General features: G+C 34.1%; 1 long non-coding RNA gene across 4 annotated transcripts; it reads left to right on the top strand.

Annotated features, from left to right (window-relative positions):
* The first annotated feature begins 75972 nt into the window (after positions 1–75972).
* LOC123636457 lies at positions 75973–141602 on the top strand. 4 transcript variants are annotated; one of them, XR_006734544.1, is made up of 4 exons: positions 75973–76031; positions 77560–77615; positions 86283–86462; positions 141440–141602. It is a non-coding gene; the product is annotated as an uncharacterized LOC123636457 (long non-coding RNA). The 4 variants fall into 4 exon arrangements; XR_006734543.1 differs by lacking the exons at positions 75973–76031; positions 77560–77615 and adding exons at positions 78726–78736; positions 79175–79204; XR_006734541.1 differs by lacking the exon at positions 75973–76031 and having other exon boundaries at positions 77411–77615.
* The last annotated feature ends 2577 nt before the right edge of the window (positions 141603–144179 follow it).

The raw sequence follows: 144179 nt of genomic DNA, 5'->3' as shown, positions 1-144179 counted from the left end.
TAATACACAATATGCCATATATCATGAAAGCATTCCTCATCCATCATGACTCTCTGTATCCCAAGAGTTGACTCTGTATCCCAAGAGTTGACCAGTAGTTGTTACATATATCAGGATCTCAACATCCTAATCTGTAAACTGGGATAATCCTGCAAATTTCAAGAGTTTTTAATAAATATTAAATAAAATAATGAGTGTAAAGTGTCTCATGTATGTCTGAGAAATAACAAAATGAAACTTTGGATAATGGGGCAGTGGTCTTAGGTGGAGGAATAGTAAAGGTATTAATGGAGGAGGAGTAGAAGAACTATCAGATAAATTGTTGGGTTTTTTTGTTTTTAATTCAGATGTATCATACATAACTTAAAGTACACACATCTTAGGTGTAAAGCTCAAAGACTTCATACATAGGTATTTGCCAACTGTATTATTACCCAGATTAAGATATATTTCCTTTGTTGTTATTGTATTACTTTTTATTGCAACATTTTGTAACAGTATGAAATTCTAGCATCACTGTTATAAAATGAATTACAGTGTTTCATTTGACAAATTAAGGTAAATAAAATGGGTAGCAATGCAAAATATGTAGCAATATTGAACAAGTATGTAATTAGACATCATTTGTGAAACTAATTTCTTCAATTCCATCAGATCTTGATTCAAAGGTTAGTTTCCTGTTAAAAATTTCCTTATTTTCTGGCCAGCCTATGTAAGGTTTTAATTCTTCTTCTGATAGTTTATAAAACTATTCCTTCAATTTAATTTTTTCTCTTCTGCACTTAAAACTAATCTATCTTGCTCATTGTAGGTGCAAGTTACATAAGGACATAGTGGTTTATTCATGCTTTTATGTCCAGTACCTAGAAGATGATGTGGCATAGTAATTCCTCATTAAATATTTGTTAAATGTTGAAAGAATGATATATTTTAAAATGTGTATTATTATAATGCAAAATTATGAGCACATTATAAATATTAAAATATGATGAAAAACAAAAAAAATAAAAACAAGAGTTGTTTAGTTTTCTTTCTTTTGATATTTTTGTTTGTTCTAGATTTTCTAGTGTTATTTAGTCAGCAAATTAAAATCAAGGGAAAACAATAATGACAACATAACAGGGAAATTATGCAGCATGACATACCTCAGTTGCCATATGACTTCAGAATTACCAGTGACAAAAAGCCAGTCTGCTAATTAATCTATAATGACTTGTCAGGTTCCAGCAGTATGGTAATATCCTAATCTCTCTTGCTTCAACTGCCAATATTTTTCAAATGAACTTTTGGATTTTTTTTTCACCCACAAATGTAGCTCTAATGATAAGAATTTCCCAACTCATGGCCAATACAGATGGAATGGCTGCTGAACAGTGCTGCACAAAATGTGTTATGTCAGGAATTTGAAATAAATTAATACAGAGGCCATACAGACAAATTGGTAAAAATAGAACCATTCTAAGGTGATAAACAATGGCTTATAAGAGGCTTTGATACACAATAGTGATCTATTTAGCAGTAGGGAATGGAGAAGTTCATGATCAACAAGATTACATGTGACCTATCTTAAGGGATAGATGCTATTCTCCAACTCCAGCCACCTATTTCCAAGTGAGGATATAGATCCACAATCATCTTATTCTTTAGTTTTCTTTTTTTTTTCCAGAGAAGATAAAAACCTATGTTTTAATGTAAAATCTTACAATTTCTAAATTTTGACATCTAATTTAAATGTAAACCCATGCATAGATCCATGGTTTGTGAAGGGAAAAAAATTATATCCAAAGGCTAGAATGTGGTCATAGTCACAAGTTTTGACCTCTGGTCCCATTTGCAAGTATTTTTTCACAACAAGTCTATGTCAAATTAAACATCCATGCAGGTGAGCATAGGCTCAGAAGACAGAACACACAATCTTACTCAGTTGTATTAAGTTATTGAGTAATATATTCATAGACTTAAATTATAATTTCAGGAGAGGTGTTTTATTTTCTGCTTTTACTTGCTCTTTACTTGGAAGGAGTTTCTAAAATGTTCATACTAATTTTCACTGCCTCCAGTGTCTTTGTCATGCAGTGAATGATATATTTGCTCTTTAAAAAAATCATTTTAAAGTCAATATGAAGAAATCTACTATTTAAATGTTTTTTTCTGACATCCAATTTGAATTTGAATTTAAAAAATTAGTGTACATTCACAATTATGAATCAATTTAGTCTAATTTTTCTTTGCTTGTACTTGGAAAGTATCAAGAAAAAAGTGGCAATAGTCTTATGCATAATTTTACATTCTACTGGAAAACACATATTGCCATTTATTAATCTATTTGACTTTTTCTTTCTTTAATAATAGAGCCAGTTTCCCAGCATCTTAATAATTTTCACTGCTTCTTCCTGGATAGTCTATTTTTAAAACTTCAATATTTTTGTTTTGGCTGGTATCCATTGGTAAGGACTTATTGTTTTCTTTTGGGGGTGTCCTGTCCTTCTGATTTTTCATATTTCTGGAGTTCTTTCACTGATTCATTCTCATCTGGCCTCTCAATCAAGACGACCTGGGCTACTAAGGCTGGCTTGTGAGCCTGTCTCCGAGTCCCCAAAGATTGATCCCTGACCATGTCAGGGAGAGGAGTGCTGGTCTCCAGTTGCCTATAGGGTGTTCAAGTAGGTTTGATGAACTTCTTGGGTTGCCTCTGACCTGCTGTCTTCCCCTCTTCCCAGCAGTGTGAATTGAATTGTGTCCCCTTGCTTAGTCTCCAAGATGGCATGTGGTACTTGTGAGTACGAATCAGCCACACCTTGTTTGCTTGAGGTGGAAGGCACTATACTGGGCTATAGAGTTTTTTCCCTGTCATTGGTTGATGTTTGTGTGGAAGAGCCATCTGCAGAGATATTCTTTTGTGTCTGTGATAAGCTCTGGTCCCCCAGGTGGGGAACAGGATTGCCGCAAGCTTTAGGAGGGACCCTAGCTCCCAGGGGGTTGCTTGATCTCTACTCCTACTGAGGTGGGGGGAGGAGCAAAGCAGATTAAGAGCCTAAAAGGCTTTGCAAAGCCTCAGCAGGGTTTAGCAATTGCTTTTCCAGCCGCTAGGGGGAGCCACCGGAATGAGGTTCAGGACAACCTCACCAAACCAGGAAAGCTGTTTCCCAGGAGGGGCCCAAACACTTGAGTGCTAAAGCCCTGGGCCAGACTCTTTCCACCCTTGTCCACTAGCAAAGTTTCTTTGCAGAGAGGGGTCAGTGCCCTCCCAAATTACTGCTCCCTGGCACCCTACTCCACACTCCCATCAGATCTGTCCATGTGAGTTCCCTCACCACCCCAGTCCAGCTCCCTAACTCCCCCCAGTCCGTGTGTCTGACCCACTAGTATAGTATCTCCGTGAAACGCTGGTAGGCAGGGGGCTCCCCAACTGTGCACCCCTGTTCCACCACAAGTCCCCAAAGGGAGACTAGTGGGACCCTCTATCCAAAGGGAACTCAGCCCAGGGACACTCCCACTGGGGAGAAGTGGCTGCTTGTGAGTTTCTTGGCTCAAACTATACTTCCTATTGTAGTGAGTGGGCCAGAGCTCCCATTCAGCCAGTGTGCCTCAGGCATTTGTCATGGAACCAGGAACTAGGCTATTTCTTTCTGAATGTCATACCCCTATCCAATATGGTGGGTCTCCTGTGAGGCGGGGGTGTGGGTGTGCTCACAGATCCCCATTCCTCAGCACCCCTCCATACTCTCCCTCCAGATATGTCCACAAGGGCTTCCTGACCATCCAAGTCCAGGTCTGAAACCTCTCCCCTGCATCTCCATGCACCGCACTCATGTCTGCGGGGGCTCCGGGACAAGCCCACCTATCTGATCCTCCAGCAGGCAATTATGTGAAATGCTGGCAGGCAGGTAACTCCCGCATTGCAGTGAGCCCTGCTCTCCATGATGAGCTCAGCCTGGAGCATGTACTTGCTCTAGAGAAGAAGCTGTTGGTGAGCTTCTCCATTTAAGCTACTCTCAGGGTTGCAATGGGTGGGGGAGGGGCTGTGGCTCGTATTCAGCCCTAGTTCAAGTTACTTTCTGGGATGCCAGGTGCAGAGGAGGAAGTGTCTTAGGCACAAGAAATCTGGCACTCTGGTGTCTCATGGCACTCTCTCGTAGGGTGCGCCTTATGGACGCCCAAACTCCTGAGGCTTGCTGGCTCACCCCACTATTCCTAATTAGCCACTGTGCCTTGGCTTGTAGAGGGTGGAAAAGCCTTCAATATATTTTGTGTCCCGCTGTTCACCAAAGGCACATAAGTGGGGGAGGAGAAACTCCCTTTCCTCTTTTGCTGGGCTCTGAGACTTTTGGGGTTTGATCCATGCTGCTATCTTCTCCTCTCCACCTTCTTCTTTCTCATTTTTGCCGTTCTCCTCCATGGGCTCCCCAGTCATCTTCGTGGACTCTGTGATCCACACCTGTGCTGCAGTTCGTCTCCATTCTCAGTCCAATATCCTACTTCCAGCTAGGACGGTCTGACAAGCAACGTTGCTAGTCGGCAATCTTGGCTCAATCCCATTTCCTTTTTAATTAATTGGAATTATCAGAAAGTTGTTCCTTACTTTGTACCCAAATCTCTCTTCTTGCAAGTAGCACCCAGTGGGGATGGAACAGAGTTGGGATTTGAACCCAGGGCTTTACTCAAGAACCAAGTATTCCTTACTACTGAGAACTGCTGTAATTTATGAAACTATCTCATTTCTTAGGTATCTTTTCTGTATTCCACACTGACATACCAGAAATTAAATAGTTCACACAAAATCCTAGGCAGAGTTCTTACCTACTTGAGCTTTATTTTCTTCCCAGATTCTGGAAGCCTTTATTTTTTTTCTTCCTTATAAAATTTCTGTGATTACTAAGCTCAATAATCAAGTTTCCTCCACTGGTAAAAGAGTGCATGATTTTGGTCTGGATGCTTTATATGAATACTGGGAAATCCCAGGAGTTATTTCCTAATCTTGCTGCCATTTAGTGTAAGTGTGCCTATAGGAGTCAGAGAACTGCATAGGAGGTCATAAGATGGTAATCAGGAGACAATTACTGACATATTGAATACAACTAATTTAAAAATGTAGTTTTTAAAAATAATCCTAGGCTTAGATTAATTAACTGGATGGTTAATGAAAATAAAATAAATAAAAACTGTTGATTTTTTAAGGATATAAATTATTTATTAATTTTATAACTTCCTGCCAAAATCATATGGTAATCCAGGGGGTACAGAATAATTGTATAGTTGAAAGCATAATATTTAATTTGTTTAAATTTATTTCTACACTGTGTGCTATAGGAACACAGGCACAGAATACAAAGTTTGAATCAATATAAATATTTTGTAAACTACAAGTATTTTTCTTCTTCAGTGAAAACCTATCAAATTTTGTGCACATTGAAACTTTACTACTTTACAGTACAGTTGTTTAATTGAAATGCAGCTTAATGTACATAATAATTAACAAAATAATTCCTCTGTATGTAAAATTTTATATAACAAACTGAAGTATATCACTTCATAAAATATATTAGCTTTTATATTTAAATTATTGATTAAAAATTCAACCAGATATTTTTCAAATAAATATTTTGATTAGTTTGCTTGTTTGATTATTTATTTATTTGTTTATATTTGAATGAATCAGTGTAAATAGTTTGGCCCAAATGTAACTTGTTTATTTTTAATTTGTGAATGTTTGAGCTGGGTATGGAGTAAGGCATTTCTGGAGAAGAGAAAAAGGAAGCCATCTCTATTTTTTCAGAAAAAAAAGTTTTAAAAGAAGCCACACAAATAATGCAAAAATTGCCAGTGGACTTTAGGACTTCTGTTATACTAGTAGTATCATGCTTAGGGACATTGGTTCATCCACTATGAAAATATAGTAGGACTACTTCCACTGTATTTATCGTATACAATATTTCACATATCATGAGGATTATCTTTTAAAAAAATTGACTGCTTTTCTCCCTGCAACTGTTATAGAGCTGTATCTGGTTTTGGAGCTATCTCTACTGATGATTTTCCATTTTTGCCAATATGTATTTTTCTATTATTTTAAGTAAATAGATACATTTTCATAAATAATTTGTATAATGAAAAATAATAATTTTAAGGAAATCACTAGAATAACAAAACATGATCCCTAACATTCTATTATTGGAAAAAAATAAAAATGTGCCAGTATTGAGTGTTTGACTTGCCTCTCCCAGTTTATGTGTGACATAAAAGTTATCCTTCTAATGCTTGAATCTGTTGAGTTTACAGTTACAGAAAGAAATGACTGCATTCCCGAAAGCCAGGGAGCAACTCTGGAAGCTAAGTTGGTTGTTCCTTTCATAGCCCAGAGCTAGCTCTACAGGCAGTCAATGATGCAATCGCAGACATTAGACCAACAAGCAAGGTAGCTCCTGTTTTGAGGCAGAGAAAAATAAGCTGCCACAAATGCCTCACAACTTTATTATTGCAATTGATCACATTTATGAAGACCTCGTAAAGTTGCAAACAGTTATAATACAAAAAGGCAGTTATAACAATGCAAAGTGGTCTATCATCACCTCTTGATGACAACTTTATTACTGCTGTGGACCAATATTGTACAGGGGAATCTAGTAGCCATAAGTTATTTTGAAGCGAAGCAGCACAGCAGGCTGGAGTATTACTGTACAAAATTTATTTTTTATGAGACACAATAATTATATCAAACAGTTACGAAAATGTGTGTGAACTACAGGATCTATTAAGATACCACAACAGAGACATCTCCTTTATGTTCGTTGGTAATGACAATAAGCATTACTGCTTGGATTGAGAGACAGGCTCTCACAACTTATCCCTGGATTGCCTACAAGTGACTGGCAAAGATGAAGTTGAATAACCTGTGGTCTCATGGAGCTCAACAGAGTATGCTTTAGGGCCTCTTGCCAGGAGAAGGGATTTGGCATTCTATATTTAATTAGGCTATTAAATTTCTTACTATGAGAGTCAGAAAAAAAGAGGTTTACTATCACCTGTAGACCATTACCTCTTTATTCTTGAACATTTGTAGTTTTTATTAAAGAGGATAAAAAACAAAAGACACAAACAACAATATAATCAATTTCCTTAGGAGCTTTCTTATAAACAGATCTAATATGTTAGTCTTTAGAAGAATGGGATAATCAGAATGGGAGTTTCACATATGTTAACTCTCCTTCAGATCTGTCTGGGACTCATCCTAGGAATTACCAATTCCTGAGATTGTGCTGAATTTAATTTGAGTCCCTTCAGTACTCTAGCATCTCCTAACCCTGGAACCATTTGCATTTTTTATTACTCATTCAAAAAATATTTATTAACTGTCTACTATATGTCAAGCACTGTTTTGGAAAAAAGTGAAAACCAAATTATAAATTATTCCAGAAAAATATGGCCACAGGTTGATTTGGATTATAAATTTCTTGTGAACTATTTTCTTACATGTATCTCTTTGAATCTTCTGAATGGGTATCCCAAGATGTAAAGAAAGCAATGTAGTATCTTTTGTATAACTAACATGGAAGCTGTCCATATAAACCCGAACATTTTCATACTGGAACCTCTTCTCCATAAATGTGAGTAGCTTATGCTAACTTGCTTTTGAGGCAATTTTTGAGGGAACCCTCCCCTCCATTTTATTTGGAATTTTTCTCATTCTTCCTTATCATTTACTAACAATTTTCCATGTGTATATCTAACTGGTACCCCTACATATTTGGCTTCTACTATATTTGGCAGTATGTCATCCTGATTTTCACTCTTGCTTAACTCTTTGGCTTCCTGCAGTGCATCTGGTGTGTTCATCCTCCTTCCTCTTCGTCCACCAGTGTCAAAAGTAAGGGCTTAGTTGAAGCCCAACTTGAAGTTGTGGTGGCTGTTAGTTTCAGTTTTAAACACAATGGCAAAATATAAATACATCCTCATATAATTCAAACAAAATAGAAATGCATAGATTAATAAGTCAAAATCCCTATTGCCATACACTCAATTTGTATGTCTTCTCTCATAGTATCCTCATGCAGTTTCTGTTTCCCATACAATTTTATAAAGGCACTTGCTCTTGATCTTTATTTTGATTTACTGAATCTTTTTCATCCATCTTGCAATTTTTATCTTGTTGTACATTATATAACCAGATAAAAATAGTTTCTATTTTTCTCTCCATGTTCACTCTATACCCTTCTCCACTTTTTTTCTATGCTCTGAAAAGCTGATCTTTATGGTCTGCCTCAAAATGTTCTCTTACTCTCTGTTATCTGCTCAGGTGTGGGCAACAGGAACCATCAGCAAAACTTAAAGTGTGAAAGGACACGAAGGATGGAGTAATTATTCCTTTGGCCCTTCTCTCTCTCAGTCACCCAGGAGGTGACTGTAAACCTGTACCAATGACCTCCACTACTATGAGGTATTTTTTCTAACAGCTATTTTCTCAGGGTTCTGCAAACTGCTTCCTTGTCTCACTCCCTTAGGCCAATGAGTGGTAAAGGCAATTCATGGTGCTAGCCCACAAGGTACTTTGTTATCCCAGCTTGTTTGCCTTTTATCTGGACCTAACTTCATAATTTAAAAAAAAAAAATCATTAATTTCTTCTAAATTGCCATATTCCCAGAACCTTGATTAATAATGTCTTTATGTTTTCACAGTATTAGGACTTGATATTCTATCTATTAGATTGAGTGGATATCTCTTCACATACTATGAATACTAATCATCAATATCTTCATCTGTAAATTGAAGAAAATAACAGTATTAACCTCAGGTTCTGAGAACTAAATGAGATGAAACAGTTAAAGTACCTAGCGTAATGCCTAGAACGTGGTAAAGGATCAATAATGTGACTGTTCTTAGATGGAAACTTGCTCTTGCTGCCTACTCTTTGACATGGTCTCCAATGTCAAGAATATTTTTGTGTTGTTGTTTTGTTTTTTATGACCACTTTGGTGATCTATTCCCTTTAAAATCAGGATATTTAAAGTTAACTTGTCTTTCTATAAGTAAGGCATCCATCTTGCATCTAATTAAAGTTCTCAATGTTACTGGCATAAGAATTGCATTTTTACCTTGAATCCTAATATTGATATATATTCTCCATTATGTTAGGGTCTTTTTAGTGTAAAAATTAAAAGGAAGGAATTGCAACATTAATTTTTAGATATTTAAAATTTTATTAATATTATGGCTATAATACTTTTTTCTCTGGTTTTTAAACATTTCTCAGTAGGGAAGCAATTGAATTAGCATATTTAATTTGCAATTTTCCACATCATCACAATAATTTAACATCACATATAAGTTCTGAGTAAATCTCTTACAGTTTTTGTATCTCTTTCATAGAAAGCAAATATTTCTGCATGCTTTAAAATATGACCAGCTCTTTTCTAACATTTTCTTTTGGATTCTGCAGCATACCATTTTGTAACAAATATACTGTGTCCTCAAAATAATGATATTTCTTCTCATTTTTTAGTCCTTATTTTTCCATAGGCTTATTTCTGTTTATAAAAACACAATGTATGGACAATTTCTTTGGTCTAGTTTCAGACCAGATTAATGGTTTGAAGTCAAAATGGTATGTTCTTCTCCTATATCTAGTCTAATTCTGATTGATCCTAGCAAGGGTTCATCTGGTACAGCTTTGCTGTAATACCGTTGTGTTTGCCTGTCTCCATCTGAGTCTTTCAGGGCCCATAGAAATGGATATTTCTCAGGCTTTATTATGAACAAAAATGTTTTCCTTCTTTTAAAATGCTATTAATATTTTAAATGCAAAATCCAAAATCATACAAACATATCAATCTCATTCCTCATGAAGTTTAATCATTCATTAATCAGTTTCAGAGAATTTAAGCAAGGTGCCCCAAATTACACAGTTACTTAATAATAAAGATGGTACTAAAACCCAGGGTAATACACAGGAAAGAGTGTTGGTTTTGGAAATATGACACTTGTGTTTACATTCTTGCTTTGACATATTTTGACCCATAGCCTGAATAATCTGTTAGTCCTCTCTGTTACCTTAATTTTTGGATTTGAAAATAATAAAAATAAAAGTATACTTATCGTACAGATCTGTGATATGGATAGATTGAAACACTGCACATGGAAACTTACAAAAATGTCAACCTACTTGTTCCAATGTTTTCTGCATCATCATACTGCTTTCTCTTTTTTCTTTTCTTTAAGATAATCTTTAAGTGCTACCAATCTTTAAAAAATTACCATTTAATATTGATACTAACAGAATCATTACTATTTAATATGTTACTCATATTAATCTATTTTATATAACAGTGATAAATTGTTTGATTCATTTATATATATTCATTTTGCAAAAACAATCTATTTCAGTAAAATAATTCCTAGAGTATCAAAACCAACTTAGTTCCCTTACTTTCTCATATTGAATAAAGGTTTTCTATAAAGCTTTATCATAATTATTTAATATTGTTGTACTTTGAAATATCTAATGTCAAAAACTGTATTTGAAAGAATATGCATGTTTATTGTTGATTTTACCAAAGAAGAAGTAATTATTTATGAAAAATATAGATTGCTAATGCTTAGAAAAATTATAGCATAGACATAAAAATTTTGCTCTATTTTAATTTGAACTTGATGATACAGAGTGAGCATTTTTAACTGCACTCTTCATTAAATTGCCTCAGAGAAATGTGTTAATTAATATTAATTAAAGTGACAGATAAAAGTTATTAAGTAGAATTATATTCTTTAGAATATTTCAGGTCTTGTTTGGGGAATAATTAGATGGGAATTTAACTTTACAATGTTTTTGAGGGACTGCCATTTTTAATCAATATCATGTATCTGGTGATGACACTTTTCCCAGAGCCTAAGTGTTTGAACTTTCATTTATTCATCTGACACACTGATTGCCTCAGAAAAACAGGCACACTGATGGGCTCCTTTTTTTCATTTTTCATCTTTTTTATAGACATAAGGTGAAAACTGATTAGGAAAAAAGAAAGTCTGAATAGTAGGACAAATTTATGGCTCTATTCAAGGTCGAAAGAGGGAATATACAGTGAAGCTTCTTGTTCAAATAATTTTTTTAACCTACATTTTCAAGTAAGGGAGACCTTTTTTGTTGTATTGCTTTAGTTCTGGAGGTCAGAGATCACTCTCAGGTTTTGCATAAACCACATATAATTTAAATGTACAAGCATTTCCCCTGATACAAAAGCAGGGAGGTGTGTTCACTCAGGTTGCAAGATACTGGTTAAATCTATTACTCCGGAGTTCAGCTCCACTGTAATTCTCTGGAGTCCAAGCATAAGTTCAAGGCCTTCTAGTTGTTCAAACTGAGAAGAAAAAGGTATGGTCCCTGAATTGTTTCAAAACCTTTCATTGCTAAGGTTTCTGGGTATTTTAAAGCAGGAAGTGATTTATACATGGAAATAAATATTTACAAAATCCTTGGCATGAGTAGAAGGAAGGGCAAGATCTAGGCTGGGCTTCCAGGAATCATTCCCACAGCAATATCCACAAACTGGCTGACTAGGGAAACTAGAAGGGGGCATCAGAGAACTTCTAAAATTATTGACTTCTAGAACATACTATTATAGCCATTGCCTCTGCTACTGCTGCTATTCTCACTGTTACCACCAATGCTGCTAAATCACCCTTCAATTCTCACAAAGTTAGTCACCAGAATGCTGCTGCAGAAACACTCAGGACCTACACAACTCTGCTTTTAGTAGCAGTTGCCAAAGCAGCTGCAAGATGACCTCTCTCACCCTTCTGATTTCGTGTGAGTGCATCAAATTTATAGAAACACATTCCCAATCAGAACTGCAGCTCAAAGGAAGTCTGGGAAACATTCATGTTAGCTTTAAAGATGCTGTAATACAAGAAGGTAATCTAAGAGGAGGTTGAAATTGATTCTGAGTACCAATTTTTCTTACACGGCATGTCCTTTAGGTTCAACATGGTGTCCTCATTTCAACAGCACCGCAGCAGCTTTAAAGTACTCCCTGTGAATTCGAATACAGCAGCAGCACCACCACCCAAAAGTTGGTATTATTTACAAATTTTCTCTTCCCCTTTTTTTGTGACTGCCACCACACAGTCTCTGTAAGATCCCTCCATATCAGACTCTGAGATTCAGGCTTTCCAGCATAATGTTGGCAGTCAGCCAGGGAAGCACATCTTTGTATCACCTCCTTGGAATATATTTTTTTCGTGTTCTGTTTCACAAATAGTTTTCTATTCTTCCAGGTAAACATGACCTTTTAGAGGTGTTTTGATTAGACTTGACTAATTTTTTTTCAAGTATTTATCACATGAAAGAATGTACAACTACCACTGAAGGTACAGCTGTATGTTTTATACCTGGTAAACTCATAGATTCTAGTCTTAAGGAAAACAGTTGTAAGCTTTATCTGTAACTTCTTTGATTTTTCTGCTCATTTTAAGGGATAAGATCACATTTATCCACATTGCTTTATTGGGTAAAACTAAAGCAATATAACAAAAACAAAAAAAGGCCTCCCTTACTGGTAAAAGTGGATAAAAAAAATGTATTTGAACATGGATGTGAGATAGTTCCAGAAAACACAGATATTTTTAAGGATTTTATTTTTGGAGGGGCATAAGGGAGCAATCAATTAATTATGGGCAATTCTTCCAGGTTGTTGAAGGAAAAGGATTTCCTTGGTTAGTGTTAACAGTTGCAACATCAGGGGGTGAGTCTACCACAACAAATCATGGAAAGTACAGGCTCTTTTGTGGGATTCTCACCATATGTCATGGACTTTCAGCTATTTAATATAAAGTTTTCCATTATTCTTTTGTAAACGGCATTCACAATCATTTTCTAGAGTAGAGAGCTACTGAAAAAAAAAATTATCCAACATAGAATAATTATAACCAAAAAATGTGAAGAACATTCAGAAGCATGCGTTTCCCCAGAATGCTGACAAATGCATAAGAACAACAATTTTTACTTACTACCATCAAAAAGAATCAAAACCTAAAGTTTTAAAAAGTCAAAAATACTTTTACTTTGACAGAAGACATAATTGGCTTCTGTATTAGGAGAGTAAGAGAGATGAAGGGAAATGAACTTCTGGGATCACAAAGAAAGTACAAGAAGAGGATACATTTGTGTGTGTGTGTGTGTGTGTGTGTGTGTGTGTGTATCTTTATATAGCTACATCTCTATATAAACACACACACACACACACATATATATACTATTAAAGGCTATGAGAATGATGTAATGTTGGCACATCTTCCCAATATTAGTTCCAAGGGCAAGAAATTTATTCTGGGAGTCAGGAAAAACTGAGAAACTGATTTCAATCCTAGATTTCTCATGACATTTTAATTCATGAGGCCTCCAATTTTGCAACTGCACATGCCAGAAACCTCAGAATTATTCTTGACTTCTCTGTCTTTTCACAACTGACATTCAAATCCAACATGAAATCCTTTTTTTGTACTGTCAAAATAGATCCAGAATCTGATCACTTTTCAGTATCGCTACTATTTCAACCCTGATCTGAACACCCCCAAATTTCTTGTTGGTATCAATGCAAGAAGTTGCTAATTGGTATTCTTGCTTCCATCCTTGCCTCCCTTACCCAATATAATAGCCAGAGTGATGACTTTAAAACTTAAATAGGGTCCTTTCACTCCTTTGCTCAATACCTACAGTTTGCAAAGACTGCCATCACAAAGTACCATAAACTGGGTGGCCTACAAAACATAAATTGATTTTCACACAGTTCTAGAGGGTAGAATTTCAGAATCAAGGTGCCAGCAGGGGTGATTCATTCTGAAAGGTTAGAGGAAGAATCTGTTCCATGCCTCTCTCTTAGCTTCTATTGGTTTGCTGGCAGCATTTGACATTCCTTTGCTTGAGAAGTATCACCCCAATCTCTGCCTTCATCTTCATAGGGCACTCTCCCTGTGTGTGTCTATCTCCAAACCACCCCTTTTTATAAGGTCACCAGTCATATTGGATTAGTGCCCACCCTAAGGAACTCATCTTGACTAAATTCATCCACAATTGCTTTGTTTCCAACGAAGGTCATATTCTGAGGTACTGGAGGTTAGAATGTCAACATATAAGTTTTGAGGAATCAAAATTCAACCCATAATTCTTATTAAAAAGGCTTGTCTTCTCACACAGATTCAAGAGCCAACATCCTTACAGTGGCTTTGATGTGGAGCTTCATGACCTGACTCTTCATTTCCTCTCTCACTTTTACTCTCTTAGTCATTGCTCTAACTACCCTCTTACCTTAGAGTCATTGCACTGACTGTTTCTGTGCTTGTAGCACTTTTCATTTAGATGTCAGACACATTTCTAATGTCCTTGCTTTCTTCATATTTTTGTTCAATGGCACCTTTGCAATGAACCTAAACTGACCACCTGAAATAAAATTGGAGCTGCTCCTTCCTTTCCAACATTCCTAGTACTCTTTATGCTATTCTATTTTGTACAAGCAATACTAAATTCTAATATATTCTCATTAGCATTTTTTCAAAAAATATTGCTTTTCTTTTCCACAAAAACATAACATTTTCTTTAGTAATGTATTGTAAATATTGATAACTGCCTGATGCATAAAAATAAGGCTCACTATAAATGAATTGAAATTTGAATCAATGGTCCTTTGCTAAATAAACAGTAAGAGTTATGTGAGATCTGATCAAGATGGAGTATTGTGGGACTACTCATTGTCCACAGAACCTGGATGTGGACAAGAGTGGTACCCTGGTATCAAATTTGGATTTGGCATTCAGATGTAATTTGGAATTGTCTCCCTTTATAAAGGTAGCAAGAGTGTTTGTAGCATACTAAGTAAGGGGATCTTTAGATATAGAAGAAATATGCATGCCAGGCAGTCAAAGGTAGAATTTAATAAAAAAAAAAGTCATGGAGTGAAGAATTGGTTTACAGTGATTTTCTCTTTTATAGAAATGGGACACAATTCATACAAGCTCTCAATCATTAACAGTTGATGCAGAGTCATCTGAAAACTGTTGACAAATGAGAAAAGAAAACAATAATTGTGAAGCTAAATCACACTGATAGTAGAGTTACAGAAGAAAAATCACGACTCCTGCTGCTGCAGTATCTGGCAATGTCCTATTCTTTCTTTCTTTCTTTCTTTCTTTCTTTCTTTCTTTCTTTCTTTCTTTCTTTCTTTCTTTCTTTCTTTCATGTTTTGCTTTACATAGATTTATTGTATTTATGAGATACACAAATATTCATCCAATAAATTGGCCTCTCCTTTTTAGGTTTAAGGTAATTAGAGAAATTTTTTTCTTTTTTAAATTTTAAATCTAACTTTATCAAAGTGAAGGCATCTTACTTTTATATTATTAAAGAATTTATTAAAGAATCAAAAATAATGTAAAAGCCCACATTTCTTGTTTTCTTTTCTTTTCTTTTTCAACCTTTCACAGCCCTCATGAAGGATGATTTTTTTTTTTTTGAAATGGGGTCTCGGAATGTTGCCCAGGCTGGTCTCGAACTCCTGGGCTCAAGGAATCCTCCCACCTCCATCTCCCAAGTAGCTGGGACTACTGGCATGAACCAACTTGTCTCCATGTTGCTTCTTACACTATCCTTGTTCCGCATCTTCATCTTGGATTTACCTTTCTTTACATATTTATTTAAATATATAATTTATACGTTATGCATATTATTCAGAATTTGAAGTTGATGTGCTTCCATCAGCACTCTGATAAACTTTGCCCACTTTATTCTGGTCTCTCTTGTTATTAGAAGTCTGTAAGCAGTCAAACATTCATTTTTAGATAAAATTTCTTAAATTTCTTGTCATTGTTAAAATTTTTCAATCTTTAGGATTCTACAGATTCATTATATAATATTTCAGGTATAAGTTAGCTGCATTTATCTTGCTCAGAAAATTGTGTATACAGAATTTGAGAATTTATGTTTGTAATAAATTCTGAAAAATTCTCAGTAATTATGTCTTTTAAGTTACTTCTCTCATTCTTTCTCATTCTAATACTGATTGTATACTCCATGTCTCATAACTTGTCTTCAGTTTTTATATTACATTTCTAGTTATTTTTCTTCCACAATGACTGTATTTTTCTTCTCTAGAAACATTGTCTATTTTTTTTCAAAATTTCCCATTTTTTTCACCATGTGGTTCTCTTTTTTTAACATTAGCAATTATATAATACCTAAGTTATTTAATAAGTTCTCATATTGTACTTTATGCCTTGTTTATAATTAATGCTCTGTTATCTGAAGATCTTAGTTAGAGTTCTGAACCTGCTGTCATGCCTGACTCTCAACTGTGGCAAATTATTTCCTCATTTCTTTTGTAATTGTGTGCTATGAACTCATGTTTTTGTGAATGGGTAGGAGACAGGTATCACCTCTGGATTGAGTTCTTGAAGGATTTCCTCTGATGGGTTATATATTTGCTTTCTACAAAGCACCTTGGCAGTATTGCCTACCTAGAACTTATCATTGTGTCAATTATTCATCTTGAGGATAATGGATCTACATGGATATTTTAAAATCAATCCTAAACCCAATGGCTGCACAACCTGTGGGATTCTATATTTTAGAGGACACTAACTTTCTTTTTCCAGGTGAGGATCCAGACAGAGGCAGATAAGCTTCATTGCCATCGCCATGTGCTGGAGGACGAATTTCTTTCTATGTCCCCATCTCTCTCTGGGAGCAACCCAACTTTCTTCAGGCATCTCAGTTATAACTGCCTACCTCACACCTGCCAGTAAGACCAAAGCCCTTAGATACTGAGATATTAACTTTTGAGGATCACTACATGAGAAGTTTTCGTATTTACACATATGACTTTCATTTACCTCTTCATATTTTTTTTTGCCTCTATTTCCCTCTCTTCTTTAAGGCCTTAGCTCTGCTTTTAAACATTGTAATGATATATTTCCCTAGCATTTCTTATATGACCTTAGTTTTCTATCATGCTAGTTTTTATCTTGAAAATATGCAGCACATAACTGCATGTCAGTGTTTGGTTCTAGTGGGGAGAGTATCTTTAACCTGGCCCTTTCAAATTTCACCCAAGCAAATATTTTGGAGACACAGAACTATCTAATAAATTGACTATTCTTTTTAATATGGGAAAATAAGCTACTTGAATATTTTGGTTGGTTCCATAGACCTAAGTATGCTCAGTGTTACCAAAATCTAAAACAACCTTCCCTCCTTTAGAAAGTTGGAACACAATCCAGGGTGGGCATAATTCATGGTAAGCCTCAACATTCTTCTTTGCAGGTGAGACTCTAGTTACACTTTGGCTAACAACGGGTGGCATTATTTTAACACAGACAAATGCTGAGTGAGACACTGATTCTTTCTCAAGAACAGTGACAGCCTGAGATTCTTGGCTTAAATGAGACCCTAGTGGCTGGCTGGAGTTCATAAACCTGGACAGGAGAGAGACACTCATCTACTGCCAAGTGCATAAAACACCTTTAATGACAGTCACATTGTTAAAGGTTAAATAAGCCCCATGAAAATAAAAATAAAAAGAGAAAGACAAATATTTTATTTTAAAAAATCTATCTACCGTCACCATCTTTTGTCTCAATAGTGTAAAAATCCTAGGGTAAAAAATAAATAAAAAAGAATTCATCAAAGTTGAGAAAAACGAACACATTTTTCACATACTTAATTCTTTCAGTTAGTACTGTTGGCTCTATCTTTAAAATATGCGCAGAATCTGGCTCTTTCTTAATTATCACCACTTTTGTACTGATCTGGTCTAAGACACAACAATTTTAGACTAGTACCATTGCAATAGCCTCCCACTGGTCTCCTTTGCAAACACCATTCTCTAGAGTCTATTTCATCACACAGTCATTTTTTTTTTCTTTTTTTTGGTTCACTTTTTGTTTTATTTTTAATTTTGAAATATCCACAAGATAGAAGAATACAATGAACCACCATGTACACATCCAAGCTTTCAACAATTATCAGCATTTTTCCAATCTTTTTTCATCTGTCCCATTCTTCCCCACTTCCTAGCCCTCTAATAATTCTTTTAAATTTAAATCCAGATCAAGCTCCTCTTCTACTCAGAACTTTCCAAAGGTTTCTGAATTTAGAAGGAGAGGTCTTAATGCTTTCGATGGACCACATACCTACCTTACATAATCTTCCATCTCTAGTCCCTCTGTCCTCTCAACCCTCTTCCTCACTCACTCTACTCCAGCCACTGGAACTTCTTGTTGTTACTGGAATATCTTGACCTGCTTCCACCTTAGAAATTTACACTTGTAGCTCACTCTGCCTAAAACTTTCTGTCCTCTCCCATTCTTCTCCCCCTATATAAACAGATTCCTTCTTTAGCTTTTTCAAGCCTTTGCTCAAATGTTACTTTTGAAATCAGGCATTTTCAAGATATTCTACTTAAAATTGTAATCTACCCTAAACCACCCACCAGCATTTCTTATCCTCCATGTTTTCTTTATTTTCATCATGGCACTGTTTTATTTACTAATGCAGCTTCTATGCAGACATATACCTAGTGTCTGGCATGTAAGTGCTGCCCTATAAATATTTGTTGAATATTAATATTGACTATATTTGGCAAAGTCTTGAGTGAAGTTGAGCTGCTAAGCATATTATAATTACTGACATTCTATGTTATTTTTATATATTTTTAAAACTCTTTAAACATACAGGTGTGTTATAACCAAAGAGGTAAGTGAAGGCTTCCCTGTTCTTGTCAGACGCTGCTATTTGCCAGCACAACAGGAGTCCCGAGAGAAGCAGCCTTATTAGGAGTGCAGTATTTTCTTTTTACAAGTTCTATCAACAAATCTATGGTGGTAGAGGTGATTGGGATGGCAAAAGATTCTCTTTTGTAACCAAAACTTTAGTCTGGCTCCTTTGAATCCTCTGATTGACTAAGTCTGACCTTGGGCTTCCTGTTCTGTCTTTGTTCAGCTAGAGCAAGAATCCTGCTATGTCAGTTTAGGAAAATCCCCCATGCTTGGTATTAGACCACGCTTGATATTTTATCACCCTCACCTGCCTTCAACAATAATCCAATAAAGTAATGTCTCCTTTTAGTAATTTTCCAGTCCCTGACTCCTACTCTGCTCCTTGTGGCAAATCCCCAGTTGTTCTTGTTGAAGTCGAAATTGAGTCCAATGTCTCTGCACCAATGCAAGCCCCTGTTTCATTGCTCCTCTACACCTATTGACATGGCCCCTGGAATACAGTATGCCTTACCATCTTTAACAAGGGTTGGATAGGTTTTTTATTTTATTTTATTTTATTTAATTTTTAACAGCGGTAAGTGTGGTGTGCTGGTAAATGTTTAACCATCAGCTTTCTAGAGGAGAACTAAAAGACCTGATTAGGACTGCCAATTTCAATGGTATAAGTACATGTACCATAGCAAATTGCAAGCTACCCATATGAAGTCTCTGAATGTAGATTTGGGAAGAGATGTACATTAGCACATCATTGCAGAACTTCTCCTCCATATGTATATGAGAGATGCAAAGGAATCTCAAGAATCTAGAGAGTGCTTCAGCAAATGATGGGTTATGAGTCAAATCTGGCTTGTCACTTATTTTCATCCATAAAAGTTTTATTGATCACTGCCATGCTCATTCATGCATGTAGAATCTGTGGCCGCTTTTGTCTGGATGGCAGCTTGACCTACACATTGTTCAAGGGTCAACTCTAGTATTATTACAGTATTCATCACAAGCAGCAACCCATTCCATCCTCAAGTCATGGTGCCCTCTTCCCTGACAAAGCTTGCATGGGCATACTGATCCTTTGCCCTTGTAACCTTCCCTTTTCAAAGTTCCCATAGTTTGGAAAATCCCATTTCTGACTACTACTGTCTTTTTTCTTATTGATAAATAAGAGTATGTGTAACCATAAAACAGTCTATGCCTTTTGCCTTTTTTCTAGATAGTATATTTTTTCTAATTGTGGCTATGATTAGAGGCATCACTGAGCCATATGGGTGATTGTGTCTGGCTTTGTGGCCTTTAGCATGTCCTTAAGATTTATTTTTCTCTGTTTTCCATTGGTAGTTCCCAAAGTGTTCTGAAGAATGCTTCCACATTTAGGTCATAGCATTTTCCTTCTCCTTTCCCACTCAATATATACTCCTTTATTTTTTACTTTACTTTTTATGTGAGGGAAATGGTATAGGGAAGAGAGGTATTAATTTTTGATTTGGACAGTATTCCATAATCATTATGAAATAGTAAAATACAGCTAAGAAAAATAAAATTCAAAAGCTTCAATAATCTTAAATTATGGCTATAATTACTTCTAATATTTTACATTCTCTCTAATAAAAATTTATCTATAGATGCATATTTGTGTGCATTATATTGAATTTTAAAATGAGATTATGCCATCTATATAACTTGGTAGGCAGTTTTGTTTAGTAACTAAAACTAGCAAACAACTCTAAAAACTAGTAAATATATGCCTACAGTATTACTTATTATTAGTTGTAGAACACAAACACAATTAAGTAAATTCAAAATTTAGATGGTTTTTTTCTTCTTTATAATTAGCATGCAATAAACATCAACTTTAATATATTTTAGGACTTTTAAAATTCTTTTCTTAAGATGAATTATTAAACATACATTGGTGAGTAAGAGATTTGGGAATTCTTCAGTCTTTTGACATTTGCTGTCAAACCGTCCTCTAGAAAAGTTGTACCAATTTCTAATGTAACCTGGTGGGTGTTGAATTACTAAGATACATTATATAATTCGTTTACGTCTTTGTAAATCTTACAAGTAAATGACAATGTAAACTTGATATCATTGATTATTAGTGATAATGAACATTTATATCAAGTATTTGTTGGTTATATTAAAGTCTGTTTGGGAATTGATTGTTTTATAATTGTACATTTCAATTAAGGGGTTTGGCCTCTTAACAGATTTTATTTATTAAATATTTGATAGCAAATAATTTTATTGGATGTAGTTTGAATCCATGTGTCATTTATTAATTTAATATTTTGTTGTTAAAGTTTCACAATTTTACTTAGCAAAATCCTTCTCTTTTTTCTTTTATAAATCCTAATTTTATGAAAAACTAGTGACATGATTGTTAAAGAATCGGAATTCAGAGAGTAAAGTTTAATTTTCCAGATTAAAAAAAAGCTAAAGACTCATAAGTGGATGTCTTAGTTCATTTGTGCTGCTGTAATAGAATACTATAGCCTGGATAATTTATAAAGAACGGAAATGTATCCTTCTTATTATATGGTGGCTAGGAAGTTCACAATCAAGATGCTGGCATTAATTAGTGTCTGGTGAGGCTGTTCTCTGCTTCAAAGATGGCACTATGTTGCTGCATCCTTCTGAGGGGAGAAAAATTGTGTCCTCACGTAGTAAAGAAATGCAAGAACAAGAGAGCTCTCCCTTCAATCCCAACTCCTTTTTTTATTTTTGCAATTTTATTTATTCATTTATTTTTATATTTATTTTTTTAAATTGGCATAAATTATATGTTTTACTGTATGTAACATGATGTTTTGAAATATATATACATTGTGGAATGACTAAATCTAGCTAATTAATATGCACATTACCACACACAGTTATCATTTTTATCAGGAGAACATTTTACATCCATTCTCATAGCATTTTTCAAGACTATAATATTGCTTTTGAGCCTTTTTATAATGTTGCTAATGCCATTCACAAGGGCAGAGCCCTCATGACTTAATTACTCCCTAAAGGTTACAGCTATTATTGCCTTTGAGATTAAGTTTCAACATGAATTTTTGAGAAGACACCATCATTTAAACTATAGCAGTGTCCATATCATATCACACAAGTAACTATCCTTTGCTTGATAATGTCACTTTAATTAGAATGAAGAAGGATGTTAAATGCACATTATAAAAATCTTTAGTAAAATTTTTATCTCTTACATGTATTTATTAAAATCACAGTTGCATATCTAAGATAAGTTTTCATCATTTCTGCTCTCATAAAATTCATAAGACAATTTGGGCATCCTATTATGTTAATATAAGGCCAATCTTCCTTATTTGGATGAGATCTGCATTAGATATTCATGATTAACTTCTACTGGCATTGATATTTAGAGATTGTAAGAGGTAATCAATATATTTCTGTTCATTTCTGCTAACAAGAATCAAATGCCTTTGATTGTACATAAATTATTCTTTTGAAAGTCATATGAAATAGATAAAATGCCAAGAAAATATAGATCTTATTCATTCTTCTCTGTATGCTATCTTTGTTTGCAATGTAAAGAAAAAAACAATGTCACTAAAAAAATATGTTTGAACACTCAGCTAACATGTTCTATTTAATATTTTATCATGTGAAAGTCAATTGTGAAAGCTGAAATATTTTAAAAAGATAAAAATTCTTGCAATTACTCTTAGGCATAAGAAAACTAACTCTGCAAGTCGCTTATGTGATTTTCATAAAGATAACCAATAACCTCTTTTTTACTTGTATTTTCTGTTGTTGAATATTCCTGTTATTACTGACTTCATTAAGGTCTTTATTTCTTGTCATTAAAATTAGAGCAATTGCTGAGTGGAAATGAGAAATAACACAGAGAGAAGAAGTAGGATGAGACCTAAGCCAGAGTGGTTTATGGAATTTACAGTAGAAGAGTAGTATTGAGGAAAATATTGAGGAAGAGTATATAATAATATTGAATTTTATAGAAAGGTAACCAAAAATTAAGCACAGGAAGACCCCACTGGATGTAAGACTTTAGACACTAGTCTACCTTACTCTAGAACTGGCCACAAACTTCGCATTGATGTGAGAATAAACGTTTAAAAAAATACAAATGACATTGCATTACAAATATACTCAAACCCTCCAATGGTTTTTCATCTCCTCTAGAACAGAACTTTTTAGTTTTACATAAAAGGATTTCTTTTACCTCCTGCTCATCTGTCCATATTCATCCATCAACACTTCCCAATTACATCTTTTCCCCCCATTCTATCAGAATTATGTACAACTTTCTAACTATGTTGTGCATCTGTTAATACCCCAATTTCTCCTCCCCCTTCTTGCTTGTCTTAGAAATGCATCTTTCAGGCCCTGCTTGGGAGTGTCCTTTTCTGTAAAGCCTACCCAGACATTCCCGGGCCCTAGCAAACTTGATAACAGTTATTTTTTTTTCCTTTCCCCTATGACCTTCCCATCTTCATCCTTTAACTACATTGTATTTGGCATTCTTGGGTCATATTATCTCTCATAATAGACTGTAGACTCTTTGAGGGCAGGAACTATGCCTTATTAATCTTTGTATCTCCAACACTTAGCAAAAGGCATGGCATAGAGTAAGCATCTATTAATAGTAAATAATTGTTGAATGAGCAAACAATATATATACATGAATAAATAAATAAGAAAATAACTGCTCTTAAAGACCTTGGGAAAATCAAATGACTTTTGAAGTAATACAAGTTACATGAATAGCACACACAATTTGGTCTTCAATGTTCCTTTGACACAATATTTGATTTAATGTCAAGGGAGCAAAATAGCTATGGTGGCTTATTTCATGGACTAAGCATTTTGTGGGCCAAAAGAAAGCAGATGTAACCATTTAGGAGGGTATTTATCTTATAGAGGGCGTAAGGCTGTAGAGAAAAGGCTATGAAATCACTCTTTTCGAAGAATGCAAAAGTGAATTGACGAGGAGTTTAGTAAGTGGCAATTTTGTAGCTGGCTGTGTTCCTCCAGTTTGTCATTGTCATTGGAGAAGTTGCCAAACTACAGCTCTATCCCACGATAAAATTAAATATAATTTGGTTAACTGAAAACATGCAATATCCACAAATGCATAGAGATACTTACATTAATATCTATATCCCAAGATAAAATACCAGATCAATTGCATTAAAACGATAAATTAACAAATATTATTAGTTGTTCCAGTAAAACAGAATTTACATGATCTTGTATATTCAGCAACATTCTCTAAAGATAAGAAAGCACTCCAATTTTTTTACTGTAACCACTATAATTAACAAAATATTTAGAATAGAAAGATGAGTAATATAAATAAAATTTAAAAATAATATTTATGTTATAAAGCCCACATGTTAATTATGTGAAGAATCACTATTAATACAGTTGAGACTTACTACAGAGGGACTTGGATGAAAAGTAAAGGACTCTTAAGTTTGTTCTTTCCCCTCTTTTTGTCATTCCTAACTAGTATTCCTAAATAGGGTTTGTGAAAAACTAAAATGTACTAAATATTGAATCCCTTGGTTTATCTACTTGTCCTCTTCTTCTCTTGATTGAAAGCTTTTGTAGCACGGATAGTGTCCCAGCAAGCTTCACTTTCTCCTTTCCTATGAATAAGTTCAGGCAAAAGGATGTTGTATTTTCTTGGGACTCCTCACTGCCTCTTTGCCAGGAAAGGTGAGGAATGACTTTCTACTTATCCATATGATAAATTGCAATGTGGGAAGATAATTTACTGAAATATTAATGTGTATGTATTTTATTCTTACAGTTCTTGTCCCTTCCTCTTGAGAAGATATATGGGCTCTCTTGGTATCCTTGCCTGGGGGAGGGGGCAGGTCTGTCAGGGCTCAAGGATCATACTATGGAGGGAAGGAAATAGACATTCAATGGTTGAATTTCCAGAGACAAGGTGGGAACTGAGGTCTTCAAATTCTGTTAGCAAAGAGACCTATATGACAGATCCAGAGCCCTGGTGAGGGAAATCATCCAGAATTAGTTTGCATGGTCCACTCCAGAATAACTTTGTGTTCAAGCTCATCATGGAAGGGACACAGTCTCTTAGACAAAAAAAGCATTTTTAACAAGATATCCTCCTTGCCATCTTAGACAAGGAAGGTATCAGTAGCCACTGAGATGGGTTACGGCCATATGTGCAACTTCGGAAAAGGTGAAGTGCCCCCCAAAATGGTTGATTGTAGACATTCCATTGTTCTGATAGGATGAAATCTCAGTATCAGATTTATTTGGTTTGATTTAAATAAAAAATACAATGTTTCTTTGTCATCACCAAGTTTGTGAAGTGAGACTCATCCCTGCTAAATAACTTAAATAAGATTATGTATGCATTAAATGTAAGGGTCCTGGATATTAGGAAGACGTAAGCTTGAAATATCATGGAGTGCTGGGAAGTTTGGAATGTGTAGGGGGTATGAGAAAATTTAAGTTCTTACATTGATGCTGTTGAAGATGACTGGATACCAAGGAAGCTTTTGGCTCAGAGCATTTTCCTTCTATACCTTAACTTCTATTTCCTGTTCAAAAACTTAGTCTGCATCTGGTCCCTGCAATGTTCGTCCCTCCTGAATTCCTGGATTCAGATCATGTTCTTTCAACATAGTGCCTATATTGGGTCAAATAACTGTTTAATTTTTGAAACAATTTAGAATAGAGCCCTAGGAACTGCATCCAGGCACCCTGTTGTAGAAATACCCTTAGGACAGATATTTTCTTTTTATCTAACTCACGCCCCAGGAATATCATGGGGCAGAATTTTCACTCCATCCAAAGATTAATGATGGACACAAATATGTATAAATGTCTTTAAGTAGACAAAAGCAAATCACAAATAGACACATATGATTTGTGCCTATGAGTGTTGCCACACATTGAGAAACCACAATATATACAAATTAATAAATACTATTTATGTTAATATTTCTATTACTAGTCTTCTGTTTGTTCATTTAAACACTTTTAATGATTCTGGGCATGCTGAAGTGGTATAAAAATCAAATTTTTAGGGCAAAAATGTAACATCCCAAGAGGTATAGATTTTTATAACATCAAATTATTTATCTAGTGATGTTTACCTGGCTGTGCCTGTTTGGAGCACCTGAACCTCAAAACTAAAGTGTTCAGTTACAATTCATTTGTTGGGGTATCAATATTTTCTATATGTCTCCAGGAAATTTTTCATTCTAAAGAACAACAAAATTATACAGTGAGGATAATTAAGTTCATTTGGTAAAGATAGCTCCTATCTTACTCAATATGTATTTGTGAATGATTTACTGTGTTTCACTGAAGCCCCAGCTGAGCTCAGTGCTGGAGCTTCAGTGGTTAAAGTCACAGATCCTTCTGGCATGAAGTTGGAAATTTAATAAGAAGTATAAATGTAACTATAATCATAAATGTAATTATAATTATGAATATATGGCATTACTATGACTGTAATTATGACTATAAATATACCTATAATTAGAACATTTACTATTTGAAATTATTTACAACTACCAATAAAGGATATTCAGAAGATTTTTTGATGTCTGTTATCCCTCACCAGGAAATAGTGATAACCCTTAATAAGTTAATAAGAGAGCATTCTGGTTAAGGAATGTTCTGTTTGGAAAAAGGGTTCTTCTCCCAATGAGACCTTTAGAAAATCAAGAAGTACTCTACTGTATATTGTTCACCTTCTCAGTTTCCATTTCCCTCTTCTCCGATAAATTAGTACTGAGAATTAATTTCACTGATGTGGGAAACTGCAGCCTTTCGTAGTAGTTATTAATGGCTTTTTCTTACAGATCGTTGACAAACTAGCAATCCCCTTAATAAGATACAACATTCCTAAAATTCATTCGGCAGCAGAGGCACACGTAAAATAGAAAATGGGCCTTCTTATTATATAGAAGGCAAGAGAATATTATTACTCCAGGAAAGAGGCAAGAGCCCAGAGAATTGGGAGTCTGAACGAGGATTGCTGTGACAGATGTGGGAGACAAAGATAAATAGAATCCTATACTCAAGGATGAGGGAACAAACTTAGTGACTCATAAGACATGGGGGATGAGAGTGAGAGAGGCAAACAAATGGCTTGGAGACTTCTAGCTTTGATGCTTAGAAGAGAGTAATATCATCTTTACAAATGAGACATTTGGGAGGACCAAGAAGTATGTGTGAAAGGGGAGTTTTGTTTTAAACATATTGATGAGTTTGAGGCATTGGCGAGAAGTCCAAGCAAAAATGTCTTTCTAAAAAATGAGAACTATGGGATTAGATTTTGTAAAATAAGGCAGGGCTGGAAACTTAGTTCCCTGAGGAATTCATTTCAGAAAAGACATTGAATGACCTCTATCTAAATCCTCAAATAGGACTCTAGGATTTAGTTTCAATCCATTTATATTGCCTAATGCATAATTTTTGTATCTACTTTCCTTACTAAAACATTCCAATCATATCTTTGAACATAGAAAGAATGAGTTTTAATTTAGTGCTTGGGAAGAACAAGGTACATTCACCATTGAAGTCTACCTAAAAAGACCTATAAGAATTGAGAAATTGCATGCTTTGGAGATACTAGAGAAAATTGATTTCTTATTTGCTATGGCAAAGTGCACATTTTTGCTGAAAACACCCATCACCTTAGCAGCAGACTAGTAGCAAATGTTTTACTCAGACTCCCAGCACTTTAGCATCTATCTACCCCAGACAGCAAAGTTTTCAGGAATTTTGTAGGTCCTTGCCAATTTACTTCTCCACTTTAACTAGATATTTCTACTCTTCTACATTTGTGGATTCAGAACTGTTAATTTTTTATACTAAATCTTGGAAATGGTAGGGAATAAATAGCCTCTGATTTGGAAAGCTTTTGTATTAGCATCCAGCTCCATTCATATTTTGGTGTCTTGTGATTTTTAGGTGATTCCTTATCCACACTTTGATGAAACTCTGAACACAATTACTGATCATTTCTTTCTTTTTCTTTTTCTTTTTTCTTTTTTTTCCTTCCCTCTGGCTTGCCTACAGCATTACTGATTTTTGTAATCAATCTTTGACATATTGGGTTCTATACTAGTGGCTTCTTGATGCTATTTTCTTCACAATTCTGGGAAGATTGGGTTAAATAAAATGACGCATTCTATTTTGTTTCTGCAGCAGCTATGTGTACATTGTGCATCTCTTACAGAGGCTCAGCCAGCTTTCCTGTTCACTCTGAGAAAGACCTTGGCAATACCCTAGGACGGTATTTTTTGAATTTCTGTGATGAGGAATGAGTTTTTCTTTATTTTTCAATCACAGATCAATTCTTTTACAACATATCCTGTACAACAGAACAATTCCACTAATGACATATTAGATGTTGTGACAGTGTTAGGTTGCTATATACATTTCTAAAACTTATTCTTAATTTTATTCTTATCTCATAGACTAATAACAAACATTTTTAGGACTACTCTAATCCATGGGCCAAAATTTGAATCACACTGCATCTAAAATATATACAAACATATTGAAGATTCAAAGCAATCTTAGGAGTGATTTATTTAAAAGGTAAAAATAATAAATTACATCTAAGATCTCTCAAGCTATAAAGATTGACTGCATGATTAAAAGCCATTCTTCAGCCAATTCATGTCTCTCTAAAACCAAAATCCCTAGTATCTTCAAATTAAATAAAATAATAAATTATAATTACATCTCACACTATTTACAGAGAGCTCACTATGCATCAGGGGCCAAGATAAGCGATTTAGAGACATTATTGCATTTAATTCTCACATTGACCTTATGAGGTAAGTAATTTTATAGATAAGGACCTGAGGTGCAGAGAGGTTAATTATCTTCACAAAGTCACACAATTGTACTACGACTGGTAAAACCAACAAAATACCTGCAATCCATGATATAAAAATTAATTAGATTACAGCCTTATCTGTTTTATAGCCCTTGAGAATTTACTCTGGGTATTGTACTGGATTTCATAGTCCCCAGGTTTCCAGTAACAAGGTATTATAGACCAAATTCCAAGTTCTAGGTCATTATACCATGGCCTTCTACATACTGATTATAGAAAGTGGGCTGTGATTGACTCCACACCCTAACCTAATGCACAGAACTGCAGAAGATGTAAGGGCCACTTCTGCACATATCAATCATAAACAAGTAATAAAACCACATAAGATTGATCTCACTTATACCTATCCAATTTCCCTTAGGTTGACAGAAGCAGATTATGAAATATTTTATGGTAGTCTTCAATTTTCACCATGTATTCTCATCTTGATTATCAAAATGTGCTGAAAACAATTTCTTCTTTTAGTAGTTGATGAATGGTGAGACCCTTAATTTGGTGAACTTCTCATCACAGGAAATTTTCAATACAGTGTGAGTGAGACTGTGCTTTTCGTTCTGCTTCATACATACCTAATTATGGCATAAAACTCAGCAGTAGTCTGGAACCCTATGGTAAATAACAAAATTTTAGCAGTAAAATGGAAATGATGAAGACATTTCAATCCTCAAATTCTGTCAGGGAACACTGGGAAGATATTCACAACTAATAAAAATGTGCATATTTGCCAAGGTAGATAATATATTGTCTGCATTATCACAGACATAGAATCACAGAATTTTATAATTTGGAAACACTAGATGCCCAGTCTCCTGTAGACATTTCATAAAGACAAAATGTTTAATAGAAGCAATGTGTTCAGATAATTCTAAGAATTACTTTTGTGTTTGTTTAGGGTATCACAAAACAATTTCAAACTTAAGATTCAGCCAGCCAGCTACATGCATTGTATATATTTTACAGGTAGATGGTCTTCTATATTTATAAAAATTGTTGACAGACTTGCAGCTCACATATAAATATGAGTGGTAGTGGCCATGCCAACAGGTACCATCAATCTGGAAACACTGATGCAAAGGGCAAAGCATATAAGGAGGACATGCAGTCAGTAGTTGGCATCTTGGAAAAAAGTATTTTGCTACCTCCTTCTGGTGCAGGGGATGAATTAGATGTTGATGATGTGTATATGTGGTGGCCATTTCCTTTTTCTTTTTTTCCCCTTAGACAGAGTCTCACTCCATTGCCCTGAGTAGAGTGCCGTGGCGTCAGCCTGGCTCACAGCAACCTCAAACTCCTGGGCTCACGTGATCCTCCTGCCTCAGCCTCCCGAGTAGCTGGGACTACAGGCATGCAGCACCATGCCTGGCTAATTTTTTTTTTCTATTTTTAGTGGAGACAGGGTTTCACTCTTGCTCAGGCTGGTTTCGAACTCCTGCGCTCCAGCAATCCTCCTGCCTCAGACTCCCGGAGTGCTAGGATTACAGGCGTGAGCCATCGCACCCGGTCTGGGGTGGCCATTAGCTCATCAAAATCCAGTTGCCAGGACATGGAATAGAGGCAGTGATAGATAGGACAATGTGTGCAATTGCATATGAATTTATTATTATGCCTATAAATAGACTCCTCCTTTTCTTCAGTCTTTGGGGAAAGTCTATTCTCCTCCTTCTCCTCTTTGTCAGTATTTTTCTTTGGTAGTAGGCCTGGCATCCTTTCTGGTGTGGAGCATCATATTTATAGTTTTATTGCCAATTACCTCACACAAAAATGCAAACAATCTTTAAAAAGTCTTCAACATAACGTGTGCATGTACACATACGTGTATAAAATACAGTCTGGTACACAGATTGGAAAGATCTGTGATCCCATTGTGGTTATTTTGAAATAATCTACAGATTCATTGATATTCTTCAAAAGGTGAAGCATAATTCCCCTTCTCTTAAATGTAGGCTATATCTAGGGGCTCACTCTTAAGGAATCGAATGTGGTAGAAGAGAGTGTGTGGTATCCAAGATCAGGACATAAAAGATATCATGTCTTCTCCCTCACTTTCTTGGGTTACTTGCCAGCTGCCTTGTCATGAGGACACTCACGCAGCCCCACGTAGGTTAGCTATCTTGGAAGCAAATCCTCCAGCACCAGTGAAACCTTTAGATGACAGCAGCCTGGCCAACCTTGTGGCTGAAAACTCATGAGAGACTCTGAGCCAGAATGACCTAGATAGGTACTTCTTGAATTCTGGACCCTCAGAAACTGTGGGAAAATAAAAATTCATTGTTTTAAGCACTATGTACTAGGTTAATTTGTCATGCAGCAATAGGTAACTAATATGTCCATGCCTCCTTACATAACTTAATTGAACAGTTCTTGCACTTACTACATCCAGGGTGGCTAAACTATTACAATGAAAAGGAGAGAGGCATTGTGATCGCCAGTGCCCCGTGACACTAAAGCTTGCCCAGATACATACTGTAGATTCTGCCTGCAGGCAATTTATTTTTGTAAATCATTCTGCTTTCAGTGGAATTCAATACATAAATTTAAATGCTAGGCACCTCTTTAATTTAGTTATTGTGTCTTGAACATCTATATATCAATATATATTCTAGATACTGGTCATACAAAGATATAAAAATAAACATAATTGAGCCCCTGCCTAGGATTGTTTAGTTAAGAGCTGGTAAACCTAGTCACAGTATTTCTATTTGGGGTTTGTTGATGCAAAATAAATTTGCTACGGATGTATGATAGCTCCTTAAATTGGAAAATTTAAAGCCAGTTCTTTCTCTCTCTCTGCACAGACGTGTGTGTGTGTGTGTGTGTGTGTGAGAGAGAGAGAGAGAGAGAGAGAGAGAGAGAGAGAGAGAGAGCATGGAGTCATTTGTGTTCAGGAATCATCTACTCAATTTGTCATTTCCTGTCTGCCACAGATGTGATGTTGGAACAGCTCTAATGAAGAAACAAATATGATAAAGCAGAATGATCAAGAAGAGACTAAGAGTCAAATATCCCAGATGCTTTCCAGTTTTGCCCATGACTAGTCATGTGTCTTTGGGTGAGTCTCAAGTGTTTCTGGAAGATCTTTATGCAGAAATGCTGTCCTCCCTCTCCCTCCTCTTTGTCCTAAAATTGTTATTGCTGAGTTGGGAAGGGTACTACTATTCATAATTCCCGCTAGTGCTCTGATTTCAGAGTTGTTTGCTTGTTTGTTTTTTTGTGTAAAAGTAAAGGTGCAGTTTTTCATAAATCTTTGTGTTCTAAAATACTTCTTTCACTTGCCTCCTATGTCCATACTTTCTCCATTGTTTCTGTTTATACTGACACGTGAAGTCATTCCCCGTCTCTCCTCTCCCAGTAAGAATCATATGGGGCTGAAAAGTTAACTAATTTGTGCAGATATTTAATCCTCAATGACTTTACCCAACACCATAAAAAAAGTGTTGACATTAATCAAAATTTTATTTCTAACCTTTAGTTTTCTGTCTTTGAAATGGGGTCATGTCCTTATGAGTCAATCAATCACTACAAAAAATTAAATATTCATTGTGTATTGTCTTTATTCATTGCATCGTGCTGTGATATTATGGAAAATCCTATATGTAGTTTGAGCAATTAAGTCCTTATTTGGAAAATGTGATAGTGCTACCAATATTTGTCATTTTAATAGCTGTGTTCCCAAAAACTATTGTCAAATTTAAATATAGTTTTGTATTAGTTACTCACACATACATTTTTGCGTAATTGCCATCATAATACCGAGAAAAATATTTTGCATGCTTTTTAACATGGCCTGATATCATATTTTCCTCCTATTCTATGTAGCCTTTTTTTTTTTTTACTTTTTTTTTAAATTTCAGCATATTATAGGGGTACAAAAGTTTAGGTTATGTATATTGCCCTTGCCCCCCCTCCCCGCCCCAAATCAGAGCTTCAAGCATGTCCATCCCCTAGACGGTGCACATCGCACTCATTATCTATGTAGTCTTAACTATGTTTTTATTAGCTGAATAAAATGTTTGTGTCTCGCATGTAGCAGAGACAATTCTGAATCTAGTGATCCAATTCTCAAAAATAAACAATCAAGGGTTAAAATATAATGAGGCATAACAGGTTGCAAATGAGGACCCAGAAAGCTTATAAACAGAAAAACAAAAAAATTGACTGTCATATGCTTTCTCTGTAAGAAAAACTAACAGAGTCTCAAGAGAAATCTGCAATGCAGATAATTATATGCATGGTAGTTTAGAAAGGAAATAACAGAGGCCAGGATAAGGTTATTGCTCTTTTATCGGGCAGATAAAGACCAAAGGAGTAGTCAGTGCACAATGGGTAGGAACAAGCATGTTTGTAAATTATGCCTGAATGCCTCACATGCCAGCCTCTGACAGGAAATGACAAATACTCATTGCTGAGCTACTTTTTACTGTAGAAAAATCATTCATTTGCTTGACATTGCTCTCCCACAAAGGGGGCCTTCTGTTGTTTCCCCTTTGCAATTTAAAAATTTATAGCAAAATTAAATTCTATTACTTACTATGGCTGTGTACCATCTTAAACTACCATTAATCACAAAGGCAGAAAATACAAAGGGATGATTTCAATGCAGCATCTTTTAGGGACTGAGAAGAAGTAGGAAATCAAATGCACAACTGGAAAGAATCAAGACTAGACAGTGGCAAGAAACAGAAGAACAACATGTTTTGAGACCTTTCATGTTAAAAGTTGTAATAAATTACCCTGTAATTCAGAGCATATGTATTGTGTTTGTAATATATTATTTTGGGAAACAAAGCCAAAACTTGATTATGTCATGCTTTGTTATTTCTAGAGCTGGAACTGTTATTGGCAATTTTTTTTAAACTTAATAAGACAAGTTTTATCCCCTTTCGTATAGACCTGAGGTCCATCAATTGCCCTCAGTGTGTTACATACATTCTTTGTGATGCCATCAAAAGACATCCAAAGATTTTTTTACACTATTCTTATCACTAGGAGTTATCTATATCTTCTCCTCCTTGAAAATGGGCAAGCACGTTTCTATATTGTTTGCTTGAATACTCACTCTTGAAAGTTCCAGCTGCTATGTAGGCAGCTCAACCGCATTGTCATGCTGACAGTAGGTGAGGAAGCCTAAATAAACTCACACCAAGAGACTACATGGAAAGAAACAGGTAAGGACTCTAGGATTCCCTGAGCAGAGAGTTTTGCCCAGACATCCACAGCTGCCCTAGCATCCCACTTTTTTTTTAATTCCAGAAGTTAGTAATGTAAAGAGACTATTGTTTTTTAAGTCATGAAGTTTGGGGTGATTTGCTATGCAGCAATAGATAACTAGAACACTCTCTGAACACAGGTAAAATGAAGATAATTCCTACATTTCAGGATGGGTGAGGGTTGCAAATATGTGTACATTGTCTTACTCAAAGCAGGTACCCAGTAAATTGGAGCAGTTTTACTAACAATCTTTTAAACCATACTAAAACTTCATAAAGGAAATAGAAGAAAATCTTCAGTCAAATTTCCATCCTCTTAGTATAACAGGCATGAAATTCTCCACAACACTTGAGTTGTCTAAATCAAACTTGACTTGTTTAAGTCAAATGAAATCTGTCTCACACTGTAAACACCTGGATTGGGAGAGTAGTTCATCAGAGTCAGTCTGTGCCTTCTTCCTGCTTTGTAATATCCCAGAACCACAAAGAGAGTGCATTGTTCTGAAAGGATTTTTTCTGCTCAATCAGGAAAGGCCCCAGATGTCCCTGCCTTGCTTCTGCATACTGTACCTCTTGCTGCCTGGATACTGTATCTGCTTGTCCACCACTGTCTACCGGGACGACCCATGGCAGGGGTGTGCAACTCATAGCATCTTTTCCATTTTCCAAGGGTCCTCCTTCCCCAGAGTGGCTACATTGAAGTAGGACCCCTTGTGGAACACACAAACTTGGTTTCCTTCTTCACAGTGTCGACTAATTTATTTTTTTACATTCAAAGCAATAAATATTCACACCATTCTTTGCTTCCATGATATCCTCTGAGGACTCATCTGGGAAGCCTTTGGCTAACTCTGGTCAGGCCTTGGAACCCAGAACAATGAAAGAGCCCCTTTTTAGTTGAAACAATCCAAATATAATACAATTTCACTTAATATTCAGTAACCATTTTACATTTTAACATTGATTTCATAATTATAATTTATGCTACTATTGCAATAAATTAATTTTCATAATTTTAAAAATATATTGTTTTTTACATCTTTATATATAATTATGAAATCTGGACCATTTTATAGAATTTTTTGGTATATTTTGTTGAACAAAGCAAATATAAATTATTATTGTGATTCTTTGGCTTAGATCAAATTACCTAGTGTTTAATAATAGCTATTATTCTTAATTCTTATTTCTATGAGTATATATATGTATATAACATGGATTGATGTATATATGCAAATTAAGCACCTTAGATGTTACTGACATTATGCTAAAAACAATGTGTTATCTCAAAATAATCATAACCTTTTCAGTGAATTTAAGACAACAGTAAAAATTGCTGTTTTCTTAATGGGTTCCAAATTAATTTGAATTGCGATGCTGTTCCATGCAACAGTTTTACCACTAAACAGCTATTAACAGTGGCTTAAACAATATTCTGAAGATTTGATTAATGAATTCATCATTAAGAAATAATACCATGTCATTGAAAACTCAAAGATAAAGTTCATCACTTCCCAAAAGCAATCTAAAATTTTAAGACCTAGTTATGATTCATTGATTTTTAGATAATTTACTCTGTTGTCTGTGTGAGCCTCAGAGGAAAGATATGGAAGCAATTGCTATTTACTGTTCTTATTCTAACTGATATATGTTTATTTAGTGTGGTTTCATGCAAAAAGGAGAGATCATAAAATGGACTCTTCTGCTCTAAGAGTCCCTTTGGAAATCAAGCATTCACAGAAAATCTCATCAGAAAATCTCATTTTTAGACTTAAGGAAAAAATGTCTTATTTTCCTCAAGTTCCACATTATGCACAAAACACTTGCTTTCAGTTATAGAATTTATGAGAATTCTGCCTTCAGATTCCATCCTGACAAGAACTACTTCAAAAGAATTTTCTCTGCTGTTTCCCATAATACTTCACATTGCCAGCTTTAGCCATATGCAATGTTAACGTTCACCATGACTCTGAAGTATTGATTTCTAGTTAAAATAAAAGCAGAAAGGGGCAACAATACCTGATAACACAAATTCATTTTGCTAACACATTACGTTCAAGTGTGATATTGTGCTGAGCCTCTCTTCTCTCTCTAAGTTCTCTGCCCCATAGAGTTGTAAGAATTCTGGCATGCTATGACTTTTGCAATAACACCTGTGATTGTTTCTTGTCTGTTCCACTGTAATTTTATTTCAGAGTATTTCAGAATATTTCATATATTTCAGAATATTTCAGAATATGTAATTTTATTTCTGTAATTTTATTTCAGAATATTACATGGATACAAATGGTTTGGTTACATAAATTGCCTTTGCACCACCCTAGTCAGAGCTACAAGCATGCCCATCCCCCAGACAGTGCTCACCACACCTGTTAGGTGTGAATTTACCCATCCTCTCCCCCCCTTCCCACCTCCCCAACACCCAATGAAAGTTACTTCCCACATGTGCATAGGACCCAATACCCACATCTTTCACTCATATAAATAATGGACATGGGAGGGACTGTGGGTACTCTACTGAATTATGAAGTCATAGAGATGGTTTCACCTTTATTTTACCAGGAGACAGAAAAATAATAACTTGCTTAAAGGCAAATGGCTAACTGGTGGCCAAACCAGAGATGCTGCTATTTTAGTTAGGAAAAGTGTCACCATTTTGATATGTCAAAAATGGACCTATTGCTTCTATCCAAAGGAGAAATCATCATTGTCGGGAGCTGCTGCTCCTGAGGGTATTATTTTGAATTTTCAACCAGTTTTATTTCCTTACCTCACCCTTCCAGATTGCCAAATCTGAGCTATTACTGATTTTTCATCTCACAGGGTGGGCTCTCCCTGTTTCCAGACCAAGTACAACTTAGTAGTATTTCAGCAGTGTCTGCTACTCACCTACTGGGATTTAGGACAAACCACTGTCTCTTTCACTGCTCAGAGGTCAGTTCCTATTTTGTACTGCATGGACCTCCTGAATTGCCGTTATTCATCCTTCACCACTGATCTCCTCTGTTGCCCCAGAATTATCTCACCCCAGTTTTGTGTATTATCTCAAATACAGCCACCTTCTGATCTTTCTGAACCTGCTCCTTATGATAATAGATTCTTCATACCCTAGTGCCCTTAACCTCAATATGTGGGTTTTAGTTCACCAAGGTGATGGTATTGTTTATGCTCCTCTTGAATAGAGTAACTGGACTTGCTTTCCTCATGGTAGCCCATCTCCCTAAGTTCTGTAACTTTCATCACGCTAAGCCACCTTTCCCCCCTCTTAGTACATTCATTGATTTACTTTATAAAATACAGCTAAACCTTGGCCAAACTCTTTGAACACTGTACTGATACAGTAAACCATTTTAGATTTTCTCTGTGGACAGTTAATATCCTTCACTCCATTTTTCATGTTAGTTGAAAAGTCTAGTGCTGTGTCCTGATCACTCTTATTTATCATCAGCTTTATCTTGATATATGTGATGGAAGACTAGATATACAAGTAAGCAATGGTAAGACTACATGTAAAAATAGAAGTCTGACCCACAACCTGCACCATTCAGGCAAGGAAGCCAATCTACTGTTTGTTGCAACTACTCCAGAAAGCAAAACAATAACCCACTGTAGCAACTGGCTCAAAATAACCAGAACTTGATTAATAACTGACAGCTTCCCTAATTTTTGTCCCTGCTTCCAAATTAAGACCAACTAGAGAAAGCTAAATATGTATTCTTAACCAATCACATATGATGCCCCACTTCTAATTAGATCGCCTGCAGCATCTCCATACTGACAGCCTCCAATAAGGGCATACCTGAAGCCTTCTCTTTTTTCTACTACAAAGCTTTCCCAACCCGCTGTCTGCCTTTGAGGCTCTGTCAAATGCAAGTGATGGAGGCTGTTTCTGTTGCTGTAACAATCTCTGAAAAAACAGCATTTGCTTGTTCTGATTTGGGTGATCTTCATTTGTTTCCACAGTTAAAATCATATTGTGACATATTCTGAATGAAGAAAAGCATTCAGGATAGCCTTTTTATAATGGAACTTAGATGAGGCTCCTTGAAAACCCAGAAAGCTCCCTTTGCCTGGGATCATCACTGTGGGCAGCAGGCATGTGTTGGTTATATAAGGACTAGTTGACATATAAGCTTCATCACCCACCACTGATGTGTCATAATCTCTCTGAGCCTTAAATGCCTCCTCTGCAGAAAGGGAGATAAAAAGACATAATTCATGAGTCAGTTGATTGGATTAAAGTGATGAATATAAATTAACTACTATTGTGTTCCTAAAACTTCCTTTCTTTTCTCCATTTAAAGGTATCTAACTTTCATCACAAAAAGATTGTGGTGGATTGGCATTTCCCCAGAGGCTGTTTTGCTGGTTGAGGATAAGGTTTGAATATTTATTTTTGCACTCCTTTGTTCTTCAATATATTAATTTCTTCATTTAATTCAATTCTTGCTCAGACACTGTGGCTAGGGAAGAGGACAGGCATGAGTCTTGCCATCTCACAGTGCAAATTTAGGAAAACAAGTGATACACATAAAGTGGGATAAGCACATAAAAGGGGAAATTCAAGAAATTATAAGAATCTCTAGAAGGAACATTCAGTTTAAAATGGTGTACTGAGAGCATATGTCCAAGTATGATTGAAAGAAACATATCATTGCTGGAATATAAGAAAACATGGTCATTATCTTACAAGAAGTTTAGAAATTGGATAATTTACTGAACAATAGAAAGTTAGATGGGATGAAATTAGTCAAATTATCAAGGAAAGGAAAACAGAAGCCCAAGAGAGCAAGCAGAGACTAATAGATGTTGAGTACCACGTACAAGACACTTAACATGCATTAAGTCACTTAATCCTAAATGAAGTAGACAATTATTTTTATCTCAGTCTTTTAAACAATAAAACTGAATTCTGGAGAGATGATAACTTATCTAAAGTTACACAGCTAGCAGTGGAGAAGCTGGGCTATGAATTGAGGTTAATTTGGCTCCACAGCTCATGCTCGTAACCACTGTTTTACCAGCTTCTGAGGTAAATGTAAGCAAAAGTTTAACCAATGACCCCCCATGGAGAAGTACAAATTTCAAAGTCAAGAAACATAGAGAGGAAGAGTTTTGTTTGAGGTTTCTATTTGAATAGGCGCTTGTGCCAGTTAATAAGAAAAAACTCTGGAAGAGAATTTTTATGGTTTTTTTTGTTGTTGATTAGAAAGAGATTCTAGGGAGTTTTAGCCAATATCCTCAAAATTGAAATAGTAATAATAATTTAATATTAATAAACATTTTATTATAGTAAATGTATAATTTTTATTATAGTAAATACCTATATAATCTAGGAGCTAATTATAAAAAAACTATAGTTAGTTGCTACATTATTTATAATGTTACAGATATGGAAAAAACTTAGTGGAGGCTATTTAATAAAGGGCTTATCACTTTATCTAGAGTAGTTGATGATAAAAAGGTATACATGGATATGAGGGCAAGCTGGCTGCAACATCTGCCACCCCATTGATCGCCAGGGTTGATTTGGCTGATCTGGCTGGCTAGGCGGGTGTCCCCTTCCTCCCTCACTGCTCCACGTGCATCCCGCCCATAGCTGTGCACTGGGTCGAAGATGACCACCTTCCCAGGTAAAAAGGGATACAGGTCTAAAAGGATTATTTATTCTGTTGATACCTTTAGTGAATAACCATAATGGTTCTATTTCTCCTGTAAGTTATGTAGGATTCCATTGCATTATATTTGTGATGTACATAGTGTCTGAAATATAGTAATTGCTCAATAAAACACTTGAATAATAATTGCATTATTATTCATTCTTAGACATTAAGTACAAGTGAAGAAATAGCTAATTCCCCTATGTGAGGTAATGAAGGTTCTTGTTAGTGGAATGCATCAGGATTGTTATGTCAGGAGAACACTTTCACTACACATGTAAGCCAATTAGAGAAGTCAACATTATCTGAATAAGCATTATATTGTGAAAAGCCACCAAAAGATTTAGTGTTGTATTAGAATGCTTATAGGAAAATAAAAACAAACTAGAAATTAGATATATCTCTATGGGCAAATAAATCAAATAGTTATTGTTAAAGATAAAGTAACTAAAGTTCCCATCCTGCAGAGAACCAATTGATTTGATTTGAAACTAGAAAACATACAAAAATGTAATGCTGATCATACTTTTGGGCAATCAGAAGCCATTAAAGCTATTAATGGCAAAACTGTGTAACTATGTAACCATCGAAGTCTTTCGTAGCCGTGCCTGATAAACTCTGACTTTAATTTGGTAGCTGTGAGGTCACACAAAGATGTCAGTTACCAGTCATCATCTGTTTGATTTTCTTTTTGGAAAATGCGAATCTCAGTATAATATATTATGTAAACCGTATCATTGAGAAGTTTCCTAATAAAACCATAATGAACAAAAAAAATGACTGAATCAATATATACATGAATAAAAATAGTGAAGACTTCAAGTCAGTGAAGCAGAATACTGAAACCTGTAGATAGCAGAGGCTCAGTGTGCTTCTTCTTTTCCTACTTGCCTTTCAAATGCAGGCCAGTTGAAGAAAAAAGAGTGTATTCAGTTCTACTAAAAAATGAAACAAGACAAAAACAGAACAAAACGAACAACAATGAAAAGAGGCCTTGTAACATGAACCAATTTAGAAGTAGGCAATTAAGAAAAACTTACTGTTCTTTTAGTGCCACAGCATACTCAGTTAAGCCAGTCAAATGGCAAATATAATTAAACATAATTGGTTTATACTCTGTTAAAATATTCCTCTAATTTAAGAATAATACATATTAGTTGTAGAGAATACATTTGAGTTTGGTATGTGTCTTTTGAGTCATCTTTTCTCCTATTTGGAGTACATAATTAGATTCTGTATTATCATTTCCCTAGTGGTTAAAAGGTTATGTTTAATATATTATATATTTTTACAAATATGATTTCTAGTCATCACAGCATAAAAGTTTGTATAAGAAATAAAAATGTTTTCTGGGTGCTTATGATATTTAAAATTGTTTGATACTTTTCTAATATTTGTACAAATATCCTTCATATAAAGATTTCTGAATTTTTCCGAAGTAGGCACACTCACATTCCAACCATCTAGATAAAGAAGTGTAGTTAGCGGTATCACACACAAAAAAATGTTCCCCATCCTCCTGTTTATCACATCCTTCTTCCTCAAAAGTAACCACTATTTAGATTTCTGCCACCATAGAATGGTTTTGTTTATTTTTATATTTATTCAAATGGAATTACTTTGTAATTCTAGATCCTTCTGCTCGATATTATGTTTATGAGATTTGTCATATTGTTGTTGCCTGTGGCAATAGTTTTGTTCTTGCCCTTGTTTTACAGCATAACTTATACAACATACCTATATAATATACTTTTCATTATACCATTAATAATAGATATTTGAGTTGCTTAGATGTAGATTTGTTTGTCCATAAGGCAGGAGCATATTAAGCTTTAATGAAATTCACCAAATAATTTTCCAAAGTGGTTAAATCAATTTACATTGCCAAGAACAGTGCATATTTTAGTAGCTTTATTTCCTTGTCATCACTTGATGTTATCAGTTGTGGTTTTCTGTTGTTGTTGTTGTTGTTGTTTAAATCATAGCCATTATATTGGGTGTATAGTGCCATATCATGATAATTTTAATGTGCATTGTCTTGTTATTCAGTGTTGTTGAACAATTGGTAATACAGTTGGCCCTTGGTATCTGCAGGGGTTGGTTTCAGGCCCCCCACCCCACCCCTGCTGGTCCCCACCGTCTCTTCTCCACCTCTGCAATCCTCTCTACTTCTTTATACCACCTCCCACCCCAGAGAATGCCAAAATCCTGGGATACTGAAGTGTTTAATTTGCTGAACCCTCAGATATAGGGGACCAACTGTAAATGCATTGGCCATTTGAACACTCTATTTGGTAAAATGACTGTTGAATCCTTTTGCATATTTTTCTCCAGTATTGTTTTTTTATTTTCTTATTAATTTTTCTTTTTTAAAATTAATTTCTTTCTTTCTTTCTTTCTTTCTTTCTTTCTTTCTTTCTTTCTTTCTTTCTTTCTTTCTTTCTTTCTTTCTTTCTTTCAGGATATTATGGGGGTACAAACATTTTGGATACATGTTATGACTTGGCCACACCCAAACCATGATTTGGAATGTGCCTTTTTCCCCCTACAATGCTCACCCTCAACCCCCAATTCCCTGGGGAATATTACTATCCTGTGAACACCATAGTGTTGATCAGTTAGTGCCAATTTGATGGCGAGTGCATGTGGAGCCTATTCTTCTGTTCTTGTGCTACTTCACTTTGGAGGATGGGCTCAAGCTCTATCCAGGAAAATACAAGAGGTGCTAGATCACTGTCATTTCTTATAATTCAATAATATTCCATTGTATACATATACCAAATTTTAATAATCCTCTCATGAATCTATGGGCACTGGGTTTTTTCTACATCCTTGCAATAGTGAATTGTGCTGCCATAAACATTCGGGTGCAGATGTCTTTATTATAGAATGTCTTTTGCTCTTTTGGGAAGATGCCTAATAGTGCTATTGCTGGATCAGGTGGTATTTCTATTTTTAGCTCCTTAAGGTATCTCCAAATTCTTTTCCACAGAGGTTGCATTAATTTGCAGTCCCACCAGTGGTGTAAGACTGTTCCTATCTCTCCGCATCCTGGCCAGCACTTGTTGTTTTGGGGATTTTTTGATAGAAGCCAATCTCACTGGGGTTAGGTGATATCTCATTGTGGTTTTGATTTGTGTTTCTCTAATGATTAGACATGTTGAGAATTTTTTTACATGTTTGCTGGCCATTATTCTGTCTTCTTTTGAAAGGTTTCTGTTCATTTCCTTTGCCCATTTATTGATGGGGTTGTTAAATTTTTTTCTTGTTTATTTTTTTAAGTTCTAGATAGAGTCTTGTTATCAGCCCTTTATCGGATTTGTAGAGAGCAAATATTTTCTCCCATTCTGCAGGCTGTCTATTCGCACTAATGATAGTTTCCTTGGCTGGGCAAAAGCTTTTTAATTTGCTCAGGTCCCATTTATTTAATTTGTTGCTGCTATGATTGCTTTGGGGGTCTTCTTCAAAAAATCTTTACCTAGGTGGATGTCTGAAAGGGTCTTCTCTACATCTTCTTCTAGGATTTTAAGGTTTCATGCCTTAGGTTTAAGTCTGTTACCCATCTTGAATTGACTTTTGTAAGAGGTGAGAGGTGGGGATCCAGTTTCAATCTTCTTCCTGTAGCTATTGAGCTTTCCCATATATTGACAAGAGATTCTTTTCCCCAGTGTATATTTTTGTCTGCTTTGTCAAAAATTAGATTACCATATGTGGATGATATCATCTCTGGAGTCTCAGTCCTGTTCCAAAGGTCTATATCTCTGTTCTTGTGCCAGTACCATACTGTTTTAGTTACTATAGCCTTGTAGTACAGCTTGAAGTCTGGTAGACTGATACCTCCCAGTTTTGCTTTTTACTTAAGATTGCTTTGGCTATACGAGATCTTCTCTGGTTCCATAAAAAGCGTAGAATTAGTTTTTCTAGATCTGTAAAGAATGATGATAGTACTTTGATAGGGATTGCATTAATTCTGTAGATCATTTTAGGTAGTATGGACATTTTAATGACATTGATTCTACAAATACATGAGCAAGGTAGATTTTTCCATCTGTTTACATCTTCTACAATTTCTTTTCTTAGTGTTTCATAGTTCTCCCTGTATATGTCTCTCACATCTTTCATTAAATATATTCCTAGATATATAATTTTCTTTGAGGCTATTGTAAAAGGTGTTGTGTTTTTTTTATTTGAATTTCAGCTTGACTGTTATCAGCGTATAAGAATGCCTCTGATTTTTGTGTATTGATTTTGTATCCTGAGACTTTACTGAATTCATTTATCAATTCCAGGAGTCCTTTGGTTGAATCCTTGGGGTTTTCTATATACAATATCATATCATCAGCAAAGAGTGAGAGTTTGATTTCATCTGCCCCCATTTGGATCCCCTTAATTCCCCTCTCTTGTCCAATTGCTCTAGCAAAGACTTCCAGCACTATGTTGAATAGAAGTGGCAATAGTGGGCAACCTTGCCTGGTTCTGGTTCTAAGTGGGAATTGTTTCAATTTTTCCCCATTCAGTATGATATTGGCAGTGGGTTTATCATACATGGCTTTGATAATTTTAAGGTATGTTCCATCTACTCCTATTTTGCTAAGATTTTTTATCATAAAGTTGTGATGGACTTTGTCAAATGCTTTTTCTGCATCTATTGAGAAAATCATATGGTCTTTGTTCTTGCTTTCATTTATGAGGTGAATTGCATTTATAGATTTGTGTATGTTGAACCAGGCTTGCATCCCTGGTATAAAGCCCACCTGGTCATGGTGAATTATTTTTTTGATATGTTGCTGAATTCAATTTGCTAAAATTTTGTTGAAGATTTATTTTCTTACTAATTTTTCAATCTCATTTCTTGCTACTGTTTCTCACCCACATTCCAAGGTGTACATATCCCTAGTAATTTTTATTTTTAGAAAATGTCATTTTTCTTGCGCCTGTCCTTATTCTGTTCCTTCCTCACTCCCTTTCTTTTTCTGTCCTTCAATCCCTCTCTTCCTTCTTCGTTTTTTGTAAATACACACTAAGCACAAGCTGTTCTTTTTTACTTTAATGTGTTTCTTCATCCTCTTCACTTCTGGTTGCTCTATTTCTCCCTTGTATCTTATATGTACTTGGTCTATTCTTCAAGGACACTTTTACTTCTAAATCTAGCACTGAGCCACAGTACAACTACTTGCCTCATTGCACCATGTTTCATACTGTACTGTAGTTCCTTCTTTTCCCAGAAGCTCAGGAGATTGTTAACTTCTGAAAGAGAGGCTTGGCCTATTGTGTACAATATTTATTTTCAAGCACCAAACACAAATATCTGACATGGTATGTATTTTTAATAAAATTTTTCTAATAAATGTATTTTGCATATTTACCTTTTTAGTAAGATATCTGGAGATGTTACTTGGGGGAATACTAACCAGATATAATTTAAAACTAGGAGACATTGTAAAAATTTAGGTACCATTAGCTATATCTTTTCTTTTGAGTTTGATATATTGGCTTTTATATAACTCTTTGCTATTCAAAATGTTTTGGTTGTATTTCTGAATACAATTGTAATATTAAACTCTCAGATGTTTATTTTCAAAATTAATTAATTCTTATTTTACTAATTTTATTATTGATTAAATATGTTTGATGTTTACCTTATAAAGTAAGATATAAGTATTAATAAGTCTACTGATACATATGCTTTCTTTCAGAAGACACTGGAAATAATATTTTTAAAAATTGCAATAACAGTTTACTTCTACATACTGCACTCTATAGCACTATATACATTATGAAAGGAAAAAGTACATACATTTTTCCAAGATAAACAGTGGGAAAATTGGCAGTCAGCTTTGATAACAATATAACAAAGACTTTCAGCTAAAATCTTTATATTTTATAAAATATTAATAGAATTTCTGTAAGAGTTCCAGGATTGATTTCTGTAAGTCTGCCATTTCTTTAAAAATCAAAAATTTCAATTTAGTGAGTTTTATAGAGCATAATCTGGAGATAAGAAAATATACATTTGGAAAGTTAAAAAGTTTTCAAAAATATTTATGATTTTTAACTAAGTTTATATCTTTAAAACTTACACTATAGTAAGAAAAAGAACTTATTTAAAAGTATGTCTTGCATTAATATTATACTTCATCCTCTTTTCTTGGAATTTGAAATAACACAGAATTTTATTTATTATTCAATTTAACTTTATATCAAATAAGCTTCCAGACTCTTTATTCCAAGTTTGAAAGCTCATAGGGCATTCTGCCTAAATCCTATTAACAACTTATGTTTTGGCATTTAAAAATGACATAATTTCAGTAACTTGGAAATGTTAGTGTTTCCATCTAAATGTTACCTAAAATTTTCATAGAGTTCAAAATATAAATGATTTAGTCACAATTAATTAACATTAAAATAATTGCTTTGAGTGGCAGAACATTCATTTTCTTTGATTTTATTTTATTGAAACAGATGGGTGGCAAATGGCCATTCAACATGTAATTTTGTAAACATTTAATCTTTAAGGGCATATTAGATAAAAACTAGGCATACTAGGCAAAAAGCTGCAGTCCTTTCTCATCTTTCTGATCTTATTATTTCCCTTTCAGGCTTTCTCCACAAGTTCTTCCTGCCTTTGCCCTTTTAAGGGAAGAAAGACTTTGATTTCCCATAGCGTCTTGTGTCTACAGGTAGCGTTCATAACCTCTTTGTACCTCACTAAGACTTCTAGTCATTTTCTTTTCACATAAATGGAAAGGGCTAAACCCTTCTCTTTTTGGAGCTGAAGCCATCCAAACACAATTTCCTGCATCCTCCATTCATCCATTATCTACCAATTTCTGGTCCTTTATTCATAAAGTCTTTGAGCTCCCATTCATCATTTTCTGCCTCCTGTCCTCATTCCACACCCACTCCTGCTACCATTATGGGTAATAACAACTTAATTGCACATTTCCTTTAATATCTCAGTTCTAAAAACATATTAATCATCCTTTTCTTTATCTTTTCTGTGGACTATTTCTTTACCAAGAATTGAAATATCTTTGAAATATTAAACTGCAGCATATCATACTTTATTCACATTCTTTTTATCTTTATAGCTCTTAACAAGCCCTCCAAATCACTAACTCCAACTTTACTTATCAGACAATTACATACTATTTCAATTAAAATATAGTGTTATCTCTAAGATCTCTTTAATTTCCTGTTTTGAATATGTAAACCACAATCTGAAAGCACATACATCCTTACCTGCTTCCCCCAAGCACATTTATAGAGCAAGGCAATTATCCACTTATTTATCTTTTTCTTTGGATGCTATCCTGTCCCATGTCTAGGTTCTTGGACATTAATTATCATTGTTTTCTTAGGGTTCCCTCTTGTCTCTGTTAAATCTTTTCCCTCAACATATATACCCTGATCAAATAAAAATTATTCCTTAAACTATTTATTCATTAAATATAAATTAAGTAGCTGTCTACTGGATGCCTGGTATTGTTACTGGTGCTTGAGATACACCAGTGAAAACATCAGACATAATTCCTTTCCCATAAGAAGTTATATTCTAATGGGATCCGGGGACTTCCTCAGCTGTCACTCTATGGATTATCTATTGCTGAGTGACAAATTACCACATTTAAAGGCTTAAAATAACACATAGTTTCTGCAAGTCTGAAAACTAGATGGGCACCAATCCATAAAGACAGGCATTGGCTGGACTGGGCTCTTATCTGGAGACTTTGTAGAAAAATCTGCCTTCATCCTCATTTGATTGTGTGCTTAATTCAGTTCCTTGCCCCTGTAGAACTGAGCTCCCCATTTCTTTGCTGGCTCTCACCTATGGACTGCTTCTACAGTCCACCTACATTGCTTAGCACATGTCCCTCACCAACTTCAAAACCACCAACAGTGGGTAGAATTCCACTCATGCTTTGAATATCTGATTTATTTTTCTGCTCCTAGCATTCTGTTTTTAAGGGCTCATGTGATCATCTCAATCCACCCAGGCAATCTGTTTTAAGGGCAACTGTTCCATATTCAATAATCATGGGGGTAATATCTCATTCATTAAGGAATGGCACATTGATGGGGGCAGGGAGAACACTTTTAGAATTCTACCTACCATGCATTATATTTTTGCTATTTTTCCTTTCTTTCACATCAAGATTTTTTTTTTTAGTTTGGTAAAAATGATCTAATGTGAGATCTCCTATCATAACAAAATTTTAAATGGGTAGTATAGTATTTTTAAATATAAACAAGTAAAACACATCTCTAGGACTTTGTTATCCTGGCAACCACCATTCCACTTTCTGCTCTATGAGTCTGAGTACTTTATAAAGGTCAAGTGGGATCATGTAATACAGTATTTGTCCTTTGTTAACTGGCTTATTTGACTTAACTTAATAGCTTCAAGGATCTTTCTTAAGGTACTTTGATATTTGGTTTTTGACGAGTCATTGGAGGAAAATGGTTAAGTGACCTCATGTGTGGCTTTCTCTTTCTGCCTCCTTGTCAGCAAAACCCAGAACTTAATTAACCAAAACAAAAAATAAAACCAAAAACAAACAAACTAAACAACAGCAACAACAATAACAACAAAACAACAACCTTGAATTATTTCTAGAAATATCTTGTGGATATATTGATGAGAGGATGAGATGAGTAAGGTTCTCTAAACATCCTCATGTCCTTTTCAGGGAACTCCTTTAGAAAACTGGCCTGAAATTTAGAAAAGGCTAAGATACTACTTTTTAACATGTAATTTTCCTATTAAATAAATAAATTTTATAAGTATTATTTGTGACTAAAACTAATTAATAAAGTTTTTGTTATTAAAATAGAAAAAAAAATTTTGAATTTTGGCTTTCCAAATTTTGAATATTTAGTTTTTTTCTCTACTATCTATTTCTAGAAGTAATTATAGTACCATCAAGTGTCGCTGACCAATGGGGATACATTCTGGGAAATACCTCCTTAGGCAATTTTGTCATTGTGCAACATTGTACAGTGTACTTATGTCAGATTGCCATCTGAAATGCTAGCTCTTGGTGTGCTCATGGCCAAAGAACAACCAGATGCACCAAAGTAAGGCAAGCATGAAAATCAGGTTTACTGAGGAGAAAAAGATAAAATTATAGAGCAAGAGCAAGATATAAGTTTACAGAGTGAGATACATATGCCACAGATGATGACTGGACCCATTGTTGTAGCAGTAAGAGAGCAAAAAAAGGGGCTTGGTTATGGTCTCGGTCTTGTCTTATAGTGTCCGGATTGAGACCTCCCCATGGCTCAGACACCACCATGGAACCACTTTGATTAGACAATTGGGAGTTATCTGAGCCTTACTATGCTTGCAGATCTCCCATGAGCCTCTCTGAAAGCCCAATAGGGGGAGGAGTGAACCTAAACAGCACACACTTTTGTCTCTTAGAGACCTGAAATCCCCTGCTGTCTAACACTTACGCAAACCTAGCCTAAACTACTACACACCTAGGCTATACGGCATATAGTTTGCTGATCCTAGGGTACAAACCTGTAGATCATGTTACTGTAGTGAATTCTGTAGGTAATTGTAACACAGTGATAAGTATTTGTGTGTCTAAACATAGAAAAAAATACAGTAAAAATATGGGTATAAAATACAAAAGGTAGTGCACCTGTATTTATACCAGCATCACTACAAACACATGAGTAATGCATTGCTCCACAACATTATGATGTCTGTGACGTCACTAAGTGATAGGAATTTTTCAGCTCTCTTATAATCGTGGAGCCACTGTTGTATTATGTGACATGTGGCTGTATATAATTTAAAGAAGGTACCTATCAACTAATTCTGAGAAAGAATTATTAAAACATAGAGTGATAGTGATTGGAAAGAAAACAGAGGTTATCTAGTTCTAGGGTCAGCAAACTATAGCCTGTTTTTGTAAAATCATTTTACAAATAAAGTTTTATTGGAACACAGACACAGATGCACTTATTCATTTGCATATTGCCTATGATTGTTTTTATGCTCCAGAACTAGAGTTAAATGGTTAAGATAAAGACCACATGGCTCACAAAACCAAAAAATGTTTGCTTCTGGCCCCTTACATAAAATGTTGGCTGGCCCTGGGTCTAGTTGAAACTTGTATATTTGTAGATGAATATTAATGTTAAAGACTGATTTTGAAATCATACAACCAGTGTTAAGCTTAAAATATGGTTCAAGGTATCTATATTTGTACCTTTGTGTATGATAAAGACTCATTTACAGTACCTGGTTTTTGCATGTCAAATGGATAGATAAATAAATTTGACAGACTGCTTATTTGAACTTTGGTTTGTGGTGGGTGCTCCACTCTAACTCCCCTTCAGAAAAGAAAAATTTATTTTCCCAACTATTGGAAGCTTTACCAGCAGAAAACCCTTATCTGTCAGACCTCTACAGGAATTGAGTTGAAGACAGCTGCCTTGGCCAAGATCACTCTTGCTTCCCAGGTAGTCAGCATCCAGTGAGGAGGAAGTGTAAAGATCTGGCCCCATGAACTCAACTCAGGGCAACATTGAAGGGATTTTTCTGCATCACAGCCCCTCATTCACAGTTGGCTAAGGTGCTTTCATCACAGCTCAGTTTCTCCCAGGACCTAATTTTTCTTCCATTCTTTCCTATTCTTTCCGTCCACAAGTGCTGATCCCAAGAACACTCCCTTAATAATCCTCTTGCTGGCTGCTTCCCAGGGAGCACATCCTGGATAAGTTACCATTAACAAAATAGACTAAGAGCATTTCCAAATCAGTGTCTGAGGAACAACTCTCAGATCATTAATTCCACAACAACTATTCAGTAAGGATTCATGGCCTTTTATAAATGTAAGCTTTTCCTGTTTCTTTGTATGATGGTTTCATTAGTTGATTTGGTGGAGCTCACTTTATGATATGAGCTAATGGTGCAATTATTGGAGCTCATTCCTTCAGAAGGTGAATTTTATGTTACTGCAAATTGTTGAAAATCTCTCTATCCCTTATGCTGGTAAACAAGAAAGGTATCTTGACCCCTTTTAACCACCATGTTGCTAACAATGCAGTGATTAATGAAAACTGAGAACAGATCATGGTAATGACGGGGCAAAGAGCTAAATAACATCCCACTGTCCATCGACATGCAATTTATCTTTTGTACCTTTTCTGTGTCTTTTCTATTTTCTCTTAACCAGAGAAAAAATAGATTATTAGCTTAAATTTGATTTAAATTATGTTTTTACTTAGATATTAATGATTACTGCATTCAACTTAACTGAGAATTAAAGGGTTTGAACTACTGAAGTATCCAAAAAAAAAAAAATGGGAAGGCTGTTTGGGAGAAAAAACAGGTTATAATTTTTATTTCTGCTATCTTCTGACATTTTTAATGGCTTATGCCAACTGAATGGTTTTATGAAGTGAAACTAAACAAATAAAAGTGAATAGGGATATAGAGAGAAATGCTTAAGTGTCCCTGTCAGAAATAGAATGACAAAATATTGTTAAGTATTTGACATATTTTGTGAATATGTGGCACTCAATCAGAAGCCGTTTAAACCTTGAAAGGACCAGAAACATGATAAAATTGAATGAGACTCTTTCAGTTTTACCTGTTTTCCTAGAATGTTTTATCGTATTTTTTCCAGATATGAATTTTTAACTTCTAAATTCACATTTAAGCATTAACTTTTAAATGGGTCATCAAAATTCATGTTGCTGATACACACACAAAAAGGATTAATAATATTTAGATTTCTGTCTTGGCATATACAACTTACACTGAAAGCTTCCTGGTAAATCACTGCCCTTTTATACTTATCACAAATAAGTGGAAATTTACTACAATTTACAATTGAGTTTAAATTATGTCTCTAAAATACATAAGCAACAATCTTAGAAAACTAACACTGCTATGAATGCTATGAAATGCACAGATTGACACAGTCAAAATTCCAGGTTTGTGGTACCATTTGTTAATATTTTTTAAAAAGTTTTAAAATAAGTTTTCATAAGTTATGTTTATTAAAAAACAGAAAAAAGCAAACTCAGTCAAGGAATATTGGGCGAGGCTCCTGACTGCTCAAGCACTCATCTCTGGTGCTACTTTGGGGTATCAGTGATCATGCCCTTCCCGGTCCTAACTGATAGAAGCTATAACACTTGGAAGGTAATAATCAGATGCTGTTTAACTCTATCTGTACCCATCAATAATTTCTAATTTATCTAGCTTGTAGTGGATGCTCAGCATGTTTTGCATTGAACAGAATACATTCATTCTAGTCCTTGCTTAGCCACTGACACAATTAACAAGAGACTTCACTTCTTTGAACTTCATAGTCCTAAATTTTGGAATGAGATTGATAATATGTTTCCTCAGGGGTTGTTCTAAGGTGAAATGAGATAATAGATATAAACTCTCTCTGGAAATAAAAAACTTCCAAATAATATCAACAGTAAGGCTGGGTGCGGTGGCTCATGCCTGTAATCCTAGCACTCTGGGAGGCCGAGGTGGGTGGATCGCTCGAGGTCAGGAGTTCGAGACCAGCCTGAGCAAGAGCGAGACCCCGTCTCTACTAAAAAAATAGAAATTATCTGGCCAACTAAAATATATATATAGAAAAAAAAAAATTAGCCGGGCATGGTGGCGCATGTCTGTAGTCCCAGCTACTCAGGAGGCTGAGGCAGTAGGATTGCTTAAGCCCAGGAGTTTGAGGTTGCTGTGAGCTAGGCTGATGCCACGGCACTCACTCTAGCCCGGGCAACAGAGCGAGACTCTGTCTCAAAAAAAAAATATATATATATATATATATATCAACAGTAAAATTTTGAAATGTGTATGTGTTTTGCTTCTTTTCTTGTATGTCCATATGTTAATAGTTTAGTAATAAAAAACTGCCAATTTTCTTATTGGCATAGTTTTGATCAATAAATTAGATAATCTCAAGTGGAGAAATGTTTTACTTTTATAAGACTCATTCCCTTTTTTTAAAATTATAGTCTATGAATGAGAAGTATTTTTTATATGTTTTATCTCAAATGGTTTCTCATAAAACAAAAAAGTGTATGCAGACAGTGGTGTGGTCAGATGTCCCTGTACATTTGAGATACAGTTTTCTCTTCATATTTAAGTGCATTTATTCACCTGGATATTCACTCAACTACCGTCAAATTCTAACCTCTTCACTGTGGTGAGAATATCATAGACTTAATTCACTACATGAATTCTCACTAGAATGTCTTATATAAATATCACATGACAAAAAGTAAAATATATTCAGTTCTAACTCTCCTCCTCCCCATACTCCCGGTTTATGGAGTAACATACCATTGTATGGATGCACTAGAGTTTGTCTTCCCATTTACCAGATGAAGAATATTTAACTTGCTTCTAGTTTTCAGCAAAGCACACTACAAACATTTGAATAAATATTTTTGTATGAACATTAATTATCTCTTCTTGAACAAAAGAAAAGAAACAATGGCACGGAAACTCTCCCTGTAGGGATTTGGGAGAAAACATCAGTAGCATCCACTGCTGTGTCTGAATTTTGACCATGTGCATGTGTTAATTTTCTAATCAAAAATAGTTTTAAATGGCCAATAACTTAAGTCAGTTTATGGCCTAGGAAGTTTCTGTCTTTCTCTCCAATCTCATCAAATTTCTTAACTCTTTCTATACATCTCATTTTTATATCAGTGCCCTAAATGTAGAAAAAACTCTTTACACAAGTTTTTCACTCTATTTGGAAACTTATTCTCTACTTCTGCCCCCTCCCTTTCACCTGGCTTATTCTTACATGTCTTTCACATTTCAGCTTGGATATCACTGCTTTTAGATAACTTTGCTTCCTTGGCTCTTTAGGCCAGGTTAAGGTCCTTGCTCAAATACTCTCATGACAAGTTGCAGCATTTCCTTTGCCACAATGATGTTTTATTTAGAAAACTTCCAGTTATAAGTGGAAAAACCCAACTCAATAAGAAAAGAAGAGAAGTTAGTGTCCCCATGACAGAAAAGTCCAAGTTTGGTACCTAATTCAGATAAGGTTGCAATGAGAAACAAACTTTTAGGTCCTGACTCTGCTTGTGTCTTGTTGCCTACATTTTCAGATTTCACATGGTAGTCTCCAGCTGTCATAGGTTCCCATCTCCCCAAGTTGAAATCCAGTGGTAAGGGAGCATGCTTCTCTTCACATATGCAGTAAAAATCTCATTAGGACCATGGATTCTAATTGTGTCACTTCCTTACCTCAAGATTATTCAGTGGAATCAAAGGATGAAATTCTGTGGGAAGGTCACCTAAAAGATAGTATTTAGGACCCAATTCCCACAAGAGGCAGAGAACTTGTCTTCAAAGTAGGACCATGGACAGAAATTCTATCACTTGAGTTAGACAAATGGGTGCTCCTATAGCTGATCCAGGAAATGTAAGACTAGGCTTATAACCAAAATGTCATTTATAAAGGACTCATTTCCTTAGCAAGGTAGATAGTCTTCAGTAATTGTAGCAGGAAAATAGCAGAAGAAATTAGGAACTATAAAGGTATAAGGACTTTATATTGTAGCAATCTTTTTAAAGAGTCAGCAATCATAAATTAGGAGAAGCAAGCTGACCCTGGAACAAGGCTTCTATATCCCCACAAAGTCTGGAACACACAGAGAAATACTTTTATTGCAAAATAAAATCAAAAGGTACCTTACACAACATATTAGTTCTGGTAGAATTTAATAAACTCTTAATGTAGTTTAGTTATTTGTTCCATTGTAAACAAGTAGTAAACTTAATATTTCCAGGAAAAAAAAAATGAAGTTCAATAGTTGAATTCTTGAGAAAGGAATTTATATACATCTATAGCTGAATACAGGCTTGAGAAGGATAATCAGATTTTTAGAAAAGCTTGCCCTGACAAGGCTTTATGTACCTTCTTAACTTCAAAATGGGTGACTGAAGTTAATGTTTTACAGAAATACTAAGATAAGTTTAAAAGAAAACATCAAGCAAAAGATAAAAAATGCATACAAATTTCATAAAGCAGTAAGTATGTGTCACCTGTCAGTATCACATATTGATTAATAAAGTGTGGTTTTCCAGTGACTACTAATTTTATTTGCACATCATTACCTGCAGTAGCTGCACAAAAACAACTGGACTTGTGTTGTTTCATGCAAGTGTTTCACACAGAAAAATGTGTAAGAATTCAGATATTGATCCGCTGAGGCCTCAAAGAAATTTCAGTCTGGTTCCGTTATTCCTATCTAAGTTAAATTGGCCAACTGATTCCTAGTATAGGCTCAGATGATTTTGGCAAGAAAATCAGGATGTCTAAAGTGTTTGGTATCTGGAGCCATTGCCAGGCATCATACTGTCAGTGTGTTGAGCTTCTCAGTGAGCTAGAAGTGAACATGTCTGAAGTATACCGTGTGTCTCTAGTAGAGATTTCTGTGGGCTTGGAATGATCCAACTGTTTGGAGTACTTACTTTTTCCAAGCTGCTAAGTTTGTTTGCCACAATGGTGTATTCGCAGAGGCAAATCTGTCTTGGTTATTAGTTTATATAAGGTGATACCTCTGGACTGCTTTTGGAGTTGGCAATACTAGTGAAATAATCACCACTCCACACATCTTCAAAAGCTTGAATTCAGGCCTGTTTTTCTAGCTGGTAATGTGACCCAAGGCAAATGTGGTGGTGGATCTTCCTGGGAGTCAGGTTCCCAGTGTTACAGCATGATCCCTGGCTCAGATACTCAGTCTGTTGGAAGCAATGAGGAGCCCACCTCAACTCTCACCCCACTTCTCACAATTCTGATACACACACCCATAGGAAGGGCAGCCATTAACTTTGCCTTTGAGCAGACTCTCACCTTCCTTAGACTTTCATCTCCTCACAGCAACTCTGCCTAAGACTGAGGGCTTCTAAACAGTGGTGAGTATTGGGGGGTTGAGATGCCCCTGATATAACCAGGTTTCCAGGCAGTGTGCATTGCAAGAGATGAGAAAGAAAAAAACACGGACACAAAAGACAAGGTATAGAGGTATGGGGAAGTCAGGGGACCACCAGCATTCCTGTGGCTAGGTGGTACTGATGGAAGTCTAGAACCCGTTTTTATTCTCTTTTTCATGCTATAGATTACAATGATTTCATGTGAAAATGTTGTTGGTTAGAATGTGTAGAAGTTTCAAGGCTCCCCCAAAAGTTACAAGATGCCTTAGCTAATTATTCTTTTATTCATAGAAGTAGGAACATATAACTCATTACTAAGCACAACTACACCTTAACGTAGGTATAGATAGTATCTCTGAACTCAGCAGCTGTGGCCCATTTGATTGAGGAACAAAGAGATTAGTACTTCTTATTGGGAGGTTAGCTTCCCATTAACTGAGGAGTTCTACTGAAAGAGAGGAGGGAAGGAACCTAGCCTGGTGTTTTAAGAATTGAAGCCTGACGTCCCTTCTCCTGGGCTGGCATTTTGCGATCATCCTCTACAGCCATGGGAAGCTTTCATGTCAGGCCACTCTGTGGCTTTTTAGGCATGAGGCCCCTCAGGCTCTGAGGTGGGACTCTGCTTTGCTGTACTCCCCAGTCGCTACACTGTCCCCCAACTAGGCAATTAACTTCTGCCCTTATCTCCAGCTCCTGCTCAGGCAGCGCTCCTTCACCTCCTTTCCTCCCATGGCCTCAGAAGTGGGGTCCCTAAGGCCCAGTGGTCTTATCCCCATCATTTGAGCCCAATAACTCCCCTCTTACCTCTGCATCTACAAGTAATGAGGGTTTTTATGAGGCTGAAAAACTGGCTTATACAGAGGAAGGACAGACACCAGTGTTAGAGAGTATGGGCTTCAGCCTAAGCTTTTCCACTCAAAGGCTGTCTGACCTCAAGCCAGGCATTAAACATCTCTGAATTTTAGAGGTAATAATAACAATAATGCCTAACCAATAAGGTTGCCGGAAAGATTCAATTAGCCCCTGGTCACAATGCACATTTCCTGGAATAGAGTAAGTATATAAAAAAAAAATGATAACTGTGGTCCTAGTCATATTTCCCTAAGTTTCAGCTGTATATAATGTCATGTAATCAATGGAAACTTATGTTTCCATTGGTTGGCTGGACAGTTATAGTAGGCAAAATTCTAAGAGTACCCCAAGATTCCTGTCCATGTTATATTGTCTTGTGTAATTTTCTTTCCTTGTGTGGGGGTGAGATTTGGGAATACGATGGGATTTATTTTTATTATTATTATGTTATGATATAATATGGGATTTTATATATGTATAAAATAAGAAGTAGGTACATGAGTATGTGTGTGTGTGTGTGTGTGTGTGTGTGTGTGTGTGTGTGTGTGTGTGTTAGTTGTCCCTAGTTCCTGGCACAGAGCTCATAAATCTCTTTGCCTGAGTGGTGGAGGTGAGAGGCATATCTTTTCTTATTTATAATATGCCCCTTTCAACCACACTTGAGTTTGTGCTAATTAGGTGACTCTTGGTGGGTCCCTAGATAGCTTTAGGATGGGGGCTGGTTGCCAGAGGAATCCACCATGTAATTAGAACTTCAGGGAAGGGAGAAGGGTGAAGATTGAGTCAATCACGCCTAGCCAGTGATTTAATCAATCATGCCTATGTAATGGAATCTCCATAAAAACCCTGACCAAAGGGACTCAGAGAGCTTCTGAGTTGGTGAACATATCCACATGCCAGAAGGGTGGTGCAGCTCAACTCTACAGGGATAGAAAATCTGTGCTCAAAGCCTTTCCGGACTTCACCGTATGTACCTCTTTATCTGACTATTTATTTCTATTCTTTATAATAAATCGGTAATAGTGAGTAAAGCACTTTCCCAGTTCTGTGAGACATTCTAGCAAATTATCAAACCCAAAGATGGGGTTGTGGGGACTCCTCAACTTTATAGCTGATCAGTGAAGAATATAGCTCAGGACTTGTGATTGGTGTCTGAAGTGGGAGCGGTTTTATGGTACTGAGCCCTTAACCTGTGGAGTCTGTGCTAACTCTGGGTAGTTAGTGTCAAAATTGAACTGAATGCTAGGACACCCAGTTAGCATCCAGAGAGTCGAAGAATTGGTTGGTGTGAAGAAAAAACCCACACAGTTAGTTCCAGAAGCGTGATCATTAACAATGATGTAGAATTATGTTATTTTGCAGTGTAGAAAAGATTATGCAAAGGTACTTAAGATCCCCAATCAGTTAACTTTGATTAAAGCAACAGAGAGATGATCCTGGATGGACATGACTGAACCAGGTAAGTTCTTTAAAATGACTTCTCAAAGGTCAGAGAGATTAAGGGTCAGATATATTTTACTGCTGTCTGGAAAGAACGCAAACTGCAATGGTTTGGAAAGGGTCACATGGAAGGGAATGGCAGGCAACCTCCAGGGCAGCCGTCGCCAACCTTTTTGCCATCAGGGACCAGTCTCATGGAACATAATTTTTCCATGGAATGGTTGGGGTAAAAGGGCTGCAGAGTTTAGGCTGCCATGCAAGGGATGGGGAGGAGCTGTATATACAGGTGAAGCTTTCCTTACACCCACCACTCACTTCCTGCCCTCCTGCTGTGCAGCCTGGGTTCCTAAGTTTCATGGAAGACAATTTTTCCACAGACAGGGAGAAGCGGGGAAGGAGGCGGATCTCAGGCAATGATGTGCAGCGGGGTTCCTAACAGGCCAGAGAAGGCACTGGGCTGCAGCAAAGGGAGTTGGGGACCGCAGCCTAAGGCATAAATGGCCTAGTCCTCCTACAGATATAAGGAAATAAATTGTGCCAAAACCCACTGAGTTTACAATAAACTAGGAACTTGAGATGACATTACAGCACTAGCCAACACCTAGATTTCAGCCTGGTGAGACCCTGAGCAGAGGACCTAGCTAACCCAGATTCTTGATGGGCGAAAGCTATGAGTTAATGAATGACTATTGTTTTGAGCTATTAGTTTTGTAGCAATTTGTTATACTTCAATACAAAAGATTACATGAAAGCTATGCTGAGTTTTATGTATTTATATATATATACATATATATAAAATTATCTCAATACAATACAAATAGTACCCACACCTATTGATTTTAATTGGAGCAGAAAATAAAAAAAGAAAAATTATCCTGTGTGCAATAAGAAAGGGCCTACTTGGATTGTGTTTCTTGAAATAATTTTAAAGATTCAATTAACCATGAAAATATTTGTATGTAGCTATTTCAAAAAGAGAAATTGCTTTGTTATACAATATCAACATTACAAGATAGTTTCTACTGATTTTCTAAGGTCAAATATATGTTAAGAACTGATTTGCAGCTGTTATAAAGAAGGACATTTACAAGCATTTAGCTATTTTGCTATTACTTTATTATTTAGGGCATCATGGGCAAAAGAATATAAAATGGAGGTATTTTGGTTCCGTTTATGATCTTCTTCTTATATGAAAGAGAGAAGTCATTGGTATGTCTGTTCTTATAGTTAAATCTCAGAGGCTTTATTGAAAATCGAAGAGCAATAAAACCAGATGGTAGTTTTGCATGAGAAATGTTTATCTTTGCTCCACTTCTCAGGTTGTATAGACATATTGGACATAAAGTAGCCTAGGGCAGTACTGGATTGTCTCACATCATTTAAATAGTGGCACCCTCAGGAAAAAAGATAGCTGTGTATACAATCAACCCCATGATTTGCACCCATTTATTTAATTTCCCATTCTAGTCAAATTTTTATTTAACTGTCAAAGAAATACAAATCATTAGGAAACATTTGTATCATCACTTCAGGATGTAAAAATTAATATCTAGAGAAGAGAAAATTTCAAGAAATTTCTTCAGGGTATAATAGCACAGAAAGCATAGGGGGATGGAGGAAAGCATTGGTTTGATTCTTGGTTTCTAAAAAATAAACATTACAATAAACATATATGCAGACAGGATTTCCAAAATATCCTTATTGTAAGAGAATTTAGGACTGTAGATATGATGTTTCATGGGCTAGTCAAGCTGGTACAAATCCTAATGTTGTGAATAATTTTAAGAAATACAATAAAAATCTTTTTGTGGCTATCTACCATGCATTTGGTTAAGATGGATTTCTATAACACAATTTCAATGAGGGTAGTGATGCCTGCTGCAGAAAGGAGTGAAGTTCTAGATAAATTTGGGCTATCCCAACAAACATGGAAAAGTGAAATTTTAGTAGTAGAGTAGTGAAGTTTCTGGCCACAAAACCACCTATTAAACAATAAATAAAATGGTAGGAAATATATTCTAGCAATCTAGTAAAAGAGTAATAAAAATGGCCAATTAAGGTTTATTCTAGGAATGCATAAATAACCCTAAATTATAATTCCCCCAAATCACTTATTTCACCAGAGGCAAGATTATATTAATATCTGATAAAACTGGGATACCTACCTACAGCAGCTATGGTACTGAGTTTTTAAGTCTTCACCTCTAAAATAAAACAGAAACTGCAGAGAGAGAAAATTATTTGGCCATATCACCAATGCCCTGAATACTTGGTTCAGTTCAGCACAGCATCTAAATGGATAATGAAAATGTATATTAAAACTGTGTTTTGGATACTTATGTGAAAAATGTTAAGCTTTGGTGAAATTGTTGCATTTTCCTTAGAAAAGTAAGTGCATAGTGTCTGATTGTGGAGTCTTTAAACAGACATTCTATGAAAAATCTTATCTACACCCTCCTGATCTCTCTGACAAATCTCATAACTGTACTCCCAGGGAGGAGTTGGCACCCCCTTCCCCAAAAGCCCATAGGTCCTTGGTCAGCATGGTCTATATCCTCTTCAATTTAAAACTACATGGTTGCAAAATTCTGGACAGTGTGAAGAAGAATGGAGGCAGGGAGGTGATTAATGCCAGAAGCAATCAACAAATGCCCACAAAAAGAATTAAGTTTAGGAAGCCTATTGAATAACACAATATTTATATTGAAAAAAAGGGAAAATAAATATGCAACTCAAGAATTTAAAATAAATAACATATCAATTAAGCCAACAAAGGCAAATTATTGAGAAGCAAAATGTATAGTGTGATCAAACTTAGATGATAGTTTTGATGAGAACAGTACAATACCAAAATTGACTCAGACCTGATAATAGAAATAACCAGAGGTGTTTGTTTGTTTGTTGTTGTTGTTGTTATCAAACAATCATAAATAAAAAAGAGATGGCCAATATAGTTCTGCAAGTAGCGTCATTAAAATCTTCAAGTAATGGATCACTTAAAAATTATATTTCCCTTTAATGGAGAAAACACAATTATAGATGCAAAATGCTACAACAAAACTCCAACATCTAGTGTCACAATACCAAAAATTTATTCACACTTGGTGCCTAAACACACCTACCTGTTGGGTTCAGGCCACCTGCTCTCCGTTCTTAAGGCACTCTTGTCAAAGAATGACAAGACACACAAATAGCTAGGCAAGCAAGAGAAGTCTATTGAGCAAAAGCAAGATATGTTCACCACAGACACGGAACAGGCCACTGTTATTACAGAAGGCCCTGACTATTAAAAGTTTTATTGTATAATGACTGGGTTGGATCCTCCCCAGCAGGTGTGGCTCATGTGTCACCTTGATGGACAGCTGTTAGTTATATAACCCAAGTCTTACGTGTATGTATGACCTGAGTCTTACTGCACATGCGGATCTCCCACGAGCCTCTCTGAAAGCCCAGTCGGGGGCAAAACCGCAAGGCAGATTTATTCTGCTGGGGCAGTTATCTGAAGCAGGGCACTTGCTCCTCTTGCCCGGGGAGAGCTGGAGGTCCCTCACTATCTACCTAACACTAACCTCCTCGGGCACTGGTTTAGGGTGGTGGGGACTGGGAGATCCAACTTTTATTGACTCATACATTGTGGTGAGTTTAGATCCATCAGGGAATAGAATCAGCCTCTTCCTGTAAACACTCACTTTTGGATAAAATGCTGTCTTGTCATGTTATGCTCTCCTCTTCTTCCTCTCCAACTCTTCTCTCCAAGCCTTTGCCAAGGTATCCAGAGAGGGCTTGTGATCTCGAATCAGCAGAGAAAACTTGAGGTATTTATATTTACATGGTGCTCTCTGTGGTAGACCCTCTCTGGAGTGCCAGGTCTGGGCTCCTCGCTGACGGGTAGCTCCTGAATCAAGACATAACAATACCTGGCTTCTGGGGCATATGATGCTCTGGCAGCCACTTGATCCTCCTGACCATTTACTTCTTGACCCAAAGTCCCTATAGCTCCCACACATCCTTCTTTGTAACTCCACCCCCTGTCTTTGCTGCTGCAAAGGATTTCTTAACATGTCTGTGTCTCCTTACTGGCTACGTGGACACTTCTGGGGCCTTTTCTCATACTTCCAGCACATAGATATCTAGACTATCTTCTGGCTCACCCACCTAGTTGCCTTTTGCCTAAGCTGCTGCACTATTACTCTAGGCCAATAGCCCCCATATCTCTCAGGTTCCTCATATAGTTAATTCTTTCTACTCCTGCCTCTGAGTTTATCTCTCTGTGCAAGTTTAGAAGCATAACTTATGTATACTTAACCTCCTAGAGTTCCTACATCATCTCCTGTTTGCTCCCGCAATCCATGGGACCAAAAGGTTTTGACTTTCCCTAAATTCTTTGATTCTGGTTAGGACTATCCCCCTACCCCCAGTAATATTTTGTATTTATGTTAGCCAGGGCTACCTCTTTTTATGATAAAGGTCAGAATAATGAAATTCAGAAAATCCTTCTTCTGTGGACGACTCTCTACTAAAGAGGTCATGAAAGTCAGCTTTAAGACTCAAACCTGATGGACGGCCTCTTTCTTCTAGGAAATAAGTAAAGATTGCAGAACATATAGATTTTCTGCAAAGATTAAGTGACAGAAAGCAGGCCAAGTCCTTAGCACAGTGCTCACTGTATAGTGATCATTCACTACAAGTTGGCTGCTATGATTGTTGTGGTAATTCCCTCATCATCAAAGGAGAAATTCCCGATAATTTCCTCAATTCATTGTTCAAAGAATGCTTTTGAATATTATTTTGGATATGGACTTTCTCAGCAAGGCCTTGCTCAATCTTCTCTCTCAGATCTTTGCTTTTTCTCCTCTCCATACCCCTTTCTGGATGCCAGTGAACCCTATGCAGATTCCCTTTGCACACTCCCACTGCTTACTCCCTCTTTTTACTTTCCCTGAACACTCTTCTGGCGTATTCCCCTAAATATTCTCCCTCCTTTCTAGGACCACCCCCTCCCCCAACCTAAACATATAGAAGCAATTAATTCCTTTCTACTCCTTTGAATGAATTTTCTTTTCTCTTTCATACAGTTCTAACTTCACCGGTAAGAGTTAAACCTTTCTCCTTACAAATGCTTTTCATTTTTCAATTTCTATTGTGTTCCTAATATGCTGCCACCTTTAAAGCTAAAATATTTTTCTTTTGGCTTAAAATATCTCATAGGCCCACCATCTGCTTTCTGTTAGCAATATGCTTCCCAGACCCAAATGATTCTGGGTGAAAGATGTCTTCTAACATATATGTGTGTGTGTGTGTGTGTGTGTGTGTGTGTGTGTGTGTGTGTGTGTATGTGTGTGTGTTTATATATATATATTAGATATATAGATATATTCTATATATCTAAGCCCACTCAGGGATTTTGCCCCCCTGAGTGGGCTTTCAGAGAGGTTCATGGGAGAGCCGCATGAGCAGTAAGACTCAGGTTTTACATACACATAAGACTCGGGTAATATAACTAACTGCTGTCCATCAAGGTGATGCATAAGTCACACCTTCTGGGGAGGGTCCAACCTAGTCATTATAAAATAAAACTTTGCTTAATAGTCAGGGCCTTCTGTAATAACAGGGGCTTGTTCCCTGTCTGTGGTGAACATATCTATATATTCTTTGTGTTTGAAATTGTCCTTCTGAGATATGTTAGAAACCTGGAGGTGTTTGAGTACCCCAAAGTCAAACTCCACAGATCACCATATAGTCCTTTCTTTTACATTTTAGACATTCCCAATCTGTTTCGTTTTGAAAGTCAGTGTTTACTAAAGGCATAAACTATGAAAAAGAAGGGCAAGAATTTCTTCAAAGAATTCCAGCGAATTCAAATGAATTATTTCTGTCAGATTAATCTATTCTCCACTGGTTAGACATTTTTAAAACAAAACAATCATTAATATCATCATTAGGAGAGAGTTGCCCATTATGAAATGAGACTTTCCTCATTCAAGGGATAAACAGCCATAATGAATGCTTTTCTATAGGACATGGGCTTTAATTTGCATTTAGCATAGAAGTAGCAATCTTCTATGTTTGTGACAGTAAATACACAAGATGGGTGAAACCACAATAAATACAAGACATATTGTCCTGAAGCATCAATTTAGTCTATGGTAAGTTCATTTAAAACATCTTTTTAAAAATAGTAAAACAAACCACATTATCATGGATTCATATAAAATAGACCTGAAGATTTTAAGGCAGAATATACAAATCTATAGGGATTTTCTCTTCCCCTTGGATGCCTTTGAGACTCTAAGATGGCTCAGAGGTTTATACTGTCTTGCCTACCTTATTAGAGTGTTAAATGTACCCAGTTGAGAAGTTTTAGGAATTAATTGGTTTAAAATGTTAATAAGCTAAGAATTCAGAAGTCTGATAGATTTGCCTATCATAAATTTTAAAAGGGCTTAATATTTAGTAGATTTAGAATAAATTCTATAAGTGAAACTTTAAATCTCTTATTTTCTCTACTAGTTATTTGATTTTTTTTAAGTAGAATATTTTTTCAAAGGCCATATATTTATAAAGTGGATTTTATATAATTTTCTTCTCAGCCCTAAATACTAACTTGAGGATATCACCATTTAATTCTGGGAAAATATTTTAACTATGGGTAACGATGGTCACTAGGTCCCCAAGGTTCAGATTACAGCACAAAAATAACATTATTTTCCCTATTTATTAGATACAATCTAATGTTTTAGGATGTTTGAAATTATACATGGCTTATTTGTAATTTCAAAGAATAAGGAAATGTTCCTAGACAATAATATCGAAGATCTTTCCTGCTGTCCTTTTATCAGTTGCTATGGTGACCCTGCAGCAGGCCTCCAAACAGAGAAGAATGGACCAAATTTTCCATTTATTGTCTCTAAAGAAAGTAAGTCAGGCAACACCTAGCTTCCATTTCATGGTTGTTGTATGATCAATAGAATCACTCTAAATTCTGAGCCTCAGTTACTCTCAGTGTTCTTTTATCATATCCATCACTCTAAGGCTCATGAGTGCCAGGGCTGAGTGTGGGAAATGTATTAAGTTCCTATTTATAATTTGGGGTAATATGACAATATTGGACAAAAAAAAATCATCAGAATAATTTGAGAAAAAAATAAACTTGCTGATATTAGTGATATTGCAGGTGTTTTGGCTGTGACTTGAAAATATGTATGTGGTATCTGGTCCCAGGGAGGAAGTCATTTTTTTGGAAAGTAAATGATAAAATTGATGATGGTAGACAGTTTCAAGAAAAGACGGATGGATTAATAAGAAATGAATGGACTTCTACATCATTATTCTTTGACACTGTCTTGTATGTTCTTGATGCAAATATGACGTATTGACTCTCTTGGCTCTCATGGAGTGAAGAAATGGAGCATCAGTGTAGGAAGGTATGGTATGATAAATAATATATCTGGGTTTTATTCCTTGTTCCTTCCTGGTGCATAGCTTCAAAAACCCTTGGAACTTCTTAAGTGAAAAAAGTGTCTTTGTTATACTAATGAATGACTTATGGTGGGCTTCTAGATAGTTTCAGGATGGGGGATGGTCAGTTGAAAGACCAAGCATATGATTGGAAGGTTGAGATGTTCAACTGCTAGGCAGCCTAGGAAAGGAAGAGGTTGGAGATTGGGTTCAATCATGTGGCCAGTGATTTAATCAATCACGTCTATCTAATGAAACCTCAGTAGAAAACTCTGGACGCTGAAGCTCAGTAGAGCTTCCTAGTTGGCGAACACATTCAACTGGTTGGGGAATACATGTCCTGACTCCACAGGGAAAAGGCACAGAAGCTCCAAGTTTGAGACCTTCCTAGACTTCACTCTATTGATAATATCTTATTTCTAATAAAACTGTTATCTTAAGTGTAGCACTTTCAGTGAGCTGTTCTAGCAAATTATTGAACATGCAGCACTGTTAGAATATTTAAATTTGTAGCCAGCCAGACAAACACTTACTCAGGGTGATTAAAGTCAGAATTGTATTTAACTATCAGTGGGAGTGGGCACAGAATAAAAGGAAAGGAATCCCAGTATGCTGGTAATTGTTTCTGGATTAGGAAAACATAAAGACAATGTCTTTGAATATAAATAGATATTTTACTGCTTTTCTTTGCTTTTCAAAGCCACTTCCCACTAGATTTAAGGGGGACTGTTTGGAATTATTCCTCAACATAAGGTGAGAACAACTTGGTAAATTGATGTTTTTCTGAAAGATGATGAATAACAACTGCATTGAGGAGGGCTGTGTTGTTGGGATGGGATTTCAAAAGGATCACTTGTGAGTGAAAATAAAGCCTGAGGGATTAAACAAGACTTTGACTCTAATAGCAGGATATCATGGAATGACTGGGCAGGAGAGCTGCATTTTGCAAGGATCACTTTGGTTGCTGGGTTGAGAGTAGGAAAAGCAGAAGAATGGTAAGAACGAACACAGGTGACCAGTGAAGATGTTGCTGCGATAATTTGGGTGAGGGATGATTTGATCAAGGAGGTGGCAGTTGCTAAGTTGCTGAAGAAAAAAAAGGAAAGCATGAAAAGTAGTGTACAAAGTTATGCATGAAATTTTTCATGTAACTAAAAACAACTATAAACTTACAAAATTACAACAGTAAAACACACACACACACACACACACACACACACACACATGTCCACCTCTGTATAAGAAAATGCGATCCTATCCCGTATAATTGAAAGATAAAGAACCTTGATCCTTGATGGACATTTAGGTTATTTCCATATCTTGGCTATTGTGAATAATACTACAATAAACATGGAAACATAGGTGTTGCTGTAAGGTCTTAATTTCAATTCTTTTGTATATGTACCCAGAAATGGGACTGCTGGATCATATGGTAGCTATATTTTTCATTTTTTAAGGAAACTTCCTGCTGTTCTGTATAGGCTCTGCACCATTTTGCATTCCCACCAACAGTATACAAAGACTTCTAATATCTCCACATCCTGACCAAAAGTTATCTTTGTTTTTTTAATGATAGCCATCCTAACAGATATGAGGTGATATCTCATTGTAGTTTTGATTTGCATTTCCCTGAAGATTGCTGATATTGAGCGTCTTTTTATATCCCAGTTGGTCATTTGCATGTCTTCTTTGGAGAAATATCTATTCAAGTCCTTTGCCCATTTTTCATGGGGTTATTTTATTTGCTGTTAAGTTTCATAATATATCCAAACATATTTATGGATATATTAACCATTTATCAGATATATGGTTTGAAAATATTTTCTCCTTTCTATAGGTTTTCTCTGTTATTATAAATAACATTCCTCTATAAATAACATTCTGTTATTTCTTTTGCTGTGCAATAGTCCAACTTGTTTATTTTTGCTTCTGTTGCTTGTGTTTTGGCATTATATCCAAGAAACCATTGAGATAATCAATATCATTAAACTTTTCCCTATGTTTTCTTCCAGGAGTTTTACAGTTTCAGGTCTATATTTAAGTGTTTAATCCATTTCAGTTGATCTTTATATATGGTATAAATAAGTATCCAATGCCATTCTTCTGCATGTGAGTATCCATTTTCCTCAGAACCATTTATTGAAGAAACTGTTCTTTCCCCAATGTGTAGCCTTGGCACCTTTGTATAAGATCATTTGATCATGTTTGTGTGGATTTATTCGTCGGCTTTGTATCCTGTTCCATTGCTCTACATTTCTGTCTTTATATCAGCACCATACTTTTTTGCTTACTTTTGCTTTGTAATATGTCTTGAGATCAGGAAATTTGAGGCCTTCAGATTTGTCCTTAGTGTTAAAGATTGTTTTTACTATTCAGGTTACATATGAATTTTGTGGTTCTATATGAATTTTAGGAGTGTTCTATACAAACTTTAGGATTTTTCTATTTATATAAAAAATTCTAATGAGCTGACATATGTGACAACATGGATGAACCTGAAGGACATCATGCTAAGTGAAATAAACCAGTCACCAAGAACCAATACCATATGAATCATGAGGCGCATGAGGCATCTGAAACAATCAGACTCTGACATAGAAGTAGATAGTAGAATGGTGGTGGCCAGAGGCCTGTGAGAGTGATAAATGGCAAATTTTTGTTCAATAGGTATAAAGTTTCAGTTATGCCAAATGAATGAAATTTTACAGATTTGATAAACAACATATAACTACTTCTTGTTTTTCATAGCTTAGTGAATCGTACCATCATTACTTCTATGCTAGAGCTAGAAATCTGGAACTAGTCAAAATAATCTTTGACTCCTTCTTCACCATGTACCCCTAGTTATTTGTCAATTCCTCTCCATTCTCCCTCACAAATATTTCCAAACCTGAAATCTTGCTCTATCCACTCTGCTAGCTTCCTTATTAGAGGCTACCACTGATTCTTACTTGAGTAACAGAAAAAAACCTCTTAACACAGATTCCCCCATTCAGTGTTTCTTCCTTCCATTGTATTTTTTATATTGAACCAGTTATCTTTGTATAAATATTATCATGCCATTCTTTTGCTAAAAGTCTCGATTGCCTATCCATTTTTTTTTTTAACATTCAGACTTTTTATGTGGCTCCCAAGGTTATTCTGCTTTATGCTGATTTTTCCAATCTCCTCTCTAGGTACTCATTCTCACATTTTAAGCTATAGCTATCCCTATTTACTTTTATTTCTAGAAAGTGCCATTTTTTCTCCTTGCCATCAATTTTCTGTCTTAGTCTGTTTTCTGTTTTGTATAACAGAATACCTGCAACTGGGAATTTTTAAATAAAATAAATTTATTTCTTACAGTTATGGAGCCTTGAGAAGTGCAAGGTCAAGGGGTTGTATCTGGCAAAGGCCTTCTTTTTGGTGGGGCCTCTTTGCAGAGTTTCAAGGTGGTTCAGGGCAGCGCATGGTAAGGAGCCTGAGTGTGCTAGCCCAGGTAGTCCCACTCGCATGATAACCCATCAGTTGATGAAAGTCCCCACCTCTCAATATTGGCATACTGGGGATAAATTTCAACATGAGGTTTGGAGCACACAAATATTCAAACCATAGCACCATCATCCTTCTGCCATTCCTTCTTTCCTTCCTTCTTCCCTTCATCCCTCCCTCTCTCCTCTATTTCTCTCTGTAATTATCAAATAGCATTTTTTTTCCTCTACAGAAATATATTCCCTGCTCCTTTACTCCTGACTCCTCTGCTCTTCCCTTATATTTTGTAGGTATCAATTAGTCCATTCCTCAAGGAAATCTTCCTCCACCTCCAAATGTGGTACCCTAACATAATACATCCTTCTTGTCTCATTACACACCACATTTAAACATATGTATGCACACACATTTATATATGTCTAACATTTTTCATATATATTCTCTACAAATATATTCCATATATATTTTTGTCTACAAATCTCTCATTTCCACAAATAAAAAAAGCTCAATTAATTACTCAACATAGGAATAATATAGACTACTTTCTCTGACTAATACTAAAGCTTAATGAGAGAGAAAGAGAGAGAGGGGAGAGAGAAAACACTCTTGAAACTTAAATATTTTTCTCGTAAACTATTGAATAAAAGAAAAAAATAAAAATGGAGATTGAAAAATACCTAGGAATAATGGTAGTGGAAAAACTGCACATCAAAATCAAGCATCTATGACTAAATTGATGCTGAGAAACATTAAGAGACTTAAATGCTCACATAAATAAACACATAATGATCAATCTCAAAAACGATCTTAATTTTCAAGCTTTACAATCAACTCTGGCAACTAGAAATAAAAAATCTAGAAATGGATTTGTGACAATTCTTCCAAATTTAGTATCTGGTATTATTTCCTTTAAATGTTTTTCTGTATTAAGTATAATAAGGCTTCTGAGATGCTCAGTGTTTTATGGCTTTCTATTTTTCTGCTGTTACCCTCAGTGGGAGGCTATTCTTTTTTTCTCTTTCTCTCCTTTCCTTAAAGATATTAGAAAGGTGGGCTGTGTGTAGTTTCCAGGACACTTAAGTCAGATACTGTGAAACACAGAATTCTTTAAACCCAGCATAGACCAGTGAGATGACTAGAGTTGTCTAATAGGTAAAGTTTTTGTGAAGCTCACACAGAAATAAAAGACAGAAAGGAGGAGCTTTTATAAGAAATTAAAAGAGCCAATTTGGGAAATTATTAATTCATTAGGATACAGAGATTTAAAATACAGGGTCCTGGCCAGGCGCAGTGGCTCCCGCCTGTAATCCTAGCACTCTGGGAGGCCGAGGCGGGTGGATCACTTGAGCTCAGGAGTTCGAGACCAGCCTGAGCAAGAGCAAGACCCCGTCTCTACTAAAAATAGAAAGAAATTATATGGACAGCTAAAAATATATATATAGAAAAAATTAGCCAGGCATGGTAGCGCATGCCTGTAGTCCCAGCTACTGGGGAGGCTGAGGCAGAAGGATCGCTTGAGCCCAGGAGTTTGAGGTTGCTGTGAGCTAGGCTGACGCCATGGTACTCTAGCCCGGGCAACAGAGTGAGACTCTGTCTCAAAAAAAAAAAAAAAATACACGGTCCTATTATCAATTCAAAGGAGCTCTGGGATGTGAAAGAATGTAATAAACGTAGCTGGAAAAGAAATTTTGAATCCCCAGAAATCATCCATTAATAGTTATAATAGATACATTGATGAATACTGGGCATGATGTCTTTCTCTCTTTTCCGCAGGCCATTAGTTTTAGGATATCTCTGTGGAGAACTTGAAATATGTTTGTTTGAGGCAGACTGCTGGCCTCTATGTGTGTGGTTATGGACGGGACAAGGTGAAGAATTCATATATTTTTTTATAATTAGCATGTAATATTTAGCTAATTAAGGATTTTTGATGTGTTATAGTGAGAGTTAAGATCTATGTGTATAGTCTCTTGGGATTATAAAGGAATAAGACAAGATCACAGAAAAGATAGAATCATAAGCCTCTCACTTTGTCTCATTTCTTATAAGAGTGACTGAAAACATGTTTTTAATATTGAAGCCATAACACCTTTAAGTAAATCACTGTCTTGGCATCACACATTAACTGGTTCATTGACTGACTCATAACATATGAACAATGACAAGTGGTCAATATAAGCTCCCCTATATCTACAGCCAATGGAGGTTTCTGTTATTTCATGACATTCTGTGCTCCTACTCACTTCAACAGGACTACAAATAGAATATGTGGCCTTCTTGGTCCCACTCTCAGTGTTCTTTGATGGATATTTATTTCCAATTGGCTTGTACATTATTTTGTAAGTGGAGATCCATGCATTAAAATGATATTTTAATACATATTTTTGACTATGCTTTGGCTCCATTGACAAAAAGCAGAAGAAAGAGAGCTATGAAAAAAGAAAAAAACTAAGTGCTTGCCTCCAAACTGGCCTGCAGGGCACCATAAGGAATAAGGACACATATTTAGGTTATTTACATAATATTTGGGCAGATATTTTACCTTTTGCTAGAGATGTTTTTGTAAGCAAATATATGAATTTTTAACTGTATATTGCTTTCTGGATTTGTTGTTGGGGTTAGAGAAATTATTAGCATAAATCCAAATATTATACAAATCCACATTTTTATTTTTATTTATCTTTTCATCCACATATTTAAGGAAGGATAAATTTCTTTACTTGAAAGGAAAATACTGGCTAATTTTCTGTTCAAAATGCTTCTAAAAATCAGTAAGGAAAAGACAACATTCAAGAAGTAAAATAGTCAAAGCATAGACAGTGCTGTTCAAGGTATAATCATCAATATATGTACTTTAGTTTTTAAAACAATATTGAATATTTGCAAAAATATGCATCTACAAGGGATAGTAAAATGAGTATGGGCCATCTAAAAGTGTAACATTGTGGCGCTAATAAATGGGCAATGAAGATCTTTTGCTCTCACTGGCTTGCTCTTTAATGCTCATCAAAAGGACAGGTCATGGTCTAATGGTTGGAATTGCAAATATTCATATTTTTTCTTTTTTCTTTATTATTTACTGTTTTATTAGATATTTTGTTATAAAATATAGATATTTTGAGTTGAACAGAGCAATATTTGAAATTAGCTATATTAATCTAATTGCCAAGTCTCCCAGTTTCTCTATTTATGCTTTTTCATACCTTGAGTTAGATAAAAATATTATAACATTTATATTCAGTGTTATAATTTGTGTTTGTAGGTATTCGATGTTCCTACTTACCTTAATCTTATATGTATATCTTTAGGTTGTAAACATTACTTTGATATGGACCATCAAATACCAAAATAATTTTATAAATTGATTTGTTAAAATTGATGAAGGCTCTTTCAAGTCTATAAAAGCATTCAATGGGTTGCACATTTGAGCAAATGCTACTTTTAAACCTAAAATGTTAAGTCATTGACAAAAAGCATCTCTTTTCCTCCCCAACTCCCCACAAAAACTGCCTTTTCTGTGCCACAAAATTGACCAGAATCCAGTGACAATGTTTAGAAGTTATTATTTTGTTGCATTTAATATGTAAATATATAATACCTTTTAAATATAAATTCAAATGTCAATTTTTCTAATCAAACAAAAGATTGAAGTCACTATCTTTATCTTGCTGTGTAGATCAGAGGTTTTCCATTTATTCATATTTTTAGTCAATGTTTATGACTTTATATAAATGATTAGAAATGATTTTCCCCAGAATCTGGACAAATTTTCCCACAATAACTTCTGGGTATCAGAATCCACCTTCATTTTCTGCCAGGGAATCATTTTAACTACACACAGACTACACATAGAAGCTGATTTACATTGTGTATGCATATTGTGAGAAAGCTGTCATTTTGAACATTTGCAGCTATTAGGAAGCTTTCATTTTCCAAGAGTATGTACTTTTTATAGTTTCATTTTAGCTATTAATTTTATAAACTTTTGCTTTGTCCACCTTGTTATTGTATTATTAATACTTAAATTCTTTCTTGGGTGGAAATTCATTTTTCATGGCTTTGTTTTGTATCTTTTTTGAAGATTCAAGCCTTTGGGTTTAGAGCTTATAATTTGTCTACTGAGAGACAATGGACATATACAGAAATGAAATGATCAATTGCCATGGAGATAAGCTTATTACCATAGCAACTTGTATTGTGTATGTGTGTATAAAAATGCTGAGGGGTGGGGCAGGGAGATAGTGTGTTTGTTTACATATATCTGTGTGTGTGTGTGTGTGTGTGTGTGTGTGTTTTGAATTTTCAAAGGCTGAGGAAGACTCACTTATTTTCTTCTAATTAGAGACTATCTTAGCAATTTGTTGAAGAAATAGATTCACAGTCCTCTTGCCAATTGTGGTATTTTGCTCTGTGTTTAAAACTTCTTCTGTCTATACATATAGTAAAATTAGTTCTTCTCTTGCTGATCCACTCTTAAATCCTGATATTTCAGAGTTCATAAATACCATTTCAAATATTTGCACAGTGGGTCAGCTTAATTAATAATAAAAAAACACCGCAGGGCATTCAGAACACTGTGGGACATAAAGAAGGTGGTAGATAGAGAATAGGCAATTAATTACTGGGACACAATGGAGTCAGGGATAGTGATATAGGTAGATATAAAATAAAAAATGTCAAACTTCTCACCATATTTAATTTTTGTATTTTAATGATCAAAGAATTAGAGTTATATTAAGAAATCCAAAAGTAGTAGATTATGTTATTGCTCACAGTTAATAAGATCCCTCTCCCTCCACTTCCCTGTAGAAGTCTTGATTATTCATTCTTGCCTACCACCATGTGACTTCCTTGTAAAGAAATGTACATCCCACTACTTTGACTTTAGGCTAGATTTTATAACCTGCTTTGACCAATGGAATGTGAGTGGAGTTCATCAACGATATGTGTGAACAGGAGCTTTAAGAGACACTGTAACTCTCTGCCTGATCTTTTCCTCTCTTTTTCTTCACACAAAAATGACATCTGAATCCTTGCAGCCTGGGTCCTGGAAAAGAGGATATATGGAGCAGAGTACTTGCAAATGACTCTCAACCACCATTATAAAAGGTGCAGTAATACATAATATGTAAATTACTTTTTTCTACTTTTGCACATTTGACAAATATACTTATCTTGTTTTATTTATTTATTCAGTCATTTCTCATGTCTCATTCCTCCACCATTCTTTACATCCTTTCAATAGAGCTGACTCCATCCCAGCACTTTGGATTATGCTGATCAACCCGAATATTGCTTTCTTCATATGGTAAATGGAGACTAAAGACCCCACCTGGAATTATTGAAACGAGGCATCATACCCCCCTCCCCCACTGCCACCTGCAGACAATGGGCTGTTACAGGTTGGTCCTGCTGCAGCAACTTGTGTCAGTGAAGAGAGAGCCAAACTGAGAAGGGCTGTCGAATCAAGCAGAATCTGATGTCATTAATATTCCATTATGGGAACTGAACATTTTCTATTTCTTAAGTCAATCTATTTGGGTGTTTAGGTCACTGTGCTCTAGCAAATCAACAGTTAGATTTCCCCAAATTTCTATAGTTTATCTAAGAATTTGGGTTAAAATATATATTAATGCTGCAAACTGGCACACGATGAATAATAACTTAATCATTACGTGGATTTTGATTTTAATTAAATAAAGTATTTCTATTGTTGTCATTTTATTTTCCTAAAATTCTATTGGATTTATTAGACACTGCCACACACATTTTCTCCATTTTATTATGTTTTGCCATATCTTTTTACTTTTGTCTTTTTTCTGTCCTTTGACTTTAGGTGAGGTTTAAGAAAACAACAAATATTTGGATTTTCCTTTTTGAACCAAATCTGATACTTAAATAGTACCTTTAAAGTGGTTATGTGCTGTGAGGTTTTATTTTTTTCTTTGTTTATGTTTTAATTTTTCTGCCTCTTTGCCCTTCTTAAATTATGCTATATGCATAGTTCTTTGTATTTTTGGCCCTATGAGTATTTTAAATTATCTAGATTTATTTTCTTAGTTATTTCCCTAAGTTACTATATTTTTAAATTACGTTAGTTCACACTATACACAGTGTTCTCCATGATGTTTTTTTAAATTTTTTAAAAAATTTTCCTCTTTCTATTTTTAGTAGAGATGGGGTCTCACTCTTGCTCAGGCTGGTCTCAAACTCCTGAGCTCAAGCAATCCTCCTGCCTTGGCCTCCCAGAGTGCTAGGATTACAGGCGTGAGCCACCGCGCCCTGCCCATGATGCTTTTTTAACTTAAGAAAACATGGTGACTGCCCTTTTAAATTGATAACTTCAGAGCAGCATTCACATAATAATTTGAATGGCTTCCTAGTAAGCTTTAGTCTTTTTTTAAAAGATATGTCCTTTTCTCTAATTTATTTTTAAATGTAATACTGCAATGAATATTTTTGCACATGCAGATTTCTGCAAACTAATCTAAATATTTCTGCATGGAAATCCTTGTAATTTTTATTGTGGGTCAAACGTTATAAGTTTTTTAAGTCTTTGGTATATAATGCCAACTTACTCTCCAGAATGGTTCCACCAACATATACTGCTACAATTAGTGCATGCAAATGCCTTTCTTTTCACACATTCATTCTAAAATCGCCCATCTGATGGGTTTAGATTATCTTAATGTTTAAAAAATATTTTGTTGATGGATCTCAATCAATGTGAAGAATACACAAGTGTCTTTTAGTAAGAGACATGATGATAAGAGTTCAGATTTAACAATAAGCTGCAGAAAGTAAAATCCTGGCTTATGAGTTTGCAAGCTGCTGGGCCTGTACCTCATACTCTTATCTATAAAATGGAAGTAATATAAGGACCTAATGCATAGAGTTCATATGAAGATTAAATAAGTAGATTGATTAGCGGAGTGTCTGTGATAATAGTAACTACTATATAAGTATTGACTATTGTTATTATATATAAGATGTTCAAGATATTTACATTTTATTATTTTTCTTTTCAAAATTGTACAGCCTTATTCTTAGCATTGTTGTTATATACTTTCACTTTTCCATCCTATAATTTATTTATTACTTAAACTTTCATTAAAATGTTAGCAATTGTTTTGTACTTTATAAGTTAATTTTAATGGTTTGATTGTTTACCATAATTTCTTTTTAAGCAGTACACTTGGCAACTCAGATATGAAAATGATTGAGCTCCACTCCAGACATATAAAACCTGACAAGCTGTGGGTGGGGAAGATACAATCCATGGTTTAACAAGCACTTCGGGTGGTTTTGGTGCATGCTCAAGTTGAGAGCCACTTCATTAAACCATTCTGCAAGAATAAGGGGAGCAAAGGTAACTGTTATTACTCTACAGTCTCTGGAATCAGATTGTGTAATTTTGAAAACTTGCTTTACTACTTGCTAGCTGCGTGACCTTAAATAAGTTAAACATTTTGTGTCTCAGTTTTTTTTTTATTGGTCAAATGGAGATAAAAGAGTTGTGAAAATCATATGAAATAATATTTGTTAAATCCTTAAAACAGCACCTGCTCCAAAGGAATGCTCAGGTGAATATTAACTATTTTATCTTCCCTTTATATGAGTCCTTGGTATTTTTTCATGACTTAAGTCAATAGGACTGTTTGTTCAACATATGGAATTTTCTGAATCTGTCATTTATATTTCTTTAACATGCAATTTGCAAATGTTAACAAATAACATAAAGGAGAAAGATCCAGGACCAACACTCTGAGTGCATATTCTTGTCTTATTCCTGGTTAAAGATACTTACCTTGCCTCACTAATTTATTGTGTTTCCTACTCCAACATCAGTTCTCCTTTTATTTATATTGATGAAGAGTTTCCATATAAAATTTCATTTGAACAAAGAACTATGTCTAGAAGAAAAGATAACAAAATCCAGTCATCTAGTTAAATCTTTTCCCGTTAGAGATGAGGAAACTGAGACCCTTTGAAGTTAAGGATCAAATATAAGGTCTCAAGGCATAATGAAACAACCAAAATCAAAGCACTCCACGTCTGAGTTTTGTTGTTGTTGTGTTTTTTTTTTTTTCTCAATTATTCCACTTGGCAGCATGAGACTGGGAACATGTCTACGTGACTGCTAGTTTCTGATGGGAAGGTGATTAAAGTGTTGTCAGTGTGAGAATAACTATGAAATGTGTTTAATTTTGGCCTTCTCCTTTATTCCACAGAGTGCAAAGTAAAGCTATTAAACAAAGGGTAACGTGGTGAGACATGTGGGATTTCTCCTTCAGTCTTGAGAGTTTCTGCCCAGAGACTTTAGGAAGCCATCTGCTCTGTCTTTTTATGATTGACTCATCAGATTGCATGTGCCTATGGTTTTCTAGTATATCGTGGAATTTATACAGTTGTTGTATTTAACATATTTTTTAAAATCATCCACATTTTCCACTTTACATTTTCTATTGCCTTTTACTTGTATTATTGTGTATAATTAGGTTTTATCTAAGTAAACTTAATTGATTTTATCATGTTTATTTTTTACTTATTTTGTTTGCACTCTTTTGATGCACCTCAAATATTGTTCATTTTAACATTAGTTTATCTTTGTTTCATTTCCTCTATTGGATATTCTTAGTTATGTTTACTGATTTTATCATGTGGTTTCTTGTAATTCTTACAATTTAGTTTTCAGCCTAAACAGTTGCTTTAATTTTACTCTGGCTTTTTATACCTTAATTATTTTACTTTAGCTTTATTTCATAATTGTCTCATTCAATATGTTTTTAGTTTATCACTTGTTTTGCTTACTCTGTTTAAGCAGTTGGACAAGAAGAGGCAGACCTATAGAGAGAACTTATGTGAGAATAATTTAGTATCTATGGATCCTCTTTCAGCTTCAGTTAAATGACTCCACATTGTCCTCAGTATTGAACACCTAAGAATAACTAAAGTAAGTAAATTGGTATTTACTCCAACTCTTTGAAAAAATAAACAGCTTTATTGAAGTATAATTCATATTCCACAGAATCCACACATGAAAGCAAACAATTCAATGAATTTTCCACAAAGTTGTATATTCATGACAATAATAAATTTTAGAATATTTTTATTATGGCAAAAAGAAATTCCACACCCCTGAAGGTCACCCCTCAACCTAGCCACCTTCTACACCATAGGCCACTACTAATCTACTTTTTTCCATAGATTTACCTAGTCTAGATATTTCATATAAATGAAGTAATACAATATGGGGTCCTTTTGTAAGTGACTGCTTTCACTTAACACTGGGAACTGTTTTCAAGGTGAATCCATATTGTGGAATGTATCAGTACGTCATTTATTACTGTTGAGTAATATTCCATTGCATTGATAGATCACATTTTATTTATCCATTCATCATTTGATGAACATTTGAGTTGTTTCCACCTTTCTTTCATCTATTACAAATAGTGTTGCTATGCATAATTGTGTACCATATGTTTCATGAACATATGTTTTCATATCTTTTGAGCATGTACCTAGAAGTAAAATAGCTGGATCCTAGGGTAATTTTATGTTTAACGTTTTGAGGAGCTACAAATCATTTTTCAAAGTAGATACACCATTTTAAATTCCCACCAGCAGTGTATAAAGGTTCTAATTTGTCCATATCTTTACAAACAGCTGTAATTATCTGTTTATTTTCATTACAGCCCCTCTAGTGGGTATAGAGTAGTACCTAATTGTGGTTTTGATTTACATATTCTTGGTGGCTAATGGTATTAAATATCTTTTCAGGTGCTTACTAGTCATCTACATATCTTCTTTGGAGAACTATGTATTCAGATCTTTTGCCCATTATTTAATTGGGTTATAGTTCTATTATTGAGTTGCAGCAATCCTTTATATGTTGCAGATACATAGTTTGCAAAATGTGGTCCCTTATTGGATATATGGTTTACAAAAATTTTCTCCCATATATGTCTTTTATAATTACCTTTACTGGTGCTTTTTGTTTTTTTATATAGATTTGAATTTTCATCTAGTGTACATGCTTGCAGCCTGAAGAATTTCCTTTAGTATTTCTTTAAGGTGGGTCTGCTAGTAACAAAATTCTTTCAATTTTTCCTTATCTGGGAAAGTATTTTTTTTTTTTTTGCCTTCATTTTTGGAAGATACTTTTGCCTTTGACCTCTATTATTTCTGATGAGAAGTCAACTGCTAATGTTATCTTGGTTCCCTTGCATGTGACAGTGGTTTATCATTTGCTTTTATTAAGATATTCTTTTTTCCTTTTCCTTTTGACCTTTTTGCTAAGTTGTATTTGGATGTGGACCTTTTTTGGCATTATCCTGCTTGGAATTTTTTTAGCTTTTTGGATGTGTAGATTAATATTATGATATTAATCATCAAATTAGAAAATTTTTCAGCCATTACTTATTTGAATTTTTTTTTCCATTTCTTTCATTCACTGTTTCATCTTACGTTGGTGTGCCCCTCATGGTAACATATGGTACCTCTTGGTGGAAGCTGAGGGGAGAAGGAGCCCCATCATTTCAGGTACACCCACTTCTTTGACATATCTCTGGAAACTTTTTTCACATTGTTAGTCATTCCATTTTCACATCCACATGTTAGCAACTGCTTTTAAGCTTTCTGAAGACAGCATTGAGTCTTATATAGTTTAAATACTCCAATAGAAACAGATGAGTATTTCGGATGTAAAATGTAGATGATGATGAAAAGTGTTGATATAAATGCATAAAGGTAGAAATTTATTACTTTCAAAGATTTAATTTTCTCAATTTCATGTTTTCACTTGTTAGTGAAATAAGTGATTAATCTTTTTGTTGCTTAATATTTAAGTCAGAAATGATATTAACTGATTACTTAAAGCCACTCTTTTTTACGATATCATTTCCATGATAGTTTTGAAGTTTTACTGGCTAATAACCCAAAATATCATTGGTATCTGAAATTCTTCCAATCTTCAATATTTACCCAAATATTTTAATAATCTCTCTTACCTTATACCCAGGATAAAAGGGGGAAAAGTGGTTTGACAAGAGCAAACCTTTATGGTTTATAGTCTTGCATGGGTTTATAAGCAAGGCAAAAATATTGTCTGATTATAAAATTAGGATATAAAACATTAAAAATAATTTTGATTTGAATAAAAAGGCAACAAATAGTTTTGGAGATATATTTCTGGAAAGAGTCCTGTTGTAATTTTGGTAACTCATTTATGAGGACAATACAATAAAAATATAAGTTCTCTAAGAAAACTCAGAATAGATGTTCCAAATTGTTATAGATCCACTTTTCCTCCTTCCAAAAAACATCTAATATTAATATTTGGGTGTGATGTTTTGAAAGTCTGTTTTAATTATAGTAACTTTTTGATGAATGGAGTCTTTGCTACTCAATCTATTTTATGTATGTTTCACCAATATTAAATAACATTTTAAAATATCAACAAGATGCAGGCTTCAGGCAAGTTTAATTTTAATCTATACTTCAATTCAGAAAAAAAATTTTAAACATACAAGCCATTATTGTTTTTATACTTTTATTTTCTTAACCAATGAAAAGATTAAAAATAACATACTGGAAAAGTAGCTGCAACATATATTAAAAGGAAAGGGTTAATATTCAATATTTGGATATAATATGGCATATATGAATATCTAATATTGAGATCAGCACCTCTTAAAATAATATAATAATACAATTGACAAAGATGTATTCTGTTTAAACATACTAAATATTTAAAACATAGCCTTTTAAATTGCCCACTAAATGATCATACACGTACACACATTTATATACACTCACACGCAAGAATGTATCCACATAAGAACTTCAAAGCAGGAGTGTTTGTCACTAATACACAAGAAAATTTAAGAATCAATAAAAGTATTACAACTTGAAATTGAGAAAAGTACTAGCCAAGCTAGGATTCAAAACATGCAAATGAAATATGACAGTTTTTGAAAGTCACAGTATCTCTTTGAAAATACTCCAAATCTCTTGATTTTAAAGAAATATTAACTGGAGCTTAATTGTGTTAGAACAATCAACACCTGGCTGTCACATAAACCATACATAAGTCCATGACAGGATAATATCATATGCATAAGAATGAAGAGACATTAGCATCAAAGATTCTAAAAAGCAGGTCATATAAGTATGAGGAGAGCAGCCTAGCTAACCTGTAGGTGTCACAATTCCTACAGCAAAATACATCTAGGCTTACACTAATACTGTCAAGCTTATAAAGGCATGAAATAGAGAAGAGAACTAGGTGTGCCCCAGTCAATGCAGGTGGAGGTGAGGGCAAACTGCAAATCCATGAATGAATCCTCACTGTTGACCAGTGAAATGGCTAACCTTGATAGTCACTCAAGCATCTCTTACAGCATGCACAGCAAGCTGACTAAAGCAGAATATGTCCAAATTGTTGATAGATGCTTGATATTTCCTAAGCTAATTTCAAGCTTCAACAGTTGAAATGAAAAAGAAATCTTGCATCTGCTATAGATTCCTTTTTACCCTTCAAAATTAATAAAATACATAATTTAATAATAAATGAAAATAGAATGTATGTATATATGTACGTATGTATGTCTGCCCCAAATCTCTGACAAGTAACTCCCAAAATTTTAATCTCTATTAGTTCCTTGTGAAAGGCAAATTGGGCTCCCCATCTAAAAGTATAGCAAGCAATGAAAAATAGCAGTAAAAATTTTTTAAAAAGATGGAATTGTTAAAAGTAGAGAAACCTATGTGATCAATTAAAATAAATAATTTTCCTTATACAGATTTACTCTGAAGTTAAGGTCTTAAATGAGAAAGGCTGTTATCTGGCAGAGCTAGAGAATAATTAGTTTCCAAAGGCATTTGATTTTTGTCAGAATTCAGGTCCGTAAGGTTGTAGGTCTGAGATTTCCCTTTCCCTAATGACTGTCTTCTGAAGCCACTCTCTCCTCTTCATGTCTATTCAAATTCCTTTTCACATGACTTCCTCCATTTTCAAAGATGGCAGCTGCCTATCGGATCCTTCTCATACTTCAGATCTCTCTTAATTTTCCTTCCTCCAGCCAGAGAAAACTCTCTGCTTTTACAGGGCCCCTGTGATTAAATCAGGCCCACCTGATAATCCTTTGCTCCCATTGGACTTCACTTTGAAAACCTAAATTCTGAGGTAAAATTATTAGAAGTTTAAAGAAGGTGGAAACAGAACATCGAATCAAGTACAAACTACTTCTGAGCATGGATCCTTGTGTGACTGCACAGGTTGCATATCTTTGAATCTGCCTTTGAGTGGGAGAAACTCAATAACTTCTCCAATGCTATGTATGGGTGTTGAATATTTTAGGGTGACTATTAAAATTATAGAAACTTGAGCTGTGGATTCCAAACCATCCAACAAAAGGGGAGGTGGAAAAATAAACTATTTCGAAATAATGATGATGCGATATGGGCTGAAATGATTTACTTACTCAATATTTGTGGTAATGGTTGTCTTTTGAGAGATTTGAGAGGAGAATTGAGGACTCACTCAGGGAAAATGTGAATTTACTAATTTGTCTTGTTTTATTTTTTTTAATTAAAAAATCTTACCAAAAAAAGACCAAATAAGAATATTTGATATTTTTGGTTGGTGAGTACTTTGGTATAATATTAATTTCTACGAGTGTGTGTATGTATGTGTGTGTCTGTAGTAAAAAAATAATAAAACAACTCCAATTCACTAGTGGTGTCCATTAATAAAGAAATAAGAAAGATTTAAAACATGAAACTTCTATACTAAAATTAAAATGAACAATAAAATTAATCTTACAATTAATCAATAAATACATGTTAGCATGATCTTGAAATATTGCAAATGTGGCAGATACATCCTGAAAGTTCACATGAATAATGTAAAAAAACAATGCAATATTAATTAATTTAACCCTACATATTTCAGCACCTCTAATATAACATGCAAATGAAAAAAACAATACACTAGGAAACTAGTCACAGTATGTTGACTGGTTTCCATCATGGTTATAGGATACTTTCAATAAAATTCAACACTTATAGAAGATTAAAAAATAAATCCTAACAGACCTGAAATAGAAGGAAACCCTCTTAACTTAGTAACTATTAAATATTTACAAATGATATTATACATTAAGGGAAACCCTAGGATTAGAACAAGAGATGATGCCTACTGTCACCACTACTACGTAATGTATGATCAATTCTATCTAATGTCATAAAAAAAGAAAAAGATAAAATTGGAATTGGAAAAGAAAAAACCTGCCATTATTTGTAATACATGTAAATAATAATGGTAAATAATTTAATATGATTATCTCCTAAGGAAAAAATAGAAATAAAAATCAACAAATCATTAGCACTTATATAATAAAAGAGTTAGTAAAGTCTCTACATAAAACATCTGTTTATAAAAATCAATTACAACAACAAGAGAGAGAGAAATTGAAAGGAAGAGGTAGGTCAATAGGAAAAGGTGAATAAGTTAGGATTTTCCGAAGAGGGTTTCAACAATATCTCCCAGCTCACAAGCTCTTCTGCAATGTGACCTGTGACTGAACAGGTAATTAAAAGATATAAACCCCAAAGGCCATCAAGCATATGAAGAGATGCTGAAATTCATTAGTAATTAGAGCCAAATAAATTGAAGTAATAATGAAATATCACACTGTACCTATCAGTTTGGCACTGAGTGAAAAGTTGGATATCACCAGTTGGTGAGGGTGTGGGAATAAAGGAACATGCACAAAGTAGGGGGAAGCTGGAAAATCCAGTACTTGTCACGGTTCAGAATCAAATTAAATATATGAATACAGTTTTGACCCAATAACAACACTCTCATGCAGAGATCCAAAAAGAAACGTACAAAGATATTTACGGCATCAGCTGTATCAATCAAAAAGGAAAATGGCTAGAACTGAAAGAATATTTTATGCTGGGACCAAGCAAGTATGTGATGGGGTGGAGGTGCCAGGTAGAATGGGGGTGGGCAGACAGGGAAAAGGCTGATTGGTTGGTACCATTGCTATATTTCCTGAACAAATGTAATGAATATTATAAAAGATGTGGAAATTATTTTCAAATATAAGGAAGACAAGTTAGAAATTAATGTTAAGGCAATATTTTATAGATAAGGTAGCATTTTATATGGATATTTAACAAAGGGTAGAATTTCAAAATAAAAAAGCATTTCAGGCAGATGGAGAAACAAAAGCATTAAGGTCTTTAAAGTTGATGGGCAATTATAATTTCAACAAAGCTGCATGTTGTTTGTAGTCCTACATGAGAATTAAAAACTAAGTAGTATAAAGTAATCTGGAATGGAGATCCATTAACATTTATGAATGAAAAGTTAGATATAAAATATAAGCATAGATAATCTATGTGTGCGTGGAAAATATGCTTCAACTAGGGCATTGGCAGGAGAAATGAATGGGTTAGTTTAGAGAAATATTTTTGAGTATTCAAATTTCATAGAGAGATGAAGAAGAGGAGGAAGTTGAGGCTAAATCAGGTTTCAGCTTTCTTGACAGGTAGGTGTCAGGTGTTCAATATTTTGCAGTTCAAATGCACTTTCACACATGGTATGTCATTAAACTCTAATTGATTCAAGCATATCAATCATTAATATTTCTTCTTTCCTGGAAGAAAATTTAAGTTCACTTAATTAAAATTTTGGATGCACAGTATGGTGTCTAACTCCACTATCCACATCTAATTTCTCATTAGTCTCTCTCTTCCAGTGATAGTACACCAGAAGTAGAGATTTATCTTTCATTTACTTATGCAATAGCAAAAAGGAGAGGGTCTAGTTACAATTTACTCAACCTAATGTTTCATAGAAAGACAAACTTATAAATTATAACATTCTCTTACTAAATCATGTTGACTAGTTAAGGAGCATCTTTTATTTCACCATATAATTTGAACAAAATCCTACATACCGTGTAAACTCTAAACACTTGAAACATAATATCATTCTGTATATTTTCAAAGAAGGGGGGAAAACATTGTAGTGTTTAATTAAAAAATAAAAAAGCAAAAAACCAAGATGATAAACTAACATCAATTATATTTTTTGCTTATTTTAACTTCTGCAATTACATGAGAAACAAAAATTAAAACATAACTTCTGCATTTTTGTGTAAAAAATCCAAATGCACTGATATAGAAAACTGTGCATAATTTATAACTATGTAAAAAAGTCATATTCCAATATACTATATACAATACAATCCCTTCCATAAAGAAAAATAAGACTAGATAAAAAAACAAACAAACAAAAACTCCACTATCTTTTTTCACCCTTTGAATGTTTCCTAACAATATGAACTTTGGATAGGCTGAGTTTAGCACATGAAAGAGACTTCCTGAAATTTCGTTAGAAATGTGGAAAATATGAAGTATTGATTTTAATGGATGTTATCACAGAAATGGTAGCAAAAGGAGGGAGAATGAATGAAATTTCCCCTGAGCAGAAATTCTAAAGTGATAAGAATACAAAAACTAATGTCTTTTTCAATAACGTTTGCGATATAAACTTGAAGTGAAAATATAGAGTGGTGAGTGCCAAGGCAATGCCCTGCTTATTGGCTTTGGGGCATTGCCTGATAAAATCTCTGATGAATGCTACATTATCAAAGTAGCATTTATGTGATCAGAGGAGATAGGCACAAGAATAAGAAATAACCACCAGTGAGAACAACTTAAAGCAATTTTCTATAGTTGCAGGGAGCTGGAGAGGGCAGGAGCAAGCCAATTCACCTTACATGCCCACATCAGCAATTGGGGAGGTTCTCTTGGTAAGTTGAGTGTTTCAGACAATGATAAAAAGAGCGTTGAATAGCATAAATACCTGTATTTTATTACATATGTTACCCATGGTAAGATGAACTACACTTTTTATAAACCAGTAATATAGAAAAACTGCTGCTAATGAAATGCTGACAAAATGTATTTTTTTCACAGATAATTTTATTTTATTTTTAATGAAAGAGGTCTTTAGATGGATCTTGATTTACAAATCCCTTTGTGAATATGAAGTGGAAAATGTAAGCAAAGTAAATTTAAGATATCATTAAAACTATTTCACATTCATGGTCTCATCTACTGAGTCACTTTTCAACTTGAAATCATCATTTGTGAAAATAGCATCCTCTATGCTATTATAAAAGTTGATGATGTAGCATTTTATTTAAATTTCTTTTTAAGTTCTTCTGTTGTCTCTGGAATTTTCTTTACAGATGTTGACTAACACATACGGATATGATATATGTGACATACTCTCAAATGGCACAGGAAAAATTACTGAGAGATGATTGATAGATGATAGATGACAGATAGATAGAAGGTAGATAGACAGATTCTGGTCTTACTTCCTGAAACCACTGAATTGAATCCTCTACCCACTTCCCTGGCATTACCACCCCCAGCCCCTTATTTGTTTCTCTTGTAAATTTGCCTTTCTTTGGTTTAAGAACAAGTACATACTCCTTATGATATATTGCTCCTCCCCCCCAGCATAGTGTATTCTGCTTGCCCTATTGTTAGAATCAGAAGTCTGTTTTCTAATGATTTACATGTTCTCATACAGAGGAATTCAGTAAATTGATGCTGCTACTGCTACTGAAAATGACAGAGAAGAAGAAGAAAAAATCCATTGCAAATAACAAAATATAGAAAAGTAATTGAAAATTACTTTGGGCTCAAAAATTCTACAATCAAACTGAAGAAATATACTTTTTTTCCCTTCATATTAATCAAACCATCCAAGGTATGTGACATGATTTATTAAGTTGTTTGAGATGCCTTTAGATTTTGTTTAGATATAGGAAAAATGTTGTGAAATATACTTTTTACAAAGTACATCATATTAAATTACAAATAAGATCTCCAAATTATTTAATTTTCAAATTCAGATATTTTTCAAAGTGAAAAAATAATATAAATGATCAAAACTATATATGTATGTACATGTATACTTGTACATTTGTTGACTGAAAATGTTTTATTATACTGGAGAAGCAATACAATACTTCTTTCAAAAATATTTTCAAAAATTTATTTTATTTTTCCCCAAAATATATATCAAGTGGCTGAGGAAAAATTATTGTTATTTTCACCATATCTAAGACCTAGGAGGAAGTACCTCTCCCAAGCAACTGTGCCCTAGTTCACTCAGTTTTAACAAGCACTCTGCAGACTGGCCTTGGGAAAGAGCTGTTAGTGACACATAGTCTGGAAAATATCAGAACAGTAATAAAAAGATTATTTCTGGTTATCTTTTTGATTTAACTATACATAAAAGTGAGAACTTAGTTCACTGCTTATGTGCTTCACACAATACCAAATAAGATAAGAACAAAAGTGTGCAGCACCCAATGAAGATGTACCAACCCATGGGCTTATATTACTACAACTAGTAGTAATAATACTTGTTTAACATGTAAATACAGCATCTAACAAAAGTATTAAACTACCTGGGTTATTGGAATAACAGACATAAATGCATCATTTTCAGGTAAATGGAGAAATATGGTCACATTAATTGTAAGTTTTAGACTTCTGTTATTGTTTCTATACCTTTATACACTGTATCTTTCGTGTTTAGATAGTTGACTCTCATACAGATTCAAGAATAGTTACATATTATCAAGGAAGAAAATTTTCCTATAAAATATATGTTTGTCTTTATTTCTAACTTTGTGACTTAAGCCTTATATGTGAAAAAGTAAATTTTAAAATGGTCCTTGGGAGTTTATAAAAGGAATATGCATTTGTTAATAGTAAATTTTTATGTTTAAAAAATGTTGATAACTCAGGCTGAGGTCTTCGGGTTTTTGGAGTATTAATAATGCTTTTCTTAAAAATCACTCAATCACATTTTTCACCTGATGATCGATTCACTAGGGTGAACAGTGTATTGTGTCAATAGTGGGAGCAAATCACATCTACTTAGTAACTTGTGCTGTTTCAATTGCTTTCAAAAATAAATGTATTGTCCAGTCTGTTTTTTTAAAAAAACCATAATTTCTTTGTAAAATAATTCTATGCTTCATATGCAACCAGAGAAAATGGTAATTCTTCTTTTAGTTCTTTGAGGTATCTCCATATTACTTTCCATAGAAGTTGTACTAATTTGCAGTCTCAACAACAGTGTATGAGTCTTCCTGTCTCTTTGATATAAGCCATTCTCACTGGAGTTAAGTGATATCTCATTGTGGTTCTGATTTGTATTTCCAAATGATTAGAGATGTTGAGCATTTTTTCATGTTTGTTGGTCATTAGTCTATCTTCTTTTGAAAAGTTTCTGTTCATGTCTTTTGCCCACTTTTTAATGGGTTTGTTTGATTTTTTCTTGCTCCTTTGCTTGAGTTCTCTATAGATTGTAGTTATCAGCCCTTTATCAGATATATAGCATGCAAATATTTTCTCCCATTCTGTAAGTTGTCTATTTTTCAAGTTTTCCATATTTGTTTTAGTTTTTCTTTTTCCCAGGGGTGATGGGGTGGGTCTTTAGGAATGTCATGGAAAGGATCTGCAGCAAATGCTGTCAGCTCTATTGTTGGGAGTTGTAGAGTGGATTGTTGGAATTTCCCATGGAAAAAGCAAGCTTAGCCTATGAGCACATTTCAATGAAGAATATAGAAAAATATGGGGAGTCAGGTTGGACTGAGTGAAGACAGAGTCAGTAGACTTATGGCATTGTGACAGAAGGTTTTTTTTGTAATTAAAATAATTTTATTCAAGGCAATTCAACATTTTTAAAGATACCCTATATTCATATTACATTAGTTGGGAATTATTTCAAAGTATGAAGCGAATAAATTTTAATTGTTCTAAAGAAAGTCTATACATTTTAATTGTATTTTAACTTATTTGCAAAGAGAATATGTCCTCTCAGAGCATTTTATGATATTAGAGCAAAACATGACACACTCAACTGAAATATTGATTTTTTTAATTAACAAGAAATGGTTATGTTAGTAAGTACTTTTCTCAGTTTATCATTGGTATCTTGAAAACTTTTTTCATTTTTAGATGACTTACATTTGAAATCTTACATTCCATTAAAGCAATTGTATTTCTTCATACCAAGTTTCCCCTTTTAAAATTTTAACAAAATCACTATCAAAGACACTAATGGGTTATTATCTTCTCTTTTCAAGCTAGTTATTGGACTTTAATAGCTTCCATTCCTTTGACAGTATCATTTTTCCCCCGACAGACAAATAATCAACCAATCAATTTGTGAAGAGATTTTCCCTCTTATGGATTTCCTATTTAGAATGTCCTCTAAATTTAGAATAAGGACAATCTTCTTTAAATTTGAAATGATTCTCAAAATTGGTTTACTTCCCTGTTCCCTGCTTTTATTATTGCTTCCAATCTCATGAGCTCACAAATTCTTTATAAATATTTCCATTTTAAATGCTTTAAAAAATCAAGTATAAAGAGTGGTGCTTCTGAGACAAGACACTTGACTCTCTTAGATATCTAAATTTCAATTTGAAATAACTCAATCAGTATAAAAAATCTATATTATCGTTGGAAAGTAGAAAATGTCCTTCCAGATGTCTAAAATTTAAAGGAGTATTTTCCAAAAGAAAAGGTTCAGAATGAGAAAAATGAAGCGCAAACCAAATATGTTTCACTGGGTACCAAAAAGAAGTCTACCGGGATAAGAAGTGAAAAGTTCCCATCTTTACTCAGAGCCTGTTATCCACTTGCATTCTATCAGAGCAGGAGCCAGAGGTGAGGACAGAAAACAGTGTGCTCAGTGAGTAGAAACAGATCTTACCACTCTCAGAGGCTCCAACCTGCTCACTGAGTAGGGCAAGTGTGCGTCATAGAGATCTGCTCATAGCTTGTTCTCTTTACCTTATGTGGTCCCATGTCTGTCTTTTCCCTGCATCACATGAAAACAGGGCTTCTTACTTCTCCCTCAAAGCCTATTTTTGCAGTAGACTGAATCTATTATGTGATCTCAGAGCATAACATACCTCCCCTTTGCAACAGTATTGAGAGTATTGTTATGTTTGTTTGCATAATTATTTATTAATGTCTGTCTCATGCTAAAATGCAAACATTATGAAGGTAGGTTTCTCATCTGCTTTTGCACACCCTTTATTTATATTCCACACAGTGCCAGTTATATCATAGACCATCAATAAATACATGTTGAAGGAAGGAAGAGTGGTTGATACTTATTAGCAGTTTTGAGATAACAAAAGGTGAATGCACACCAGCAAACAACTTGAAATTGAGCATTTGCAACCATTGCTGTAAAGACCATCAGTCATTCTTGGCCACAGGCAATATTTCCATTGACTACGTCACTCTTGGACCCTGGATTACAGCAATCTTACTCATTGTTTCTACTGCTACCTCAGGTTCTAGTCTACCAAAACCTATTTCTTTTTTTGAAAAGTAAAAAACTGTGTTTTTATTTTTGCCATTGGATCTTCTTATCATGACTTGGCTGTTTAAGTGAGGAATGTTTTCCATTTACACACATGGACAAAGGTATTTCCTAAATTAAGTTGCATACTATCCTTACATAAATAATGCTGATGAAATGTAAAAGCAGAGCAATAACTATTTTTCTAAATGAGAAATTTCACATACATATATTTCTTATGTCTGTATTTGTGTTACATAAAAAATATAATAGATACATATGTGTGAACTTAATAGCAGTTATCTCTGAATGGTGAATAGTTTTATTATAGATATTTGTAGTTCCTAAAATTTTTCAAAGGTGATAGTTACATAATAATAAAGAAGCTACATTTGAAAACTTCAGAAAATTATAAATTTTGATGATCTGTTTTCCTCTTATTCCTTATTTTTTCAAAAAAGTAATCCAGATATATATAGCTTGATAAAGATTTCTAAACATGACCTCAAATTATATCAATTTTGAAACAATAATAACTTGACTTACCCTGAAAATTAACTTATACTATTAAATTAAAATGCTTAAAACATAGCAGGGCTTACATTATATCTATTTTCTCTCATCAAGACCTAATTTACTCTCTCTCCACTGTACATATGATTAGAATTAACAAAGCACTGATATCCCCAAGGATATATAATTTTTTTTACTCAAGAAATCACTGAAGAGGGTAAGAAAGGTCTTTTTTCATAAAGTCCAATCTATTTGCTGATGAAGCCATTCCATGTCAGAAAGCTCATGCTACTTAGAACCTCATACCTTTGCTAAGCATCTCTTCTATGTAGTTGCATATCTAAAATAGGAAGCTCTTTTTCAGCACGGATCCTGTATGGAGCTCTGGACCATTAATGCTCTGCTATGTCATTAACATAATCTAAACCAGACCTTTTCTTTATAGCTGTGGCACTAAATTGTCATTTCTAACTCTGATAGTAATTTTATGAATTCTGGGTGTGGAGAATGGGTGGAAGGAGAGGTGAGAATGGAGGGGTTTGCATTTCTTCTTTAAGGATAGATTGCAATGAATAAAAATACCAAGAAGTGAAAACAAATGTTCTAAACTACGTGTTACAAACAAATAATTATTTTTTTTCCAACCTCATAAGCTGAAATTTCTGTAGTTTGGGTGAAAAAAAAATGAAAGAAAACTAAAGAAAAGAAAAAAGAAACCACAAATAAGAACAAAAAACAGACTCTAGAACTAATCTTAGGACCTAGGAGTCTTGAATTTTAGTGACTATTAGGGAGATAGGAGACAGAGTTATAGGGATAGACAACATAACATTTAGGGTTCAAATTTGTCTTATCCACGTGATCTGAAAAGCCCCAAGTTGTGACATTCATCTAGGCCTCCCCTGGGTGCTAGTTCCTCCAGGTGCATACATACATAATAAAACTGTAAACAATAAATGTTTGGGAGTAACAAACATCAAATTTCAAATTCAAGAGTATCTACCTTTGGCTGCATAAGAGAGGAATGAAATTAAAGAGAAGTATACAGAGAGCTAATATTTTATTTCTTCATCCATATAGAGTGAGCGTGTTGTTTTTGTTAGATTAATCTTTGAACACTTTTACATATCTAGAATACCTTTTAATAATTTAAATTTTAAATAAGAGTCTAATTAGTTGAATAATTTGTGTGGTGACACTAAACATATCAAAAATAAGACATTAAGAAAAATACTAATACTTTTGTCTGCTATAAAATTTTTAAAACTTAAAAAAGTTTGCATTTTAATTAAAAGACAAATGAAAGCCAGGATAATCTTTGTACCATACAAACAAAAATGGTTAATACTCATGAATTTATTTTATTTTGCTTTTTAATTTAAAATTGTTTGTATTTAAATTTTGTTCATTTAGTTTTTGAATTGATAATGTATTCATGTGGTACATAATCCAATATATACAAAAAGAATTGTTACCATAGAAGCCTATGAAGTATATAACTGATTTATGTATCTGATAATAATGAGCAGGGAAAAGACATGAATAAACAATTTGCAAAAGGTAAAACGGCTGATTCATGAAAATGGCATGCAGATTCGGTTTGCAGAGGTTAAACTTTGTCCTCTCCAGTGAAAAATGTTAGCAGTCTAAATTAGAGAAATTAGTATAGATGTTTAACATTCAGTTTAAAATTCAGCTTTTTTACCATAAATTCATGAAATATCTCAAGCTTTATTTAGCCAGGAGCAGACTCATAGCTCTGTCCCTGCCTCGTCCTCTTTGACTCTTGTCACATATTTCTGTCCGTAAGGAGAAGTATTGTTTTCTTAAGTCACTCTGCTCCTCTTCATTATTTGTTTGCAGGGTCTTTCTAAGCCCCCATTTCTTTTCTCATTTTTGTGTTAACCTAGTTCGAAAATGTTTGTGAACAGTCCCCTGGTGCTGCTGTAGCTGTTCTGGCTGTTGCTTGCATTTTTTTTCCCTTCTCCTCCAGATCCTTGTATACGAGTATACTGTATCTTCCCATGTTGCAACTGGTTTCCTCACTCTTCCTTTTTTCTGCTTTCCTCTGCTCATTTTCTTCTGGTGCACTCTCTAAGAGACTCCTTCCCTGATGACATGATCAAGGAGTATCAAGGAAAGAGCACACGAGGGCAAAACGGGGCTCCTGGGGATGTCTGGCTCCAGATGAGGTCCCTCTGTGTCTCTAAAGAGTTTTTTTCACGGATAATAATAAACTTTTTTGACTTCACTTCTACCCTTCTCTTCCTGATCACTTTGGATAAACTAGTTGCATGTTGCAAGGATGACCAACTCATTGAACAAATCTCAGAGTAAGAATGAAGCTTCTAATGACTTCAAATGCTTTCTCTTCACATTGCATTCAAAGGAAATATTGCTTCTCATATTAAATACAAAAACAAATGGTCTATGCTAAAAATAAAACCTTGGGATTACAAAGATAAGTTAGATTTTATTGTGGTTGCTTTGAAATTACTTTGGGGTATATTTTTAACTCAAATGACATTTAAACACTTTAGCATGGTAAAAAATTTGATTAATAGAGGATGTCCCAAAGTTTTATAAAGATTGGGGGGATTAACTCTTCATGTGTTTTATAAGTAGTATGTTCTGGACCGTTGTTTAGCAAATGTTTCTCCAGTTCACATGATATTAAGCCGATTTCTTAATGTTGTAAGAGTTCAGAAAATATATAAACAGTTAATGTTGAAGGAATGGGAGCATGTGTAAACAGTACATTTAAGGCCAAATGAAGCAGTAAGGTTTAGGGTAATTATAGAAAAGAGTAGTTTATATGACTCTCCATTTTGGATAGCATATGCATGCATATATTTTGTATGTTAATATATAAGAAAATAAAGTGCCCATCAATTCATGAGTGAATAAAGAAAATGTGGTATATATATACCATGGAATACTACTAAGCCATGAAAAGGAATGAAATATTGTCTTTTGCAGCAACTTGGGTAGAACTGGAGACCATTATCCTAAGTAAAATATCTCAGGAATGGAAAAACAGATACCATGGGTACTCACTAATAAGTGGGAGCTAAATGATGGGTACACACAGGGACAAAGAGATGTAAAGGGCACTGGAAACCAAAAAGAAGAGAGGCTGGGAGAGCAATGAGGGATAAAAATTTATCTATCAGGTACAATGAACACTATTCTGGTGGTAGGCACACTAAAAGCCTTAATTTCAGTATTATACAATGTATCCATGTAAAAAAATGTACACCCTTAATATTTTGAAATAAAATATAAGAAAATAATTAAATAATATATTATATTATGGATGCAATTATATTTCCTAAAACGTGGTATGCAGAATAACATCGGTCATGTTTTGAAACAAACACACAAAAGAGATAAATGGTGTTTGCTTTTTTTCTTAAAGCATCCTATAGGATCAAGATGTTTTATTTCTATTTTCCCCTATTTTCTGAAGCTTTGTGCTCAAATTACTATTCTAATTAAAAGCAAATTAAATCATAATTCCTTCAAGGCAAAGACACATATATACATAAACAAGCATGATTTGCATTATAATTAGAACTCTTTCCACATTGAGTCAAAGAAAATGAGAGTTAAAGGATTTACACACTTGGATAATATTTGAAATCATAATGCAAAATATAAATCAATGTACCCAGAGAATATTAAAAATTCATTTCAAATATCAACCCAAACTGTCAGGTAATTAAGCTACCATTTTATTGCATAGCATGACAATAGAGACTTCTGTATTCTCTGTTGTTCTGACAGCAATAAAATGTCTTGACAACATGTTTACTGAAAGTAATTGCCAGCAGAAAAAAAGTCTCTTTAAAAAATCTATTAAAATAAGAAAATTTAGCAATTTCACCAATAATCTTTTTAAAAATATTTTTTAAAAAATAGGTAAATAATAAATTAGTTGTAGATGTGATACTGTATAGTTTTGAAAATATTTTCACAAGCATTAATTGATTTGATCAACTCAGATTATGCTAGTGGGAATATGACTATCATTCCTAGTAGGAAGATGAATAAACAGATATTTAGATATCTTCACATATGATATATTAGATAATTAGCTAATAACCTGTTTAATGACTTAATTGCAAAAATTGCTGTCAAAATTAAGCTCAATAATTTCGAGATCAAATTGTTTACCATGTGTCCTTTTTAAATGCATAATCTCAACTTCACTTATTTAAAAGACTTTTAAGATACAGGTAGATGAAAAAAAGAGGGGAAATCCTGCATTTAAACCCAAATTTCATTTGTATACTGGGTTAATAAGTGGAAGATATTTAATTATTTTGAGCCCAATATGAATATGTATTTTAGATTTCAAGTGGTAAAAACTCAAATCAGTTTTCACATAAACCAAAAAGGGAGAGGGGAAATTTATTTGATTATGCTGTTTTGAAGTTCAAGGGAATGTTAATTTAAGACATAACTGAAAATTGACCTTAAAGATTCATCTACTCCAGCTCTTTCTGTCTCTTTATTTGTCTTCCTACAGTAAATCAGATTCATTCTCAGAAAATCCCTTCTCCGTAAGGCATATAGTTATTACTATCCCCTTGTTTCTCACAAAAAAAAAAAATAAAGAGATTTTAAAGCTCTTCCTATGTTCTGTGGAAAATAGCAGGTAAAGCTCTGATTGGCTGTACTTTTCTTTGGCCATCTCAGAAGTAATCATTACGTGATAAACTTAAGAATTCTGACTGGGCAGTGCTAACTCTCTTGTCCATGTGATGGAAGTATCAGGCATACTTTCTGTATGCTTGACAGCTCCTTAAAATTATGATAGTGGAAGAGGATGACTCACATCAGAGCCACATGTTGCAGATTGCTTGACAAATACTATAGACATACCACATTTTCCTCATGACTGTGAAGTGCTCCTGTGCTCTTCTTTAATACGCATACTTACAGCAAAAACTGCCCCACGACATTCTAGAACACTTTGTACCCTCACCAAAAGAAGATATCAAGTTTTTGAAGTTTCAAATCTAGGCTCTCTGGATAATGCATATTTTTGTCAATCATTGCTTGGCAAATAAAGACTAAGAGATAAATATCAAACTAATACACTTAAAATTTGGTAAAGTAAAAAAATAATAGAGACTAGATATAAAACAAATATTTAGTTAAGAGAGAAAGAGACTAGGCATGGTTGCTCAGGGCTGTAATCCCAGCAGTCTGGGAGGCTGAGGTGGGAGGATTGCTGGAGGCCAGGAGTTTGAGTCTGGCCTATGCAAAATAGGAGACTTCATCGCTATCAAAAAAAAAAAAAAAAAAAAAATTAGCCGGGAGTGGTGGGGCACACCTGTAGTTTCAGCTACTGGAGAGACTGAGGCAGGAGGGTCACTTGAGCCCAGGAGCTTGAAGTTGCAGCGAGCTGTGATGATGCCACTGCACTTTAGGTCTGGTGACAGAGCAAGACCCTATCTTAAAAAATAAAAAAGAGAGAGAGTGGGGGGGGCAGGGAGAAAACTTTAATAAGACTGTATCTTAATTGACAAACTTGTGAGTACAAGAAAATATCACATTTCTTTATTTTTTATGAATCAACTTCATTTGTATGTCAAGCTCCTATCCCTTAAAAATAGTGAGAAATCCTACTATAGACAGGACTGTCCCCTACCCCCTAATAGTTATGAGATTCAGAGAATACTAAGATATTTGGAGTGGTTGGTGTGGAAGAGTTGGTTGTAGGAGAGAGTCCCTTGTATGTTCTTTGTCTATACTGTATACTTTCTTAAAAAAAAATCTTATAGCTTTGTCTTCTAACAATTCATTTCATCCCCTAGATGGAGGTTTTGTTAACATTTGTTTTGCATATAGGGCAAATCTAGATATTATTGATGAAAATTCCCATTATATTTTGAAAGGGCTATTTCAAATAGCCCTTTCAAATAAGAGGCTAATTTTCAAAATGAGCGTCTGATGAATGTGCAAACTACACTCATAATTCTTTAAAAATACCTGTGGGGTGGTGCAAAGGCAATTTATGTAACTAAAGCATTTGTACCCCCATAATATTCTGAAATAAAAACATAATTTAAAATACCTTAGTTATTATTTACATTGAGACATATGTCATATGTGGATTTTGGAGGTTATTTCTTGGTTTCTTGTCCAGTAATTCTAAGCCCAGTTTAATATTAGAACTTACCATAAATTCTACTTTCAAAAGAACAGAGGTCAGACTCTAATGTGCACCCAAATGTGGAGATAGGTCAGCCAGCAAAAGTATTATTTTAATATGACTGTGTTGCAAACTATAGCTCCTTGTTAATAATTTCCAACTCAGTCTCTGCGTAGAGTCTATTGAATTACAAAACTATATTGCATTTAAGAATAACTCATTAGAAACTAGATCTTATATTCTTATACTCCTTATCTATTAATAAATTGTGAATAATTATAGACTTAATGTTAGTGTGAATATGTTATATATATAAAAGCAGTCAAATATAAGCAATAGAAGCAATCAAATTTTTATTTTTGTCAAAGCTAATTCTTGTCATGCTTTGATTCTTTTTTTGTCTTTTTGTTGAAATCCCTGATGAACTACTGCTGCTTAGAGAAATAAACTAACACGATTTTCCATTTCACTCATGACATGTGCTGCCTAATTATGACCGTTGCAAGTCACAATTAACTCATTGTCATGGGATTATTATATTTAATAAAAATATGTGTTAGCTTTTTTGTTGTTAAAGTCAAGGAATGAGAAATAGCTGGAGATTTATCACATGCAATCTATGGATTTATGGTTTCTAAAGTATGTTCTGTTAATGTTAATGGACTTTACGTTTAATTAGGTACTGTTGGGAAATGAGAACTTAAAGACAAGTTTCTTTCCTATATTAATTCTCAAAGTTTTTCTATTCTAAAGTATAATTTGGATTTCCAAGAAGAGGCCCAGGAATTTGGTTTTTGTATTTCACATAGCCAAAATGCATTTTCTTGCCATCTCACTTATGGTTAATTCATTCCATTACATCACAGACATGTATTTATTCTAGTGTGGAGTAAGCAAATTCTATTTCCTTGCCTCCATTTGAGTCTGATCATAGTGACTAGTTCTTGTAGAGTCTACTTTTCCAGTGCTTAAGTTAGTAAGGCAAGTGAGTGGGAAATCTCTGTTATGAATGATGGACTTTGAACTCTTAGATGCATCTAGGATAAACATATTTTAGAGGATACAAACTTACTTTAAACTATTCTCAGAAAAAAAAATTAGCTATGAGTTTTTTAAAATTTGTTTTATTTTTTTCCTGCAAATTAACTTTCCTTCACTTGAATTCTATTCTCTTTTCTGCCTCTTCTAGACAGAAAACAGGAAACATTTTTTTAGGTGGGTTTTGACCCTGACAACATCACTGGGAAGGAAGGTGTAAACAGCATTATAAAGAAGTAAGAAGAATTACCTTTTGGGTGCTACCTTTATTTTTGTTACACATATACTCAAGATTGGGTGCTACCTTTATTTTTGTTACACATATACTCAAGATTTTAGTAAATCTGACCTAATTTATGCTCATTTTTTGCCATTAACTCTGTTAACACCCTACTAACAAAGTTATTATTGCTGGGTTAGTACAGTCGTTCTGCTTTTCCTGTCTTTATTTGTTCCTGGCTCTTTAATTTTTATTTCCTTTCTATCTTTGGTGACATTTGATGGGAAAAAAATGGGCTTCTACTAGCATGGAAAAAAGTTTTCCATAATTTTTTCAAGATTTTAAGCATTTACCTTTTCCATTACCAACCATGTTGACCATATAAAGATGCCATTGTTTGTTACTTCTCGGTACTTTCTTCATGAAGGGAAGAATATGAAGTACCCGAAATCAAGGCACTATTTAAACACTCAGAGCCTAAATTTTTCCAATCATTTAGAAAGAAATAATATTACCTACTTCATTGGGTGGTTGTTATGATTCAATTAAATAGTTTGTGTATTATAATGTGATGCTTTATATAATTTAAAAACTTAAGAGAAATGTGAATTTTTAAATTTATTCAATTTTGGTAATGGGTACATGAGTTATTTGCCATCTTTTTGTCTCTACACTTTTAAACTAAAAATGCATAACAATTTCTGAATAGTGGGTTTAAAATAATATTTATGTTTACATTTTGTAGTCTTCTGGGTGGGGAATATAATCTATTTGAATCAGAAAAAATAATTATGTAGGACTAATTGCCTCTCTTTATTGTTCAGTAATATAACTCAGCTTAGTTTTATAGTACACCACTTTTGAATATAGGCATGCATAAAACAAAAAGAATGCACCAATTTTTAAGCAAATATTATCTGAGTCTAGGTTCAAGTCAAAAAAAAAGAACCTTTTCTTAAAAAGTTAGTATCAAATATTGTAAGGTGTGAATAATGGAGATATGCATTAAGAGCATCTCTTTTAAAAATTAAAGCTTAAAAACCAGACATTATTTACGATGTAATGTTAGATCTCATTGCATAACTAAAATTTCACTACACACAGGTTTCATAGATTGTGCTCAGATCATTTTGGAGATGATTAAATGAGGGGCCTTACATTCTTGTCCCCCATATACTTTTTAAGTAGAATTTTTATAAACATACTTCTTTCCAGCTGTGTATGAAATTATTTTGTCACTTTTTATATGTTCTGTACAAAAGAAATAGAACATTATATTACTAAATGAACTTTTAAGCGTGAAAGAGGAAGAAAATTTTGTAATCTTTAGTTGTTCTGCCACCTACATACAGAAAAATCCTGGAGAATGTAGAATTTTAGAGTTAAGGGCTTCTAATCTTCTAAGCCTCCTCCTGAATCTCCTTTTGCTAACTTTCACTGAACATCCTACTCGTGTAGAGCTCTGCCCTATGTAGTGTGACCTCAAGGTTAGCACAGGTTATTCTCCCCTCACCTCCAGGAAGGTTTTTTCTTGTCCCCGTGTAACAAGGGAAAGAGCAGTGGTTTGGCTGTGTAATACCTAAGGAATTATAGTGCAAACATGTGAAGTGGGAATATTTCCTGTAACTGTATTGGGATCTCATGATAAGTGCTGTTTTCTTTTATATCTCGATACTTCTAAATTTGTAATTCATGCTCATGATTATAAGTGGCTTGCCCAAAGTGATTTTCAAAAAGGGAAGGTGGGTTTAAAGCAGGTGCTTTCTCATTCCCAGACCAAGTTTATTTTATTGCACCGCAAACAACTTTAAATAAACTAGATCATGACTGAGGCAGGGGCATAGAAAAGGAGGGTGGCATTGAAAATCAACTACAGGAAATCGGTTCAAGGCCCTTTACACTTTGGAATCAAGAAAGGTTTAAATGCTTGGTCACAAAGCCAAATATTTTTAGTTCTATACATTTCAAGCCAGCTTGTGTGTGCTATTTTACTGCAACTATAATAGGAACTGTAACAGATGGAATGAAACATTGATGACCAAGGATGGCAGATCCAGTTATCCCTAAGGAAATGTGATTTAAAAAGCATCTTGATAAAGACAGGAAGACTAACTGAACTACAGCAGCTGCAATTGCAAAGTAAAATAACAAATGTGTCCTCTATTTGATGTGCATTCTCTTGACAATGTAACAGTCTACAGAAGGAATGCATGTGTGAGGTGTGTGTGTGTGTTTGTATATGTGTGTAAATGTGTGTGTATATATGTGTGTGTATATACGTCTGTATGTATATACTGCATACTTTAACCAGAGTTTGTACAAAGAACAGCATCACCAGCAGCTACTCTTCTTAAGAAACTGAGTGGCAAGGATTTTTTATTGTTCTTGAAGTTGTCTTAATTTATTCTGATGCTCCTTAGTTCTTCAAGTCTCCCAGCCACATACAAATTGGCTAACTTTATTGTGAGCATATGGTTAAGGAGTGACTTTTCATGAGAGTGAATTAATTTATGCCTGCACCTGGTAATAGCAGCTAGAGAATCTTTTGTCTAACCAAAAAATTGGCTAGGCTAATGGAAATGGAAAATAATGTTCAAATTGTTTTAGAAATCAAGACTAGTATTGCTAGGAGGTAACTTCATCAAAACCTTAGAATTGAGGCATAATTTTAACAAGTTAAATATTGCAGGTAAGGAAAAACACATTCTTTTATTCACTGACAGTATTTGCTGAATAAAGTGATCAGGTATTGCCAAGGAAATTTGCCAGACTCCAAGGTCTGACTCCATCAAAGACACATCTATATCATTTTAATTAATGTCCTCCATAAACAGATAGTAGAGAATCATCTTTTTTACTGTATATTATTTTACAAGCCAATGCACCTGACCTTGGTTCAGTCACACTATATCAGACTTTGAGAGACAAGGACAAACTTGCAAAGTAATCCCGTCAGCAAACTACCCGTAGGGGATCTTTGGAGGTATCATGTTATCATTGAGCTTCTGGATGTCTTATACACTGACTTGCTTCTTAAGTTTATCTTCTGATTAGAAAATCCAATAAAAAGTACAGTGGTATTGTAATGGCTAATTATGGATGAAAACAATTCTATTTGAAGGAATCTTAGCTGAGTCAACAACTGTCAAAAAATTTCAATCCAAAAAGAAACAATTTAGTGTTGAAGGTGAGGCATAAAATGAATAGAAAATGTAAGAAAATGTTATGCTCACACATTACCCAGGAGACAGGAAGTCTTGAAAAAGTTTTATATCTTCTCTGAAATGTAAAAAATGCTAAGGATATTTTACCCACTACTCTTAGAACCTCTGCACTGTCATTCTCCAAGTCAACATTTCATATCTCTCTATGGAATTCCACTGCAGAGTTTTTATATTTGGTGTTGCCTTTGCTAGAATTATTTAAAAGTTAGGAAAAGTTGCCCTATATTGCAAAAGGAAAGAACATTGTAATTGGAGAGCAACTTTCTAAACTTTTCCCAGTTTTTGATGCTGGGGATGGATTCAGGATTAGTGATTGAAAGTGATATTGAAAGATGACCCTAATAAAATGTGGTGATGACATTTGCATAATTCTTTTACTTTTATCACCATTGCCTCAACCTGTAAAACAAACAAAAATAAAGCAAAACAAAAACTCTTGGCTTAAGTTAATAGATCATTTGTTTCTTCACACAAATACGTGGGTTTTTTTTTTAATTTAAATCTTTGTTTTTCACAAAGCATATGCGTATTTGCAAATTCATTTTTGGACTAATAACTTGAAGCACTGAATCATCCTTGGAATGTTGTTTCTAGTTGTTTCTAGCTGATATATTATTTATAATTTATTAGGGAGAAAGAATTCACATATTATGTCTTATCATTTGCAGGACTCTTAGGGACCACAGAATTCTATACAACTAGGAGTATTCATTTTTCACATTAAACATAGTATCTACTTGAAAACACCCTATCATATGTTTTGATGTAAGGAATAAAATTGGTGCTATGTATTTATTGATAAAATAATGCTATAAAATATTTATTAGACAAAACATTGGGAGCAGAAGAAAAAGTAATGATAATATTAATAATAATTATGCTTCTCATTAAAACTGAAAATCTGAATTTATTTTTGCTTTCAAAATTCTCCCTGAACACCAAAGGGAATATACTGAAAAAATAAAATGGCATGCATGGCTGAAACCAGGCAAGCCTGACTGATACTAATAAACATCAAAGCTTTTCTACAATGTATTCTACAGGCATGATGGATTAAAAGTAAGAACCAATACATCTGCTGGGTTTGAAAAGGAAATAATGTGATGTTAAAAAATAAAAGATTATATATGAGGATAAGTAGAAAAATCCAATGAAATAGTGGATACTGTAGGCTAAGCTGGTTGGTGGACCAAGAAGTTACATAGATATATGGGATGTACACAAAGGAACAAATTTAAACAAAAGAGCTCACAAAGTGGTGCTACCTGGCATTTCAGTTGGATGCCCATGACTACAGTGGTACCATTGGGAAAGAAGGCTTTTTACCTGCAGCCTTCATGCTCTTATTACCAAAGTTGAAAAATCGGGGAAAGCACAGGACAAAAGCTCCTATTGCTGCAGAGGTAACCATATAATTATTATAGGGAATACAAAATACGAAGACTTTCCTCATGAAAAGTATTGCATTTTAGCGAAGGACTCAGGCCCAGCAAATCACAGTTCTTCATCTCAACATGATGGCAGATTTTAATTTATATTAGAATATACTCAAGGACTCTCTGTAAGATCTTTCCTGATGATTTTCAGGGATGGAGGGGCCTCCTGAATTCAGTTCAGGAAAATGAGACATTCTATTACTCAACAGGGAGGCATGACACTTGCACTAAAAGTTATCAAATGAGAAAGATATTTTTGATGTGTTATTCCCTTGAACAAGCTTCATGACTCTTTCACAGATCTTCAATGTCATATCGTCTTTGTTCTCAAGAACAGATGCTGAAACTTGCTTTGTTTTCACATGCACATTTAACCTCCTCTCAAATGCATAGTTGACCTTTCAAATATATCTTATCAGTACACCTTTCAAGAAGCCTCTTAAACTTTGATAACTTATGACTCCAAAGTCTATTTCCCACCCACTTGGAAGATGTATTTATTATGCAGAGGTGGATTTCATCATAAACTCTAACTGTAAAACTAAAATAACTCCATATATAAAATCTCATTATTCTCTCATCTAAACTAAATGATTTGAATACAGATGTCCAAATACTCTGACAGAAACCATAACAATTTATAATGCTGTTAATTATATTTGTGTCCCTTAGAAAGAATAAACAAAGAAAAAGTAGCATTAGGACTTTGAATCCACTAAACAATTAAATATCAGTGGAATAACTTGAAAGTTATAACAAGAATAACTTCATAAAACATTCTGCAAAATATAAGGCAAAACTTTTGAAAATATTTCTGTTATGAATTGAAATCTTGAGAGCAATTATATATGATGCCAATTTAAAATAAGTACAATTGAGCAAATGTGATTATTGAAATCTGTAAAGAATCAACTCACAACACTTGGACACATGCTGCAAACTTTTTCCAGAAATGATACAAAAGAGTACAGACGTTAAAAATAAATCTGAGATTAGCCAAAGACAGAACTGTAACTAGAGAAGGAAACAGAAATGTAGGTACAGATGCTAACAATTAGAAACAGAATTTTGAAATTATAAGGAAGTAAAGATTTAGAAGGGCAAGTAGATGAAAAAGTAATAGTCAAAACTGAAAAAGAAGGAACTGATCCTGAACTTAAATAAAGGGGATAAAAGGGGAAAATAATTTTTCATATTCACATATTTCAGGAAGAAAATATTGCATAGGCAGACACATACTGATAAAATTTTTTGGCACAGAGAAAAATAGTGTAAGCATTCAGGTATTAAACAAATAAAGCAGATTATCTAACTCCTTTCTCCACCCCCCAATCAATCCCCATGAAATAATCTGGGCAGCAGACTTGTCGAAAATATTAGATATTTTAGGATAGTGAAACAGATTTGGTATTTATTATTATTAAATCAAAGTTTATAAGCCAAACATACTAATGTTTATATTAAAAGGCAAAATAAAAAGCAAATGTTGCTCTCTCATGTAGATTTTCTTTCTTTTTTTTTTTTGATAAATTGCATTATAGCACAATTATCAGTTGACAAACATCAATTTACCATAAAGGCAAAATGTTTATCTCCACTCATGCAAAAAATAGAATATAGCTAACATCTCAAAACCTCTCTTTATATCAACCTGATCGCAGACCTTTCTGCCTTTGTGGAGGGCAACAGCATCATAATTTTTATTGTAATTATATCTTCCATTTTCTTTACAGTTTACCGTTTATGGTTGTACCATCTATTTGTATTTCAAGAAATATTGTTTCATTTTTCCCCTTATTTTTTCACTTTAAGTAAATGGAGTCATAGAGAAGTATTCTTTTGTGTTTGTAAGATTGATATATATTGCTTTGTTTGGCTATAGTTTGAATAATGTATTTCAATGAATAATATACCATAATTTATGCATTTGCCTGTCTATGGACATTTGAGTTGCTTTCTTTTTAGCTATTGTGGATAACATATCTTGTATAATTTCTTCTGATATGCACAAACCCACATTTTCATAAGGTAGTTAGAAGAATTTTCAAGTCATAGTTGTATATAATATTCTCAATTTTACTAGACAATTTTTGATTCCTTTCCATGGTTATTCAGGGAGTTGAGGATCTTTTCACATTTTTGCTGATCATTTAGATTTCTGTGCTTTATGAAGAGCCTGGTCGAGTCTTTTGAGCCTGATTGAGCCTTTTGTGCATTTTTTCCACTGGATTGCATGTCTTTTACTAGTGAAGTTAAAGCTTTTAAAATATATATATGAAATAAAACCCTTTGCCAAATCCCTGTGGTATAAACACCTTTTTCCACTCTATGATTTATCAGTTCTCTCTGTTGTTGTAGTGTTTGATGACGAGAAGTTCTTAATTTTAATGTTATCAAATTTACCAAACTTTGACCTTGAAAGTCACTGTATTTTCTTGTCCAACAAACTGTTTTGGATTTGTTTCAAATTTGGTGAGATTTGCTTTATGGCTCGGTATACACTAAATTTTGTTAATGTTACACTTATGGTTGTAAAATATGCATATCCTATGGTTGTGAATTATGTGGTTTAAATCTTCTATAATATGAGTTTTTGTCTGTTTTTTTCTATAAATTACTGACATATGTGTCTTAAATCTCCCACTATAATTTAGAACATGTACACTTCTCTTTTCATTTCTCCCTGTAGTCCTTTACTATTTAGATTACTGACTGGATAAAATTTACAAATTGTTTTATTTATCCTGGCCAAATGAAACTTTTTAAATTATGAATATGTCCTCTTTATCTCTAATAATACTTTATTTGTTATTAAAATGCATTTTCCTGATATTAATAAACATATTTGCTAGCTTTTGTTTGCTGTTTGAATAGTATATCATTTTTCATCCTTTTATTTTCAATATTTCTGAATTTTTTTACTTTGATGTATCCATGGCAAACAACATCATATTGTAGTTTTCTTTCTTTTTTTGTGTTAGTTTTCTTTATTACTTAAACTGGAATTTTGTTACTGAGAAAGAAGAAGAGACAAGATTTTTGGAGATAATTATTTGCTTCTGCCACAGAGATTTTAATATATTTTATTTGAAAAATATAATATTTTTATAAAATGACATGAAATATTTATGATATATATAACATATATTTATAATAATATTTATAATATATTTAAAAGATATATACAAGATATTTTTTGTAAGCTACAAAACAAAAACTGAAAGTGGATACATTAAAAATAAAAAAATATGGAATTAAAACGTAATACCAGAGAAAAATCATGAAAACACAAGGACAGTTAGAAAGTAGTTTAAAAAAATAAAAAATAAGTTTCAGAATGGCAGTAGTAAGTCCTTACCTACCAATAATAACCTAATTGTAAATGAACTAAATTCTTCCATTAAAAGACATAGAGGGACTGAATGGATTACAAAAACAAGACCTTACTATATGCTGCCTATAAGAAACTCACTTTACCTACAAAGAAACACATAGACCTAATAAACATTTACAGAATATTACACCCAACAGCTGTAGAATACACAATTATGTTCAACAACACATAAAGTGTTCCCCAGGATAGGCCATATATTAAGTCATAAAACAAATCTCAGCAAATTTTTAAAATTTGAATTTGATATCAGTTATTTTTTCTGACCACAATGGAATAAAACTAGAAATCAATAACCTTGAAAAGTTTCCATGTATGGAAAAAAAAAAAATACTGGCTAACATCATACTGAATGAGGAAATGTTGAAAGCCTTTCCTCTGAGTTCTGGAACAAGGCAAAAATGTTCACTTTGACCAATGTTACTCAACAGAGTACTGGAAGTTCTAGCCAGAGCAATTAAGCAGAAGAAAGAAATAAAAGGATATGAAAATTCTAAAAGAAGAAGTCAAATCTTCCATTTTGCAAATGACATGTGTGTGTGTGTGTGTATAAACATACACACACACACATATATATACACAAATATATATACACACACACACTACAAACTTCACTGAACTATTTTGAATGCTATCACTACAATGAAATGATAAATGTGTAAAGTGGATATGGTAATTACTCTGATTTGATCATTAGGCAATCTATACACACACTGAAACCTCAGACTGTACCCCATAAATACATACAATTATGTGTCAATTATAAATTTAAAAAATAATAAAAGTAGAATGAACTATTGACACATGTAACAGGAATCTCAAAATCATTGAATTAAAAAAAGATTGTACCAATGAATAAATACTTTATGGTTACAAGAACTTCTATTACATAATAATCAAATAAAAATCAAAATAATATCCATCTCTGGGGAGTTAGTGCTGTGATTTACTGTGATGTATCTTGATGTGAGATTGGCTTGCAAAAGTGTATGCTTTGGTGAAAATTCATTGAATGTTAGACTAAATATCTGTGTATTTCGTTACTTATAAGCATCATTTCAAAAGAAACAAAGCTTAAACTCCAGATAATTACACGCATCCTGAAGCCTTCATAGAGAATTGTACTGATGTCTGCAACTAACTTTGTAGTGCATCAAAAATAATATAGGTTAATAGATGGATAGAGCGGTAGCTTAAAGAATAGATGTGTTATTAAGCTAGTATAATAAAATATTGATTATATCATCTAGGGTGATACCATCTATGGGGTATATGGGTAGTCACTGTAAAATCTTTCAACTTTTCTGTTTCACAGTTTTTATTATAATATACTAGAACAAACAGATAAATTTAAGATATAATTTTTGTAAACAGATAGATGTATATAACAATTTCATTATACCTAAGGGGGATCTACAGGTGAAAGAGAAAATCAAAACTACCCACAGTTACTTGAATATTCAAATTTTCAGACAATGGAAAAGGAAGAAAAATGCCCTAATTTTAATTACATGTTAAAAATAGCACCATACCTTTGAAAGATAAAAATTAAGATGAAATAATTTAGTTATGAAATAATAAAAAAATAAAAATTACAATACAATCTAAAGCATGAAAATATATACATGACTCTAATCAAATCATGAATATTAATTGCCTCATATTAAATGAGTAATCTGACAATGTATGCTTAGTCTCAAAGAATACATGTTTTCTTAATAGTTATAATTGTAGTTAATCCATGACTTTCTCATCAACTAAGACAAATAATTGACACCCGTATCATAACTTTTGCCTTATGAGTTCAGCCATTCCAAAGAGGCAGTTCTTGAATTTATTAATTTCTAGTGTTAATTCATATTCTAATTAATGTATTAATATTATGTTCTTTATGTTTATTAAAACAATGTACTTACTTTCCTTGGATAATTTTATTGCTGTTTCTTTTAAAATTTATTTGTTTCATTAACTTTTTAATTCCTTTTTTAGTGATTTAATTCTTTAATAGTATAGATTTTACTCAAATTATAGCTGAACATATTTTATATATTCATATACTCTGATATATAAAATCTTCACTATAATGATTCACTAGGCATTTTGTAGTGTTGTTCATGAGTTGTTTTACTTTTTGTTTGCTTTAAAGTTTTAGTATTATGGAAAAGCCACCAAAAATACAGTATGTAGTATTTCTATTTTGGTTACTTTATTGAAGTAAATTGTATAGTAAAAATACTTTGTGCATAATTAACTTAGCAGTGACCCACTGATTAAACTATTTAGCTTTTCTATATTGTTTGTTTGAATACCCATAGTCTGAGAGATTTGAAAGTATATCTTAAAATTATTACATTTCAAAACCTTCTTGTATTTCTTACAATTTTTGCTTTGTGTGTTTTGCTATGCTGTTACATAAAGGGTAGCATTTTAGATATTTCTTGTGGACTACCCTCTTTATTTTTTAATTACTTCATTTTATATAGTTCCCCTTCCTATTAAATATAATTATGTTTTTAATTCAATCTGAGAGTTTTTAAACATAAAATTGTATCTCATTGGTATTTCTTGAGATGTTTGATAACACATTCTTTGATCATATGATTTTATGTTAGATTTTTTTCTTTAAATCATTATCTTTTTAAAAATGTAGATTTTTTGTTGTTGTTGTTGCTAGGTACTGTTTACTTTTTGTGTTAGTGCTGCCCTGAATTGAAAATTATATATTCTTTTTCAACTTGTTACTTTGATAGTCTTTATAACTGTTTATAGTTAGTTATATTATCTGAGTACTTTAGTTTCCTGCTGTAACAAATTATCACAAATTTAATGGCTTAAACACAAAAATTATCTTATAGTTCTAGAGGTCAGAAGTTCAAAATGGGTCTCACTGGGCTAAGGGCTGTGTTCTTTTCTGGAGATTCCAGGGAGAACATGTTTCCTGTTTTTTTCCAGCCCCTAAAGGCTGTCTGCATTCACTGCCTCTTGACCCCCTCCCATCTTCAAAGCCAGATATGGACAGCGGCATCTTTCTCACATCATACCTATTAACTCCCTGGAATACTCTACCTGTGATATCTTTTCTCTTACATGTTTTGGCTCTAAATTCTGGGAGATATTCTTAAATGAGTCATCCAATTCCTCCTGATTGATTGATTGATTGATTGATTGATTTATGAGACAGAGTCTTGCTCTGTTGCCCAGGCTAGAGTGCTGTGGCATCAGCCTAGCTCACAGCAACCTCAAACTCCTGGGCTCCGCAATCCTTCTGCCTCAGCCTCCCAAGTAGCTGGGACTACAGGCATGTGCCACCATGCCTGGCTAATTTTTTCTATATATATTTTTAGATATCCAGATCATTTCTTTCTCTTTTTAGTACAGACCGAGTCTCGCTCTTGCTCAGGCTGGTCTCAAACTCCTGACCTCGAGTGATCCTCCTATCTCGGCCTCCCAGAGTTCTAGGATTACAGGTGTGAGCCACCACGCCCGGCCCCTCCTTTGTTTTATCAAAGACTATTTTAATGTCTGATGCTATTTCTTTTCTCTGCTGTGTCATTTTTAATAGTAACCTGTTTTGTGCTAACAATAACATGAGATACCTTAGTGTGCATTAAATATTTTTGGTCACTGTTCATTTTTCTCTCTTTTTTTCTTGCCTTCTAATACAGATGTGCTAGCATTTCATTATATACATGCATGTATATATAATTATATGTACATAATTTTGAAATTTTGAACACCTTGGCTTTGTGAAACCATTTCAAAAATAGTAGAGTTCCATATACTCCCAACCCTGTTTCCCTAGTATTGATATCTTATGTTAGTGTGGCACATTTATCACAATTAATAAATTCTGTTTTCTATTGGTTGATTTTGATTTTGCTATTTGTTTTTCCTCCTTTATTATGCCTTCACTGCTTTTAATTGAGCATTTTGTGTGATCCTATTCTATCTCCTCTTTTAGCATCACTTTATTTATTTGTGATTACCCTAGAAGTTGCAATACACATTTTTAACTAATCTATCTTCAAATAACACTACACCACTTCACAAGTAGTATTAATATAAGTTGTCTTATACAGATCATTCCCAATTTCTCCCACCCAACCCTTATGGCATTGGCATAAATTATTTCACTTATCCATATGCTATCATCATGTAATACATTGCTACTATCACCATATTACACCAAATAACTAGTTTTCTTTATGTTATATTAGAAGAATTAAGATAAAAGATTTTATTTTCATTTTTACCTTCTCCTATACTCTTCCTTTCTATATGTACTTCCAATTTTCTGACCTATATCATTTTCCTTATGACTGAAAATCATTTAATTATTAAAATTAATCTTTTCATATTTCTTATAAGGCAGAAAAGATAGGAGAACAGGAGTAATGACTTCCAAACTTTTTACATGTTGAAGGTGAAATTAGAGATCAGTTCATTAATTTTTAAGCACATAATTTGAAGAATCTCTCTGTTTATTTAAGAAGCTTTTCCTCCAGTTTATCTTAGTGTTTCTCTTTCTTGGCATATATATTTTCCACAATGATCTTGTAACATTCACATATCTTTTTTCATTTAAGAAAGGACTGTGTTGATTACTCTATTTATCAGCAAATTTTTTTTCTGCTATTGTATATGTAGGTTAGTTTTCTCCCAAATTTTCTCCAGGAATTAAGATATTTAACTGGGGCTCCCTGAAAGCATCAGTGGGTCCATGGCATGGTGGCTCATTAGCTTTCTTTTTATTTTATTTTTATAATGTATTATAATTGTATATATTTATGAAGTAAAAAGTGTTATAATTTTTAAATACAATGTGGAATGATTAAATCAAGCTAATTAATATAACCATCACTTCAAATATTTAACATTGTTTTGTGATGAGAACATTTGAAATTTATCCATGAACTTTCATTAATTGAGAAGTTTGGCTTTTATACTGAATCCCCTAAAATGCTAGAAGGAAGAAATAATTATTCCAGATTATTTTTTGAGGGTAGTTAATTATATTTATTTAAAGAAAATCCCTTTGATATTTGCCTAGGTGATAAATGACACTGTAATAAAGTTCTGTTGACAGACGTTCAATTAATGGAACTTGTTTTATAACCTCTTATCACTCCATACTCATATATTCAGTCCACATCTCTTTGAGGTTACCCTTCTCCAATTCTTTCCTCTCATCTTAGTATTATGAACTTAAAAATATCCTGCTTTGAGTAATCTGTTAACAAGCTTCTATCTCTTTTTCAGCTTTTGGAAATCTTCTTATCTTTCTCCTCTCCTTTGCATACCTGCCTCCAAACCTCCCCAAACCTCCTATTCCCATTTTCAGCTCACCTCATTCTTTTTGCTTTCAGGGATTTGTTCTGGGAAACATTCCTCCTCTATCATATTTTGAATAGAGTTGAGTTAAAAAGATAAAGAAAGACTTCACGTTTAATCTTAGAATGTTCTTGTGACTGTTGACAGAAACTTAAGAGATGTTTTTTGACTATTCTATATCTTATAATAAAATCATGGTATATAGTCACAGCCTGGGCCCACATTTGGATTAGGAAGAAAACAATGGCATTTGATGGGGCATTGACTCCATGTTATATTATGCATCCTGTCTTTAAAAACATTATCATTGAATCACATATTCTGTCTCCTGTTACATGTATTGTTGTTTGTGCAGTTTCCTCTACTTGCGGCTACAATCCTAACAATACATTTATTGTTGTTTGTGCACATTTAGTTTCCTCTACTTGTGGCTACAATCTTAATAATATATGATAGTGGTACAACCTCTGTGGAAAGTAATATGGAGATACCTCAAAGAACTCAAAGTAGAACTACCATTTGATCCAGCAATCCCATTACTGGGCATCTACCCAAAGGAGAAAAGAAGATATTCTATAAAAAAGACATTTGCCCTAGAATGTTTATAGCTGAACAATTCACAATTGCAAAGATTTGGAAACAACTCAAGTGCCCATCAATACATGAGTGGATTAATAAAATGTGTTTTATGTATACCATGGAGTTCTACTCAGCCACAAAAACTATGGTGATATAGCACCTCTTGTGTTATCCTGGATAGAGCTGGAGTCCATTCTATTAAGTGAAGTATCCCAAGAATGGGAAAACAAGCACCACATGTACTTACCATCAAATTGGTATTAACTGATCAACACTTAAAGTGCACATATTGTAATAACATTCATTGGGTATTGGGCAGATGGGAGGGGGGAGGAGGAGATGGGTATATTCACACCTAATGGGTGCAGCTCGCACTGCCTGGGGGATGGACACACTTGAAGCTCTGGCTCGGGTGGGGCAAAGGCAATATATGTAACCTAAACATTTGTACCCCTGTAATATGCTGAAATAAAAAAAAATTTAAAAAAAGAAATATACGATACCAATGTGTGCACACATATATTGCTTTTCTTCCTAGGCCACAAGTTCCTGAGGTATTGGATCACATCTTCTTCATATTTACAAACTACAAAGTGCCAAGTAAAGGTTTTAATATTCCTTTAAAATTCTAATTTAGCTAACACTTCAAATGGCTGTGAACAAAATTGAAGCATTAAAAACAACTTATTTAAATCTACATTCATGTGATCTGATAATATTACGTTCTTAACACAAGATCTTCTAAAAAAAGATTATTATGTGTAGTATATACAAAAAGAAGTAGTTCTAACTACAAAATTCTTATCCTCCTACTATCAGACTCTTCAACAGTGATGTTCTTCCTTCTATAATACAACTCTTGCTCCTATTCTTCCCCCTCTGGTGACAAGGGAAAGATGTTCACATTGTGCTATCTTTATACAGATCACTATGCCTGACTGTGGATGTGATGTTCATGATTCCACTTGGACCCCAAATTGACTGCTGCTATCTTTAGTTATTTATCTTTATAGACAAAATTATTGAAGTTGGATTGGCTTTCAGGTATCATCTAAACACATCTGATGTGCCCAAAATACCTCTTAGGCCTCCTTTTTGCTTCTGTCACAAAACACAAAGCCTGGCACTTTCTGGTCCATTTCTCGCAGATCTGTGACAGCAGAATGTGTTCAGTAACATTTTTACTCCTAAAAAGCCATCAGACAAATTGGAGCTCACTTGTTAGCTAGGACTAAGGAAACGAGGTTGAGTAATATCATAAGCTAAAATATTGAAAATGATATGTCCAAATCTGGAAGGTAAAAAGTTAAAGTAGTTTTTCTAAGTAATTTACTCCCAATCATATGACTTAATTAAAACACTTTATATAAATGAACGGGGAGTATATACATAATTTTGTATGATTACACTTCTCTACTTGACGAATTTATGAGAAACAACTTTCATTAAGAAATGTTTCATATTCCCATATTCATCAACCAAAGTGAATAAATCAGAAATAATTTTTAAATGTCTTTGAAAACACGTGCCAGCCTCTAAGAACTCAGTTACACACATGCACACATGTGTGCACACACACACACTAATGTGAATCAAAACCAGAAAATTTAATCACAGTGCTAAGGGGCTAAATCATTAGTGGAAGATCTTAAAAAGTTAAACATTCTTGCATGCACATAAATGGCGTTCAATTTTTGTTTTTGTTTTTCTTTGCCTTTTGTTCTACAGGGGCTTCCATCTCTTAGAAACCTTGACCAATATGACCGTAATAATTGTAAATACTTTGGCCTATCCTTTAGATGAAGAAGTTGGCACCCTGTGAGCCCCTAGTCTTGATAAAGGAAACTTCTGGATGACACATTGCCCAGCCCAGTTCTCCAGAAGTTCATTCAGGGGTTGAGGCCAAATAACTGCAGTCTCTAGTGGTCTTTCAGGAAACATACGGCTCTCAAAAATATGTGGTAAAAGTAGATTTCTATTGTTATGTACTAAAATTACTACAAATTTGGCAGCTTAAAACAATATGCATGTTATTATCTCATGATTTCTAAGAATAAGGAGTCTGGGCACATCTTACCTGGGTTATGTGCTCAGGGTCTTACAAGAATGAAGCAAAGTTGTTATTTGTTCTGCTTTCTCATCTCAAGGCTTGAATAAGGAAGAATCCACCTCCAACCTTATTCAGGTTGTACTCAGAATTCTTTTACTTGCAGTTGTATGACTGAGGGCTCCAGCACCTTCCTGACTGGTTGGAGACCACACTCAGATCCCAGAGGCTACCCCAGTTTCTAGAAGCGTCCAGCAGTTCCTTGCCATGAGGGCTTCCTTAGCATGGTACTTACTTCATCAAGCCAGCAAGGATAATCTTTTCAGTCTGTTTAGATGGAGTCACATAACATAATGTAATCAAGCAAGTGGTATCTAATGGCCTTTGCTGTATTATATAACCTAATTATGAAGATGACATCCCATCATCTTTGCCATATTCAACTGGGTAGAAGCAGGTCATAGTTTCCACCCACACTCAAAGGGAGGGCTTATAAAGGCCATGAACATTTGGATACCTATATGTCTGTCTGCCAGCACCTGGTTGTGCCAAAGTCATCAATCTTTCATCTCTTTCCAAATATAACTAATAGTTGCTGTATATCATCAATTTGAGGCCAGTGTTTGCACGAAACATTATAATTTATGACAGGGAGATATCCAGAGCAGGAGAAAAACTTTGGCAAAATTAAACATAGAAATTAAAATGTCAATATTAGGGTAAGATGATGTGGTTGAACAGCTCAACTATTGGCAGGAAACTCACACTGAAGTTATCTGTATATTTACTGTATTTTTTTACACTATCAGTAAACTGTTCCGTAGGGAATTAGATTAATTTTAAGGAAGAGGGGGTCTCAATTTTAGAATGCACAGTTTATATGTACAAGCATTTGAACTAATGGGTGATATATTGTTTACTAGTTAGGCTATTGGGGTTTTTATTCTTTCACATAATGACAGCTGAGACATGGAATGGCAGCAACTCTTCAATATGCTCACATATATTTACAGTCTAAAATATGAGTCAAGACATAATGTATTTGAAAGATGAATATATTTAATAAATAAACATGCAAAGTTAATGTAAAAATACTATGTACACATTGAGAATATGAAAAAAATTGGAATTATCACAAAGCTAAGCATCAAGGAAAATATTTGAAGACCTGTTTTTAGAATACTTTATCTCAAAGAATTAGATTTGCCAAGAGGCAAAAGGAAAACCACAGTTAGCAAGTTAAAAAAAAAATTCTTCAGAATTTGGTATGTGAACAAAAAGAAAAGCTCAGACTTTGAAATAAGGACATCAGAAACTCAGGAAGATATAGGATCAACTTAAAAACAAAGTTTGATCTTGTGGTCAAGACAAAAATTCTAGAATAGAAAGAGAAAAGAGGATCCAACAATTCTTTTAACCTACATGTGGTAGAAGAAAAAAGGGACCAAGTTAAGAAAGAGGTAAAATTTTTAAAACACAGATAAACTTTCATAAAGAAGGTAGATACACGGTATGTAGAATTGAAATGTAACAGAAAGTTTCTACTACTGTATGAAAAGAGAGTAAGCATAATCATGTTTATGCTGCTTTCAGTAGGAGAAAGTTTTATTATGGTCCTGAATATTCAGGTACACAACCCTGTATGCAAGCACAAGTGCAAGCACACACTTCTTACAGCTTTAGGACACACAATTAGAGTATCAATTCAGTAATTTACTGTGATGAATTTCAGCCAGAAAAAGCTGAAAATTAAGAGTTAAAAGTCGTCTAATAGACTGAATTTAAAGACTAAAGGAATTTAGGGCCAAAGAGAGCAGTCTTACAAAAGTAGAAACATATGAAAATAATTCAGAATTATGTTAATATTTTTTAATGTAAAATTTGCTAGGGGTGACTATTATGAAAAATGCAAGACTTTGGACCTTAAAGAGTAGATTATTGGATATATAAGCCATCCTGTTCAAAAGAGAGGTGGGGGAGAGAGCAAGAATATCTCTGGGAAGAAACTATACGTATTCAATCTTGGAAGTAAAAGAAATGTAAAGATGAGAGTAGCCATGAAAAGGAAAATTAAGCATTTTTTATATTTGGAATCATTCCAAGGAAAATGTTGGTAATGGATCTCATCACCACAAAGTTCTCTATTTTGCCAAAGAAAGGCAAGCTATAATAATAGTAAATTTTTCTCCTAGATATGGAAAACTTAGTATCACATTTTTATATATTTGGTGATAAATTACTCACAATAGGGTTTTTAAGTTCAAAAGAAAATTAGGTACACAAGAGAAGCTAAACCTATTAAGATATTCTTGCCCCTACCCACTTCCTTCCTCCTCCCACTGCAATTGTCCCTTTTCCTCTTCTTTCTCTTTTTTCCTTGTACATCCCATTTTAATAGGTAATATTCAAGGTATGAGATTTGAAGACACACGTAGGTCTGATGGCAACATATGCTAAAGTCTGACTCACATATTTTTTTACAGAAAAAGATATTTTGCTTATATTATAAACAACTAAAATAATTTTGATTGATTCCTAGATATTTTCAATGTAATATTTGTCAACTAGATTGTGTAAATTTTTATTGAAGTATGATTGATAACTAAAAACTGTATACATTTAATATGTACAATGTGATATTTTGATACATGTATACATTTTGAAAAGATTACCACATCAAGCTAAGTAAGGTATCCATCACCTCACATAGCTACCTTTTGTGTGTGTGGTGAGAATACTTAATATCTACTCTCTTAGCAGATTTCAAGTATATATAGTACATTTTATATATATATATATATATATATATATATATATATATGCTGTGTAGTAAGTTTCCAGAACTCATTCATCCTCTAACTGAAAGCTTGTACCCTTTGACCAATATCTCCCATTTCCTGTACTCCCTAATCCTAATAACCACCCTTCTACTGTTTCTGTGACTTCAACTCTTTCAGATTCCACATAAAAGTGAGATCATGCAGTCTTTGTCTTTCAGTGTCTGGTTTATTTCATTAGCATAATGTCTGTCAGGTTCATCACTGTAGTGCAAATGGCAGGGTTTTTTTCTTTTATAAGTCTTCATCTAGTAATTCATTGAGCAACACTTAGTAGTTTCCACATCCTGGCTATTGTGAGTTATGTTTCAATAAACATGGGAGTGCAGATATTTCTTTGGCACAATGATTTTATTTCCTCTAGATATATACCCAGGGTTGTGATTGCTAAATTATATAGTAGTTCTATATTTAATTTTTGAGGGACCTCCATATTATTTTCCATAATGGCTATAAAAATTAACATTCACACCAACAATATATAATGGTTGCTTTTGTCAATATCCTTGCTAACACTTGTTATGTTTTGACTTTTGGATAATAGTCATCTAATAGGTGTGAGGTGGTATCTCATTGTGGTTTTGATTTGGATCTTCCTGATGATGAGTGATGATGAATAGCTTTTCAAACACCTGTTGGTCATTTGTAGGTATTACTTGGAAAAAATGCCTATTTAGGTACAGTCCCCAATATGACTATATTTGGAAATAGGGCTTTAGGTAATTAACATTAAATGAGGCCATAAAAGTGGGGGACTAATCTGATAGAATTGGTTGCCCTCTAGTAAAAGGATGATATCTCTCTTCCTCTCCCTTTTTCCTCTCCCCCCCCTTTCTCTCTCCCCTTTTCTCTCTGTCTACTGAGAATTCAGGAGAAGGCATCTGTCTACAATCTGAGAAGAGAGCAATCACTGGATACAAAACCATTTTGAACTTTCCAGACTCCAGACTGTAAGCAAATAATTTTTTATTAAGTAAACTACACAGTCTATGGTACTTTGTTATGGCAGCCCTAATTGTTTTTCTATTAACCCTAAGGACTACCTCCAAACTACTTCAGCTTGATGTCTCAATGTATACTTGACTACACTACATATTGTAAATATTTCTCAAAACTCCTTCCATCCTTCCATATAGATTAAATGCATTGCTAGTACTAATCACTAATAAAACTCTTACTTCATGTGTGTGTGTATGTGTGTGTGCTCATGTGTGCGATGATTTATATATGAATTTGAAAGAAGTATATGTGGAAGATGGCAAAATATTTTTCTCATAGTGCTATCTCAAATTACAGGCCTCCAAATATTACTTTAAAATAAAATCAACAGAGGGAAAATAAAGTGTAATTTCAGAGGAATATGGTATTCTAATATTTTAGTAAAGGGCTGAGCATGGTGGCTCGTGCCTGTAATCCTAGCACTCTGGGAGGCTGAGGTGGGAGGATTGCTTGAGATCAGGAGTTTGAGACTAGCCTGAGCAAGAGTGAGACCTCGTCTCTACTAAAAATAGAAAAAAATTAGCGAGGCAACTAAAAATAGAAAAAAAAATTAGCCTGGTGATGGCATGTGCCTGTAGTCCCTGCTACTTGGTAGGCTGAGGCAGGAGGATCACTTGAGCCCAGGAGACTGAGGTCACTGTGAGCTAGGTTGATGCCACAGCACTCTAGCCTGGGCAACAGAGAGAGACTCTGTCTCAAAAAAAAATTAGTAAAGTAAGTATTTTAATGATAGCTTTCTTTGTGTCTTTTTAATTCTCTTTTAAAAATAGAAAATATCTCAATGCATATAAACATTATTACTGCGCATGAGGTGAGTGCTTAGTATTAGTGTTTATTGCTTACTTTTGTTTTTATTTGTTTATATGTCAAGTCTTTCATTAAAGCTGTTGTATTGATAATGTTTCTGTTCTATGTAGGAAATATGTTTTCAAAAACTATAAAATATCAAGTACAGAATTTTGCTTTTTAAAAAAATGTTAGTAAGGACATTTAACATGAGATGTGCTCTCTTAACCCATTTCTAAGTGTAAAATGTAGTATTTTTAATGATAGACCTGATGTTGTACATCAGATCTCTAGAAATTACTCATCTTGCATAAGTGAAATTTTACACCCATTGAATGGCAACTCCCCATTTCCCTCTTCCCCCAACCTCTGGTAACCACCATTCTACTTTGCTTCTATGAGTTCAATTTTTTAGATAACTCATATAAACACAGTATTTGTCCTTCACCACCTGTTTTTTATGACTTAGCATAATGTCTTCAGTGTTTATGCATGTTGTTTTATATGACATGCTATAGACTGAATGTGTCACCCCAAAATTCATATGTTGAAACCCTATTCTGACAACTGATGCTATTAGAAGGTGGGGAGCTTGGTAGGTGAAGAGGTCATAAGGGAATTCCTCATGAATGGAGTTAGTGTCTTTATAAAAGAGATGACAGAGAGCTGAGCCTTTGTCCCCTCTGCCACATGAGGACACAGTGAGAAGATGGCCGTCTGTGAACCAGGCACATTATGCATTCACACATAATGAATGAATGAAAAATCAATGGACTTTTTACTCTAATATGTTTATTAAATTAAATGTCTTTACTATTGCAGGATTTAAGTTGGCTTTTCCACCTCAGAATATATTAAAAAGCACAAAAAAGAGTATTTTTATATGGAGAGCAAACATGTATCTGTAATTCCTGTCTAGACAACTTCACCATGCTTCTTGGACCCTATAGTTTCTTCACAGACCACCTGAGATAATCTTTTTATATGTCATAGCTCTTATAAAAATATCCCAGGATTTCTCATCTCACACACAAAAAACCAAAGTTTCCTGTATGGCCCATGGGTACCTGAGTACTTTAGTTTTCCCACATTCTCTATTGTATCTCCTTCCAGTCTCCTTGGTGCCAGCTGCACTCTAGTTACACTGATACTTTTGGTGGCCTTAGAGGACAGCCAACCACGTCCCTGCCTCATAGATATTGCACCACTGTGGCTTGCCACAGTACATTTTAAACCTTTTGTAACAGAAAACTGGTTTAAAAGAAAATTGCAAAAATTGTATTAAAATTGAAAATAAATATACTCTGACTTAAAAAAAATGATAAACACCAGGATGGACTATCATATGACATCTGTAAATGCACTCTTGTGGGTTTCTGTAGGATATAATGTGACCTTTCCCTTTTCTGTTATGCCTCTTGTTATTATAGTCATATATTTTAGCTGAAAAGACAATTTCTGATGTCAATTTATTTCCATGTCAAAGATAACATGCCATATCAAAACTCATTAACAAATACAAATTTCAAGTTTTTAAAATTATTGTCCAGCCTTTTGGACCTCTTTCTAACACTAAATCAATTTCATAATGAAGTCTTATCTCTAATATCTCATTTTATCTTATTTATTAAATGTCTCAATCATTTCTTTGTCCAGTGATTTTTCTCTTTTTGAATTTCCTACAATGGGAATCTAAGTGCAATATTACATCTTGTGTAATATATTTTTCAGTTTCTATCCAAATATATCTATTCCATATGAAGAGTAAGAGAAAAATATAGAATTAATTTGATTAATTCCAATAAATTATTTTACAAGAAAAGAAATCAAGTTGTTTATAGGATAGTAGTGTAAGAGGCTATCAACACTCAAGTTACTTCACCATTGTGATAAAATTTTCTTTTGTTTTGTTTCTTTTCTGTCATTTTTGTGGGGACCAAAACAAAAAATTACCTCTCTATTTGACATACTGCTCAATTTTAGAGGCCACATGAACAAGTTCTACACTTACTTTGCTTACTCTTTACATGAGTTGTAAACAGAGAGTAAGCCAGTGAAGGGATGGGCTTTTAGTCTGTCTTCAAATCCTTCATGTGATCAAAAGTTTTTTATGATCACTTACTGGCCCTTGGCATCCTCCATTTCCTAGTACTCTCGAATAAATGATATTGTTGAAATTCTGTTGTTGATCACTGTCACTTCCGTCTCAGAAAGACTTCACATAAAGTTGGTCAAAGTCTGTATAATATATCTTCAATATAGTATAGGACTCAGTATGTTCTATATTAAAACAAAGGCAAAACCCACAAGCACATAAAGAAACAAACACTCAGCAAGGATTCTAATTAATTGACAAAAATATGCTCCCTGTTTGCCAGAGCTGTCATGATTTTTTTGATATTTTCTTTCAGTTCTTATTTCAGTAGAATTTTAGATATAAAATAAAATAGAGATTAGATACATGGCTTACAATTATTTTTATCCTAAACATATAACCATTTTTTAAATAAAACTATTATCTCTATTACAATTTCAAATATTTTTTATGAGTTTATATCTGATACATGCATTGTCAATTTAAAACAGTGGTTCCTAATAGGAGAGGGGTGATATTGTCCCCAAACCCCAGGGAATATTTGCAAACTCTGCAGATATATTTGGTTTTCACAACTGGAAAGAGTATCACTTGCATCTACAGAGCAGAGGCCAGGGATGTTGCTGAAAATTATACAATTCACAGGACAGCTCCCACAAGAAATAATTAACCAATCCATAATCAATCAATAGTGCAGAGATCGAGAAATTCTATTTTTTGTTAAAAAAATTGAATATGCAATATACAATGAACATAATTATATTCATGTAAGTCTTTTTTTCCCTCAAGTGTTGAGAAAAAAATAATCCCTACATAATATTTTTATTCTTTCTGGCATAGACAAGGACATAGATTTGTTTATTTAAAAATTATCTAGGGAGTAAATAATCTCTTAATGCAAATGCACAATGATAATGTCTACTAGGAACTAAAGGAAATGTTGGCAGATTCAGTATAGTTTAATTTGTTTGTCTGTATTTTCAGTTGAAGATTCCCTGTAGAGAAGTAGAGAGCTCAATTAACACACTAAAAACTACCTCCAGAGTAAGGCAGTAAGGGAAAATCCCACACAGTATCTGATTGACATGAGATTCCCTGTCTTTTCTTGTGGGCTATTAAGTGCTCATCAAAAGCATAAAAAAGAACTCCTTCAGCTAAATTCCTAAATATCCCAAGACCACGGATTAACCTTTCAAACATGGCAATATTCAAATTGTCAGTTAGGCCTAATGCCTATGTTTGTTGTTGTGGTTGTTGTTTTAATTTTGTAGTTCTGGCAATTCTCTTCCCACAGGGACCATATATGAATCTCTCACTATCTTATATCTAAATATGTAAGTATATTCTAATAATACAATATACCACTTTTCATAATACTCTACAATACTATTAGAAAAATCACCATTGACTTGAATTAACCATTTTCTCAGACTTGCTCCTATTGAAGGGATCACAAAAATAATATTCTATTATTATTCAGAACATTCTATTCTGTTAATAATATGTATTTTGGTGTAAAGGTCTCATTGAGAAAATCAAGAAAAATCTGTTGAAATGTATCTCATTAATCATCTATGAAGAGCAAGGAGTGCTTCCAAACTTGTTTTATCAGCATTACCCTGATATCAAAGTCTGAAAGAAAACTACAAGAAAAGAAAATTATAGGCCTATATCCCTGATAAATGCAGATGCAAAAATTCTCAACAAAATACCCAAAAATTGAGTCCAGCATTTTATTAAAAGGATTGCACACCATTATCCAGTTGAATTTATCACTAGGATGCAAGGATGGTTCAACATATGCAAATCAATAAATGTGATACAGCACAGTAACAGGATGAAAGATATCAATTATGATTATCTCAAAAAATGCAAAAAAAAGCATTTGACAAAATTATCACCTTTTTATGATAAAATCCTCAACAAATTAAGTATAGAAAGAATGTGTATCTACACAATAAAGACCAAATAAGTCAACAGCTAATGTCATCCTTGATGATGAAAAACTGAAAGTTTTTCCTTTAAGATCAAGAACAAGGCCGGGCGCGGTGGCTCACGCCTGTAATCCTAGCTCTCTGGGAGGCTGAGGCGGGTGGATTGCTCGAGGTCAGGAGTTCGAGACCAGCCTAAGTGAGACCCCCGTCTCTACTAAAAAAAAATAGAAATAAATTATCTGGACAACTAAAAATATATTTAGAAAAAGTTAGCCGGGCATGGTGGCGCATGCCTGTAGTCCCAGCTACTCGGGAGGCTGAGGCAGTAGGATCGCTTAAGCCCAGGAGTCTGAGGTTGCTGTGAGCTAGGCTGATGCCACGGCACTCACTCTAGCCCGGGCAACAGAGGGAGACTCTGTCTCAAAAAAAAAAAAAAAACAACAAGATGAAGATCCCACTGTGATATTGTGGAATATATATCTGGTCTTCATGACCATTTCCTGGCATATAATGCTTAAAATCCCTGGAATCTACAAAAGGATAAGTGTGTTTTTGTGTGCTAATGAGTTTACTTATAGCTGGTAGTCCATAGGTAGTTTCATGTTGGGGGCTGGTCACCACCTCTCAACCTCCAGGGAGGGAGAAGTGTTGAAGGTTGAGTTGCTCTCTAGTGGTAAATGATATAATCAATCATACCAACATAATGAAGCTTTTATATATCCCAAAAGACTAGGTGCTGGGAGTTTCTCAATAACAGAGTATTTGGAGGTTATTGCAGCAAATACTTAAAAATGTACAAGTGGCTTTGGAATTGGGTAATGGGTAGAGACTGGAAGAATTTTGAGATGCATGCTAGAAATATAGATGTTACAGGTGATTCTGGTGAGGATTCTGAAAAAAAAAAAAGAGGAGAGCTGTACAGAAAGCCTCTATCTTTTTAGAGAATATATAAATAACCACAAACAGAATATTGGTAGAAATATGGATATTAAAGGATATTCTGTTCAGATCTCCAACAAAAATGAGGAATGTGTTATTTGAAACTGTAGGAAAGGTGATCTCTGTTGTTAAGTAGCAAAGAATTTGTCTGAATTATATTCTAGTGTTGTGGAATATAGAACATGTTAATGATGACATTGGATATTTAGATGAGACAAAAAATGTTGAAAGCATAACCTCAGTCCTACAGACTGCTTATATATAGTAAAATTCCAGAAGAATGACATTATTAAGCCAAAAGTGTAATAGAGTAGTTGGTACCTCCTCCCATAAATATGGAAGAGAAATATTGAGAGTGGGGAATATGTAACAGAGGGAATGGCCTGGAAAACTTCCTCCACTCTTTTGGGAACTGTAGCCTGGCCTACATCCTTGAGACAGGTTAAGTCTTTTGCTAAAACTCCCACGTGGCACCAGCCCCACTGGCAGAGTTGGCAAGCTTTATTTTTGGCAGAGATGGGACAATTAAAATAGTTAACCATAGTAATTGTCTGAAGCCAAGAACCTTCCCCTTAAAAGCTCTGTATTTCTGCCTATGTTTGGGAAATTTGGGATTTTGAGACAAGAAGGTCTACCATATTTCCTCCTTTGCCGGCAAAGTAGGCTGTCTTTCCTTCCCCATTAAACTGCTTGTCCTCATTCTGATTCAGACTAGTGGACAAGTGGCTGAGTTTTGGGTAACAAAAGGAACCAGAACTTAAAGATTTGAAAAATTTTCAGCCTGTCCATATTTCAAAAAATGAGAAAGTATGTTCTGAAGAGAACACCAATGATGTGGCTGAACTATCACTTGATAAAGTGATTATGAGATTGTATGAGAAAAAATGCTGCCAATTTGAAGTGAAGAAAATGGAGATGGGATAAAATGAAGAAGGATATGAGACTTAGAAGGATAGTAAAATCAAATGTGCTATTCTTCAAGAAAAGGGAAGAATGACTCCAAAGGTGATTCAGAGATTTTCAGAGCTTCCTCCTTGATTTCAAAGGGTGGATTTGCTATCTGGGTTTCCAAAGGCCAGATAGCCTCTACTCAGAGCCTTGAGGGCAAGACCTCCACCCAACATACACTTGATAGTGGGATCACTGTGCCACTGTGCCACTGGGACTGAAAAGCAGAGCATTAAATAAATCAAGATTATTCTCAAGACTTAAAATCTGATAGAATTTGCCTTGCTAAGTTTTGGACTTGCTTGGAACATTTCACCTCCTTTTTGATTTCAATTTTTCCCCTTTGAGATGGGAGTGTCTATCCTATACCTATCTCACAATTGTATTTTATAAGCACCCAACTTGTTTGATTTCACAAGTTCATAGCTGGAGAGGAATTTTGTCTCAGGATGAACAGTGCTTAGAGTCTCACTCATATCTGATTTAGATGATATTTAGATGAGACTTTGGACTTTAGATTTGAGGGTAGATATCGGAATGAGTTGAGACTTTTGAGGCTGTTGGAATGAAATAGATGTATTTTGCATGTGATTACATGAATTCTGGGGGCCAGGGTGGTATGCTATGGACTGAACTGCATCCCTCCAAATTTCATATACTGAAGCTGTAGCCCCCGGTTAAAGGAGGCTTTAAAGGTGGGGAAATAATCTGATATAATTTGTGGCCTTGTAATAAGAGGAAGATATCCCTCTCTCTCTCCTTCTCCTTTTCCCTCTCTTTCTTTCATCTCTCTACATCTGTTTCTGCCATGTGAGGACACAGGAGAAGGCTTCTGCCCACAATCCAGTAAAATAGCAATCACCAGAAATCAAACCTTGCTGACCCTTCATTTTGGACTTTCAGACTCCAGACTGTGAGAAAATAAATTTTTATTGTTGAAGCCATCCCAGTCTATGGCATTTTGTTATGGCAGCCCTAGCAGACTAATATAGGTTTGTAACCCAATACAACTTAACTTATTTTGTGCTCAAATTGTTCTAGCTCTGGCCATTCGGAGTTCTTTTAGTTGGCTCCGGTATCCCTTTTAAATACTCCCATCAGTGTGTGCGTGTGCGTGTGCGTGTGTGTGTGTGTGTGTGTGTGTGTGTGTGTGTGTCTTTTCTTACTTTCTGACATTACAAGATGTCTCAGGGTCATACTACATATTACATTTCCTGCAAAAGTCATAGAATCAGTCATTTCTGCAAAAGTGTTCATTCTTTTTATTGAAGAATGGTATTAGAAACCAATATTTCAGTGTTAAATATGTTCATTGCTCTTATATTATCTTTAGTTCTGGCCCTTATCAGGTGACAGAGCAAAAAAAATGTACTTATAACCTATGTATGTTCACCTGAACATGAGTTTTTAGTGATGTCACTAACTCTAGTTCATTACCCTATGTATCATTCTAGCTAGTCTCTTCCTTTTGCTTATATGCAACTTCCCACTCCAACAGTGAGAAACATGGCTACAATCATCTACCATACATTATTTAATTGTTAATTTCCAGTAATACATATGGTGATATAAGAATAGATAATTCATACTCCTATGAGAAATAACTTTATCAACTAGTCTATAGGACTTATGTATAGCTTATTTTGCCTTTAGTTTTACAGACTCCCCTCATTTACAAAATTACATAAATCAGCACCTTTTCCCCCCAACTCTGGTACATTGAAAAGAAAATATTTTCTACTGTTATTGGGTGGGGTATTCTATAATCTATATTAATTTGATATAATTGCATAAATGTCAATTAGATCAAATTGAGTGTTCAAACCAATGTTATATAAATGTCATTTCAGTTTGAAAAGTATTTTTGACCTATCTTCAATCTCATTGATTCTTTCCTTGGCCATTCACAGGGTATGAAAGGGCTCATCAAAGAAATTTTCCACTTCTGTTACAATGTTTTTAATTTCTAGTATTTCCTTTTGATTCTTTTCTAGAATCTTCAACTCTCTGCTTACACTACCGATCTGTTCTTTTATGTTGTCTCTGTTTTCTATGAGGGCTCTTAATTATTAATCACATTTTATTTAAATTCCAGGTTTTACAATGGTAACATCTCCATAAGGCTTGAGTCTATTCCTGATGCTTGCTTTATCTCTTCAGATTGTGCATTTTCTTGTATTTGGGTGTACCTCATAAAGTTTTGTTGAAAGCCAGACAAGTTATATTGGGTAGTAGGATCTGTGGTAAATAGGTCATTATCATAAGGATTTGTATTAATCTGGTTAGGAGTTGGATTTAGTTTAATGTTTACTGTATTTATAGGTGCCATAGGCTTCCGATTGCTCTAAGAACCTTGTTTTTGCTTGTCCTTTTGACTTTGGGCTTCCCTAAATATTTCTCCTCAGAGAGAACCTTCGTCTTATAGCTCTTTAATTTGTAATTTACTGCTATTTTACCCTGGTACTGGTGGCAAAATATGAGAGAGAGAAACCAAACCATACTATGATCTTGAGATTAAATCTAGATCTTTTTGTGGACCTGTGTTTCTGGGATGTGCCTTCAAAAACATTTGGAATAACTTTTTCTCACCTTAGGTAAGGTAGGAGGCCAGAGGGGGGTGTGCGTTAGAGTAAAGCCTTTCCACGAGTTGGCTATGGCTTTTCTCTTGAACAGTAGGTTTTCGGTATGGAGAATGCTCTGGGTGTATTTCGTAAAGATTATCTTTCCCTTCCCCTGCTAGATAAATGAGTGTATCTTTCTTAGATTTTTCAGCTTGCAAATCTGGTGGGGTCTCTGAAGGTAAAAACCATAAATGTCTGGAAGCTGTTCTGTGGCTGCTACCTCCAGAATTTTCTCACTGCCATATTAGTACACATCCAGTTTGCAATAATTCATTGAAATTGTTCCTACTGATTTTCATCTGTATCTCTCTGGATGTTCCTATTTCTCCAGATTTCTGCAAACACACTTCTCTGATAGATCCAAGAGAGAAGACCCAAATTATTAATATTGAAACCAAAATAGGACACATCATTACAGACCCCATGGACATTAAAAAGATAATACATGAATATGATGAACCACTCTAGGCTTACAAAACTTACAACCTAGATGAAATTGACCAATTCTTTAAAAGATACAATCTGCCAAAACTCACACAAGAACTAGATAATCTGAATAGGCCTATATCTGTTAGATAAGTTAAATCTATAAATAATAATCTTTCAAAGCAGAAATCACCAGGCTTAGAAGCATTCTCTGGTGAATTCTATAAAACATTTAAAGAAGAGATTTTACCAAGTCTCTACAATCTCTTCCAGAATGTAGAAGCAGAGGAAATATTGGGAATACCTCCTAACTCATTCCATGAGGCTAGCATTACCTTAATACCAAAACTAGAAAAGAAAAGAAAGCTACAGACCAATATACCTAATAAACCTAGATGCAAACATTCTCAACAAAATATTAGCAAACCGAATGCAAAAAAGTATAAAAAAAATTAAATACCATCATCAAGAGTGATTTATCTAAGGTATGTGAGGATAGGAATAACAATTGCAAAGCTTTTTACATGTCCTAGCTTAAACTGAAAATCTCTCATGTAATTTCAATTTTTATTTTCATGATACCAAGAACGTTTAATGTCTTTTACTCATTTGGATATTGGTCGTGTATGTGTGTGTGTGTGTGTGTGTGTGTGTTTGTGTGTGTGTGTGTAAAAGAAAAAAGTCTAGGTAAGAGAAAAGAAAGGAGATAATATTTGTGATACATACTATTGATAAAGGACTTATACCCAAAATAAACACTACAAGTCAGTAACAAAAAGACAAACTAACACAAATGTTGCTTTTGGCATAACTTACCCCTCTATCATCCAGATTTATTGACCATATATATACATAAAATACCTTGTAGATTTTTCCACTCATCTTATTCTGTACTTTTATCATCTAATACAAAGCACTGTCATCTTTTACTTGAACACTATAATTGCCTTCAGATTTAGTCTTCTTGCTTCCAAGCTCAATCCTCATATTTCCATCCTTCACAATTAGCTAAGTGATTTTAAAAACATAAACATGATTCATTTCCCTGCTTAAAACTCTTCAGCAGCTTCCAATTACCCATAAGATAATATCCGCAATTCATATCTTAGTCTCCAAAGCTTACTGTGTTGTCACTCACCACTTCAACTTCTTACATTATCTCCTACTCACGTATTAGGCTCTATCAACTCTGGCCTTTGTGTTGTTTCTAACATGTACTCATGCGTATGCCTGACTTACGTTATTTTCTCAGCCTAAAGTTATTTTTACATGGTGAGCTTTTTCTTGTCATTGAGATTTCAGCATAAATGTTAATTATTAAGAGAGCCCTTTTCTTACCATCTAATTTAACATAATCTTCTATGCCAATTCAAATGTTTATAGCTGTCAGAGAAACTCTTATTCAACTCGTTTAAATATTAGTAATAAGAAAGATATATAACTTCACTTGATAGGAAATCCTGAGTTAGGGTTGGCTCTGGGTACAATATCTGAACTGACTCTATGTTATCAGAGACACAGTTTTGTCCCATTTTACGTAAAATCATTTTTATGGTGTCAACCCAGTAAACATTGAAGATAAGAGACAATGACAGCTGGACAGGCAACAAGTGGGGCCAACCAACTGCTATCCCTTCTCATACAATTATTTTTTTATATTCTATTATTCTAGTTCTTAGCATAGCATTAATTACTATTTGATATTTTCTTGTTTGTTTATTTTTTAGAAAGATATTTATATAATGATATAAATTGCAGACTCTTGAGCTTCCCAGCTTAAGTTGAATTCCTGACTTTAGTTCTTCCTAACTGATCAGTTTACTTAACCTCTGTGTGCCTCAGTTTTTCACAGTAAAGTAAGTGTGATAATATTAATATCTATATCAAGGCATTGTTGTAAGTATCGAAGGAGGTAATATATGTAAAACACTCATAAGAGTATGTGGTATATACGAGCTGTTTCAGGGTCTACTATATATTCTGAAATATAATTTATTGCTTTTGTTGTCACCCTCTCCACAGCCACACACACACATGCCAGAAAATGAGTCTCATTAGAGCAAGGTTTTTATGTGACTTTATGCAGAAAAGAATTAATACAGCAGACCTGAGATGGCTATTTTTTTTAACATCTGCTTGCAAGGTAAGCACTCATCTGGTACTTGAAAACTTGGATTTCAGAAGGGTTCCCACCATTCCTTAACTAATAAGAAAAGCTCACTCAGCCTAAACTGTGCAAACAATATGGCCCATGCTGAATACTTGCTTTCCCTCTGGGAGACTGAAATTTTGTCCATGTTAGGCATAGAGTGCCTTCGTGAACAGCAACCAATAAAAACTCTGGGTACTGAGTCTTTAGTGAATTTTCCTGATAGTATTTCACATATGTTGTCACCACTCTTTGCTGTAGAAATTGTGTTCTGTGCAACATCACTGTTAGAGGTCTCTTTGTGGCTTGTACCTTGTTTCCTCTGGACTTTGCATTATGCACCTCTTCCCTTTGCTGGATTTTCTTTGTTTCCTTTTGCTGTAATAAATCATAGCCATGAGTACAACTATATACTGAATACTGTGAGCCCTCCTACTAAATCACCAAACCCTGGAGGGATCTTGGGGACAGTGACACAAACTTGTTTACCAAAACCTACAATAATGGCTGGTTCATAGTAGATTCTCAATGAAAGTTGAATAAATGGATGAAATAATAAATGAATAATTGTAAGTCTATATGATCATACAAATTTGGAGGGAAAAAAACCTTTAGTACAGAAAAGAGGCCCTTTTCTGCCAAATGGACCATGCTCCTTGATGGCTGTTTGCTTATCACAATTTATCATAAATAACTCATATGTCAGAATGATGGGTCATGAGGAAATTATGGAAAGGGAAAAATTATGAATGTACAAACAATTTCACTATGTCCACCAGCTGTTTTGGTTAATGCCTTAACCATCAGGATAAAAACGATGTGGAATATAACTGTTGGAATGCTACAATAAAAAGCTACTAATAAAGATATAATGGGTATTATGGTTAAATCTCATCCTTAATTCCACCCCAGGTGATTAGAGTGGAGTAAGTCACACAGTTAAGATAAGTGGGCAGGCTTAGGTCATTGTGAATCAATGGAGTCTAGGAGAAGAAAGTGAAAATATATTGATATGCAAAAATCAAGGATTTTAGAAAGGTGTATTGGATCACTGTCCCTGCTTCATGTGTGAGTTCAGTACAGTTTCTCATTCTCTTTCCATTTTGGAAAAAACAAACTGCTAAATTTGTATTTTAGTTATTTAATTTTTAGCCTGAATTTGAATACTTTTAAGAGCACTGCACAGAATACTGAGTTTCCTTTCTCTTTCTATTACTACATCCTAATATACTGCTTGGCATGTAGTAATTGCTCGCTAGAAGAAAGGTTAGAATTGTGGCTATAGTCTGGTAGGTAAGATCACTTGGAGCAGAAGTATTGGAGTTGAAGATGTCAATTCACAGTGGGGAGACTTAAGAATCTGTGGATTTTCATATATGGGGGGGTCCTAGAACCAATGCCCCACAGATACAGAGGACAATTATAACCATAAAGTGCTTGCAAATATTAAAAGGAACAGTAGAACTTAGAAAAGCAATTTTAGCCTTTAGAAAGGCAATTAGCCTTTAGAAAGGCTAGACATTATTATTATAATCTAAGGAAGTGGTAATAAATGAAAGAGTAATGTTTTATGAGATTATTCAAGGCCTTGAATGGTAGACTTTGTTTATATGACAGAAATGAAATTTTTAGCAGAAGGATGACATATTATTTTTGTGATTTTATTTTAAACAGTTTTTCTTTCTTATAGCCAAACATTATTAGAACAAAGAGAAACTAGAAAAAACTTACAAGTTTATTACAGAAATTCAGGTGATAAGAAATAAGCATTAATGATTATTTCTATTACAAAAGTAGAAATAGAAATAAAATAATGGATATAGCACTTTAAGAATTTTTCTATGTATCTAATTCCTATTAATTTAGTCTTTTATTTTTAATTAAATAATATTCTGCTTATAATTAATACTATACATTGCCTAGCATAATTATTTAAGTATTTTTAAATTTAAAGTTTGAAAAATTTCTTCTATATTTCAAAATTTCTTAATAATAATTATTTGAGGCTACACAATTTTTCTTTAAATAACTTACAGTTTTATAGACAGGACTTTTAAAGCAGTTCACATTCAATAAAGAATTTTTGAAGAAAAAATAAATTAATTTATAAGTAAATCATTTATTTTCTGTCACAGGAAATTAATAGATTACAACTAAATCCTAACAACACTTCAGAGGTTAAAGCTGCATTATTGTAAAGAAAGTCTTGTATTTGGGTTTTAAGAAAATTTTGATTTTTTTTTTTAGAAAAACACATATTAAATTTTGAGAAAAAAATGTGCTCAATGAATTTTTGAAAGGTTTTATTTTAAGGTCATTTGAATGTAATAGTTTATCAGGATTAAAATGTCACTCTCTTTTCCTGCATGTTCAACTCTTTGAAGAAACAAGGCTGAAAATCAAATATGGTAACATTTTCTTTCACTTAATTCAAAAGGCCTCTGGAAAGTAATGAGATTTATTCTGTGAGAATTACTTTATAATTGTTCTTTAACCACACTGTGATATCTGATAATGTCAAAATGATTTTGCTTGAGGGAATGTGATTTTAGCCCCTGAAGAAAATTAATTACTCTCCTTAAATAAACAGCATTTTATATGTCTTATGTGAACCAAGGGAATATTTTTAAGGTTAATTAATCTGTCTCTAACAATTGCAGAGAAATTTGGGGGGAAAAAATTACTTATGTATTCAGGTCAGTTTGCTTATGCTAATAAACTGACCACACAAGGAAAATATCACTTTCATTCAGTCATATTTAAAGAAAATTATTTACATTTAATCTCAAATCTAAGATATAACTCTGTTGTGTAATCTAGTTTCCAATGTGTCTTCTTTAAAATCTTGTGCCAAAAATTCTGCTAATCCATTTAACAAATGCTTCATTTACTCTAAAAAATGTTAAATCTATTTTTTGTTTTCTTGATGTTTTCATGTGTTAAAGCTCTTCTGTATATTAACTCCTCAAGCCTTTGTATATAGATATATGTATTAATAAACAGAATCATGGATTACTAATTTTTTTTTTTTAATTTCAGCTCATCATGGGGGTACATAAGTTTAGGTCATATACATTGTCCATGTCCTGCCCATCCCCCCGAGTCAGAGTCCCAAGCGCGTCCGTTCTCATTCTCCAGACAGTGCGCCTGGCACTCATCATGTAGTCATACCTCCATCCCCTCCCCCTCCTCCCCGGGTCTGCACCTTCAAGCATGACCATTCCCCAGAGGGTGTGCAACGCACTCGTCATGTAGGCATACACCCATCCCCTCCCCCCACCCCCCATCCCAGTCTGATACCCAATTGGTATCCTTCCCCGATGTACATTTAGGTGATGATCAGGGAAACCAGTTTTCTGGTGAGTACATGTGATGCTTGTTTTTCCATTCTTTGGATACTTCACTTAGTATAATGGGTTCCAGCTCTCTCCAGGAGAACCAAAGAGATGTCGTATCATCGTTATTTCTTATAGCTGAGTAGTACTCCATGGTATACATATACCACAGTTTACTAATCCATTTGTGGATTGATGGGCACTTGGGTTGTTTCCACATCTTTGCGATTGTGAATTGTGCTGCTATAAACATTCGGGATTACTAATTTATCGAAAAGGGTCAAGAAAAGTACCAGCATCTGTTTAATATACTTACCTTTTAGACAGAGTAATGAGATGTGGGATACAGTAAGGTGAATATACATGGACTATCATATTTTTATATTATTTTTCTTTTCATACTATTTATTTTTCATTGCATTACTTTTCATATTGTTCTGATAAATTTGAGGATTTTTACACATATTTTGCATTTGTTATTTATTTATATTTTTAGAACAATAAGAAAGTCTCTTCTACCCTCACCCCCTATAAAAAACTGTCCATGACAAAGAAAAGTCATACTATAGATAGCTGAAATGTATAATTCTAGTATTTATAATGTAGATATTAAGCTCATAAAACACTATAATGAAATATATGGTTTAGTTTAAATAATATTTATAAATTATATTCATATATTCAACAAGTGATTATTAAGCATATTTATGTGCCTGATACCATTCTAAGTGCCTGGGATGCATCAGTGAACAGGATAGACCCAGTACCTTGTGATGGAGCTTCCTATTTAGTGAAGGAGGACATTAGAGACACAAATGTATAAACGAATCATTGAACAGGATAATAATTGCAGGCAGAAATGGATTCTATGAAATAAATAAACTACAATGATGAGGAAGAAAGTGACAGATAGACAGCTTTAGATTGGAGGATAAAGTGAGGCCTTTGAAGGAATAATAACTCATGTGAGACTTGAATGACAAGATGAAATGTAGAGAGTTAGAGGCTGAGGAATTCAGGCCAAGGAAGTAGCTCAGTGCATATGTTGTCAGACATACTTCCAAGACATAGACATAAATAAAGTTTAAATCAGCTTGGCTATTCCAGAAATTCATTGCAGATCACTAGATCTGGAGTCTGAGGAAGAAGAGGAGAATTTGTAAGAGTAGAGGTTGAAGTGGAATTCCTCTGTCATTTAGGGAAAAAAGTCACACAAAAAATATCACTGACATTTATAATTATATGGCTTATTTAAAAACAGCAGTATAATTTATTCCTACTTTATTTAAAGGTTTTGAAGACCTTATGATGGTATTCACAAGGGAGAGTTTACAATTTTGATACGCATCATGATTTAAAGACACTGTGGTACTGTTGGTAAAATAAAGGTAAATAAAAATATTAAAACTTTTCCAGTTCCATATTCAATCACTGACAAGACGTACAATCATTTTGGGGTTGATAAATTCATTCTAGTCTTCTAGATTAGCTCAAAGAAACTTTAGTTTTCTTTTTTTGGATTATAAAATGAAAGTTGCATGTATCTTTTTTCTATATACAATTCATAACATACATATTAGTTATGTATACATGTTGCAAATAGCTATGTTTGTAAAAGAAAAGATAATCTGTCACAGAAATATTTTGTGTGTGTAACAGCAACTGCTAATTTTGATGATTTTGTTGAAAAGATGTCTATGACTTATATGAATATATTCTAAAACTTGATTAAAAGAAATTTAAAATGATCATTTTAAAAATAAGAAATCTCAATATTTTAAAAATGACCTTTCTTCCCAAGTAAGTGTAAAAATTCCAATCAAATCCTGAAAAATTAGTGAGAGATAAGGGTCCTGTTTCATTCTTCTGCATGTGGCTGTTGAATTTTCTTATCACCATTTATTGAATAGGGTGTCATTTCCTCAGTGTATGCTACTGTCTGCTTTGTCATAGATCAGTTGGTTGAAGGTAGGTGGTTTTATATACGGGTCTTCTATTTTTTTTTTCTGTTGTTCCATTGTTGCTTTGGCTATTCAGGCTCTTTTCTGGTGCCAAACAAAGCATAGAACTATTTTCTTTAGATCTGTGAAGTATGATGATGGTATTTTGATGTGGATTGCATTGACTTTATAAATCACTTTTGGTAGTATGGACATTTTAACAACATTGATTTTGCCAACTGATGAGCAGGATATATTTTTCCATTTGTTTGTGTCCTCTGTGATTTCTTTCCTCAGTGTTTTGTAGTTCTCCTTGTAGAGATCTTTCACCTTCTTAGTTAAGTATATTCCTAGGTATTTTATTTTCTTTGTAGCTATTGTGAATGGTATTGAGTCTTTGATTTGAATCTCAGCTTGACTGTTATTGGTATATAGAAATGATATTGATTTATGTACATTGATTTTGTATTCTGAGACTTTGCTGAATTCATTTATTCATTCCAGGAGTCTCTTGGATTCTTTGGGGTTTTCTAGATATAATGTAATATTGTAAACAAAGAGCAATAGTTTTCCCAATTTGGATGCCCTTCATTTCTTTTTCTTGCCTGATTGCTCTGGCTAGGACTTCCAGCCCTATATTGAATAGTAGTGATGACAGTGCACACCCTTGCGTTGTTCTAGTTCCAGATGACATGATATTATATTTAGAAAATCTTTAAAAAAATCCAACAAACACTCTTACAACAGAGAAATGAATTCAGCAAGTTTTTAGGATACAAAATCAACATTTAAAAAAAAAGAACAGTAGCACTTATATATGTCAACAATGAACAATCTTAAAAAGAAATCAAGAAAGCAATTCTATTTATAATAGCTAGAAAAATATAAAATATATAGGGATAAATTTAACCAAAGAAGTGAAATATCTCAACAAAAAAAGCTATAAAACACTGATGAACAAAATTGATGAGGACATAAAAAATAGAAAAATGTCCTAGGCTAATTGGAGAGAATTAATATTCTTAAAATGTCAATACCACCTAAAGCAATTTACAGATTCAATGCAATCCTATGAAAATACCAATGATATTCTTCACAGAAAGTTTTGAAAAATCCTAAGATCTACATAGAACCACAAAAGACAGAGAATAACCTCATCAATCCTCAGCAAAAAGAACAAAGCTGGAGGCATCAAACTACTTGACTTCAAAATATGGTACAAAGCTAGTGTAACCAAAACAACATGGTATTGGAATGAAAACAGACACATAAACCAACGGAACAGAATAGAGAACCCAGATATAAATCCACATATTTAAAGGCAACTTATCTTCCAGAATGACACCAAGAACATTAGGGTAATGATAATCTCTTCAATAAATAGTAAAAGGAAAATGGGGTAACTATGTGCAGAAGAATGAAACTAGATGTCTGTCTTTCACCATACACAAAAATAAAATCAGAATGGCCTAAAGACTTAAATCTAAAACCTGAAACTATGAAATTACTAGAAAAAGCACAGGGAAATTGCTTCATGAAATTTCACTGGGCAAGGAAATTTTGAATAATACCTCAAAAGCACAGACAACTAAACAAGAATAGACAAATAGGGTTACATGAAACTAAGAAGCTGCTACACAGTAAGGGAAACAATTAATAGAGTGAAGAGACAGCCCACAGAATGAGAGAAAGTATTTGTAAACCATGCATCTCGCAAGTGTTTATAACCAGGATATACAAAAAACTCAAACAACTCAATAGCAAAAAATTCAAATAATCCAATTAAAAAAATTGGCAAAGATCTGAATAAATATTTCTGAAAAGAAGATATACAAATGACCAACAGGCATATGAGAAAATATTCAACATTACAAATTAGGAAAATGCAAATCAAAACCACAATGAGATATCATCTCACCCCAGTTAAGAGGACTTTCATCAAAAAGACAGGAAATAATGGTTGCTGGCAAGGATGTGGTGAAAGGGGAATGCTTGTACACTGTTAGTGGGAATGTAAATTAGTACAGCCACTACGGAAAGAGTATAGAGAGGCCTCAAAAACTTAAAATAGAACTACCTTGTGATCCAGTAATTCCACTACTGAATATATATCCAAAAGAAAGGAAATCAGTATGTTGAAGAAATATCTGAACTCCCATGTTTATTGTAGCACTATTCGCAATAGCAAATATATGAAATCAACCTAAGTGTCCATCAACAGATGAATGAATAAGGAAAATAAGGTGTATATATATATATATATATATATATATATATATATATATATATGTATATATATATATATATATATATATATATATATATATATATATATACACAAAGGAGTATTATTCAGCCAAAAAAAAGGAATAAAATCCTGTCATTTGCAGCAACATGGATAGAACTAGAGGTCATTATATTAAGTGAAATAAGCCAGGCACAGAAAGGTAAATATTGCATGTTCTCACTCATATGTGGAGCCAACAAAGTGTATTTGGTGAATATAGAGAACAGGTTGGTGGTTACCAGAGGCCAAGAAGAGTTGGGTAAGTGAGAGATGAAGAGAGCTTGATTAATGGGTACCAAACTATAGTTAGATAAAAGGAATAAAATCTACTATTTAACAGTACAGTAGAGTGACTGTACTTACTAATAATCTATTGTATATTTCAAAATAGCTAGAAGAATTTGAATGGTTCCAACACAAAGAAAAGATAAATGCTTGAGGTGATAGATATCCCAATTACCCTGATTTGGTCATTACACATTACACAAATGTATCAAAAGATTACGTGTACCCACAAAGTATGCACAAGTATTATGTATCAATAAAAAGAAAGAAATAAGTGGTTTTCAAAATACCTACAGCCAGTATCATGAACTAATCTTAGCATTTCCTTTAAAATCAAGGAAAAAAATAAGGATGATTGTTTCCATCATGTTTATTCAACATGTTACTAGAAGTTGCAATTTGCAGGTTAGAATAATATCATTAAATGATGTAAGTATAAAAATTTGAAAAAAGGAAACTAAACTCTTACTGGGAAAAGATAATATAATTGTCTACTAAGAACATACCAAATTTATGAAAAAAATTATTATAATTAATAAAGTCTAGCATAATGGACAGGTCTCAAATTCATTTGTTTATACTTGCCACAAATCTTTAAAACTATGATTATTGGACTATAATTTACAATAGTAAGGAAATATTTAGAAAATATTTTTAAACTAATAAAACAAAAGATTTGTAAAACTAGAAAATTAAAAACTTTATTAAAAACAATTAATAATACCTAAATACAAAAAGTTACATTATGGCCACACAGTTATTAGAATCATAAAGGTATGTTTTCTGCAGATTTGTTGAACTTTAAATTAAAATCTTAAAGGAAATTATGTGGGAGTTTTGATACATTATTTCAACATTTATCAATCAGATATTTAAAAATTAACTATATAAATTAAGATATGATATCATTGAATCAAAGACAAATACAGAACAATGTGTCTTCAGGTGTAGTCTTGTCTTCAAATGGACAACTGAGACATTGTACACAAAAGACAATTCTAAGTGGCATGAGGCTTAAATGTGAAAGACAAAATTTAAAACTTTTAGAGTAATGTATTGGAAATATATAAGTAACTGTGAGACAGAGAAAGGTTTTTAAAATAAAACACAAACATAAACAAAACAATCCAGAAAATGATTGATAAATTTGATGACCATGAGTATAATTACTTCTGTACTTTGAAAGTCCTCTTAAGAGATTTTCCAGGCAACCAACTGGGACAAAATTATATCTCTCTCCCTCTCTCTTTATCTGTCTATATATACATATATATACACACACACACACATATATACACATACATAATATATATTATATATTATGTATATATAGTATGAATATTTGTATATATGTACATACACATACATACATTGTGCATAATGAAAAGCAAAAGATCTGTATCCAAAATATAAGAGAACTCTAATAAAATAATTAATAATAAAATTTGCATAGTAGGCAGAAATAATAAAATATACATCAACATTAGGGAACATTAAACTTAACGCATTAAAATATACATTCACAAAAATTTAAATATCTCATAATATGAAGTGTTAATAAGCAAGCAAGGAAAAAATCTTAGACATTGCTGTGTGGAGTCTTAAGTTTTTATAGTACTTTTAAAAAGCCATTTGGCATTTTCCAATGAAGTTGACAAGCCAGCAATACTTACAATGTGTCTTCTAAACAATAGCTGTTCAATAGTGGAGTTAAGTGAAATCAAGGGGCAAGTCAATAAAGGAAAGTGTAATTTTCTTATAGCACTCCATTGGTGGGGTTAAAATTATGACAGCAACATGATTTCAAGTGTGTATAAAATTCCCAGGTTTCAGTTATTTACCAGCAACAACACTAGCTGGAAACATAGCTTTAAATGTCATGATACACTCTAAGTCATGGACTGAGGAGGAATCACATGGAAAATCAATCCCTGTTTTCTCAGGTAGATAGAGAAGAATGACCTTCGAAAAGCGGGAAATTAGGCAATTAAGTTGTACACATATTTTTTGGAAATTTATTCCCCAAAACTCTCACAAGACCATTTCTACCTTTATCCTACCCCTTATATTTTCTTTGTCATATTTGGTAGTATTTTTCTTGAGTATAAGAATGTAGTTATTTTCATGTCTAATAATGTATCATATTCTAAAAATTGCACTGTTAGCTACCCATTCTTACTTAATTTGAGAGTTATAATTAGCTTCAATTTTCTTGAACAGAGTGAATGCAAAGTATATTGGATTTTAATTTAAAATGCTATTTCATAGTTGATTTAAGTGCTAAAACGTAATACACAAATTGCACTTTTAGTCAAATGACTCTGAAGTATTTTTTCAAGTGTATAATTAAAATATTCAAATGTGTACTGATAAGCCACTTTCAGAGGCTCTGGAGTATTCCTAAAGGTGACTTGGAAAAAAGCCGAAACCAAACTTCCTCTGTTCCACAACACCTGGTAGACACTTTGAATAATTTGTTTTTTAGGTACTTCAGAATAAGTCGCTTTTCACTAGTTATTAACATAACTCGGCAGAGTTAGTGTAGTTTGCATTTTATAGGCATTTAGAAGTAGGATATATTTTCAAATGACTACACCTCATTACCTTTAATAAGAGCAGCCTCGTGCTATTTCGATGGAAGCTATTCACAACCTTCATTGGCAAGTGTGATTTAACAAATGTGTTTATCTTATGCACATAATCATTGCCATCTCATCATAATAAAATCTTTTAAGCTCTTGACTTCTCTTCAAAACAGCTTATTCTTAAAAAATAAATAACTTTGATAATTTCTGACGTTTATTTCTGCATTTTCTCAAAGAGCTCAGGTTGCCTGCAAGACACTGTTTTGTCATTTAAGCTACTTAGCCAGAGCTGGAAAAGACAAATAGGTATTACATTTCATCAGATGATGAAAGTAAAGTTGACATTGGTCTCCTGTATCCAGAATCTCATTGTTTGCTGTGTTATATTTTGTTGTTGGATCAGTAATTTCCTGCACAATGTATATTACTTGTAATGATTTTTCACTCTGTGGTTTGTATATTAGTCTGTGGGTTAAAATCTCTCTTACAGATCTGTAGAAGCTTAAAAATTATTCCACTTTTCCCTGATACCAACATAATTTGACAAATCCAAATTTTCATTTATTATTGTGACAGACATTAATCTTTTTATTGTCAAATGTGATGTAAACATTTTTCCCTTCTAGAACAATTTAGAGCACATTAGGCGTATTGTGGGACTTTATTTACCCCACAAACACAGTATGCATACCAGCCCTGAATGAGACTCTCTATGTCCCACCAATTATACTACAAAAATCCAGAACATGACTAAACTTCACAGGACAACTCCTTTCTCCCACCTAATATAAACCTTTGTTTTAAAATGAAGTTTAGACTAAATATGCTAATATTTATAAGACAAATTAATTACGTGATTGATATAAAAAACTTGCAACTCACTTATAGCCTTCCAGTACAATTTCACCCAGACACAAAACCAGCAGGTTTAAATATCCTTGCATTATCATCCATGGGTCTATATTGCTTGCCTCAAGGTTCATAAACTGATAGCTAACACTCAAGTTACAATTTTCAAATTGTAGTCAGTGATCAGCTTGAATCAGAATCTACTGAAATCTTTGCGAAAAATGCAAACTACCTGGATACTCTCCAGCCTACAAAATTGATTATCTGGAAGGAACACTCATTTAACTAGCTAGCTTGGTGATGCCCACGTTGCAGAGATGCCTGAGAACGACTTCTCTGCTGTTTGAGTGTTGTTCTCATTCTCATTGTTGTTTCCTTCTCCTTTCATTCTAGAAAACATATGGAGGGGATGTAAGTGAATGAGAGCCAGGGGAAAGCTTGGATCCTGAATGAAAAAGACCAGACCGTGGGAGCAGAAGGAGAAAGTGTCACAGTGACCATGACATCTTAGTGACGGTGTTTTGTTCATGCACTCCATCTGCCTGAAATACCAAAGGACCAGACAGCAATGCTCAGATAAGAATCTGTTTTGGATCAGCAGAGTCTTCATTGCATCAAAGTCCCAGGGTTAAAGCAAGAGCTATGTATATCAACCTGCCATCCAGATGCAGATTTGAACATCCTTAAAGTGAATAGAAAGTAAGGTAAAATTCCAGCAGAAAAACATAAAGTAAAGACATTCTCCATTTCTGCCATGTTTAAAGATATATTAGAAACATGAACATTAAAAAAAGCAAGTAAATAATCGCATAGGACAAGCCTGAAAAGTAAAATACTGCAGAGCAAAGACAGGAGCACCATGCTGAAAACTGATGAGATGGTCAGAGTTCTGAAAATTATTTCTATAGAAGCTGAACCACTTGACATCCTCTCCCAGAGGCAGGAATCCCTGGGTGCTAGAAAAGGCACTGACAGGCTGAGCACATGTGTGTAACGCCTCTTTTCTTCTGTGAGTTTTATGGAAATGTAGCCCTAATGTGAGTGCTGGGATTTAGGAAGGAAGAAAACAAAACAGTAAAACTGACTTGAAAATTTCAATAACTATTGTCACTCTTGGGGCAGATAGGACCTGATGAAGATCCACTGATAGTGCTCCTAGCCCAGGAATTCACATCTTTACTGGGCTCCTTACAGTGAGAGCAGGCATAGCAAACAGAACAGGCTTAGAGAGCCTTCTAAATTAGAAAACTAGAGAAAAATACTACAGCTCAAAGAATGGATCCTCTCTGAACAAGAATCACTAGAAATATTTCTCAAATAGTGCTGCATACAGAAAAAAAAGAACATTTTTGGAAAATGCATGATTTCTGTTGTTCAAGAGTTTTCAAATCCCTTTATTTGTGAAACTAGAATAACAATTTACATGAAGATAAATGCTCATATTAAAAAAATTTGACAGGGAGATGAAGTACAGAATTATAGCATTTTAAATCATAATAGTGAGAATTTTTCAAATGTAAAACAGAATTTCATAAGCAAAAAGAATAAAAAAACAAAAAGAGAGAGGGTAGATGTATAAATATTTTTAATTAAGAGAGAGAATGATCTGTTTATATTTAATAGCCATTTTATTTTCTTAGTGTCAGAGTTGCCTCTTATTCTCCTTAGCCTGCCTTTGAATTGGCTGTTCTTTTCCCTTTCTTGATATCTAATTGCTCTTTTGGTATAGATTATTTCAAGTTTTTGGACATTTTATGTCACCCATGTTTTACTGATGCTTATATTTGCCTTTTTAAAAATTCTTATTTATTTTTTTTCCAAGACAGGGTCTCACTCTGTTGCCCTGGCTAGAGTGCAGTGGGTGTCATCATAGATAGCTCACTGCAACCTCAAACTCCTGGGCTCAATGATCCTCCTGCCTCAGCCTCCTGAATAGCTGGGACTACAGGCATGTGACATCACACCTCTATTATTTGTACATAAGGAGTTGTCCTATGTTGCTCACACTGGTCTTGAACTCCTGGGTTCAAGTGATTCACCTGCCTTGGCTGGTGCCAGGATTACAAAGTGCCAGGAGCATTGAAAAATGTTCTGAAAATAAAGAACAGCTTTAGGGCAACATAATAACAAGGTATAAGAGTTTAAAGGTTAAAAAAATGATCACTATCTGAGTAGGGATAAAATGTGTAATAGCTATGTATCTATTCAATGTAGATAATCGTAGTTCTACAACTGAATAGGCATAAACACTATGATTTGACTGTATCATTCACTTCTAAGTCATTGATTTATTCCATTTTGCTAAAATTGAATGACCAGTACATAATTCATAGCTGAATCTTTTCTTGTTTAACAAATTGAAACACTTTGGTTAGTAACTAGCCATGTGAAAAGCTCATAAATATTAATGAAATATTCTGAAATGTTCTGTTTATTGTCCATGAATAGTCGTGGGAGATAGTAAAAGAACTTAATTGAAAATAAGCCTTAAACTTCTGTAATAAAGACACACTTCATTGGAAATTTTCCTGTAATGTCATGGTTTTATCTTTTGTTATTCTTTTTCATCAGTAGTATAGAGAATTGAAATGAGGATGACTGAGAAATAAAGATCTGAGACTGCTAAGCATAGCAAAATTCATAGCTTACATGAGGTTTAATGATCCTTACATTGTTAAGTATTTGAGTCTGTATACAGTTCTTTACCATACTCAATCATAATATGATACTTAGATTCATACAGTAAGAACTTTGTATGCAACATGGCCAACATTTCCCATTACTGACATAGAATTATTTTTTAAATATACAGATTTTAGAATATTGATTAAAATTCTAATAAATAAAAGTTTAGGGCCATAATGTAGCAAGAATCAATATTTTAAAGGAAAATATTTTTGAGATTATTAATGTAGCTATATCAATCAGTCATACCTTATTCTCAATTAGTTTTCCCCTAAACCTTACCAGGCATAAACCTTATTGTGAAAAGGGGAGTTTAATCAAGATACTGAGTGAGGTAGAAGATATAATTTTGGTCAGCATTATAATTGTCAGAGTAACACCTTTAAAATACCCAGTGAATTGGAGTGATTTCACATGTTTGATCTATTGAAAGCAACCTGGAACAAAG

Source organism: Lemur catta, chromosome 4, assembly GCF_020740605.2.
Source record: "Lemur catta isolate mLemCat1 chromosome 4, mLemCat1.pri, whole genome shotgun sequence".
Classification (NCBI taxonomy): domain Eukaryota; kingdom Metazoa; phylum Chordata; class Mammalia; order Primates; family Lemuridae; genus Lemur; species Lemur catta.
The sequence above is the reverse complement of the archived record's forward strand: the minus strand, read 5'-3'. Positions and strand labels throughout refer to the sequence as shown.